Source organism: Heteronotia binoei, unplaced genomic scaffold, assembly GCF_032191835.1.
Source record: "Heteronotia binoei isolate CCM8104 ecotype False Entrance Well unplaced genomic scaffold, APGP_CSIRO_Hbin_v1 ptg000668l, whole genome shotgun sequence".
Taxonomy (NCBI): Eukaryota; Metazoa; Chordata; class Lepidosauria; order Squamata; family Gekkonidae; genus Heteronotia; species Heteronotia binoei.
In genome coordinates, this window is record NW_026800064.1 from 126,083 (window position 1) to 261,048 (window position 134,966).

At 45.5% G+C, this 134,966-nt stretch overlaps 6 protein-coding genes across 6 annotated transcripts; 5 read left to right on the forward strand and 1 right to left on the reverse strand.

Annotated features, from left to right (window-relative positions):
• Positions 1 to 18,852: 18,852 nt before the first annotated feature.
• LOC132590761 (zinc finger protein 436-like) lies at positions 18,853 to 32,126 on the reverse strand. Its single transcript, XM_060263684.1, has 6 exons — positions 32,058 to 32,126; positions 31,302 to 31,505; positions 27,841 to 27,970; positions 26,712 to 26,902; positions 20,997 to 21,126; positions 18,853 to 20,012 (listed from the first exon to the last, which is right to left on the reverse strand). The coding sequence occupies exons 2-6, from the start codon at positions 31,380 to 31,382 to the stop codon at positions 18,853 to 18,855; spliced, it is 1,692 nt and encodes a 563-aa protein (XP_060119667.1). The 5' UTR covers positions 31,383 to 31,505; positions 32,058 to 32,126.
• A 142-nt stretch (positions 32,127 to 32,268) lies between these two features.
• On the forward strand, positions 32,269 to 54,856 carry LOC132590758 (general transcription factor II-I repeat domain-containing protein 2-like). The gene is made up of 7 exons (XM_060263681.1): positions 32,269 to 32,357; positions 33,893 to 34,022; positions 35,120 to 35,310; positions 41,667 to 41,796; positions 45,583 to 46,392; positions 48,441 to 48,516; positions 52,943 to 54,856. Exons 2-7 carry the CDS (start codon positions 33,989 to 33,991, stop codon positions 54,783 to 54,785), a joined length of 3,084 nt encoding a protein of 1,027 aa, XP_060119664.1. The 5' UTR covers positions 32,269 to 32,357; positions 33,893 to 33,988; the 3' UTR covers positions 54,786 to 54,856.
• A 3,908-nt stretch (positions 54,857 to 58,764) lies between these two features.
• Positions 58,765 to 74,850, forward strand: LOC132590762 (zinc finger protein 420-like). The gene is made up of 6 exons (XM_060263685.1): positions 58,765 to 58,868; positions 61,666 to 61,795; positions 62,385 to 62,575; positions 66,021 to 66,150; positions 68,470 to 70,375; positions 74,844 to 74,850. The coding sequence occupies exons 1-6, from the start codon at positions 58,788 to 58,790 to the stop codon at positions 74,848 to 74,850; spliced, it is 2,445 nt and encodes an 814-aa protein (XP_060119668.1). The 5' UTR covers positions 58,765 to 58,787.
• A 4,406-nt stretch (positions 74,851 to 79,256) lies between these two features.
• LOC132590763 (zinc finger protein 501-like) lies at positions 79,257 to 85,894 on the forward strand. Its single transcript, XM_060263686.1, has 3 exons — positions 79,257 to 79,933; positions 85,440 to 85,502; positions 85,678 to 85,894. Exons 1-3 carry the CDS (start codon positions 79,257 to 79,259, stop codon positions 85,892 to 85,894), a joined length of 957 nt encoding a protein of 318 aa, XP_060119669.1.
• LOC132590759 (uncharacterized) lies at positions 85,379 to 100,140 on the forward strand. The gene is made up of 4 exons (XM_060263682.1): positions 85,379 to 85,502; positions 91,777 to 92,650; positions 93,875 to 94,619; positions 99,292 to 100,140. Exons 2-4 carry the CDS (start codon positions 91,973 to 91,975, stop codon positions 100,026 to 100,028), a joined length of 2,160 nt encoding a protein of 719 aa, XP_060119665.1. The 5' UTR covers positions 85,379 to 85,502; positions 91,777 to 91,972; the 3' UTR covers positions 100,029 to 100,140.
• Positions 100,141 to 115,410: 15,270 nt separating this feature from the next.
• LOC132590765 (zinc finger protein 436-like) lies at positions 115,411 to 121,056 on the forward strand. Its single transcript, XM_060263687.1, has 3 exons — positions 115,411 to 116,106; positions 118,591 to 118,720; positions 119,569 to 121,056. Exons 1-3 carry the CDS (start codon positions 115,411 to 115,413, stop codon positions 120,990 to 120,992), a joined length of 2,250 nt encoding a protein of 749 aa, XP_060119670.1. The 3' UTR covers positions 120,993 to 121,056.
• The last annotated feature ends 13,910 nt before the right edge of the window (positions 121,057 to 134,966 follow it).

Sequence of the window (134,966 nt, forward strand, 5' to 3'; positions counted from 1 at the left end):
TGTTTTAAACATGTTTTATTTTAAGTTTTCGTTTTAAAAAATCCTTGTGTTTGTCTTTGTTCTTTATCAAGTTTATATCTCTTCTACCTAATCTTAAATAGGTACACATATGACCCGGGCCAACATGGCTCGGCCCAACAAGGTCTCATTTATGTCAGATCCAGCCCTCCTAACAAATGAGTTTGACCCCCCTGTTCAAGAGCTTACACAGCTGTTAGTACAGGGCCTACTGTAAACTCCAGGAGGATTGGCTACATCAGGAGTGTGTGAACTAATATGCAAAGAAGTAAAAAAAAAAGCCCTGGATTTGACTACACCAGAGGAGAGTCCCTTGCTCAGTGGTGGAGTTAATGACCTGTGTCTTGAATGTCCATGGTTCAGTTGACGGCACTTGACCAAGGGTGTTTCAAGAGGAGCATCTTCAGATTTATGGTGGGAAAGGCCCTCCCAAGTCACCACCGAGCTGGGTTTCATGGAGAATTCCAGGCAAAATCTTGGTGGAGGAGAACATGAGAGTCAACTATGAGGAAGATGGTAGGCTGGGGAAGAGAAGCCAGCCAAGAGACATATCAACACTGTATAACAGGGGTGTCAAACATGCGCCCCAGGGGCCAGTTAGGCCCCCGAAAGGCTCCTATCAGGCCCCCGAGCAACTAGCTGTTGTCTGCTTCTTTCTCCCTCTCGCTTCCTTCTACATCACAGCTTGCTTTCCCAGGCTTGTTCAATCACACAGGAGCTGCAGAGCAAAGCCTCTATCTTCATTGGCTGAGGCTCCTCCCTTGGGGAGGAAGGTGGGAAGGGAGAGCTTGCTTTGTCAGGCTTTCTCTATCACACAGCAGAGCTACTGAGCCAAGCCTCTCTTCCTTCTGTTGGCTGAGGCTCCTCCCCCTTCTGGTCCCCTGGGGAAGGAAGGAAAGAGCTCCCTTTGCCCAGTTCCCTGGATCCCATGGGAGAGATACACAGACCAACACAGACTTTTAAGACCAACAAGTGCTAACGTTTTAAGCATGTTTTACATTAAAAAAAATCTTTGTGTTGTCTGTGTCCTTTATAAAGTTTATATCCCTGCTACCTAATCTTAAATAGGTACACACATGGCCTGGCCTGGCCCGGCCCAACTTGGCCCAGCCCGACAAGGTCTCATTTATGTCAGATTCGGCCCTCATAACAAATAAGTTTGACTCCCCTGCATAACATATTAACCTCAATGCGATCTCAAGAGCTACAGTAGCAATCCCCTCCCTGTTCTTTAATCACTGTTTCTCTTCTTCCAAGACAACCTGGTGTGTGGTTACTATTGCTGAAGGTTTTTTCAGGCCCCAGGTCCTCATTATAAAGTTAAAATCCACTGCTAAGTTTCACTGGTATTTGTACCTTTTAATTCTGATTTGATTCCTGTCTTTTGCAGTTGGAGAAGTGAAGGAAATGGTGAGGAGGAAGGAATCAGGAAGAAGACTTGAGGAAAAAGATTACAATCTGCAGATGGAATCAAGATTACAATCTGCAGTCTGGTGATCAAGTGGTATCAACCAGACAGTTCAGAAGGGAAAGGGAGGCAAAAAAGAAGCAAAGGAAAGAATTGGTTGCTGGTCAGGGCAAAAATAAACCTAAGAACTCAGCCCAAGTTGAACCAAGAAGGCCTAATGGTGCTGTAAATCAGAAAGGGTTCAACTGCAAATTCAGCGTTAAAACATATGAGAATGATTCAGAACACTGAAAAAGATATAAGTGCTTGGAATGTGGGAAGAGCTTTCATTGGAGTAGCAGACTAAATATGCATCAAAAAATTCATACGGGGGAGAAGCCACATAAATGCTTGGAGTGTGGGAAGTGCTTCACTTGGTATGGTGATCTCATCAAACATAAAAAGGTTCACACAGGGGAGAAGCCATATAAATGCTTGGAATGTGGAAAGTGCTTCTCTCGGAATTGGAGCCTTACTGTGCATCAAAGGATTCGCAGGGGAGAAGCCACATAAATGCTTGGAGTGTGGGAAGTGTTTTTTTCAAAATAACCGCCTAACTGCACATCAAAAGATTCATACAGGGGAGAAGCCATACAAATGCTTGGAGTGTGGAAAGTGCTTCTCTCAGAAGGGTAGCCTAACTGAACATCAAAAGATTCATTCAGGGGAAAAACTGTACAAATGCTCGGAGTGTAGAAAGTGCTTATCTAGAAATTGCTACCTAACTGCACATCAAAGAATCCGTACAGGGGTGTTGCCATATTCATGCTTGGAGTGTGGAAAGTGCTTCTCTCTGAATGACAGCCTAAAAGCGCATCAAAAGATTCATACAGGGGAGAAGCCGTATAAATTTTTGGAGTGTGGAAAGTGCTTCTCTCGGAGTGGAAACCTAAGTGCACATCAAAAGATTCACACAGGAGAGAAGCCGTATAAATGCTTGGAGTGTGGAAAGTGCTTCTCTCAGAATGGTCATCTAAGTGCACATCAAAAGATTCACAGGGGAAAGAAGCCACATAAATGCTTGGAGTATGGAAAGTGTTTTTTTCAAAACTGCCGCCTAATTGCACATCAAAAAGTCCACTCAGGGGAGAAGCCATATACAGGCTTGGAGTGCGGAAAGGGCTTCGTTTACAATAGCAGCCTAACTTCACATCAGAAGGTTCATACAGGGGGAAGGCTGTATACATGCTTGGATTGTGGGAAGTGTTTTGTTCAGAATAAGCACCTAATTGCACATCAAAACATTCACACAGGTGAGAAGCCATATAAGTGCTTGGTTTGTGGAAAGTGCTTTGCTTGGAGTAGTGCTCTGGCTAGACATAAAAAAGAAGAAGCCATAGACATGCTTGTAGTTTGGGAATTTCTTCTCTATGAACAAGAGCTTAACTAATCATCAGATGATTCATGCAGGCCCCCCCCCACTCCATGCTGACTGAACTAAGGAGCAGAATTAATACACTCCTTCAAGTCTCTCAACAATAAGGGTAGGAAACTGCTACAAAGGGCTAATTTATAGCCCAAGTCCACTTCACTCTGTTAAAGAGCGCTGCATCCAAAGATTAATTAGTTCTTCACCTCCTTTTAATGTGGACAAACATCAAGGCAGCTGTGGAGAATGGCCAGTAAAGTGCTACATAACTCTGTCTAACAGGGCTTTTTCTGTAGTAGGAACTCCTTTGCATATTAGGCTACACACCCCTGCTGTAGCCAATCCTCCTGGAGCTGACAGTAGGCCCTGTAAGAAAAGCCCTGTAAGCTCTCAGAGGATTGGCTACATCAAGAGGTGTGTGGCCTAATATGCAAAGAAGTTCCTGCTACAGAAAAAGCTCTGCTGTTTGATATCATCAGCTATATTGTTTTATATTTATCAACACAACTCTGCTTACACAGTCAGCTTGAAACTTTAAAAACCTTACATGCAGACAACTATGTCTTTCTCTTTCCAATAGCAGCATAGAACTAATGGAGAAAAACCTATGAATGTTGGCATGCTCTCGCTTCTTTGGTCTCTCTTTTTCTTTTTAAAGAACACATTCTTGTGATATATACATTTTTCGCTATCTGATAACTAACAAGGTCATAATACAATGATCTGAGCCTTCAAGTACTTGTAATAATGTATTTGCCACCATTAAGAACTACATGCTGGTTTGTAACTTATTCAGACAAAAAATAGACTCAGATAAGCAGCTATTTGTTTTTTTGCCACTTACTGGCTAATTGCTAATTAGTAACTCCGAAGAAAAAGAATGTAGAAACTGAGTGAAAATAGCATGGCAGACTACCAAACTACTCATCTGGTTTACAAATACCGTATATTTTTGTCGGTTACAAAATAAAGAATGCACAAGACTGAGTTGGAATACGAACTTGCGCTTATCTATGTAGAACCTCAAACTGACCAAAAAACAATTGATTAAATAAGATTTGAAGATCACCTTGCAATTGTGTTTCTTTTACCATTATAGCGACTAAGTAAGAATAAATCTGACAGAAGTTTTGTCGGCATTGTACATTTCCAGATCTGTAGGGAAGTTGAATGCTTTGCTGCCATGTTCTGTTTTTTTTAGTTAATGTATTCTGGAAATCTTTTCTGTTGACCATAAATCTACAACATTTGCTTTTACCTGTAAGTAGAAGTTTAAGGAATCCCTTCTCTGTCATTCTGTTCAGGAGGAAAGGAAAGGTCCCCTGTGCAAGCACCAGTCGTTTCCGACTCTGCTTTCACAACGTTTTCACAGCAGACTTTTTATGGGGTGGTTTGCCATTCGCTTCCCCAGTCATCTACACTTTCCCCCCAGCAAGCTGGGTACTCATTTTACCGACCTCAGAAGAATGGAAAGCTGAGTCAACCTGGAGCCAGCTACCTGAAAACCCAGCTTCCGCCGGGGATCGAACTCAGCTCGTGAGCAGAGCTTAGGACTGCAATACTGCAGCTTTAACACTCTGTGCCATGGGGCTCTTTTCATTCTGTTCAACAACGGGCTTAATTGGCAAGTACAATAGTGAACTTACTACATAGCCTGCTGGCTGAGTAATTTACTGCCCTGTGTAAAATGGGAGTCTGCAAATGCTGGCGTGTTAAAGAAGAGGATATTTACATCCCTTGCAAGCAGGGGTGGAATTATAGCAGGCACTTTTTTGCATATTAAGCCACACACCCCGATCAGATTCTAACATATTATTTAATCACGAGAGCCTGCATGGTACAGTGATAAAGTGTCAGTCTTTGTTGTTCAGTCACACAGTCGAGTCCTGTCTTCCACCCTTCTCTGAACCCCACTCAAATTCATGTCAGTTACATCAGTAACGCTGTCCAGCCATCTCATCTTTTGCCGTCCCCTTCTTCTTTTGCCTTCTGTCTTTCCCAGCATCAGGGTCTTCTCCAGTGAGTGTTCCCTTCTCATTGGGTGGCCAAAGTATTTGAGCTTCAGTCTAGAATCTAGGAATTCCAGGTTCAAATCCCCACTTGTGCCATAGAAGTTTGCTGGGTGACTTTGGGACAGCTGCATGACACTCAGCCTAGCCCTGACCTGGATAATCCCAGAATAGCCTGATTTTGTCATCTCAGAAGCTAAGGAGAACCGTCATGGAGACTGGCAATGGCAAACCAACTCTGAACATCTCTTGCCTTGAAAACCCCACAGGGTCACCATGTCAGTTGTGACTTGACAACAACAACAAAAAAACCCATCACATCACTCAGGTTCTGATCAGACCCTTGGGAGCAGGGCTTCTGTTCTCCATTTTGAAGCCCAAGAGCTGACCGTCCCATCTACAAGGCATTTGAGAGTTAGAAGTCTGCCTTTGTACTAGCTAACTAACTAACACTAGCCAAAGCATCACAAAATAGTGATGATCACTAGCTTTACCAGTCTTATTTATTTATTTATATTTATATTTCAATTTATATCCCACCCTTCCCACCTAAGCGGCTCAGGGCAGCTTACAACATATAAAATCTAACATAGGTTTAGCTTTAAAACTTCAATTTGCAACGATTTAAAACAGTAAGATAATAAAACATATACAACAGCGGTCTGTCGGAATGTTACACTACAGCCTTCCAAAGTTTCCAGTGTCAGTTAGTTATAAGCCAGCCGGAAGAGGACTGTCTTGCAGGCCCTGCGGAACTGCCCAAGGTCCCGCAGGGCCCTCACCTCTTCTGGCAGCTGGTTCCACCAGCAAGGCGCCGTTACGGAGAAGGCCCGGTCCCTGGTAGATTTCAGACAGGCCTCCTTTGGCCCGGGGATTACAAGCAGGTTTTGAGAACCCGATCTCAGTACTCTCTGGGGTACATGTGGGGAGAGACGGTCTGGATGTTAAGAAACACACTAACCTCCAAAGAAGAAGACTGCAGATTTATACCCCGCCCTTCTCTCTGAATCAGAGTCTCAGAGCGGCTTACAATTACCTATATCTTCTTCCCCCACAACAGATACTCTGTGAGGTAGGTGGGGCTGAAAGAGCTCTGACAACACCTGCCCTTTAAAGGACAGCCTCTGTGAGAGCTATGACTGCCCCAAGGCTGTTCCAGCAGCTGCAAGTGGAGGAGTGGGGAATCAAATCCGGTTCTCCCAGATAAGAGTCCGCTGGCAAACTGGCTCGCCATTGTTTCCAAAGGACTAAACCAGAGAACATCTGCAGTAGAAACTGAAGAAGGGGGCATTTTTGCAAGCCCAGCAGAAGCACCCAGAAGTAGCTGTGCAATCAAAGAGTGCCCGGCAGAACCCAATGCCCTTGTGGCAATGCCAGCTGAAGTCAAGCACAGAATCACAGTCCAAGCAGGGATTGGGGGTTGGAAGCCCAGTAGAACCAGCGCAACGTGCAGTGCCCAGCAAATCCAGCACCTTCTGTTCATAATATTAACAAAGGTTTGCTACTGCACTACTCTTAAATACGTTCTGTCACCAAGCCTGATGGGGATGAGAAGGTCTTGAGCCCAAGAAGTGAAAATAAAGGGGGGGGAGGGGGAGACAGAGGTGAAGGGAGACAAATGAACGTGAAACATGAAAAAGAGGGAGAGAAATTAAGATAGGGAAAGTTCTACTGCTTCAACATCTGGCTGAGCTGGGTGCAAGGAAAGGAAGAGAGAAAGGCTAGACTATTGGAGAAAATGATCTGCAGGCTGGCAATTACTGCAGCAGCTATCAGCATGCTGGCTTGGTTGTACCACGGCTTTTTTTTTTGGTAGGAGGAACTCCTTTGCATATTAGACCGCACACCGCCCTGTACTAAGAGCCCTGTAAGCTCTCGGAGAATTGGCTACATCAGGGGTGAGTGTCCTAATATGCAAAGGAGTTCCTACTACAAAAAAAGCCCTGGGTTGTATTATCTGTTAAGCAACTTTGCTTCCATCTTGGAGAAAAGGAAGCCTAGCGGATCCCAGAATGCTATACTCAGAATCAGAGAGCTCATGGGTATGAGTTAGGTATATAGCTAAGAAAACTGTAATCACCCTAACAGATCAGCAGCAGCCCAGTTGCAGCCACACCAGCCTGGGAACTGCAGCCACACCAGTTTGGGAACTGTAATCGCATTTCTATTGGACTTCAGGAAGTCCTACAAATGAAGAAAAACATTGCATTTGGGAAATGGACTGTAAAATAATTTCAAATTAATGTGAAAAATATTGTGGTTAAAATCTGGATAAAATCAGGCTAGGTGCCCACAAAAGGAGGAGCTTCTACTTTTCCAAGCCAGAAGCCAGGAGTCTTCTCCAAGAGTTCTAGGAGAAGGTAACAACACCACCAGGTGAATGAGGACGGGACTTTGGAAGACGTCACTCTGGTGTTGTGGGCCTGACAGCAGAAAAGCGTCAGTGAGTATTAGTCTAGGGCAGTGTTTCCCATTTGCAGGGTCGTGACCCGGTACCGGGCCACAGAAGCCTCACTACCAGGTTACAAGAAAAGCCAAAGCTAGCCCCTCCCCCAGCAAAGCTAGCCCTGCCCCCAGCAAAGCATGACCTCTGCTCTGCTTCCTTCCCTCCTCCGTCTCTCTGTTGTGCAGAGAAAAGCTAGCCTTGAAGACTGACACAGGTTGCAAAACCTGCGCTCCATTTGACTTCCTTCCTTCCCCCGGCTCTCTGTTGTGCAGAGAAAAGCTAGCCTTGAAGACTGACACAGGCTGCAAAGCCTGCGCTCCATTTGACTTCCTTCCTTCCCCCGGCTCTCTGTTGTGTAGAAAAAAGCTAGCCTTGAAGACTGACACAGGCTGCAAAGTCTGAGCTCTGTTTGGCTTCCTTCCTTCCCCCATCTCTGTGTTGTGCAGAGAGAAGCTGGGCTGCCTCTCCTTCCTTCTCCCCCCTTCCCAGTGTTTAATAGAAAAGCTGGAGTCCACTGGCACTTTAGATCCATGAAGTGTTCTTCAAGGTATGAGCTTTCATGTGCCTTGCAGTATGCTCTTTTGGGGAGATTTGCCTGGGTGGCAAAAAAGGGTGTGTGTGCTTTTTCAGCCGGGAGGGGTGGAGAGTGGGCATTCCAGTAGCTATTTTTTTTACCAAACAACCCCTGGGCAGAATTGTTGGTGGCTGGGGTCATCTGATGGTGAGAAAGGCTCCCCCCCTCTCTCGCTCTCCCTCCCCCTCCCCCCCTCTCTCTCTCCCCCTCTCCCTGCAAGTGATGCTCTGTCTGTATTCTTGGTGCTGGGAGTGGGGGAAGCAACAGTGGGAGGGCTTTTAGTGCCCTGGCCCCACTGGTGGACATTCTGGTGCTTTTGGGGCATTGTATGAGAGAATTTTGGACTGGGTAGTCCACTGGCCTGATCCATCATAGTTCCTCTTATGTTCTTTCTTTCCATGTCTTCTTTTCCTCTCCTTTCATTTCATTCTTTCCCTTTCTTTTTTTTTTTCTTCCATTTTTACTGGATGAAACGTTTCTGTTCATCATACTGTGATGGGATAGTACTGCATCTGGCAAGAGTAAATGTTCTACGCAATTGTGGAACATGGAGAGTTGATAAGTAAGAAGGCAGATGATCAATAATTGGGGAAATTCCACAAATCAGTCTGCTTCAGAGAAACAGTAGAGGGATTGTTGGCACCAATTAATAAAAGGGTGGAGGAGGTGGCAAGCGATCTTGAAATAACCGCTTAAATGGCAGAATGTACCGCAGAAATTTCACTGGCACAACAAGCAGAACTAAAACAGTTAAAAGCTAAAGAATCCCTACTTAATACCAGAGTGATTGCTTTGGAAAATCGTTGGAGGGCACTAAACTTAAAATTTTGAGGGATTAAAGAAGGAGCGGAGGAAAATATGGACACAGCTATATTCCTATCTAAATGGCTGGCTAGAGAGTTTGCACATGAAAGCAGTTCAGCCTCTGCCATTGCTAAGGCAATGCGCTTGGGACCGTTAGCGATGGCGCAAAATGGAAGACCAAGAGACATATTGACCCAATTCATTTACCCTAAGACAAGAGAGAAGATACTTCAGGAGGCTAGAAGAAAAGGTTCTCTAAGCCTTGATGGGCAAAAAGTGATAGTGCTTCTGGATCTGCCGGCTGAGGCACTTGAGAAAAGGAAAAAAATAAAATTTTTTGCCACTAAGCTATACAATGAAAACATAAAGTTTAGATGGAGCCCTGTTTCTGACATTCATGTATATAAAGGAGGCTCATTGTTTAAAGCATCAGACATCGAGACGGGGAAGCTGCTTCTGGACAATCTTAATATAAAATTGACAAGAAGGGGAGAGGAAGACTTGCATGCCTTTTTGCCATCAACAGAGGATCTTCTCGCTAATGTAGCTACCTGAGCTAATGACTGTCAGCACATTCAAGATACCAAGTGCATGGTGTTCAAGCAAAGTATTTAAAGAGAAACTGTAAAACACAAGTTACACTAAAATTTTCAACTGACTTTTTATTGGGTTAAATAAGTTTAATAAGTATATATACATAGGTTTTTAATAGCTTAAAGCAAGTCAAATTATACATAGTTATTTTAATACTTTTAACAATAAGGTTATGAAATAGACCTGGTAAAACTTAGATGATTAAGTTGTGAGAATAATGAATTTTTGATACTGTTTTCTTCTAGGTTATAATAGTTAGTGGTTGATTTATGAAATTTATAGGGGATGAAAAAAAACTTATTTTTGATTAGTGCTAATGAATGAAAGGTAAATCATAATACTTGAAGGTTTTATAATATTAATTAATACTTGAATTAAATTAGTTTTGTATATAAAAAATTTAAATCATTACTATTTTGTCAGAAGGTTATGAAATTCAAGAATTAGGCAGTTTGTTATTGCATCTTTGAAAATTTGATTAAATTTGCTTAGTAATTGGAGGGGGGGAAGGGATATTAATTATATTTAAAAATTATTAATTCATTACTATCTCATCAGAAGGTTATGGAATTTAAGAATTATGCATTTGGTTATTGCATCTTTGAAATGCTGATTATGTATCAGAAGATTATGAAATTCAAGAATTATGCAGTTTGTTATTACATCTTTGAAAAATTGATTAAATTTGCTTGGTAATTGGGGGGGGACGGGAGGGAGGGGCAGGGATATTAATCATATAATTTTTTTTAATTCATTACTATTTCATCAGAAGATTATGAAATTTAAGAATTATGCATCTGATTATTGCATCTTTGAAATGCTGATTATGTATTGAGGGGAAGTTAGTTTAGTATTTTGGGGATATCTTGTTAATGAATTTGATCAATACTGGTGTTAATGGATTCTTGTCGTGGTTAATGGAATCTAAGTCTGAATGTTAAGAAAAATGATGTCTTAATAGTTATTCAGGTTATCAATTATTAGTTATGGTCTAATAATACGTATGTGACAGGGCCAAATAGGTTGAAATAATTTTTGAAACAAACAGTCTAAAAGCTATTCCATACAAAATGGTGCATAAGGGAGTTTGCTTTAAAACTTTAAAGAGCGAAGGGAAGAGCGTTTTCTTCTGTGCTTTATCTTTAGTGAAGTGTGATTGGCCTCCCTTGTTTAATAGGAAGGTTTCAGGTTAGGGAGACAGTTTTGGTGACTCCCTATAAGTGGTAAGGTGGTAAGAGGTTGAAACCTTAGCTCCTGTTGGGGCTTTAGGGTTAAGTGCCCTTAATTTTTAGTATTGTTTCTTTTTTCTTTTATTTAACAATATAACCACAACTCTTAGCTCACAGATACTTTAATTTGGCGGTGATTTTCATAGTTTAATACAGTTTGCGTTAATTTACTCTAGGCTTAAGAGCTGGTTTGAAGAAACAAATAAAGATGTCTCAGCAATACAAAATTGTTATATGGAACTGCAAAGGCCTCAACAACCAAATCAAACGTAGACGAATCAATAATTTGCTGTATAAGGAACATGCTAATATTGTATTTTTACAGGAAACTCACCAAAAAACTAAACTTAAACAATTTTTGAAATCTTCATGGTTCTCTCAAACCTTCCAAGCCAAAGGAACGTCTAAGTAAAAAGGTGTTGCGATACTAATTTCGAAGAACACTCCATTTCAATGCCAGCAAACTAAAGCAGATCCCTTTGGAAGATATCTGTTCGTGCAAGGTGAGCTAAATGGTTCCGTCACTCTAGCATCAATTTATGCACCTAATTCGGCCCAGATTGATTTTATTAAGGATATGTTAGAAGAGCTAAATAATTTTAAAAAGGGGGAAGTAATCATTGGAGGAGACTTTAATTTAATTTCAGACCCACTTTACGATAAAACATACAAGCAAGGAAATCCTATCCAATCGCTAGTGAAACCAACTTCTTTGTAAAAAACTTTGGATAGTTACAACTTGGTAGATGTGTGGCGTATGCTAAACCCTGGTTCCAGAGAGTACACTTTTTTCTCTCCAGTACACGGAACTTATTCAAGGATTGATTTTATATTTGTTTCAAAGTCTTATAGGAATAATTTTTCAAATGCCTTCATTGGGCTGCGAAACATCTCTGACCATGCCTGGGTCCCTTGTGATTTATCTTCACAAGACTCAGACGATAAAGGGCCTAGATGGACTCTAAACAAATTACTACTATCCAATTCGGCAATATTTGAAGAAATTGAACAACAAATTAAAGATTACTTTTCATTTAATTCAAATTGTGGAGTTTCTCAGGAATACGTCTGGGATGCTTTTAAGGCAGTTTTAAGGGGTAAATTGATATCTATTGCCTCCAAATGTAAAAAAAGAAAGACAGCAAAATATTCTGGATTTACAGTCAAAATATCTTTATTAGAGAAAAGACACATAAAATACGGAGGCAAGAAGATGCTCAGAAAATTAGATCTGGAAAGGAAAAAATTAGAATTAATTGAAACCTCTGCAATTCAAAAAGAATTGTTATACTTAAGACAAAAATACATTACTAGATCTTCCAGGTCTCTTAAACTTCTGAAAAATAGAATCTCACGACAGAAAACCAGTTCTTTGATTCATGCTATTAAAACATCTTCTGGTCAGATTGTATCCAACTCAAAGGACATAGCTGAATCGTTTCTTCAGTTTTACAAAAACTTGTATGCCACATCTAACCCCAATCCTAATGATATTGTTGAGTATCTAAAATCTATTAAGTTCAATAAGGTTTTTATCACAGGACCGTTCCTCATTTTTAGACAGACCAATTAACTTAACAGAATTGAAAGCGGCATTAGCTAAAATTAAAAATAATAAAGCTGTGGGGAGAGACGGCTTCCCAATAGAATTTTACAAGCATTTAAAAGACCAAATTGCGGAACATCTTCTTAACACTTGTAACAATATAACGACTTTGGGTAAATTACCTAACTCCTGGAAAGAGGCGAGGGTTATTGTGTTACCTAAAGAAAGGAAAGATAAGCTGAGTCCCTCTTCTTATCACCCGATATCAATATTAAACCATGATTTTAAAAAATTTTCTACTATTCTGGCGGAGAGACTGAATAAAATTATAGCACATTACATCAACAATGATCAATCTGGTTTCATACCGGGGCGATCTATAATTGATCATATTCGTAGGACTCTCAATGTAATACACTACTGTAGAATATCCAAAATTCCCTCATTGATTCTCTCCCTAGATGCCGAAAAGGCGTTTGATAAATTGGAAATTCCTTTTCTAAAATCCATCTTAAGCTCTATGCAATTTGGTCTTAACTTTGTTCAATCTATAGACGCTATTTATGACTCACCAAATGCACAAATTGATATTGACCATTTTCATTCTGATACTTTAACTTTAAACAGAGGCACTCGTCAGGGTTGCCCACAGTCACTGATATTATTTGCGTTGTCTCTTGAACCTTTAGCTCACACTGTTAGGGAAAACCCAGAAATAGAGGGCATTTCGCTGAATGGTAAAACACACAAGGTTAGCTTGTTTGCTGATGATACATTATTCTATCTTAGTAGCCCTTTGATTTCAAATTCTAAAAAAAGTCATTGATTTATTTAGTGTACATTCTGGCTTCACAGTCAATTTTTTAAAATCAGAAATTTACCCTATGGTGGTAACTTCTCCTTTGAAACAAGACATTTTGAGAAATTTCACCTATAAATGGGTAGAAAAATCCTGGAGATATTTAGGGATTAACTTCACAGTAAACCTTAAGGATTTATTTCAGGCTAATTATTCCCCCATTATTCTTTCAATTAAAAAATCATTAGCAGAATGGTCAAAATGTAATTTTTCAATTTTTGAAAAGGTTGATCTTTTGAAATCTTTTTTGCTTCCAAAACTACTCTATTTATTTCAAAATCTGCCTATTTCAGTAAGCAAACTGGATTTAAAAAGATGGCAAAAAGCATTTTTAGATTTTTTATGGAACTCTAGGCATCATAGAATCTCAGCATCTCTAATTTCTAAACCACCAGAGTTTGGAGGCTTGGGAGTTCCGCTTCTTGAGAAGTATTATCTAGCATCCCAGTTGAAACATATTCTCATATATGTGCTACCAGAATGTGACACCTCTTGGCTTAGTATAAAGAAGGCGGCTTTAAAAGATACTCTACTACATGAGAACATCTGGCTTGGAAGGTCTGACAGACCAAAATTAATTCTGGAGAACCCATTTCTAGAACACACACTTAAAATTTGGGACCAATATAGGAAAATTCTAACCCCGGCAACCTGTCTTTTCTTGGGCAACCATGGTTTCCTCCAGGTAAAGCATTAGGTGATTTCAAAATTTGGAGAGACAAAAACATTTTCAGACTGATTGACATTACAACAAATGCCAAAGTAAGCACAAAAACACAATTGGAAGCAAAATACAAAATGACAATACCTTGGATGTAGTACCACCAGCTGTTTGATGCTTTACACAAGGTAATTCCGATTACTTGTGTAAACAGAACACCAAATTCCTTTGAATCTCGACTGAAGGCTGGATCCTCTTCAGTTAATAATAATAATAATAATAATAATAATAATAATAATACTTTTTATTTATATCCCGCCCTCCCCGCCAGGGCAGGCTCAGGGCGGCTCACAACATAATAATGCAATATACAATAAAACCATACATAATAAATACAATCACAATTATAAAATCAGCATTAAACATCAACAACTTACATTAAAATTAACATTGTGGTGCTATAACTTAGGTCTTTAGTAAAATTCAGTGACTAAAATATATCCAGCTAAACTTTCTTGACTCGGCATTAGGTGAAGGCCATTTTGAAGAGGTAGGTCTTACAGGCCCCGCGGAATTGGTCTAAACATCACAGGGCCCGTACCTCCTCCGGGAGTTGGTTCCACAGCAGTGGGGCTCCAATGGAGAAGGCCCGATCCCGGGTGGTCTTCAATCTGGCCTCTCTTGGCCCAGGGATATTCAGCTGGTTCTTTCCAGCTGACCTCAGCGCTCTCTGGGGTTCGTATGGGGAGAGATGGTCCCTCAAGTAGGCAGGTCCTCGGCCATATAGGGCTTTAAAGGTGATAACCAGCACTTTGTAACGGACTCGGTACACCACTGGCAGCCAGTGCAGTCCGCGTAGACCCGGCTGAATGTGCTCCCATCTTGGGAGCCCTAACAGCAGTCTAGCCGCCGCAGTCTGCACCAGCTGCAGCCGCCGAGTTCGGCACAAGGGCAGCCCCATGTAGAGAGCGTTACAGTAATCCAGTCTTGAGGTGACCATAGCGTGGATCACCGTTGCTAGGTCCCGGCGCTCCAGGAAGGGGGCCAACTGCTTCGCCCGTCGAAGATGAAAAAACGCAGACTTGGCAGTGGCCGCTATCTGTGCCTCCATTGATAGTGAAGGCTCCAGAAAAAAACCCAAGCTCCTGACCCTGTGGGCCGCTTTCAGCAGCACACTGTCAAGAACCGGAAGGGGGATTTCCCTTCCCGGGGCACTACGGGCCAAGCAAAGGACCTCTGTCTTCGTTGGATTCAACTTCAGCCCACTCAACTTCAGCCCAATTTCCTGTATTTATCGAGTGCTTAATGGGAGAGATTGGGGCCAAAGTACCTCACAACAGAATCAATGGCATAAAGACTGCGGGAAAATATTTTCAGAAGAGCAATGCAAAACCTTATGGAAAAGCTCTTTATTTAAATCTAGGTCTACATATATTAGAATACAAAATTTTAAAATATGGTCCCGGTGGTACTTTACGCCATATAAACTGTTTTGCAGCAACTTGATCCCAACTCCAGGGTGTTGGGAAAAAATGTGGGGGAACTGGCACTTTGAAACATTGCTGGTGGAAGTGTCCAAAAATTAAGGTCTTTTGGAAATCAGTGAGTAAAACTGCAGGGGAAATAATAGATTTTGAAATCCCTTTTTTTTGCCAGAGTCTGTCCTGCTAAATATTTGGTATAACAAACCATGTTCTAAAGCAAAAATAGAACTTCTTTCAATTTTGTTATTAGCAGCCAAAATGAATATAGCACAATGCTGGAAATCAGATAGATGTCCAACTATTCGTCAATGGTATGATAAAACCTGGGATCTGATGATTCAAGATAAACTGTCTACAAGTATTTTAAGACATGAAAATCCAAGGCCAACTGACAATTTTGTTGAAAAATGGTTTTCTTTTCTTTCTTATATCAATAAGAAACCTTCATCGAGTCCACCTGTTCCAAAAAATATCTGGACTTCATTCTATATTAAGTATCTATTTTTATGCTTTACTGGTGAGCTTTCTATGTGGTATGTAAACTGTTCTTATATCTAATGTTTGTGTGGGTGGGTGTGAGTGGTTGTAAAGAATATATTTTATTTATAGTATGTATTATATAATTTATACCTTGATGTAAAATGATAACTATTATTCTATTTGTATGTCAAAGGTTTTGGTTATGCTGTATTGAGTTATTAAAAAAAATAAAAATTGTTATAAAAAAAGAAGTGAGTTCTCTCTTTAAAAGAATAGATAACATTTTTCTTGATTGCAATATTCTATTAATGATAAAAAGGGATTACATCTTTTTATAGTTAGACAAATTCTTGTATTAAATTTAAACCTAAATATTCTTAATCATTTAATAATTTCAAGTGTAAGAGCAGATATACATCATTATTACAGTATTTGAGGTGAATTCTCTTTTTAAAAGAGTAATCAAGAACTTTCTTAGCTGCGGAATCCTATGAACAAGATTACATCTCTTATGATTAGATACATTTTAATGCTAAGTTTAAACAATCCTAGGTATTGCTTAACCAGGGGTGTCAAATGTCCGTCCTGCTGGCTTCATTCAGCCCCCAGAGGGCTCCAATCAGAGTAGCCAGCAACTGGCCATTGTCTGTTTCCTTCTCCCTCTCCTGCTTCCTTAGATCATCAGTTTGTGTTTCTCCTGTGATGATACAGCCAGCAAAGCAGCCTCTTGTTCTTTCCCTCTTCCCAAAGGGAGGAGGAGCTCCAGCCAATGAAGGAGCTTGGCTCTGTAGCTCTGCTATGTGACTGAGTTGCCAGGCTCTCTCAATCACACTGCAGAGCTACTGAGCCAAGCCTATATTCCTTCACACGTTCCCCAGAGAGTACAACATCTATCACTGATCCCTGGGCCGAGCAATCTATCACTGATCCCCGGGCCGAGGGAGGCAAGATTAAAGTCAACTTGAGTGACAGCCTTCTTGATTGCTGTCCCCTTCTGGTGGAATCAGTTGCTGGAAGAAGTTAGGGCCTTGAGGGACCTAACCCAATTCCACAAGGCCTGTAAAACGACACTATTCCAGCTGGCCTTTAATCCAGAATGACTGATATGGGACTAGGGAATGATATCTTATATCCTGAACGCCATCTGAAACGTAATAGCGTCAAGTGATATTAGCACCAGAATGTTTTAACTGTTTTAATGGTTTTAATAATGTAATGTGAATTGTTCTGTTTTTACGTGTTGTGAGCCACCCTGAGCCTGCTCCGGTGGGGAGGGCAGGATAAAAATCCAATAAACTTAAACTTCTGTTGGCTGAGGCTCTTCCCCATCTTATCTCCTGGAGAAGGAGGGAAAGAGCCAGAGCTTCCTTTGGCCAGTTCCTTCAATCCCACAGTAGAGATACCAAGAAAGCACTTTAAGACCAATGAAGTTTTATTCCAGGTATGAGCTTTTTGCCTTGCTACAGAGAGCGAGACAGTGTCCGTTCTGTTGGGCTTGTCATGGGTACAACTGGGTTCCCCTCCGCTTTTTCACTGTATTCATGCTCTCCAATCTTTTTCAATAGGAAAGCATGTGAACTATTTAGAAGAAGAATAACAACAAACCAGAATCAGGCTGAGTGCCCAGACCAAGTTTACCCAGCACATTTCCTTTGATTTCCTTTCACATTTTCCTTTGATTGATTGGGGATTTTGAACTTAGACTTCCCAGATAGCAGGCTGATACTGATCACTATACATGGCTGTTTCTCTATTCTTGCATTACCACATAGGAATTGTAGCTATTTGGAGAAGACTACAGCCCTCAGTCTGTGTTATGGTGCTTGACCAGCACATGAAGCAAGTTACATTGCCCAGTCATTTCATGTTTCCCTCTGGGCCTTAGGCTCAAAGTATTGACCATGAGATTTCTGTAATGAATGTCAATAAATCAAAAGTTAATCAAAAGTATGTTTGCAAGTATGCTAATGTTTTAAGCGTGTTTTGTTAAAAAAATCTTTGTGTTTGTCTACACTCTTTATAAAGTTTAGTTCTTTGCAGGGCCGGATTAACAATTAGGCCAAGTAGGCACTGACCTATGGGCCCCCATGCCTTTAGGGGCCCCAGACTGGCTTTTCTCCCTGTTTCCCCCCCCCTGCTTGCAGCCTTCCCAGCCTGCATACACAGCCAGCAACTGAACCGCTCTTTGCCCAACTTGTCTGGTGCGGCTGCTGCTGGCATCGTTGCCAAGTCTGCCTCTCTCTGCCTCTCCCCTGTAGCTTTGTCCAAGGGGCTTTTGAGAAGGTGCCTGCAGGCTGCAGTGGGGGCTGGCACTCCAACTCTGAAATAATTTGCAAGAGGCCCCTGAGATTCTGACTGCCTAAAGGCCTCCACAGGGTTTAATCTGGCACTGGTTCTTGCTATCTGGCATTACATTTGATGACACACATGTCCTGCTCCAACAAGGTCTCATTGATATCAAATCCTGCCCTCATAACAAATGAGTTCAACACCCCTGGTCTAAACATTTAACAATTTCTACGTCTTATTCTTACAGAATATTTAAATGCTGGCAGAATACTATTAAAAAGTGATTAACTGTGATTGATATCTTCCATTATCTCTGATACAATATACAAATAGTTTCAGGAATCAAGATACTTAATATGAGTAATATGCTTGCAATTTCTGCTGAAATCCTTTCAGAGGTCTTCTGTTTATATACTTAGTTTTGCCATTACTTCATATTCGGCTAGTTCTCCTTTCCAGATCTCTATTGTGGGACAGTCTTCTGTCTTCCATTTCATTGCAAGTGTTACTCTGGCAGCTGTCAACATATATCTAAGTAAGTCATGTAAAGTTCAATCTATATTGTCTGGCAGGATTGCCAATAACACAGTCTCTCATTTCATTGGGAAATTTGTTTTTTTAAAAACATTTTGTATCTCTTCATGTATGTATTTCCAGTATCTTTTCGTCCTGTTGCAAGTTCACCACAAACGGTAGATGGTGCCTTCTTCTTCTTTGCATTCCCAGCAAGATCCTTTATAATTCTTTTCATCGTTAGGTTACCACTCTCAATACTTCAGGAATTTATATGGCCTCTCCCCTAGAATGAATCTTTTCATATAGATGCCCATGTTGTGAAAAACACTTTCCACACCACACTCCATATATATATATATTTGTGTTTGTCTGTGTTCTTTATAAAATTTGTATCTCTTACCTAATCTTAAATAGGTACACACATGGCCCAGCCTGACATGGCTTGGTCCAACCTGACATGGCCCGGTCCAACAAAGTTTCATTTATGTTAGTTCCAGCCCTCATAACAAATGAGTTCGACACCCGATTTATACGGCTTTTCCCCCTGTATGAATCTTTTGATGTCTAGTTAGTTTACTCTTCTCAGGGAAAGATTTTCCACACTCTAAGCAATTATACTGGTTTTCCCCTTTATGAGTCTTTTGATGGGCAGTCAAGCTCCTATGATGAGAGAAGCACTTTTCACACTCCAAGCATTTATATAGTTTCTTTCCTCTGTGAATCTTTTTATGTGAAGTTAGGTGGCTATTCCGATAAAAGCGCTTTCCGCACTCCAAGCATTCATGTGGCTTCTCCTCTGTATGAATCTTTTTATGTGCAATTAGATGGGAATTCAGAAAGAAGCATTTTCCACAGTCCACGCATTCATATTGCTTCTCTCCTGTGTGAATTTTTTTATGTCTAGTTAGTTCAGAATTCCAAGGGAAGCACTTTCCACACTCTAAGCATTTATATGGCAAATCCCCCGTGTGGATTCTCTGATGGGCAGTTAGGTTGCCATTCAGAGAGAAGCGCTTCCCACATTCCAAGCATTTATATGGCTTCTCCCCTGTGTGAATCGTTTGATGTACAATTAGGCTACTACTCCGAGAGAAGCACTTTCCACACTCATTGCATTTATATGGCTTCTCTCCTGTATGCACCTCTTGATGTCTAATTAGGTGGCAATTCTTTATGAAGCATTTCCCACACTCCACACATTTATACAGCTTCTCCCCTGTGTGAATCTTCTGATGTGCAGTTAGGCTGCTATTCTCAGAGAAGCACTTTCCACACTCCAAGCATGTATATGGTATCTCCTGTGTGTGAATCCTTTGATGTATAGTTAGTGCACTTCTCCTACGGAAGCTCTTCCCACATTCCAAGCATTTATACATTTTCCAGCATTCTTTATCATTCTTATATGTTTTAACACTGGATTTGCAGCTGAACCCTTTCTGATTCAATGCACTCTTAGGCCTTCTCTTTCTTCTCCCTGTTTCAGCTTGGGCTGAGACCTCAGGCTTCTTTCTGCCCGGACAAGCAACCGATTCTTTCTTTCGCTTCTCTTTCGCTTCCTTTTTCCTTCTGCATCGTCCTGTTGATGCCCCTTGATCTCCAGATTTTGCTTCCACCTGCGGATGGTTGCCTTTTTCCACAAGTCTGCTTCCTGACTCCTTCTCACTCACCATTTCCCTCACAGCTCCAACTGCAAAAGACAGGAATCAAATAAGGATTGAAATGTACATATACCAGTTAACAAACTGAGCAGCAAATAGTACTTTTTATGAAGAAGAAGACTTTCTAGGCTGTAGGGGATTACAGACCGGCACTTTGGGCCAATTCAGAGACGGCTCTGAAATCGACCCCAAAAAATCCTTCTACACACAAACATCTGCCACCCGTCCCCATCCTGTACTCACCCTGTCCTCCGGCCTCCGTAGGCTGGCTCAAAAATCTACCACCTCCGAAGTGATAGCAAATTTTTGAGCTGATAGCCAGTCGCCCCGTCGGCATCTGGAAGCGGCAGGGTGGATGCAAGGCGACTTGTCTGTGTGAAAGCACCAAGCCACCCCAAGCCGCTTCTGCCTTTTCCCCCCTTGAAAACGGTTGCGAGTGCTTGAGTGCTTGAGTGCATGAACGCTTGAGCACTTAACTTGTTGGGTGGAAGAAAGAGCGGTCTGGCTTCTGAGATGCCTCCACGTGTGGAGGCTTCGGGATGGCTCTTTTTGAGTTGGCCCAATTTCAGATGCCTCCCAACCGCCCCAAACTGCCTGTCTGTTATCACACACAGTTCATCAACTCTGCCGCTGAGCAAGGGACTCGTCTCTGGTCTAGTAAATCAACAATACTTTTCCTCCTCTCCTACCATCAGCCTCACCCACGCAAACAAAGGACACCGCGTCAAATTAGAAAGGCCAAAAAAGAAAAGATGAGCCACAGGGATTTCCTAGCAGGAACCTCATGGGATATTGCCCCTCTCTTCCAATCACAGCCCTCTTCATCAACAGGGTTCTCTTTACAACATGAAAGCACTTTATGCTTTCTTTCTCAGGGGCGTTAAGGTCCCCAAGTGTGCGAGCTCCCTTCTTTCCTGTGAGGCAAATGAAAATGTGCCCTGAAATCAAAGAGGGTCAAAAGAAGATGCCATCTTCTCTTTCATGGTCATTATAAGTAGGGAAAAGAACCTTACCCAGAGAAGCCACGGTCTCGTAGTTTTCCTCTGTGACATCCCAGTAGAGTTTCTTTTGGCCTGCATCTAGGAAAGTCCATTCCTCTGCTGAAAAGGAAATGGCTACCTCCTCAAAGGACATGGGGGATCGCTGAAAGAGAAGAAGACTGCAGATTTATACCCTGCCCTTCTCTCTGAATCAGAGACTCAGCAGAATCTAACACAGCGTGTTGAGTTCATGTTAAACTGACCCGGTTCTATTCCAAATATCTTTGTTCCGGATATTATTGATCAGACTGCCGTACTGCAATTCGAATCACTCCGTGGTGAAACCATCTTCTGCCGTCCACATGACAGCATTATGCAGTTCTTTTTTTTGTTTCCTCCACCATTAGGGCATAAGAGCATAATGCGCATGCTCACATTATGTGCATGCACATATTATGTGCATATGCACACATGCACATAGGTTAAAACATTATGTGCTTATGCGCATATTGCTAAGTAGTAAAAAAAAATGGCGACTGTAAACCGGATGTCTGAGGCTCCTTTTGCTATGGGACAGCCTTCAGACATCCGGAAGTTGGTTAGTATCACAGCAGAACTATCCAGATGGAGAAAACTACAAGGTGAAACCGGACAACTCAAAAAAGGAGCAGGTAACAAAATAATCCAGTCTGGAGAAGAATTGGAGGGGGGTGACAACGATTGACTACCGGGAGGCAGATGTTGCTGTCTGATCAGCCACTTTTAATCCGGTAGGAAACAGCAGCAACAGCTGGTTAAACTGTGCGTCTGAACAGGCCCTCAGAGTGGCTTACAATCTCCTATATCTTCTCCCCCCACAACAGACACCCTGTGAGATACGTGGGGCTGAGGGGACTCTCACAGCAGCTGCCCTTTCAAGAACAACTCCTACGAGAGCTATGGCTAACCCAAGGCCATTCCAGCAGCTGTAAGTGGAGGAGTGGGAAATCAAATCCGGTTCTCCCAGATAAGAGTCTGCACACTTAAGCACTACACCAAACTAGCTCTCTGGTGTCTGGTCTATGAGGAAACTACAGCCCAGCTGATCATCTATTCTTGTCCCCAACTGCTCAAGAAAGAAAGTACAATCCCATTGGCCAGTCAACTAAAGAAAGATGTCAAACTGATGATAAGGAATACTGCAAGTTTCTTTTTCAGCCTCTGACAGGTATAGTGAAGAGATATAAACAGACAATTGCAAAGAACAGGGCTTCTTTTACTTACTTTTATTTAGTTTATAGCATCATTTGATATTACATAGAATTATAGCATCAATTGATATTACATAGAAAGAAGAATTAGAACAGATCCAATAAAAATCAGAGACCATCAAAATAATAAAATCATAAAAATCTGTGTCATCATAATATAAAAACCAAAGGAACATAAAAGTTTTAGAGAAGATTACATTTCTTAATATAATAAATACTCAATGTAAGAGTTAATAAAAGGTCCAGATGGTACAGGGGTGTTGAATTCATTTGTAATGAGGCCAGAACTGACATTAATGAGACCTTGTTGGGCCGGGCCATGTTGGGCCGGGCCACGTGTGTACCTATTTAAGATTAGGTAGTAGAGATATAAACTTTATAAAGGACACAAACAAACACAGTTATTTTTTAAAATGTAAAATAAAGCTGTGCCACTGAGAGAGCCTGGCAAAGCAAGCTCTGCCTCCCCAAGGGAGGAGCGTCAGCCAAAAGAGAAAACAGAGGCTTTCTTCTGTAGCTGCTGTGCTATTGAGCAAACCTGACAAGGCAAGCTGTGATGGAGAAGGAAGCAAGAGAGGGGGAGAAGGAAGCAACTGCTCAGGGGCCTGATAGGAGCCCTCTGGGAGCCTGATTTGGCCCCTGGGCCGCATGTTTAACACTGCTGGTATAGACACTGAGTAATAAGATAGGGTAAACCTTCTGTTAAGATCTTCAGAATCATGAAGTGATTGTAGTCTAAAATCCTAGTGAGCTATAGAATAAAACCATCATTTCTACACAGCTAGCTTTGAAAAATTTCTCTGGCGTTTCAGTGAGAGTACTATTGCCTGATATTTTGCAACAGAACAAGTTATTCCAGGATCAAAATCTGCCAATAGTTGAGACGTCACCCAGAGTTCCATAGGAAGATGGTTTTTAAGCAAAATCAAACTAATCTAGAAAGAATTGGGGACTGACCACTGGGAACAGAACAATAAGAGGGTGATCCATTGACTCTATGGGTGATAACAGATGGGCATTTGGGGGAAGATGAGAGGCATCCCAAATCGGGAAAGCTCAAAAATAGCTGTCCTGAAGCCTCCACATGCTCCCCCGCAAGTCATCCCCATCCCATCCATTGGGCGACATGGGCATGTTCAGACGGCCATTGCGCACCATTCCCATCACTCAGCTTGGGTTCCTGCCCCATTAATTTCAGTAGTCATGCGCATGCATGTGCATATGGGCACATGCGCTTACACACACATGCACTCTGAACAGTTTTTGTTTTTTAAAAAAACCTGATGTAACTTGGGGCGGCTTGGTGGTTTCATGACACCAAGGCACCTCACTTGCGGCCTTCCACTTCCAGACGCCAAGGAGGCAACTGGCGTGTGGCTCAGATATTTGCTACCACCTTGGAAGTAGCAGCTTTTTGAACTGCACTGTGGAGGCCGGAAGATGGAGTGAGAACAGGACGAGGATGGGCAGCAGATTTGTGTGTGGAAAGATTTTTGGGGTTGATTTACCATCGCTGAATTGGCCCAAAGTGCCGGTCTGTAATCACCCTAACAGACCAGATGCATAGTCACATAACCAGGGCCTTTTTAATAGGAAAAAGCTCAGCAGGAACTCATTTGCATATTAGGCCACACCCTAATGTCACCATTGTTTCGCATAGGGCTTTTTGTGTAGAAAAAAACCAGCAGGAGCTTATTTGGATATTAGGCCACACACACCCCTGATGCCAAGCCAGCTGGAACTGCATTCCTGTGTATTCCTGCTCAAGAAAAAGCCCTGCACATAAGCAATCTAAAGATGAGATTTTCACAAAACGTCCCATTAGCTTTGCAGTTGGAAAGGTGTTTAATCTAGCAAGTGTGAAAGCATGTCTGTGGCTAGGGAGGGTGAGAAATGTCACATACAAAGGTAGAATGGGGGTGGGGTGGGGGGGAAATCCCTAATGCGAGAGTGGAACATACATACTTTGCATGGGATGGTGTACTAGCCTGGTTACAGTTACTTGCCCTCAGCCTCAACACTTTGTGGCAGCTTGGCGCAGAGTGTTAAAGCTGCAGTACTGCATTCCTAAGCTCTGCTCATGACCTGAGTTCAATCCCTGGCGGAAGCTGAGTTTTCAAGTTGCCCGCTCCAGGTTGACTCAGCCTTCCGAGGTGGGTAAAATGAGTACCCAGCTTGCTGGGGGGAAAGTGCAGATGACTGGGGAAGGCAATGGCAAACCACCCTGTTAAAAGTCTGCCGTGAAAACGTTGTGAACGCAACGTCACCCCAGAGTCGGAAACGACTGGTGCTTGCACAGGGGACCTTTTTTCCTCCAACGCAGCACAGGGGGGCAGTCCAAGAAGCTTGAGCTTATTGTCTCTATATTTTTACCACCTACTTCAATTAATATCCTCTGTAATATAGTGGGTTCGATGCATGAAGAAACGCGGTTATAGTGATCCAAGCTCTTTATTGTGCTACAGCATGGCAATGGTTAAACTAAAGACTACTGAAGTGGGCCAACAGGGTCGACTATATACAGCCCCAAGCAGGCCTCGGATCCAGGGGGAGCTCACAGGCGCACAGCTCCTGAACCTTTCGGAGAGTTCCACCTCTTCCTTCTGAGAGTTCCACCTCCTTGTCCATCGAATAGTAGGTGCAGCTGCAAACAATCCCTGGATGAGCTCCACCACCTGTTTTTCTACAAAACGACCCCTGGTCCCAAGTTCCCATGCTAGGACGCCATTGGGTCATTTAAACTGTCAGGGGGCCAGTGATTGGACCAGGGCAGCAGGGATTTGGATCCTGCTATCCATTGTTCCTAAATCCCCAAGCTCAGTCTTAAAAGGCTCCAATAAGCCTGGCAGGAACTTCTAACTATGAAATGTTAGGAGTACTGTGTGCAGTTCTGGTCGCCGCACCTCAAAAAGGATATTATAGCATTGGAGAAAGTTCAGAAAAGGGCAACTAAAATGATTAAAGGGCTGGAACACCTTCCCTATGAAGAAAGGTTGAAACGCTTAGGGCTCTTTAGCTTGGAGAAACGTCGACTGAGGGGTGACATGATAGAAGTTTACAAGATAATGCATGGGATGGAGAAAGTAGAGAAAGAAGTACTTTTCTCCCTTTCTCACAATACAAGAACTCGTGGGCATTCGATGAAATTGCTGAGCAGACAGGTTAAAACGGATAAAAGGAAGTACTTCTTCACCCAAAGGGTGATTAACATGTGGAATTCACTGCCACAGGAGGTGGTGGCGTCCACAAGCATAGCCACCTTCAAGAAGGGGTTAGATAAAAATATGGAGCAGAGGTCCATCAGTGGCTATTAGCCACAGTGTGTGTGTGTGTGTGTGTGTGTATATATATATATATATATATATATATATATATATATATATATATATATATATATATATTTGGCCGCTGTGTGACACAGAATGTTGGACTGGATGGGCCATTGGCCTGATCTAACATGGCTTCTCTTATGTTCTTATGTTCTAATGTAACACATACAACATCCTCCTTCGGCAATGGGAAAAGACCCCCATGGGGGCGGGAAGCTGAAAAGAAGGCCTTCAGTCTTAGTTTGAAGGGGTGCCAGAAAGCAATAGCTTCTGATTAGAGCACAGCGTCTTATCAGTTACAATTCCTTAGACAATACTGATGATAACAATTGAGGGTTTTTCTCATTTACTGATTTTCATGCTCTCGTTGACCAAAATATGACTGTTCATCTACAAATGAAACACTGTGGTTTTTCTACCTTATCTTACCTTTCTCAATGTTTGCATTGTCTACAGGGGTGGAATTCTAGCAGGAGCTCCTTTGCATATTAGGCCACACACCCCTAATGTAGCCAATCCTTCAAGAACTTACAAAAAGGAGCCTTGTAAGCTCTTGGAGGATTGGCTACATCAGGGGTGTGTGGCCTAATATGCAAAGGAGCTCCTGCTAGAATTCCACCCCTGGTTGTTTATATAAAATTAAAAAATACTACCCCAATCTTAGTTTGAAGGCAGCAATCCAAGCCCTTAGCTCAAAAGAGAATGCTGCTAGTTCTGGTCTAAGCACAGATGTCCTACAAGCAGGCCTCATTCCAGGCAGGAGCTCACAGGAGCAGAGCTCCAGAACCTCTAAATTTTATTGTGCTTTCTTTCTTACCCCCCCCCCCCCCAAAAAAAAATACTGGTTTCTGGGCTCCATTGTTCAAACCTCCTGTGGGAATTCTGCTGAACTCTATGATTTGACAATCTTTCTAATATTTTCTCCCACAAAAAAAGGGAAAATAACCAAAACATGTAAAGCAGACAGATGGAAATCTTCATCATGCCGCTGTGGCCAAATAGGAGAAAGTCATTTAAAAAGTATAATGGGAGTAAGGTTTTATTATGGCAATTCTAATTCGAGAAGCATTTTAAGGTAGATGCTGAGCTGATACAATTTAGTGCACCTTCTGGAGATGTCACACATATTTTCCCTCCCTCCTCTGCTGCTGATGAAATCCTCAACTCACCTTTCCTGCAGATGTGCAAAAGCCAAATTCTCCTTCCAGCTGCGGGAAACAAGAAAGAAGAGAGGCCCTGAGGGACTGTATAGCCCATATAGTTCCTTCTCCACTTTGAGGAAAAAACACTCTCTTGACATCTTGAAAAGGCAGGGTTGACCTCTCTGGGGCTCGCAAATCCTTCTGTGAAATGTAGTCCCCTGTAACAGCAACACCCAAAGGAAATTAAAAACTATTTGGGAACATGGAATAGAAGGTGGTTTTGCTCATTTGTCACTTTGTCGGGCAGCCTCCTACGTTTACGACTAAATCTTCCTCCTTGTTTCCTGAAACCCCCTGCTTCAGGGACCTCTGTCCTCTTCAATACAAAACTTACCTCACAGCAGCGACCCAAAGCCTTTCCACTCGCTACCCTAAGAACATCTTGTAACTGAGGGGAAGCCTTCTACCATGGCTGGCTTGGGCCTATCCAGACTAAGATCCCAACACCCAGCAATAAGATCTGCACAAATCCTGCCATCACAAAGTTTTGATCTAGGGAATGAATGGCTGCAAACATGGTTGCGATCAGCTCCACCCATTATCCATAACCTGATAAACATCTACGAGTGGCCCACAGGATTTGACTTGCCATGTAAACTATGGAAGACGGCTAACAGAAGACAAAAAGGCTTTGACAGTTGTGTGGCCCTGTTGCTTCACTGGGGCAAAACACCAGGACTTCAATGCGAATGTGGTGCAGCCCACCAGCATCATGTTTTCCAGCGAGATGTGATGGAGCTCTTTGAACTTTGCTCTGTAACTCCTGTGCATTTGAGCAAGCCTTGCAAAGCAAGCTGTGATGCAGAAGGAAGCAAGATATAGGGATAAGGAAGCAGATGACAGCCAGTTTCTCAGGGGCCTGCTAGGAGCCTTCTGGGAGCCTGATTCGGCCCCCTGCACTATACCAACTTGGTTATGTATTTTATATTACTGTTTGCTTCCAACTTTGACATACAATACATAATAATAAGCCACAGACCATGAGAATGAAAAGGAAACAGTTTGGGCGTGCATTCCTAAATTCAAGAGGGTCAAAGGAAGATGCCAGCCCCTCCCTTCTCTTCTGTGTCCACACTTTAAGCGAAAAGAGCCTTACACAGAAAGGCCATGGTCTCATAATTTTCCTCCATCACTTCCCAGAAGACTTTTCTTTGGCCTGGATCCAGCAGAGCCCATTCCTCCTCCGTGAAGAATACGGCTGCCTCCTCAAAGGACACTGGGGATCTCTGAAAAAGCAAAATATGGCCCACTTTATCATCTATTCCTCGACCTGAGATTTCAAGAAGGAAAGAAGGACACCATTGTGTGCTCCCCCAATGCAAAGGGGGGGAATGCAATACATCAAGCTGATGGCAAGGACAATTGCAGTAACTTTTTTGAGCCTCTGATAGTTGTGATACATTGAAAGTCTCTAAGAAATATAAGTTCAGGAAACTGCACAAACCTGGGCTTCCCTGGGTCAAGTATTTGTGCCTTGTTGGATGACTGCAGTTTGCACACCATGCCCTTGAACTGCAAGGAAGCTACTGCATCGTCTCCACAGATCTTGCATTTCATAGAACAGAGACTGTTAAGGCAAAGATAAACATCTTGCAGAAAAAAATCTAAACTGGAGGGGGGGAGTATTTGTCTACACTTAAATGAAAGCTAGGATCTGGGAGTTGCAATGCCAAAAATGAAGGGAATGGACACAGTAAAAATCTAGATGGACAACAGACACCTCCCCCCCCCCCCCCAGTATTCTGCAGTGGAAGTGATAGGGGGTTTTTTTTTAGCAGGAACGCACAGGAACACAGTTCTGGCCGGCTTGGTGCCAGTGGGGTGTGACCTAATATGCAAATGAGTTCCTGCTGGGCTTTTTCTATAAAAAGCCCTGTGTGAAACAATGGTGATGTCAAGGGGTGTGGCCTAATATGAAAATGAGTTCATGCTGGGCTTTTTCTACAAAGAAGGCTCTGGGAAGTGATAGTTTACTCCAGAGAAGGAGGGCAGAGTTGATCCCTCTTTCACAAAAGGGACCTTCAGACTGGTTTCCCGTTCAGAGATCTTCTCGAGGATGATGCTGACTGGGATCACACACCAGAGAAAGCATCAATCTGTACTGAAAATGCCGTCATTAGAGCAGGAAGTAGCCAAACGTCTCTTCAGGGGTTGGCCCATGGAGCGTGCAAAAAACAACGCTGCCAGTACAGCCAACTAAAGGACTCCCAGTAAGAACAGACAATGTGTGCTTTCACACACATTAAATAATCCATTTTAATGCAATTCATAGAATAATAAGAGTTGGAAGGGACCTCCAAGGTCATCTAGTCCAACCTCTGCACAATGCACGAAATTCACGAATACCTTCCCCCCACACATTCATCCCCAGCGACCCCTGCTCCATGCCCAGAAGATGGCAAAAAACTCCAAGATCCCTGGCCAAATGGGCCTGGAGAAAAATTGCTGCATTTCCCTGGATGTGTAAGAACTAAGCACTGATGCAACCCTTTCTGCCCTCCTCATGATCTGCCTAATTCACAGAACTGAATGCAATAAGATCCATAACAAGGCACTTTCTGAACCTATACACAGAGGCTGTAAAGTCTTCCAAAAAGAGTTCTCGGGTGTGCAAAAGTATGTTTAAAAATCCATCAAATCCATCTGCCATTCTCATATTCTTTGCTAGCAACAAAACGTTTCCTTGGGATTGAAGAAGAAATAGGCATAGCTGTTCCATGATCAATTTTATTAAGAGGGATACTCCTGGCCCTTGAGAAAGACTTCATTTCATTTGTGGAAACAGCTGTTGGACAGTGGTGGAGACCTTGGAGAATTCATTCAAACACTTTTGAGCAATGGAGACCTTGGGGAATAGCATACAAGCACTCTTCAGTTGATTGGGCTCTGGTGAAATTGACGGATTTTTAAACATACTTTTTGCACGTCTGAGAAGCCTTTTTGGAAGACTTTATAGCAGTGCTGGATTAAACCCTGTGGAGGCCCCTGGGCAGTCAAAATCTCAGGGGCCCTCTTGTGAATTATCTCAGAGTCAAAGCGCAAACCCCACCACCCACAGCCCCAACCGAAGCCTACAGGCACCTTCTCAAAAGCCCCTTTGACAAAGCTGCGGGGGAGAGGCAGAGAGAGGCAAACTTGGCAACGACGCCAGCAGCAGCCGCATCAGGCAAGTCGGGCAAAGAGCGGCTCAGTTGCTGGCTGTACATGCAGGCTGGGAGGGCTGCAAGAAGGGGGAAACAAGAGGGGAAAGTCGGTTCAGGGCCCCTAAAGGTGTGGGGGTCCATAGCCCAGTGCCTACTTGGCCTAATAGTTAATCCAGCCCTGCTTTACAGCCTCTATGTATAGGTTCAGAAAGAGTGCCTTGTTATAGATCTTATTGCATATTTTTCCTATGGTCTATGCAGTTTTCTTAATGAATATCATGTACCTTTAAGCACACTATTATATTTGTACTCTATTTGTTCCCAGTGAAACGCTTTTTTTTTTGTTTTCTGCACTTCAGAGACTCATGGGGCCCTTTTCCATCTCTGGTTCTGTTAGTAATTTGAGGGCAATATGAGCCCTTTAAAAATTTGTACTTACCCACAAGGGGGTTTTTGGTAGGAAAAAACCTAGCAACAACTCATTTGCATATTAGGCCACACACCCTGACACTGAACCTGCTGGAACTGTGTTCCTATGCATTCCTGCTCAAAAAAAGCCCTGCTTACTCATATGTAGAAAAAGACAGAATTATAGCCTCTTTCTCCAGTACAAGAGGACATACCAGAGGACAGGTATGCCGATTGGTCCATATTAATGGAGAGGAGGTGGCTGAGAGGTGATATGATCACCATCTTCAAGTACTTGAAGGGCTGTCATATAGAGGATGGTGTGGAATCGTTTTCTGTGATCCCGGAAGGTAGGAGCAGAACCAATGGGTTGAAATTAAATCAAAAGAGTTTCCAGCTCAACATTAGGAAGGCTTCCTTGGGAGGTGGTGGGCTCTCCTTCCTTGGAGGTTTTTAAACAGAGACTAGATGGCCATCTGACAGCAATGAAGATCCTGTGAATTTAGGGGGAAGTGTTTGTGAGTTTCCTGCATTGTGCAGGGGTTGGACTAGATGACCCTAAAGCAGGGGTGGCAAACGGTAGCTCTCCAGATGTTTTTTGCCTACAACTCCCATCAGCCCCAGCTATTGGCCATGCTGGCTGGGGCTGATGGGAGTTGTAGGCAAAAAAAAAACATCTGGAGAGCTACTGTTGGCCACCCCTGCCCTAGAGGTCCCTTCCAACTCTATGATTCTAATGCAGTTAATTCACAGAACCAGCATTTGCTATTAGATTTTACTGTGTGAAATGAAAATGCTGGATCATACAGGGGGTGGCATTTAATCTTTTATAATAAAATGGCTGGTTGCAGGGAACACGATAAAGTGGAGTTAGAGCGCGGGTGCACACACTTATACACCCCGCAGAAATCTTGCCCCAGGAAGCCTCTCTCCTGGCCGCTCCGTCTTCTTCCTCTTTCAATCCCATTCAAATGTATTTTCCTGTTTGGGGAAACCATCAACTCACCTTTCCTGCAGACGTGCGAAAGCCGAATTCTCCCTCCAGCTGGGGGGAAGGAGAAAGCGGAGAGGCGCTGCTAAACTCCATGGTTCCCCGCTTTCCTTCAGCAGCTTGATGAAAAAACACCCCCTTTGACGTTGCTTGTAAAAGGCAGGGTTGACCTCTCTCCTGCTCGCAAGGCTTCCTGAGACTTATAGCTCCCCGGAACGACTAAACCAAGTGAAAAAACAGGACAGAAGTATTTGCAAAGAGAATCGTTCTTCGCTCTTCATTGGCTGTCTGGAGCAGCTTTCCATGACGGTCTAGGCCTGGGTGGCCAATCCCCAGGTGGGGCAGGGGATCCCCGCTTTGGAGGCCCTCCCCCCACTTCAGGGTCATCAGAAAGTGGGGAAGGGGGGAGGGAAATGTCTGCTGGGCACTCCATTATTCCCTATGGAGACCCTATGGAGGAGAGGCACTGGACGCTATGCTGCAAATGTGAACATATGAAGCTGCCTTATACTGAATCAGACCTTTGGTCCATCAAAGCCAGTATTGTCTTCTCAGACTGGCAGCGGCTCTCCAGGGTCTCAAGCTGAGGTTTTTCACACCTATTTGCCTGGACCCTTTTTTGGAGATGCCGGGGATTGAACCTGGGACCTTCTACTTCCCAAGCAGATGCTCTACCACTGAGCCACCGTCCCTCCCCTATGTGGTGCCTCTACCTCAAAAAAGAAGCCCTGCCAGAGCCCCAGATTTCCGTGTATCAATTTTCCATTATACCTTATGGGGGAAGCACTGCGGAAGTCCTACTTCCACCTGGATGAAAAACCGCCTGATGCCAAGCCAGCCGGAACTGCCTTCCTGTGCATTCCTGCTGGAAAAGAAGCCCTGATTTGTCACCTGGGTCTGGTTGTTTCAGGGAACTACATTTCCCAGAAGGCTTGTGAGCTCCAGAGAGGTCAACCCTGCCTTTTGCAGGCGGTTTTTCTTCCAGGTGGAAGTAGGACTTCCGTAGTGCTTCCCCCTCTTCCTTGTCTCAAGCTGAAGGGAGAATTTGTCTTTTGCACGGCTGCAGGACAGGTGGGTTGAGGATTTCAGCTGTAGCTCTTTGTCAGGTACAGAGGAGGGGAGAGAAAATACGTGTGAACGGGTGTGGCTGAATGAAGCGTCGAGAGAGAGGCTTCCCCGGGAAAGATCTGTGCGGGGAGGGGATCCCCCCCCCCCTTTTAACCCACTTGAATGTGTTTATTGCAATAAACAGGGTTGCCAGTCTCCTGGTGGGGACAGGGGATCCCCTGGTTTGGAGCCCCCACCCCTGCTTCAGGGTCATCAGAAAGTGGGGGAGAGAATGTCTGCTGGGCACTTCAGTATTCCCTATGAAGTTTGATTCCCATAAGGTATAAAGGAGAATTAATCTGCGGGTATGTGGGGGCGGGGGCTGTTTTGGGGCACTAAATTTTCAGCATAGCATCCGGTGCCTCTCCCGAAAACACCCTCCAAGTTTCAAAAAGATTGGACCAGGGGGTCCAATTCTGTGAGCCCCAAAAGAAGGTGCCCCTATCCTTCATCATTTCCAATGGAGGGAAGGCATTTAAAAGGTGTGCAGTCCCTTTAAATGTGATCGCCAGAACTCCCTTTGGAGTTCAGTCATGCTTGTCACACCCTTGCTTCTGGCTCCAACCCCAAAGTCTCCTGGCTCCACTGCCAAAGTCCCCAGATATTTCTTGAATTGGACTTGGCAACCCTAGCAATAATTCTGTGTTTATTTCATTCTTTAAACTTAGGTAGCCCCCTGGTCTGATCCAGCAGGGTTCATTGTCAGTTCTTACTGGGGCTGCACTGGCTTCTTTTTTTGCATCTTCACAGGGTAGACAAATAATAATTCCCTCTACACACAAGTTAGAAATTTTTATGTCAGATGTTTATCTTTGCTTTAAATCATTGTTATTCTATGAATTTCAAAATCTGCTGTGATGATACTCTAGCTTCCTTGCAGTTCAAGGGCATTTTATATGGACTGCAGTCATTCCACAAGGCATAAATACCCAGAAAGGTCTCTGAGGTGGCCGTTTTGTGCTGCATAATCCGTGGCTTCCATCTCTCACCTGCAAACACCTGAAGTTCAAACAGCCTGGAATGACTAGGTTTACAGGGAAATCCTGTATGGAACAAGATACACAATGAGCTTAATTAGGCCACTTTATTCTTACATAGCTGCATGTAAAGTTTAGAGTAACGCAGAGTGCCTCTGCAGGAAAAAAGTGCTTAAAGCAGAAGCTGTTGCAGGAATCATGGTGTAAATATATTTGTGGGGTTAAACGTGCAGGATACTGTAGAAGACACCACTATACAGTCAATTGGGTTTTTGATTTTTTTTTCATTTATTTGGACTTGGCCAAGAGAAGCCCAGTTTTGTGTAATTTTCTGGATTTGCATTTCTTGCAGACTTTAAATGTATTATAAATTGAGGCTCAAAAAAATTAATGCAAATCTTGCCGTCAGTTGGATGTGTTGCATTCTTTTGATCAATGGAGTATGTGATGGGATGCTCCTTTCCTTCTTGAAGCTCGGGGACAGGAATAGATGATCAAGTGGACCATATTTTCCTCTTTCAGGGATCTCCAGTGTCTTTTGAGGAGGTAGCTGTTTTCTTCACAGATGAGGAATAGGCTCTGCTGGATCCAGGCCAAACAAAACTCTTCTGGGAAGTGATGGAGGAAAATCATGAGACTGTGACCTCCCTGTGTAAGGCTTTCCCCCCTTTTATTATGAACACTGAAACGAGAAGGGAGGGGGTTGCATTTTCCTTTAAGTCTCTTGAATTTTGGAACACACTTCCACAGTGTTTCTTTTTTGTTCTCGTGGTATAATCCTTCCCCTCAGTGACAAGATTTTTAAGGGTAGGAAGTTCTGTGGGTAAATTTAGATCACTGCTGTGAGGTATGTTTTGTATTGAGCTTGAAGAGGACAGGTCACTGATGCAGGCGGTTTCATCAAACAAACAAAAAAATAGATCCAGGTGGGCAGCCGTGTTGGTCTGAAGCAGTAGAACAAAGCAGGAGTCAAATTGTACCTTTAAGACCAACGAACTTGGTCTTAAGTAAGCTTTCGTGTGCAGAATGTAAGCTTTCGTGTGCATTCGCGAAAGAGCTACATATACTTGTGGGGCTTAGAATGCAAAGTGGTACAAAGTTAACATCCAGTAGCAGAATAGTAGAATTAACAAATTCAGAAAACCTTTGATTTGGGTTGCATTAGTATAGGAAACCAATAAAGTAGTAACATGTCAGAGTGTGAGAATGTCTGTTAATTATTCTATTGCTAATGAGCCTGAGTCAAAATGAGGGCATTTCTTTCCCAGAAGTTTTTCCTGCCCAACTAATTTATCTTTTAACATGTCTCATAAATATATACATCATTCTAGTTTGCCATTAGAAAAAAAATTCATTAAAATATAGTGGAAAATGGGTTTAGTATATGTAATGAAATAAACAGCCAAAATCCCTCGTTTGAGTATGTCAGTACAAAAAAACATTATTCTGATACACTATCCTAAAAGAGAAATACATTGGAATACTGTGGATATATAGCTATATTTGGTGAGAATGAATTTAGCATATGTAATGAGATTTTAAAAAACCCACCAATATCCCTGTTCAGTCCTGGGGAGGTGTTTGTTCCAAGTTGCATAATAATTTGTAATTCAGCAATTTCCCTCTCCATTCTCTTTGCATATACACAGAAAGCTTCCACATAAAGTGACAATGAATAAAAATCCCTTTTATTCCATGTTCTAAAATGCTTAATTTTAAAAAAATTCTGTTTGGGTGTTGAAATTGCAGGGGACTTCGTTTTCCAGGAGGACTTCCAAGTACCACAGGGGTCATCCCTGCCTTTTCCAGATGTCCAGGGGGTGGTGTTTCCTCCAGAAGGAGATGGAAATGTATGGGACATGCAGTTCCACAGGGACTCTCTTCTTGCTTGTTTCCCCCCTCCGGATGGAGAACTTGGCTTTTGCACGCCTGCAGAAAATGTGAGTTTAGGATTTCATCAGCAGTCATAGGCAAGAATTGAGGAAGGGGGACAAAGTATATGTGAATGCGAATGGAGGAGGAAGAGCTGGCCGGAGGGAGCATCAAGAGACAGACTTCTGGGTCAGAGGCAGTGGGGTACTTGTGTTATCACCCACTTGAATATGTTCCATGCAACCAGTCTGGGCTTCTTTTTATTCTTGTCAGCTAAACGGAACCCTGGTCTGATCCAGCAGGGTTCACTGACTGTCCTTACTGGCCATTGTAGCTTGCTGCCCTTGCAGCTGTGTTTTTTGCATGCTCTATGGGCTTACCCCAAAAGACGCGTTTGGCCATATTTGGGTCCTAGGATGGAAGTATTTTAAACACCTACTGTCACTTCCTCTAGAGCAGGGGTTCCCAGATTGGGATAGATTTTAGGGCATCCCTGAACTTGAATGGGAAACAGATTGAATTCTAACCGAAAGTTAGCATTTCCTTCCATTATGAATGTAGGCAACAAACCACCATTGTTGTCGCAGTACCTGTGACTTTGTCATCAATAGAAATCATATATTTTCATATCACATTAAGTTGCTGCTGATGTCTTGAAATACCATTTATGCTCATTTAAAAACCTGAGTCTGAGAAGAGGTGCAGGAACTTCACCAGACTGCCCAAGAGCTCCTTGGCACAAGAAGGGTTAAGATCCCCTGCTCTAGAGAGTGATCCTAATGAGTGTCACCTCAAAAGGACCTCTGAATTGGAAACTGGTCTGTAGCTTTGTTTTGTGAAAGAGGGGATGTCAAGAGCTGTGCTGTGCTGTGAGACAGAGGCCTAGGGAGCCTGTGAGGCTTTTGTCACAGTAGGGAAAGACATCCTACAATCCCCAGCATGCTTGGTATTGGTTTTAGCCAATTGGCGTCCAAGTAGGCTCTGAGGAGAATTGTTTAAAAGCTCTCTCAGGAGACAGATGCTGTTCTTTCTTCCTAAGAGGTCAAGCAGGCAGGACGGCTGCTGTTAGGAGGAAGACAGTGAGGGAAAGAGTGAGCAGGCTGAGACCTGGTGGCCTAACACACTAAAACAGTTACGTTTAGTCAAGTTAGGGACTTTATGGTTATTTTCCTTCAGCCACGTCACTATATAGCTTCAAAGCACCTTATCTGTTCACTTGCCCTTAATTGATTTTCCTGACTAAAACCTTTTTGTTGTTCTTTGTTACTCTGCCTTGTCTACATGCCTGTTTTCTTGGCCAAAGCAAGGGAAATCAGAAGGGCTTGGGACGGTACTCTGGGCCTTCCCAAGGGACCCTAATTCCAGAGTGGTGGCAGCATCAGGTGAAACCCCCATCTGGGTCTTGGCAGGGGATGTTCTCCACCCTCCCTGCTTGTGCTGCCTTCACCTTTCTGGGAGTAAACTGTTACAGAACAGCAGAAGAATGTCTAATCTAGGCCGCATTTGTTTATTCTTTAGTGCTGAAACTGGTGGCCAATTTCGAGGCTCCTAGCTCTCATGTTCGCAGGGCTTTTTTCTGTAGCAAGAACTCCTTTGCCTATCAGGCCATACCCTCCTGATGTAGCCAATCCTCCAAGAGCTTGCAGGGCTCTTCTTACAAGGCCTACTAACTGACCTTGAACAGTTCCACAGGGCCTGCAAGACCTTCCTCTTCCGACTGGCTTTCGCTGACGAAGAAAGTAATTGCTAATGATTACCGCCATCATAAAAGAACAAATAGCATTAGCACTTTTATCACTTAATTAATTAATTTTAAACTCATCAGAATTTTAATGTTAAATGTAACTTTGTTTTTTGTATAACTGAATGATGTGGTTAGCCGCCCTGAGCCTGCTCCAGCGGGGAGGGCGGGATATAAATAAAATTATCTATCTATCTATCTATCTATCTATCTATCTATCTATCTATCTATCTATCTATCTATCTATCTATCATCTATCTATCATCTATCATCTATCTATCATCTATCTATCATCTATCATCTATCTATCATCTATCTATCATCTATCATCTATCTATCATCTATCATCTATCATCTATCATCTATCTATCTATCTATCTATCTATCTATCATCTATCTATCTATCTATCATCTATCTATCTATCATCTATCTATCTATCTATCATCTATCTATCATCTATCTATCATCTATCTATCATCTATCTATCTATCTATCTATCTATCATCTATCTATCTATCTATCTATCATCTATCTATCTATCATCTATCTATCTATCATCTATCTATCTATCTATCATCTATCTATCATCTATCTATCTATCTATCTATCTATCTATCTATCTATCTATCTATCTATCTATCTATCTATCTATCTGCTCTAGGAGGATTGTCTACATTGGGAAGGTGAAGCCTAATATGCAAAGACATTCCTGCTGCAAAAAAAGCCCTGCATGTTGTTATTCTAGAGAAAGATCATTTTCCTCCCCCAAGTCAGTAATTTTTCTGCAGTATCTTTATTCAGATGTGCAACCTGTACTCCAGGCAAGAGGCTATTGTTAGGACAGAATATGGAGAATGAGAAGGATTTTGCATGGGCTGAGGTGTCAGAGAAGGATGCGTTTTAGCTCCCTGTCTCTTTAGCCTGCTTGGAACATACCCTAAGGAGAGATGGATTTGTTTAGATGAAGAAGGAGTGAAAATCGGTGGAAGGAACATTTAACTATTGGAGATAGGCAGATGGCACTGAAACAACTGTTGATGAAAGTTAAAGCAGAAACTGCTAAACCCTAGACTAGGGGTGCCAAACACCTGGCCCGCGGGCCAGAACCGGCCCACCCAAGGCTTTGTTCAGGCCCGTGGGGCTCTTTTCTCCTGTCGTTACCCTTTGAAGCTCCCAGGCTCTTACAGTTCTCAGTCTCTTTGAAGCTCCAAGGCTGAGTCTCTTTCAGTTTCAGCCTGGGAGCTTCAAAGGCTCTTTGAAGCACCCTTTGAAGCTTGCAGGCTGAGTCCCTCTTCCTGCCTTTCTTTGCTGGCTGCTGCAAGGAAAACGTGGGGTGGATTTTAAGATCCATTCCACATTTTCCTTGCATCTTTGTCTGTATTCTGCAGTGGTTTCAAATGGAGTGGTTACATTTTCAGCTTTCCTATAGCTAGCTGAAAGGCATGCTTCCTGGAGCTGTGTCCTTGCAAACAAGGCTTGATGCTTTCAGGCAGCTTATCTCTCCTGACTGGACTTAATCTAGTGAGTAATGTGGGAACCCACAGCCAAAGGGGGATATACTGGAAAGGCTTTGCCAGTCTGAGTAGACTGAGGGAGAGAAGCTTACAATGCCAATTCATTGTTTCCACAGTCAGAGCCTTGTGCTTTTTCTTGATTTTTTTTTTAAATTGCATTGCCAAATTTCACTAGCCCCCCCCCCCTTCCCAACTTAAACTATTGGAAGAGTTTTGAGCATGTTTGTATTTTAAGTCCCATGCTCTTTAACTTGTTCATAAATGATTTGGAGTTGGGAGTGAGCAGTGAAGTGGCCAAGTTTGCAGATGACACTACATTGTTCAGGGTGGTGAGAACCAGAGAGGATTGTGAGGCACTCCAAAGGGATCTGTTGAGGCTGGGTGAGTGGGTGTCAACGTGGCAGATGAGGTTCAGTGTGGCCAAGTGCAAAGTAATGCACATTGGGGCCAAGAATCCCAGCTACAAATACAAGTTGATGGGGTGTGAACTGGCAGAGACTGACCAAGAGAGAAATCTTGGGGTCGTGGTACATAACTCACTGAAAATGTCAAGACAGTGTGCGATTGCAATAAAAAAGACCAACACCATGCTGGGAATTATTAGGAAGGGAATTGATAACAAATCAGCCAGTATCATAATGCCCCTGTATAAATCGATGGTGCAGTCTCATTTGGAGTACTGTGTGCAGTTCTGGTCGCCGCATCTCAAAAAGGATATTATAGCATTGGAGAAAGTCCAGAAAAGGGCAACTAGAATGATTAAAGGGTTGGAACACTTTCCCTATGAAGAAAGGTTAAAACGCTTGGGGCTCTTTAGCTTGGAGAAACGTCGCCTGTGGGGTGACATGATAGAGGTTTACAAGATAATGCATGGGATGGAGAAAGTAGAGAAAGAAGTACTTTTCTCCCTTTCTCACAATATAAGAACTCGTGGGCATTCGATGAAATTGCTGAGCAGTCAGGTTAAAACAGATAAAAGGAAGTACTTGTTCACCCAAAGGGTGATTAACATGTGGAATTCACTGCCACAGGAGGTGGCGGCGGCTACAAGCATAGCCAGCTTCATGAGGGGATTGGATAAAAATATGGAGCAGAGGTCCATCAGTGGCTATTAGCCACAGTGTGTATATATTTATAATTTTTTTTGGCCACTGTGTGACACAGAGTGTTGGACGGGATGGGCCATTTGCGTGATCCAGCATGGCTTCTCTTATGTTCTAAGTCTAAAAAAAATATCTTTGTGTTTGTGTCCATTATAAAATTTGTATCTCCACTACCTAGCATTATATTTTATGACACTCATGGCCCGGCCCCACAAAGTCCCATTTGTGTCAGATCCAGACCTCCTAACAAATGAGTTTGACACCCCTGCCCTAGACTATTTGGCACTCTAAACAGGCTACCTTCCAAAAAAACTGATGTTACCATTCACATGGTGGGATCCTCAGTTTGGCACTTCCCGAAGGCTGGCCTCATGGCAGGGTCGGCCCTGGTGCTAAACCAAGATTAGAACTGAACATCAAGAAGACAAAAGTAATGACTACCAGCAAATTACACAGTTTTTAGTTTGATGATGAAGGAAGTGAAATTGTTCAAGGTTTTGAACCAAGTTGGAATCCAGTGGCAACTTCAAGATCAACCAAGTTTTATTCGAAGTATCAGCTTTTGTGTTCACACTTCATACCTTGAATAAAATTTGTTGGTCTTAAAGGTGCCACTGGACTCTAACTTTGTTCTGCTGCTTCGGAACAACACGGCTGCCCACCTCCATCTATGTTTAAGATTTTGTATTCCCTTGGCTACATCATCAACCAAAAAGGAGAGTGCGCTGAAGAAATTAGAAGGATTTTGTGAGGACAGAGGAATGGGAAGAGCAGCCATCAAGGATCTAGGAAGGATTTTTAAGCGTAAGCAAGGCTCTTTTTTATTGTAGCAGGAACTCCTTTGTGTATTAGACCACACCTCCCTGATGTAGCCAATCTTCCTGGAGCGTACAGTAGGCCCTGTGCTAAGAGCCCTGTAAGCGCTTGGAGGATTGTCTACATCAGGGGTGTGTGGCCTAATATGCAAAGGAGTTCCTGCTACAAAAAGAAAAAGCCCTGGGCGTAAGGATCTTGGATGGCAACCAAGCTACCATACTTTGGTCATATTATGAGAAGACAAGTCATTGGAAAAGACAATAATGCTACAGCAGGAGAAAAGGAAGACCCAACACGAGATGGATTGGCTTAGTCAAGGTAGCTACAGCCCTCAATTTGCAAGGCTGTTCATGGAAGAACGTTTTGGAAGATGTTAATTCATAGGGTCGCCTTAATACGGAAGCTACTTGATGGTACAGACACTCATTTTTTAATGTTTGCTTTAAGGCATTTCTATTATAAAAGTCCAAGATCTGTTGGGATGATGCAGTAGCTCACTTGCAGTTGAAGGACATGTACAAAGTGCCATCATCCCACAAGGCACAAATACTTGGAAAGGTCTTTGAGGCAGCAGGTTTGTGTTCGGTGCTTTGTGTTGAATGCTGAACGTTTGGCATTTCTCCAGTCCCCAAGGATTATGTGAGCTGGGGTGAATAGGGTTGTTAGGGAAAATATAGAACAAAAGACACATTGACTTTAATTAGGGCAGTTTTTTGTAGCAGGAGCTCCTTTGCATATTAGGCCACACACCCCTGATGTGGCCAATTCTCCTGGAGCTTACAGTAGGCCCTGAACTAAGAGCCCTGTAAGCTCTTGAAGGATTGGCTACATCAGGAATGCGTGGCCTAATATGCAAAGGAGTTCCTGCTACAAAAAAAGCCCTGCTTAAGTCTAACCCAGAACTCCTCTGCAGAAAAAAAATATTTAACACAGACACTTTTCAAATCATAATTTCTGGAGTTCAACTTGCAGCTATCTAGTCTGTTATTTCCCCCCCACATTTAATTGGTCTTGACCAAGAAAAGCGCATTTCTTAGCGGTTTATATTTCTCTTGAGTTTGTTTCTTTGAGAACTTCAATATATTATACCTGTCAGAGGCTGAAAAAGAAATGAATGCAGTTTTCCTTGGTAATGATTTGATGCGTTGCATTCTTTAATCAGTTGACTGGCCAGTGGGGTTCTTCTTTCTTTCTTAAATGGTCAGGAACAGGAATAGATGATTAACTGGGCCATATTTTCCTCTTTCAGACATCCGCAGTGTCCTTTGAAGAGGTTGCTGTGGTCTTCACAGAGGAGGAATGGGATCTGCTGGATGCAGACCAAAAAAAACTATACTGGGACGTGATGGAAGAAAATTACGAGACCGTGAACTCTCTGGGTAAGGATCTTCTCCCTTCTGCTGTGATCAGGGAAGGAATGGGAGACGGTGGCATTTTCTTTTGGCCCTCTTTGTTTCAGGCTACACTGCATTTACCACAGAGGAAAGAACAGAACTCCCACTGTTGGGACTCTTGAAGCCCCTGAGAAAGAAGGAATAATGCTGTAAAGATTATTGCTGCCTGTCAGAGGCAGGGAGCCATCGCTTCCGTTGCAAAAAGCAATGGTATTTGGTACTTTTCTGCCCTGTATTCTTCCCCAACAGTGACTCAAAACAGCTTAAGAACATAAGAGAAGCCATGTTGGATCAGACCATCCAGTCCAACAGTCTGTGTCACACAGTGGCTAAAAACCAAACCAAACCCAGGTGCCCTCAGGAGGTCCACCAGTGGGGCCAGGACACTAGAAGCTTTCCCACTGTTCCCCCCCCCACCCCAGTACCAAGAACACAGAGCATCAGTTGCTTCAGACAGAGAGTTCCATCTATACCCTGTGGCTAATAGCCACTGATGGACCTCTGCTCCATGTTTATCCAATCCCCTCTTGAAAGCTGTCTATGCTTGTAGTCACCACCACCTCCTGCGACAGTGAATTCCATGTGTTCATCACCCTTTGGGTGAAGAAGAACTTCCTTTTACCCATTCTAACCCGACTGCTCAGCAAAATTCATTGAGTGGCTTGGAGAAGTAATTTAAAGAGAGAAATGCCTTCTCCAAGCTGGCTGATGGGGCGGTGGGGGCTTCGAGAGCCGTACAATATGTGTGAAAGAGCCACACATGGCTCCTGAGCTTCAGTTTGGCCACGCCTGCTCTGGAGTATGAGGCCAGTGCCAGTCATGCTGAAGAAGACCTCTTTGCTGACAAGAGTCATCTGGTCCAGGTGACCTCACGGAACCCCCACCCCCTCCATGTCTCCCAGTTATTATCTACAGCAGCCCACCCCTTCTGACCCTGCTTGCCAGCCTCATAGGTTGCTGCGATTGCAAGACTGTATTCCTACACATATGCCTGCTTGTGGTACTTAATGGCAGTTGCAATACTTCTAGTGCCATGGCTCCACTGGTGGACCTCCTGATGGCACCTGGGTTTTTTGGCCACTGTGTGACACAGAGTGTTGGACTGGATGGGCCACTGGCCTGATCCAACATGGCTTCTCTTACGTTCTTACTGAATGAGTGATGCTGCCTTGGGTTGCCAAATCCTCCAGGTAGTATTGTAACTGTATAGAAGTAACAGTTAAGACAAGTCGTGCCTTGCTGTTCTATATTTTGAAACAAACAATTTGATCTCGGTATTATTAACAAAAAACACTTGATGCCAGAATTGAACAACAGCTGGCAGAATTGCAATAGAAGATTAATATTACAGCAACAGCAGCAATGGATTGTCTAGGTAACGATCCATTTCAGAGCCAGGTTGGTGCAGTGGTTAAGTGTGTGGACTATTATCTGAGAGAACCGGGTTTGATTCCCCACTCCTCCACTTGCAGCTGCTGGAATGGCCTTGGGTCAGCCATGGCTCTGGCAGAGGTTGTCCTTGAAAGGCAGCTGCTGTGAGAGCCCTCCCAGCCCCACCCACCTCACAGGGTGTCTGTTGTTGGGGAGGGAGATAAAGGAGATTGTGAGCCGCTCTGAGACTGAGATTCAGGGTAGAGGGCAGAATATAAATCCAATGTCTTCTTTGTCTTCGCCTTCTTCATTCATCTTCTTCAGGCTGCAGTACACTAGGTAAAGCCTTGAATTCAATGATTGAATACCCAGTATTTCCTTCAAATTTGTACTTAAGACACTCTCCAGCTTTTACAGTTGCTGTTGCAGTTGGAGCCTCAGAGATCAACAGTCTTCTATTAGTTTCAGATTGAATCTGACAAAGGGTAACCCCTAATGGAAGACACAATTCTCTTCTTCTCCATTTTATCCTAACCACTCTGTGAGAGAGGTAATGCTGTGTTTGTGTGTGTGAGAGGGGGAGAGAGGGAGAGAGAGAGAGATTTTCCTAAAGTAACCCAGTTTACTTCCACAGCAGACTATGGATTCATATTTGAGTCTCCTAGACTGTAGTCTGAAACTCTGATCACTAGACCACACTGGTTTTTGCAGTGTTGTACAGTACTGTGTAGCCAGTCCTGGATGAGTCATGCAAGTTGTGTGACATGAAGTTGCCTGACTCCAATGGTCACTGGCCCTCAAAGGTCAAGGCAACCCTCTAAAGGGCACTATTGCCTGCCCCTGCCTCTAAGTGACGGAAACCAAGGCTTGAAGGCTGACAGTACTGTGGGGTGGCCTTGCAATTGGTATTGAAGGCATTTGTTTCTTATGTTACAGGCACTGCTTCCATTATTTTGGGGTGTTTTCCAGGTCTTTCTGCAAGCCTAGGTAATTTTGCAGGTTTGAGAAAGAAGAAGAGGAGGAGATTGGATTCATTCCCTGCCCTTCACGTGGAGTCTCAGAGCAGATTACAATCTCATTTTCCTTCCTCTTCCTGCAACAGGTAGATAGGGCTGAGAGAACTCTCCAAGAACTGCTCTTAAGAGAACAGCTCTGAGAGAGTTATGACTGACTCAAGGTCACTCCAGCAGCTGCACATGGAGGAGTGGGGGATCAAACCCAGTTCTCCCAGAAAAGAGCCCATTTGTTATAGAGCATTTGGTAATGAATCAATGGCAATCATGCTCTGCTCATCTGTCTAATCTTCTTTTGATAGAAAAGCTCTGTGCGACTACCAGAGCTGTCATCACTAAATTTTGGCAGTGTGATAAAAGGCTCACAGTGTCAGACTGGATTATGACATTGAAGGAGTTTTGTATTAAGGATAAACTTGCAGGATCGCAAGATTAATTAAACCCAGACTCATCATCCTTTGTGACTGTTTGGTGACTTGTTTTGGCATTTCTGTAATCTAAAGAAGGATTTAAGTCCACAGTAGATGCCACCAGCATGCTTTATTAGGTTCTTGTGGTTTCTGGAATTCCTATTAGCCGCTCTGAGCGGGCTAATAGGGGCGCAATATAAATTCGAGCGAGCAGGGGAGGGATGCGATATAAATTTGGTTAAATAAATAAATAAAATATGTACGTTCTGTAATTCCTTTGTTACATTGCCAGTTTTTCTGTAAATTGCTTTTAAGGTGTATTCTTACTATGTTGTTACTATAGGTATGTTTTCTTTTGAGTTTATTCTCTAATGTAATCTTTTTTTTAAAAAAAGAGTCCGGGCACTTAACCACTACGCCAAACTGGCTCTCTCTTGTCTGTCCATGTCTGCAGTCTCTGGATTTCCATATTTTACACCTTTCATATAATAATAAAAAAAATTCAATAAAATCCAATCTCCTCCTCTTCTTTCTACAAACCTGCAAAATGACCTAGGCTTGCAGAAAGACCTGGAAAACACCCCAAAATAATGGAAGCAGTGCCTGTAACATAACATTTTTAAGCATTCCTTTTCCTGTTCTGTTTCCTAAACTAGCACCAGAAGACATTAACCTTAATGTGATCTCAAAAGCAGGTTTCTGCAACAGAAGCAAGAAATGCCATTCTTGTTTCTTTGGTCACTGTACCTCTTTTTCCAAAACATCTTGAGATGTGGTTAAAGATGTGGGGGGCCTGGCGTGACTTTGTCCATGGGGTTGCAAAGAGTCAGACTCGACTGTGCGACTGAGCAACAACAACAATTGCAGGTTTTTTTCCAGGCCACGCATTGTCCTTGTACAAAATACTACTCGCTTTGCCTATTAACTGGCGTTTGTACCTTTTCGTTCTTATTGGGTTTCTGTCTCTTTTTTTGCAGTTGAAGATATGAGGGAGATGGCGAGTAAGAAGAAATCAGCCCAAAATAAAACAGGGAAGAGAAAGAGAAGGGATAATGCTGCCATGAAGTGGAAAGTGTTCAGCTGTGAATTCAGTGGCAAAACTTACATCACAACATGCTGGAAAAGGTATAAATGCTTGGAATGCGGGAAGAGCTTTGACTGGAGTAGTGGACTAACGAGGCATAAAAGGATTCACACCGGGGAAAAGCCATATAAATGCTTGGTGTGCGGAAAGTGCTTCTCTCAGAATGCCCACCTAAGGACACATCAAAAGATTCACACAGGTGGGAAGCCATATAAATGCTTCGCGTGTGGGAAGTGCTTCACTCGGAATGACGCGCGAATAGCCCATCAAAAGACTCATGCTGGGGAGAATCCATACAAAGGCTTGGAGTATGGAAATGTTTTCTTTCAGAATGACGACCTATCTGCAGATCAAATGGTTCAAACAGTGGAGAATCCGTATTTGTGCTTGGACTCTGGAAAGTGTTTCTCTCCAAATGGCAGCCTAACTTCACATCGAAAGACTGGTACAGGGGAGAAGCCATATAAGTGTTTGGAGTGTGGGAAGTGCTTTTCACAGACCGGCCACCTAACTTCACATCAAAAGATTCACTCAGGGGAGAAGCCGTATAAATGCTTGGAATGCGGGAAATGCTTCTCACAGAGTGGTCGCCTGGCTTCCCATAAAAGGATTCATTCAGGGGAGATGCCGTATAAATGTTTGGAGTGCGGGAAGTGCTTTTCACACAATGGCCGCCTGATTTCACATCAGAAGACTCATGCAGGTGATAAGCCATATAAATGCTTGGAGCGTGATAAGCGACTCTTTAGGAAAGCCCACTAAGTCAGAGATCGCGAACCTGTGGCCTGCTAGGCTGGAACCTGCCCATCCAAAGCTCTGATACGACCTGTGGGGAAGTGTGTCAAGATCTGCAAGTTCTTCACCAGTCAACTCTCCTTATCTCTTAAAGAAGTTTATTTGAATTAGCAAAAACACTTCAAACAGACAGATGTAGCAGATGGACCCAAGGTATATCTAGGTGAAACCAGGCAAAGACCTGGTTTCACCTGGATATACCTTGGGTCCATCTGTTACACCAGCGGCTCCCAACCTTTCTGGCACTAGGGACCAGTTTTGTGGAAGACAATTCTTCCACGGACCGGTGGGGGGGGGCAGTGCTGGGGTTTTTGCGGCCCCAGTCTGCCCCCCCCGCCCATCCCTGCCTCGCATGGGTGTCTTTAAATGGGGAGAGGGAGACTGGGGCTGTTTCTGCCACCACCTTGCTAGGTGACCAGGCAGCAGAAGGCCAATCTGCCTTCTGCTCCCATTTAAAGACCCCCATCGATCAGCTGATTGGGTCCTGGGCGGGCAGAAGGCACAGTGGGGCTGCTCTGCCTTGCTCCGAGGCTGCCTCCCTGCCTCAGAGCAAGGCCGCATTGCCTCTTTCGTCTGCCTGGGTTGTGGGCAGGTGGAGGCAGTGCAGCACCTCTCACTTCCTCTGTGGCCCGGTTGCTAGCAGGCCACAGACCAGTACCAGTTTGGTGTAGTGGTTAAGTGTGCAGACTCTTATTGGGAAACTGGGTTTGATTCCCCCCCCTCCACTTGCACCTGCTGGAATGGCCTTGGGTCAACCATAGCTCTGGCAGAGGTTGTCCTTGAAAGGGCAGCTGCTGTGAGAGTCCTCTCCAGCCCCACCCACCTCACAGGGTGTCTGTTGTGGGGGAGGAAGGTAAAGGAGATTGTGAGCCGCTCTGAGACTCTTCGGAGTGGAGGGCGGGATATAAATCCAATATCTTCTTCTATTGGTCCACGGCCTGGTGGTTGGGGACCCCTGCATTACACAGTTCAAAAGCTTCAGTGCCATAATCTACCAATCATTAGCTTTTCCTCTTTAGTTAGCTATATCCACCCACCCCCTTCAACTGGCACAAAAGCATATTACTTGAGAGTCTGTGAGCCGGTATCTCCCATGACCATGGAGAAGTAGGAGAGCGGCTCTCAGGGTGGGAAGATACATACAAGTTGCAGACATAACAGGACAGTGGGTGAAAGCAAAGAAGTATGTGCAAAACTGGGCCCAAGGGTTATTACAGGTTATGTAGCTTACAGGTTATACAGCAAGCTTACTTTCATCCCCCATTCCGGTACTGTGCTCTGGTAAGACCTCACCTGGAGTATCGTGTTCAGTTTTGGGCACCACATTTTAAGAAGGATATAGACAAGCTGGAACCGGTCCAGAGGAGGGCGACAGATGGTGAGGGGGTCTGGAGACAAAGAAAGGTTGAAGGAGCTGGGGATGTTTAGCCTGGAGAGGAGGCGGCTGAGAGGTGATAGGATCACCATCTTCAAGGACTTGAAGGGCCGTCATATAGGGGATGGTGTGGAATTGTTTTTTGTGGCCCTGGAAGGTAGGACCAGAACCAACGGGTTATAATTAAATCAGAAGAGTTTCTGGCTCAACATTAGGAAGAACTTCCTGACTGTTAGAGCGGTTCCTCAATGGAATAGGCTTCCTCAGGAGGTGGTAGGCTCTCCTTCCTTGGAGGTTTTAAAACAGAGGCTAGATGGCCATCTGACAGCAATGAAAATCCTGTGAATTTAGGGTTTCCTGCATTTTGCAGAGGGTTGGACTAGATGACCCTGGAGGACCCTTCCAATTCTATGATTCATATGGCAAGAGGCACTCTTGACAAAGTGGTGAGAGGGAGGGAATTTGAAAGAACCATCCTTTCAGCTGATGGGGGGGTGTCCTTTGGGGCCCTCTTCTCCTTCCCCCAGCTTCTTGAATAAAGCGGATGAGGTCAAAACTCATGCCCCTCTGTTCCCACACAGATCCTGACCCTTCGTTGCTTGGAGCGGAACAAACTATAAGCAGCACAAGCGAGAGCACGGGAGATGATCCTGAAAGGTGAGCAGGCAATGGGCAGGAAAGAGATTCTGGAACAGCAAAGGGGGGGTGAGAGAAAGGAGGGAAAGACAGAATGCCAGAGCCATGAGGAGAGCAGGAGGGGTGGGAAACTGAGCGTGGCAGGAAGTGGCTTGACAGGACAAGCACAATCCTGAAAAATCCAAATGGGCAGCCGTGTTGGTCTGAAGCAATAGAACAGGGGTGGCCAAACTTGAATATCATAAGAGCCACATAAAATAAACACCAGATGTATGAGAGCCGCAAGGCATGAACATTGGGAGGGAGGGAGAAATGGAAAGAAAGCAACTTTTAACTTCAAATGCATTTTCCAAGCTGCTGACTGGCTTAGCTTGGAGATGTGATTTAAAGAGGGGAATGCCTTCTCCAAGCTGGCCAATGCGGCGGGCGGGGGGGAGGCAGGGAGGGGAGGGGGCTTAAAGAGCCACACAGTATGCGTGAAAGAGCCACATGTGGTTCCCGAGCTGCAGTTTGGCCGCTCCTGCAATAGAACAAAATAGGAATTTAGTAGCTCCTTTAAGATCAACAAAGCTTTATTCAGAACGTAAGCTTTGGTATGTATGCACACTTCATCAGGCAGTGGAATGGGATACAATGAGCAGAGCAACATACAGCTGCTGGGCAGGGCTTAAGAATGCAAAGTGGTACAAAGTTGGAATCCAATGGCAAAATAGTGAAATGAACAAATGGAAAAGAACATTTGGTCTGGGTAGCATTCATGTGGGAAAACAACAAAGGCAGAATTGGAGAATGATGGTGAGAGTGTCTTAAGGCAATAAAAGCAGTCTGTTTAATTGCTTTATTGCTCCTCCAGTCTGGTTTAAAGTGAGAACATGTTTTTCTCAGAAGTGTTCCTGTCCAGCTACTCTACTTATTAACATGTAGCATACATTATAAACATCATTGCAGTTTGCCAATACAAAAAAAAAAAGAATACATTAGAATATAGCGGAAGGTGGGTTTAGTATACGTAATGCTCACTGTACCCCATTTCACAATCCTGAAAAGTGAGCATAAACTGGCAGGCAAGAGAGAGAGAGAGAGATTGCAAAGTGCAGAAACACCTTTCATAGAATCAGAGAGTTGGAAGGGACTCCAGAGACATCTAGTCCAACCCCCTTCACAATGCAGGAAACTCACAAATACTCCCTCTAAATTCTTGCCTTTGCAAGATCAGTGGCAGCGAGGGGAAGAGGAAGGAAGGGAAGGTCAAGAGTTCCAGAACAATTAAGAGGGCAGAAGGGGTGTGCCCTGTTGCCTTGCTGCACTCGGGGGGGGGGGCTTTTCTCCTTTTTCCCCCCATGTTTCATCATGCTTTCCTGGGTGTAGCTGGGGTGTCTGCTGTCTTTGCCACCAGTTTGCCACCGCCTCCTGATGCCTGCCACTGCCCAAGTCAAAAGGAAAAGCACAAGGCTCATGGTAAACACAAGCTGTGCAGTAAATGATGCTAAATCAAGAAGAATTTTCCAAAATCTGTAAGGGAACAATCCCGTCTTTATACAAAATCCCAGTGCAATGCAATCGTAATGCAACACGACTGGGTGCCTGGAGCAATAAAGAACTTGGCAACATCAGAAGCATTTCTACGGAAATACAGCATAAGGAACGGCAGTTCTATTTTAAGTGATTGAATATCTGCATGGACGTTATATGCCTTCTAGTCGAGTCTGCATTGTATGGGATTTTGCATAAAGACGGGATTGTTCCTTTACAAATTTTGGAAAATCCTTTTTGAATTGCTTTAGCATCATTTACTGCACAGCTTGTGTTTACCGTGAGCCTTGTGCTTTTCCTTTTGATTTCGTTATATATGGTTTCCCTTCTTTTTTGTATTTGCCACTGCCCAAGGGCACAGTCTTGGACTCTACTTGCCTGAGGATCCCCTGGCACTGCTGGGGATGGACACATTGGGACACAGCGTCCTGAACTCCCCCCAGTGCCTGGGTGGGCAGGTTCTATGCCTCCTGGTGTGGCCACTGCGTGCAGTTCTTCTGCACCTGGAAAGAGCTGGCGGCGGTGTCAGGGGTAAGCAGTGGGCCAGCTGCTCTTCCTATCAGAAGTGTGCAATGGGGGAGCCCTTTATAGGCTCTCAGAGGTAGTCTGGTCTTAGGGCAGGGGTGGCCAAACTTGCTTAATGTAAGAGCCACACAATAAACTTCAGATGTTTGAGAGCCACAAGACATGAACGGCAGATGTTTGAGAGCCGCAAGATGGATGGAAGGAAGGAAGGAGCTTGGAGAAATGTTGACTGAGGGGTGACGTGATAAGAGGTTTACAAGATTATGCATGGGATGGAGAAAGTAGAGAAAGAGGTCCTTTTCTCCCTTTCTCACAATACAAGAACTCGTGGGCATTCTATGAAATTGCTGATTCTATGAAGTCGGGTTAGAATGGATAAAAGGAAGTCCTTCTTCACCCAAAGGGTGATAAACATGTGGAATTCACTACCTCAGGAGGTGGCGGCGGCTACAAGCATAGCCAGCTTCAAGAGAGGATTGGATAAAAATATGGAGCAAAGGTGGCTATTAGCCACAGCATATTGTTGGAACTGTCTGGGGCAGTGATGCTCTGTATTCTTTGTGCTTTGTGGGGGGCAAAGTGGAAGGGCTTCTAGCTCCACTTGTGAACCTCCTGATGGCACTTGGGGGTGTTTTTTGGCCACTGTGTGACACAGAGTGTTGGACTGGATGGGCCATTGGCCTGATCCAACATGGCTTCTCTTATGTTCTTATGAAAATAGATGGTGGAGGGAGGGAGAGGTGGAAAGAAAACACATTAAATTTAAATGTACTCTTCAAGCCGCCAGCTGGCTTGGCCTGGAGAAGTGTTTTAAAGAGAGAAATGCCTTCTCCAGGCTAACTGACAGGGTGAGGGGGGGGAGCTTCAAGAGCCACATGTGGCTCCTGAGCCACAGTTTGGCCACCCCTGTCTTAGGGCATCCAGACCAGAGGCATGCAACAAGAAGATCTTTAACAAGGAGGGGGTCTAGAAGAAACTCACAACAGTTCTACTGAAGCTGGTGTCACCTGCCTGTCCCACATTGGTCTTGTCAGCCACCAGCGAGCCTGCAGCAAACGTGGACTATTGCACCCTTCTTAAATCTTCGTTCGCGAAGCCAAGCCGAGAGAGAGAGAGAGAGAGAGAGGTGTCTCCATTGGAGGAGGCATGAGGAGTCTCTCTACCCAATGAAAAATGGAAGTTTGAATGTTACAAGCACTTTTGTGCAAACACCTTTTGTCTTTCAAGTACAGCGTTTGGGCTTTAAGAGAATGTATTGGGACACTGAGTATTTAATATTTGCGGCACTTTATATTGTTAGGAATTATGTGGTTTTTGATTAGTAATATGAATTGTGAGATGTGAGAAGATTCAAGCTTTATAAATAGTATATGAAATTCGTAAGAGTGGCAGTTTTGTTTAATCACGGTATTGCATAGCACGTTTTTCTCCTGTCCATGATTCTCCTGTATTGCTTAGTTCCCAGTCTGGCCAGCTGATCCAGAGTGACCTTGGGCCAGCTGGGAGAGAGTGGTGCGAGCTATTGGATCTGGAAGAAGAAGGCTTCCTTCTTGTCCACTGCCTACAGCTGGGGATTCCCTCTGTCTCTTTCCCAGCAGCAAACTCCTCCTTCCCTTCCAAGCCATTAGAACAGGGGCATCAAACATGCAGCCCAAGGGCCATATCAGGCCCCTGGAGGGCTCCTATCACGCCCCCAAGCAACTGGCTGTCATCTGCTTCCTTCTCCCTCTCTTGCTTCCTTCCGCATAACAGCTTGCTTTGCAAGGCTTGCTTAATTGCACAGGAGATACAGAGCAAGACCTCTGTTTTCTGGATTGGCTGAGGCTCCTCCGTTGAGGAGAAAGGGGGGGAGGGCTTGCTTTGCAAGGCTCACTCAATTGCAGTGCAGAACTACTTAGCCAAGCCCCTCTTCCTTCTGTTGGCTGAGGCTCCTCCCCCTCCTGATCCCCCGGGGAAGGAAGAACAGAGCCAGAGCTTCCTTTGTCCAGTTCCCTCGATCTCATGGGAGAGATACAAAGAAAGCACCTTTAAGACCAATTAATGTTAATGTTTTAAGCATGTTTTAAGTTTTGTTTTTTTAGGGAAAAAAATCTTAATTGTGTTTGACTGTGTCCTTTATAGTGTTTGTATCTCTGCTACCTATTCTTAAATAGGTTCACACATGGCCCTGCCCCATATGGCCCAACAAGGTCTCATTTATGTCTGATCCGGCCCTCATAACAAATTAGTTTGACACCCCTGCATTAGAAGGGACAAACTTCCCCAAATGATAACACACCATGTACTAATTGAAACTAAGGACAATGCACTACTATAGCTAAATTCAAAGAGCCTGGCTGCTATGAATTTGTGTGAACCTTTTTTTAAAATATCGCCTTTTCCCTTGCAGCATTGCGTTCACACAGCTGTGGATTGGAAAGCAATTGGCGATCACGGCATTAGCCAAGAAGAGAAAAGTAGATGCGGAGGGTCGCGTCGTTCAAGACGAATGGAGAAGCCTTTATTTTTGCGTGGAACTGAATGGGAAACCAACTTGCCTGATCTGCTCGCAGCAAATATCGGTTGCCAAGAAGTACAACGTTCAGCGACACTACGAAACTCACCACGCCGGGGAGTACAACGAATACAGCGGAGAAGTACGAGAGGAGAAAGTTTGTGAATTTGAACAGTCGTTGAAAGAACATGAATTAATTTTCCAGAGGTTGTATCAAATGAATGAAGGTGCGGTTAAGGCAAGCTATCTGATCGCCCACGAGCTAGCAGTATCATCAAAACCCTTTTCAGAAGGGGAGTTGATCAAAAAGTGTATGGTCATGGCTGCAGAAGCCGTCTGTCCAGACCTGCAGCAGGGTTTTGCAAATATAGATCTATCAAGAAGCATGGTCGAAGAGAGAATTTATGAGTTATCCGAGAACCTTCATACCCAACTGGCAGAAAAGGCCAAGTCCTTTATTGCATTTTCAGTTGCAATAGCTGAAAGCACAGATGTTACCGATGTAGCCCGCCTCGCAATCTTTATCCGTGGGGTTGATCAAGAGATGCGCGTTACGGAAGAATTTGTAGAGATCGTTCCCGTGACAGACATGACCACGGGTGATGACATCCTCACGAATTTGGTAGGCGCTCTGGGTAAAATCGGCGCCGACTGGACAAAAGCAGTGAGCCTGGCCACAGATGGGGCACCGCTGATGTTGGCGGGGGAAGCTGGAGTTGCTGCAAAGCTCAAAGAAAAACTGGTAACTGCAAACCCCCAACATCAGTTTTTCAGTTTCCATTGCATTTTGCACCAGGAAACTCTGTGCAGCAAAACACTGAAGATGGATAATGTTACGAGTGTGGTCATAGAAACTGTTCATTTTATTCAAGCCAGAGATCTTGACCAGAGGCAATTTAGCCATCTTCTGGAGGAAAGCATGATTAGAGAAGGGGTACCGTATCACACCGAAGTCCGATGGTTAACTCGCGGAGCTGTACTGAAATGCTTTTATGAACTACGAAGTGAAATACAAATATTTATGGATAAGGAAGGAAAGGCTGTCCCTGAATTGCAAGATAATGAATGGCTTCAAGATCTTGCTTTTATGGTGGATATTACCGAACATCTGAACAGTCTCCACACAAAGATGCAAGATCGAAACAAAGTTGTGACAGAACTTTACGACAGCATTTGGGGCTTTGAAATGAAGCTTCAGCTTTGGGAAAAGCAGCTTCAAAAAAACAATTTGGCACACTTTCCCACCATGAAATCTCTGTCCGGTGATCATGTATCCACAGAGAAGTATGGGAGAAAAATTTCTGAACTCAGAAACGAATTCCAAGAAAGGTTTTCCGACTTTCGAAACCTGCAGAGAGATTTTCGGATTTTCCGTAATCCATTTTCTGTGGATGTCCATGAGGTTCCAGAAGAGCTCAAAAAGGAAATAATTGATCTGCAGAGTGATGCTGAACTGAAGAATAAGTTTTCTGAAGTTGGCTTTAGCAAATTTTACGTGTATTTGGGTACTAATTACCCCCAACTTCAGTCTTTTGCTTCTAAAATTCTGTCAATGTTCGGAACAATGTACATCTGTGAACAGCTCTTTTCTGTAATGCATGTCAATAAATTGAAACTGGGTTCACAGCTTACAGATACACACCTGAACAGCATACTCAGGATTGCTACAGCACAGACATTGTCTCCAGATTTTGATGCAATAGTTGAGACCAAGGGGTTTCAGTTATTAGACTGTTAAATAAAATGTTGCAAGAGTGCTAAGGTTTTAACAATGTTTGTATTTTAATTAAAAATTAATGTAGTGAATTGTATTTATGCCCTTTATAAAGTTTGTATCTCTGGTGCCTGGCACTACATTTTATAGCACATGTGGTCCAGCCTGACACAGTGCCATTTTTGTCTGGTCTGGGCCTTGTGACAAAGATACTTCTGCTTTAAAATGGGGGCGGGGGTGGGAAGAAATAGAGAGGGAAAAAGATAATTTGGAATAATTATTGCGTGAGTCATTTCTAATATTTTAAAAATGTAATTAATATATATTACACTCACAAGAAGTACGGCCGATTTCATTCATTAAATAAAATCTCTCTTGATATCATAGACCAGGGGTGGCCAAACTTGCATACCGTAAGAGACACAGAGAATAAATATCAGATGTTTGAGAGCTACAAGACATGGAAATCAGATGTTGGAGGGCAGGCAGGCAGGAAATAGTTGGGGGAGGTGAGGGTGAAAAGAAAGTAACTTTAACTTTAAATGCATTCTCCAAGCTGTCAGCTGGCTTGGAGAAGTGATTTAAAGAGAGAAATGCCTTTTCCGGGCTGACCAACAGGCTGGTGGAGGGATCAAGAGCCGTACAATAGTATGAAAAAGCCACATGTGGCTCCCAAGCCACAATTTGGCCACCCCTGTCATAGAATCAACATTGGAAGTAGCCATACAGGCCATCTAGTCCAAACTCTGCCCAATGCAGGATCAGCCTAGAGCATCCCTGACAAGTGTTTGTCCAGCTGCTGTTTGCAGACAGCCAGTGGGGGCAACTCAGTCACCACCACTCTTGGTAGCTGATTCCACTGTTGTGCGGAAGTGCCAGCAAGGTGGAGTCATTTGGGCAAAGTCATAGAATCATAGGCTCGGAAGGGATCCCCGGGGTCATATAGTCCAACCCGCTTCGCAGTGCAGGAAATTCACAAATACCTCTCCTGAGTTTGATCCTGGAAGAAGCTGGGTTCAGGTAGCTGGCTCAAAGTTGACTCAGCCTTTCATCCTGCTGAGGTCGGTAAAATGAGGACCCAGCTTGCTGGGGGGAAAGGCTAGATGACTGGGAAGGCAATGGCAAACCACCTTGTTAAAAGCCTGCCAAGAAAATGTTGTGATGTGATGTCACCGCATGGTTTGCTAATGACTCGGTGCTTGCACAGGGGACTACCTTTACCTTTTAACATTCACAGGATTGGCATTGTCAGGTCGTGGAGTTGTAAGGGACCTCCAGGGTCATCTAGTCCAACCCCCTGCACAGTGCAGAAACTTCACAAAAACCTCCCCCATATACGTACATGCATCCCCAGTAGTGTTCCCTCTAAGCTGAGTTAGTGTGAACTAGCTCACAATTTTTTTAGCTTTTGGCTCACACATTTTTGTCATAGCTCAGGAAGGATGGCCCCCAGAACAAACTAATGTATGCAGCAGTCAAATCGCTCACAACTTTAATGCCAGTAGCTCATGAAATAGAATGTTTGCTCACAAGACTCCACAGCTTTGAGGGGCATGGATCCCCAATGACGTTTGCGCCATGCCCAGAAGATGGCAAAAGCCTCCAGAATTCCTTGCCAAACTGGCCTGGAGAAAAATTGCTGACTGATCCCAAAGTGGCAATCGGTGTTCCCCTTGGTGTGGAAGAAGAAGAAGATATTGGATTTATATCCCGCCCTCCATTCCGAAGAGTCTCAGAGCGGCTCACAATCTCCTTTACCTTCCTCCCCCACAACAGACACCCTGTGAGGTGGGTGGGGCTGGAGGGGGCTCTCACAGCAGCTGCCCTTTCAAGGACAACCACTGCCAGAGCTATGGCTGACCCAAGGCCATTCCAGCAGCTGCAAGTGGAGGAGTGGGGAATCAAACCTGGTTCTCCCAGATAAGAGTCTGCACACTTAACCACTACACCAAACTGGCTCTCCACGAGAACTAGGCACTGGTGGAACCTTTCCTGCCCTCCTCATGATTTGCCTAATTCACAGAATAAGCATTGCTGTCAGAGGGCTATCTAGCCTCTGTTTAAAAACCTCCAAGGAAGGAGAGCCTGCCACCTCCCGAGGAAGCCTGTTCCACTGAGGAACCACTCTTGTCAGATAGTAAAGACTCCAGTAGCACCTTTAGGTCAACCAAATTTTATTGTAGTATAAGCTTTTGAGAAACACAGCTTTCTGTCAGATGCATAGAGGGTATGTAGAAACTGGTCAGAGATATATAGTTGGTAAGGGGAGGGGGTGCAGGAAGTGCAATCCAAGTTGAGGGTGACTGCTTCCTTATGATGATGATGATGATGATGATGATGATGAATGGAATACCTGAAAGGAAAAGGCACCAGCCAAAGCCCTATTCAATCCAAGTCTGAGTCAGATTTACATATGAATTACAATTCAGCAACTTTTGGTGGAAAGATGTTGGAAGGAAGTAAAATAGATGGTAAGGAGGAAGAAAGAGCTGCAAAGAAAGCAACTTTAACTTTAGATGCATTCTCCAAGCCATCATCTGGCCAGGTTTGGAAAAGTGATTTAAAAGAGAGATGCCTTCTGCAAGCCGGCCTATGGGGTAGTGGGGGCTTCAAGAGCCACACAATATGTGTGAAAGAGCCACATGTGGCTCCTGAGCCACAGTTTGGCCACCCCTGTCCTAGTAGATTGAAGTGTTCTCCCACTGGTTTCTGGATATTGCATTTTTAATGTCAGATTTGTGTCCATTTATTCTTTTGCATAAATGTTGGCTGGTTTGTCCTATGTACAGAGCAGAGGGGCATCATTGACACATGAGTGTGTATATCACATTTGAGGATGAGCAGATGTAAGAGCCAGCGATTGTGTGGTGGATGCCATTGGGTCCTGTGACCGTCATTTCTGGATGGATATGTGGGCAGAGTTGGCATCGGGGTCTGTTGCAGGGTCTGGTTCCTGTGTTGGTGACTCTGCTAGATGGGCCATGGTTGTTAGTGAGAAGTCAATTAAGGTTGGGGGGCTGTCTGTAGGCAAGGAGAGGTCTTCTACCCCGGGCTTGTGAGAGAGGGGCATCATTTTCTAGGTTGGGCTGTAGAACACTGATAGTAAGTTGGACTGATCTGAACTGGATCTGTCTGTCACAAAGTTCTTCCTAATGTTCAGCCAAAAACTCTTCTGGTTGAATTTCAACCCATTGGTTCTGAGTCAACTTTCTAGGGCAGGGGTGTCAAACATGCAGCCCGAGGGACAAATTAGGCCCCCGGAGGGGTCTGACGAAGCCCGTGAGCAACTCACTGTTGTCTGCTTCCTTCTCCCTGTCTTGCTTTCTTCTGCATCACAACTTGCTTTGCCAGGCTTACTCAATCGCACAGGAGCTACAGAGCAAAGCTCCTCCCTTGGAGAGGAAGTGGGGGAAGGAGAGCTAGCTTTTCAGGCTCTCTCAATTGCACAACAGAGCTACTGAGCCAAGCCTCTCTTCCTGCTGTTGGCTGAAGCTCAGCAAGCCAGTGAGGTGGAGTAGGCTGTGTGTGTGTTTGTCTGTGTCCTTTATAAAGCTTATATCTCCCTGACCTGGCATTACATTTTATGACACACATGGCATGGCCTGACAAAGTCAAGATCCAGTCCTCGCATCTCCTACTACCCGATTGGCTGGCTTGGAGAAGGCATTTGTCTCTTTAAATCACTTTTCCAAGCCAAGCTTTCCAACACTTGGAGAATGCAATTAAAGTTAAAGCCGCTTTCTTTCCACTTCTCTCTCCTTCCATCTATTTTCTTTCCTTCTTCCTTCCAGTCCCACGGCTTTCAAACATCTGACATTTATTCTATGCGGCTCTTATGTTAAGCAAGTTTGGCCAGCCCTACTTCACACGAACACAGCTGCCTGCCTGCATCTGTTCTGGGTCTGGTAGATGCAAGGAACTACATTTCCCAGAAGACCATGGGAGCAACAAAAAGGCCAAACATGCCTTTCTCAAGCACTGAAGGGGCCGGTTTTTCATCAAGCTGGAGAATGGAATTTGGGGAAGATGGAGTTTTGCAGTGCCTCACTCTTTTCTCATTTCCCCTGGCTGGAGGGAGAATTTGGGTTTTGCACATCTGCAGGAAAGGTGAGTTGAGGATTTCCTAAAACAGAATTTGGGAGGAGAGAGAAGAATCTGAGCAGGGAAGGAAGAGGAAGAAGTGGCCGGAGTGGGCCTCGAGAAAGAGACTTACCAGATAAGATCTGTGCACTGCGGGTGGGTAATCTATTCCACCTTTGCTGTCTGTGCTGCCCTCCACCTTCCTAGCTGCTTGGGGATAAACCATTGCTTCCATTGCAAAATACTAGACTCTGTGGCCAAACTGGAGCTTGGGAGCCAGATGTGGCTCTTTTGCACACATTGTGCAGCTCTCAAAGCCCCCACTGCCCCATTGGCTGGCTTGGGGAATGCATTTAAAGTTAAAGTTGCTTTCTTTCCACTTCTCTCTTCCCCATCTATTTGCCTGCCTCCCTTCCTCGTGGCTCTCAAACATCTGACATTCATGTCTTTTGGCTCTCAAACATCTGGCGTTTATTTTATGTAGCTCTTACATGAAGCAAGTTTGGCCACCCCTGCACTAGAGGGATTCTCTGTTGTTAATCTGAGCTAGAATGTTTCCATTCTCCATGTTTTTGGTATCATAACTCCCATGATCATCCTGAAGAAAGAGAGGGGCCATTTTTGAGGCTCCTCGTGTTCATTTCAGTATTATAGGTTCGGAAAAAAAAATTCTCCCCCAACTTTTTCTGTAAAAGGTCTGTTGAGAGCAGGACTGTATTTTGTAGTAAAATCCCAGCAGGAACTTATTTGCATATTAGGCCACACCACCAACCTCGCCATGGTTTCACAGGGGTTTTTTTGCAGGAAAAGCCCAACAGGCACTCATTTGCACACCCCCTGACACCAAACCAGCTGGAACTGCATTCCTGTGTGTTCCTGCTCAAAAAAAGCCCTGGTTGAGATGATACAGTAGCTTCCTTGCAGTTCAAGGGTGTGGTGCGCAAACGGCAGTCATTCCAACTGGAAAGGTCTCTGAAGTGGTCTGTTTATGCTGAATGTTCCGTGCCTTACATCTCTTGTGTATCAAACCTTGAGGATCACACAACCTGAAATGAGTAAGTTTGGGGTTTGTTTAAAAAAAAAGAGAGAGAAAGCAAAATATATGATGAGTATAATAAGGCCAGTTTAGTTTTACACACCCACAAATATTTAATGCAGAAACCTTCTCTGGAAACAGAATTTTCCAGTATTTCTGGGGTTAAATGTGCAAGATACACAGGGAGGGACGGTGGCTCAGTGGTAGAGCATCTGCTTGGTAAGCAGAAGGTCCCAGGTTCAATCCCTGGCATCTCCAAAAAAGGGTCCAGGCAAATAGGTGTGAAAAACCTCAGCTTGAGACCCTGGAGAGCCGCTGCCAGTCTGAGAAGACAATACTGAGTTTGATGGACCCAGGGTCTGATTCAGTATAAGGCAGCTTCACAGTGTTATAGTCAGGCCACGGGTTCAGCAGGAGCTCACAGGAGCACAGCTCCTGAACCTTTCTGAGGGTTCCTCCTCCTCCCCACCTTGCCCATTGAATAGTAGGTGCAGCTGCATAACAATCCCTGGATGAGCTCCACCACCTATTTTTCTACAAAATGACCCCTGGTTATAGTCAACAGTGTTATACGGTCAACTAGGGTTCTTTTGGTTTTTCATTGAACTAGACCAACCCAAGGGACTCCAAGCTTTATGCAGTTTTCTAAATTTGTATTTCTTACAGATATTCAGTATATAATCACCATCAGAAGCTGTGGGGAAACACATTAATATAATTTCCTTTGCCGTCAGTTCAGTTTGCATTCTTTTAATCAACTGAGGGGCAACTGGATCTGTCTTCCTTTCTGGAGTGCTCAGGGAGCGGCAGGCCTTGAATTCAGCAGGAGCTCACAGGAGCACAGCTCCTGAACCTTTTTGACGCCCCCCTCCTTCCCACCTACCTTTTCCATTGAATAGTAGGTGCAGCTGCATAACAATCCCTGGTTTAGGAGAGCATATATGAACATATGAAGCTGCCTTCTACTGAATCAGACCCTGGGTCCATCAAAGTCAGTATTGTCTACTCAGACTGGCAGCAGCTCTCCAGGGTCTCAAGCTGAGGTTTTTCATGCCTACTTTCCTGGACCTTTTTTAGTTGGAGATGCCGGGGATTGAACCTGGGACCTTCTGCTTACCAAGCAGATGCTCTACCACTGAGCCACCGTCCCTCCGTGCAGACAGACAGCCACCAGGGGCTTTGTCACACCCCCAGCAGCCCTCACTAACCCCTGGAGAAGCCCACACCACCCTTTCTCCACTTCTTATGTGATTTTGGGGGGTGGGTGGCTTGCTGGCCTTTTGACTGTTGGGGGAGGCAGCCAAGGAGAGCTCCAGGGTCTCTAGTCAGCCCAAGCAGGTGTCGCTCACCTGGGCTTCTCCTTTCTTGTGTCGAGTTGCTTTTGGCTGGTGGGGGGGGCAGCATATGCTAAAGAAGAAGACAACTGCAGATTTATACCTCGCCCTTCTCTCTGAATCAGAGACTCAGAGCGGCTTACAATCTCCTATATCTTCTCCCCCCACAACAGACACCCTGTGAGGTGGGTGGGGGTTGAGAGGGCTCTCACAGCAGCTGCCCTTTCAAGGACAACTCCTGCGATAGCTATGGCTAATCCAAGGCCATTCCAGCAGCTGTAAGTGGAGGAGTGGGGAATCAAACCCGGTTCTCCCAGATAAGAGTCTGCACATTTAACCACTACACCAAACTGGCGTAATGAGTTATGCTAATGAGCTCCACCACCTATTTTTCTACAAAACGATCCCTGGGGAGAGGAATCCATGATGAACTGGGACTTTTTTCCTCTTTCAGAGCTCCCCATTGTCCTTTGAGGAGGTAACCGTATTCTTCACAGAGGAGGAATGGGCTCTGCTGGATCAAAGCCAAAGAAAATTCTTCTGGGAAGTGATGGAGGAAAATTACAAGACTGTGGCCTCTCTGTGTAAGGCTCTTTCCCCTTTGATTATGAACATTGGAGAGAAGGGAGGAGGGTGGCATCTCCCCTTGGCCCTCCCAAATTTTAAGAACACAGTTCCACATCAGTTCCTTTTTGTTCTCATGGCATAAGGCTTTCCCTCAGTGACGAGATGTCAATAAAACAAAGTTTGAGTCCAGTGGCGCCTGTAAGACCAACGACATTTAATTCTAGGCGTAAGCTTTTGTGTGCATGTCTCTGAAGAAGTGTGCACACACATGAATCTTCTACCCAGAATTAAACTTTGTAGGCCTTAAAGGTGTCACTGGACTCAATCTTTGTTCCGTTGCTTCAAATCAACACAACTACCCACCTAAAGATGTTCATAGGGTAGCAAGTGGAAGGCGGCTTGGATCGCTGCTCTGAGGTAAGTTTTGTATTGAACCTGAAGAGGACAAAAATCACTGAAGCAGGAGGTTTCATAAACCAAGAAAGAAGATGTATTCATACATAAAAAAGGCTGCCCCACGCAGAGACAAATAAACAAGGAAACATTCTGTTCTAATTTCCCCAACACTTAAATTTTTTTTATTCCATTTGGGTGTTATTATTGCAGGGGACTACATTTCCCAGAAGGACTTGCAAGCATCATGGAGGTCAACCCTGCCTTTTCTAGGTGTCCACGGGGCAGTATTTCTTCGAGATGGAGACAGAAATGTATGGAATATAGAATTCCACAGGGCCTCTCTTCTTTCGTGTTTCTGCCAGCTGGTGGAAGAATTTGGCTTTTGCATGCCTGCAGGAAAGGTGAGTTTAGGATTTCCTCAGTAGTAGCTGGGCAAGAATAGGGGACAGAAGAGAAAATATGGGGGAACAGGAGCAGAGGAGGAAACGGTGGCTGGAGACTGCTTCTGCGTCAGTCATTACGTTGAAGAAAAATCCAGAGTAGCCATCAATTAAGAAACGACTAATCCCAAATCTCAGAATCATAGAGTTGGAAGGGGTTCCCCTGGGGTCATCTAGTCCAACCCCCTGCACAATGCAGGAAACTCACAAACACCTCCCCCTAAATACACAGGATCTTCATTGCTGTCAGATGCTCATCTAGCCTCTGTTTAAAAACCTCCAAGGAAGGAGAGCTCACCATCTCCCGAGGAAGCCTGTTCCACTGAAGAATTGCTCTAATGGTCAGGAAGATCTTCCTAATGTTGAGCCAGAAACTCTTGATTTAATTTCACCCCATTGGTTCTGGTCCTACCTTCTGGGGCCACAGAAAACAATTCTACACCATTTTCTATATCAGGGGTGGCCAACGGTAGCGCTCCAGATTTTTTTTGCCTACAACTCCCATCAGCCCCAGCCAATGGCCATGCTGGCTGGGGCTGATGGGAATTGTGGGCAAAAAACATCTGGAGAACTACCATTGGCCACCCCTGCTCTATTTGACAGTCCTTTAAGTACTTGAAGATGGTGATCATATCACCTCTCAGTCGCCACCTCTCCAGGCTAAACATCCCCAGCTCCTTCAACCTTTCCTCATAGGACCTGATCTCCAGACCCCTCACCATTTTCATCGCCTCCTCTGGACCCGTTCCAGCTTGTTTATATCCTTCTTAAAATGTGGTGCCCAAAACTGAACACAATACTCCAGGTGAGGTCTCACCAGAGCAGAGTAAATGTTTCCCCTCACTGACTAGATGAACTCTGCTCGAAGTCAATGCATAATCTGTTGGGTTAGAAAATAACAACAACAACAACAATAATAATAATACATTGAACACCCTCCCCACATCAAGGCAGACTTCTGGATATCTCAATTGTTTGGGCTTTGAAATTGAAACTCAGAAATGTAAACCGTTCTTTTAGAACAGAGTCTGGTCAGTGCTTGCTTGAGAGCAGCTGTACCACAAGGCTTTAGGGGAAAAGAACCAGACAGAGAGGTGTTTGCTAAGTTAAACTACTATACAGAGATGGCTACCAGACAGGAATGGCCCAGTCTCATCTAGAATTTTGCCACAGATGGTGTGGTAGCTTTAAACGGGGGTGGAATTCTAGCAGGAGCTCCTTTGCATATTAGGCCACACACCCCTGATGTAGCCAACCCTCCAAGAGCTTACAATTCTCTTTTTTGTAAGCTCTTGCAGGATTGGCTACAGCATGGGTGTATGGCCTAGTATGCAAAGGAGCTCCTGCTAGAATTCCTCCCCTACTTGCAGTTGAAGGACATATACAAACTGCTGTCATTCCTAGGCTTCCCAACCCGCCCTGGTGGTGGGGGACCTCCGAATTTGTGGCCTTCTCCCCCGCTCTCCAAAAATCCGGAAGCGGGGTGGGGGGAGTGGGGAGGAGAGAGCATGCTTGTAGGCATCATGTAGTTGTAGAGCTCCTGATCCGTTTGTAAAATGTATGCCTTTAAGGCTGCGTAGGAAACAGGAAACAGGAAGGGCTTCATTGGAAAGGGTCAATAATAGTTTCCATGGAGAACGGCCCCTCCCTTTCTTTTGCTTTCGTTTTCACAGCAAGGAAAATTCTGCAGGAAGAAGATCTGGTAAGTATTTGTGTGTGTGAGAGAGGGAGGGGGCAGGGGATTCCCTGGTTTGGAGGCCCTCCCCCCCCCCTTTAGAAAGCGTGTGGGGGGGAAATGTCTACTGGGCACTCTATTATTCCCTATGGAGAACGATTCCCATAGGGAATAATAGGGAATTGATCCGTGGGTATTGGGGGCTCTGGGGGGGGCTATTTTTTGAGGTAGAGGCACCACATTTTTAGTATAGCATCTAGTGCCTCTCCCCAAAATACCCCCCAAGTTTCAAAATGATTGGACCAGAGGGTCCAATTCTATGAGCCCCAAAAGATGGTGCCCCTATCCTTAATTATTTCCTATGGAAGAAAGGCATTTAATAATAATAATAATAATAATAATAATAATAATAATAATAATAATAATAATAATAATAATAATAATAATTTATTTTTATATCCCGCCCTCCCCCGCCAAGGCAGGCTCAGGGCAGCTGTCCCTTTAAATGTGATGGCCAGAACTCCCTTGGAGTTCAATTATGCTTGTCACACCCTTGTTCCTGGCTCCACCCCCAATGTCTCCTGGCTCCACCCCCAAAGTCCCCTGGCTCCGCCCCCAAAGTCCCCAGATTTTTCTTTAATTGGATTTGGCAACCCTAGTCATTCCACAGTGCACAAATACCTGGAAAGGTCTCTGAGGCAACAGGTTTGTGCTGGTGTTTTGTGCCGTGCATCTCTCACATATCAAGCCCCAATGATCACATGGTCTGGGGTGAATAGGCCTTTGGTTTGTCAGGTTAAAAACAGAACAAAAGACACATTGGCTTTAATTAGGGCTGTCTATATAGAAGTGGATGCAAGCTTTAGAGCAGGGGTCCCCAACCCCCGGGCTGGGGACCAGCACTGGGCCGCAGCCTGTTTGCAGTGGGCCATGCAGCCTCACCCCCCTCCCTCGTGGTGCCTCCTCCTCCCCCCATTTCCACCATTTTAAGGCCGAGGAAGGGAAGGAGGCAAGGGCAACATTGCTCACCGCTGTGGCGGCGGTTTTCCCATCGATCGGCTGGGGGAGGTCGGCCTGGGAGGCACTTCACGGTTCCTTCCCTGGCCTTAAAATGGTGAAAACGGTGGGAGGAGGTGGTGAAGTTGTGTGGGGAGGCAATGAAGGAGGGAGGAGGAAATGGGGGAGAAAAATGAGGGGAGGAGGAGGCGACAAGGCTGCACGGGAGCGGCGAAGGAGGGAGGAGGAAACGGGAGAAAAATGGGGGGAGGAGGAGGTGCCATGGGGGGCGGGGGGAGGCCGAATAGAGTGCCCCCACCCTGCCGGCCCTAGGGCCAGTCCTTGGGGCCAAAAAGGCTGGGGATCACCGCTTTAGAGTAAGACAGAAAGCCTTGCAGACCAAAATGTTTAAAGCAGAAACCTCCCCTCAAAGTGATATTTCTGGGGTTTAACATGCAAGGTAGTATCATGTCAGCTATACAGTCTATTTTTCCACCCACATTTGATGGATCTTGACCAAGAGAAGCCAGTTCTTTACAGTGGTCTGAGTTTATGTTTCTTTCAGAGTATTTTACCTGCCAGAAGTGGAAACAAACACTAATGCAATTCTCCTCACCATTGGTTTGATGTATTGCATGCTTTAATCAGTTGACTGGTTGATGGGATTTATTTTTCTTTCTTGAATGGTCAGGGCCAGAAACAGATGATCAAGTGGGCTGTATTTTCATCTTTCAGAGATCCCCAGTGTCCTTTAAGGAGGTAGTCGTGTCCTTCACGGAGGAGGAATGGGCCCTGCTGGATCCAAGCCAAAGAAGACTCTTCTGGGAAGTGATGGAGGAAAATTACAAGACTGTGGCCTCTCTAGGTAAAGTTCTTTTCCCTTCCGTTATGATCACGGAAGAGAAGGGATGGGGGTAGCATCTGTATTTGACCTTGTTTGATTTCAGGGTACACTTTCATTTGCCACAGAAGAAAGAACAGAGCTCCTACACCTGGGGAATCTTACAGCACCCCAAAAAGAAAGCATTAAATACTTTCGTGTCATGCTGTAAAGTGAAACCTGTGGATGAAGAGATGGGCAATATCTTGCTAGGTTGCTGCTTGGAAATTCCCGCAGCTCCTCTTTTCTTTTTCACATTTTCTGTTTTGATGTGGAGTGGCTCTCCTGAAGTCCTTTGTTTGAATGGATAAGGCTGATGGGGGGGGGAGGAGGAGAAGGAGAAGACCACAGATTTATACTCTGCCCTTCACTCTGAATCAGTGTCAGAGCAACTTACAATCTCCTTTATCTTCTTCCCCCACAACAGATATCTTGTAAGGTAGGTGGGGCTGAGAGACCTCTCCCAGAAGCTGCCCTTTCAAGGACAGCTCTGCGAGAGCTATGGCTAACCCAAGGCCATTCCAGCAACTACAAGTGGAGGAGTGGAGAATCAAACCCGGTCCTCCCTGATAGGAGTCTCCACACTTAACCACTACACCAAAGGCCTCATTGATTTCACTAGGGCAGAGAAGGGTCCCTTGCTCAGTGGCAGAGCTTCTGATCTGCATCCTGAAACTCCGTGGTTCAGTCCACGGCATTTATAAAGGGGGTTTTAGAGAGGAGGCTCTTTAGTTGCAGTGCTGAGTAAGGATCCCTGCCTGTGGCGCTTCTGAGGCACCATGCCTTGGAGTGGAATTGGATGAGCTTAATGGAAAGGGAGGGAGGGATGGGATGGGGAGGGATGGTGGCTCAGTGGTAGAGCATCTGCTTGGGAAGCAGAAGGTCCCAGGTTCAATCCCCGGCATCTCCAACTAAAAAAGGGTCCAGGCAAGTAGGTGTGAAAAAACCTCAGCTGAGACCCTGGAGAGCCACTGCCAGTCTGAGTAGACAATACTGACTTTGATGGACCAAGAGTCTGATTCAGTATAAGGCAGCTTCATATGTTCATATGAAAGTTCTAGGCAAAACTGGGTGGGGGAGAACATGGGAGCCAACTGTGAGGAAGGTGGTCAGCAAGAGAAGAGAAGCCAGGCAAGAGATGCTGCAGCCCCGTTCCAGGTGATGAGTTGGGATTTGGAAGGCAGCAGCACTTTTCCTCCTAACATTCTGCTCTTCCTTGGCCAGTTCAGAGCAAGTCCCAGTAGAAGCCAAGCCAGGCAAGGACCATGCTTGCATCCTCTTTTTTCCTCAAATCATCTGAGGAAATCAATGATGACCAGATGAATTGGAGGAGGGAATCCCTTTCTCTTTCCTGTTCTTCCATTCAGGGAATATCTCGGAAGTTTGGAAGAATGAGGAAGTGAACTTTGTCCTTTGTCCTCCCACCCCTCCCCCAGGACAGAAACTCTTCCACCTTCCTTCCCCTGGAAAAACAAAATGGGGGTTCTGTTTATTTAGCTGCAATGTAGAAAAATAAATTCCACACTCTGCCATCTGGGGTGTTGTAACTCCTCAGTGTAAGAGCCCCATGCTGCAGAGTGGTAAAGCTGCAATACTGCAGTCCAAAGCTCTGCTCAGGACCTGAGTTTGATCCCAGCAGAAGCTGGATTCAGGTAGCGGGCTCGAGGTTGACTCAGCCTTTCATCCTTCCGAGGTCAGTAAAATGAGTACCCAGCTTGCTGAGGGGAAAGTGTAGGGGAAGGCAATGGCAAGCCACCCCGTAAAAAGTCTGCTGTTAAAATGTTGGGAAAGCAACATCACCCCAGAGTTGGAAATGACTGGTGCTTGCACAGGAGACTACCTTTACCTTTTTAAACTCCTCAATGTACTTTTTTTCCAAAAAAATTTTTGTAAGCCCCATTTTGTTGAAAGATCGATCTTGTCTGTTTGTGTGTCTAATCTCTGAATTTAAATTTTTCCACATTTTATTTTTTATTTTAAATGATTTTAGTAACATTCAAGATTTTAAAAAGCATTATCTTCATGCTCTGTTTAACGTGTTCCCTGAATAAACACCAGAGAACATATTAACCTTAATGTGATCTCAAGAACAAGTTTCTACAACAGAAGCAATAAATCCCTTTCCTCTTACTTTTTCCACCCATTTCTTCTCTTTCAAGAAATCTGAGTGTGTGGTTAAACATTGCTGAAGTTTTTCCACACCCCAGGATCTAATTGTAGAAAATACCATTCACTACACACTTTACCTGTTAATCGTTGTTGATAACTTTCCATTCTTAATTGATTTGTATCTCTCTTTTACAGTGGGAGATGCGAGGGAGATGGTGAGTGAGAAGGAATCGAGAAGGAGAGTTGTGGAAAAAGGCATCACTCAGCAGATGGATGCAAGATCTAGGGGTGGAGTGGTAAAACAGAAGCAAAGAAAGGAACTGGTTTCCTGTCAGAGTAGAAATAAGTGTGACGTCTCAGCCCAAGATGAAACAGGAAAGAGAAATGCAAGGCATAATGATGCTGTGAATCAAAAAGGGTTCAGCCACAAATTCCATGATGATGTTAAAATATATCAGAAAGTTACAACATGCTGGAAAAAGTGTAAATGTATGGAATGTGGAAAGGGCTTTTCTCAGAATAGCACTCTAACTGCACATCAAAAAGTTCATAGAGGTGAGAAACCATATAAATGCTTGGATTGTGAAAAGTGCTTTTCTCGGAATGACCACCTAACTGTACATCAAAAAATTCATACAGGGAAGAAGCCATATAAATGCTTGGAGTGTGGAAAGTGCTTTTCTCTGAATGGCAGCCTAACTGCACATCAAAAGATTCATACAGGGGAGAAACCATATAAATGCTTGGAGTGTGGAAAGTGCTTTTCTCTGAATGGCTACCTAACTGCACATGAAAAGATTCACAGAGGGGAGAAGCCCTACAGATGCTTTGAGTGTGGAAAGTGTTTCTCTCAGAATTGCAACCTAACTACACATCAAAAGATTCATTCAAGAGAGAGGCCATATAAATGCTTGGAGTGCAGAAAGTGTTTCTCCCGGAATGGTGAACTAACTAGACATCAAAAGATTCACAGAGGGGAAAAACCATATAAATGCTTGGATTGTGGAAAGTGCTTTTCTCGGAATGACCACCTAACTGTACATCAAAAGATTCATATGGGGGAGAAACCATATAAATGCTTGGAGTGTGGAAAGTGCTTTTCTCTGAATGGCAGCCTAACTGCACATCAAAAGATTCATACAGGGGAGAAACCATATAAATGCTTGGAGTGTGGAATGTGCTTTTCACGAAATGGCTACCTAAGTGCACATGAAAAGATTCACAGAGCGGAGAAGCCCTACAAATGCTTTGAGTGTGGAAAGTGCTTCTCTCAGAATTGCAGCCTAATTACACATCAAAAGATTCATTCAAGCGTGAAACCATATAAATGCTTGGAGTGCAGAAAGTGTTTCTCCTGGAATGGTGAACTAACTAGACATCAAAAGATTCACACCAGGGAGAAACCATACAAATGCTTGGTGTGCGGAAATTGCTTCTCTCAGAATGGTCAGCTAACTGCCCATCAAAAAATTCACACAGGGGAGAAACTGTATAGATGCTTGGAGTGTGGAAAGTGTTTCTCTCAGAATGGCAACCTAACTACACATAAAAAGATCCACACAGGGGGAAAGCCTTATAAATGCTTGGAGTGTGGAAAGTGCTTCTTTCAGAATGGCAACCTTATTTCCCATCAAAAGATTCACACAGGGGAAAAACCATATAAATGCTTGGAATGCGGAAAGTGCTTCTCTCAGAATTGCAATCTAACTACACATCAAAAGATTCATACACAGGAGAAACCATATAAATGCTTGGAGTGTGGAAAGTGCTTCTCTCGGAATGGTGAACTAAGTAGACATCAAAAGATTCATACAGGGGAGAAACCGTATAAATGCTTGGAGTGTGGGAAGTGTTTCTCTCAGAATGGCAACCTAACTACACATAAAAAGATTCATACAGGGGAGAAGCCTTATAAATGCTTGGAGTGCGGAAAGTGCTTCTTTAAGAATGGCAACCTCATTTCCCATCAAAAGATTCACACAGGGGAAAAACCATACAAATGCTTGGAATGTGGAAAGTGCTTCTCTCGGAATACTCACCTAACTTCACATCAAAAGAGTCATAGAAGGAAGAAACTAGATAAACACTTGGAGTGTGGAAAGTGCCCCACTGGTGGACTTCCTAATGGCACCTGCTTTTTGGCCACTGTGTGACACCAAGTGTTGGACTGGATGCCATTAGTCTGATCCAACATGGCTTCTCTTATGTTCTTATGCCATTCTCACAATGGCAACGTAACTGTACTGTGGAGGTTCACACAGGGGAGATGCCATATAAATAACTGGAGTGTGGAGAGTGCTCTTCTTTCCATGACATCCTTAACTGGTCATGAAAAGTTTCACAAGGGAGATACCATATGAATAGTATAAATACAGCATGTTGCAATAATCCAGGGGTGGGGAGCCTCCATTCCGAGGGCCATATATGACCCTCGAGGTCACTTGGTGTGGCCCTCAGGGATTGCTGGACCGAACTGAGCCATGTGGCAGCCTCCCTGGGGCCTGGCTGGCCAGCCAGTATTGCTGCAGGGCCTGGAAAAGTTACTGTCACAGTTCAGTTTGCACTTGATTATCCCAGATGGTGTGGCCTAATATGCTAATGAGTGTGTGACCTAACATGCTAATATTAGGGGATGTGGTCTAATATGCTACTGAGTTCCTGCTGGGCTTTTTCTACAAAAAAGCCCTGGACCTATGCATTTGCCTAGGGTGGTGGGCAGGGTGTGTGTGTGTGTGTGTGCCAGATTAGGCTTTCCCTACATGACTTCAAATAGAAAAAACAATTATTTGCATTAATTTTGCTGGCCTGAATCATTCTCCCTTGGCGGAGTACTGTTGATAATGATGCGAATGATGTTATAAATATCCATATGGCCTTTGGCAGAAAAAAGGTTCCCCACCCCTGCAATAATCCAATCATGAGGATAATACTGTTATAAAGGTAAAGGTAGTCCCCTATGCAAGCATCAGTCGTCTCTGACTCTGGGGTGACATCGCATCATGACGTTTTCACGACAGACTTTTTTAAGGGGTGGTTTGCCATTGCCTTCCTCAGCCCTTCCTTCCTACACTTTCCCCCCAGCAAGCTGGGGACTCATTTTACCAACCTCGGAAGGATGGAAGGCTGAGTCAACCTTGAGCCGGCTACCTGAACCTAGCTTCCGCCAGGATAGAACTCAGGTCGTGAGCAGGGAGTTCGGACTGCAGATTAGTATACTGAATACTCTTCAATTCCTGCATATCTCTAAGCAACTGATCTGCCCATAAAAAGCAGAGTGGGTGTGGCAAAGACTGAAAGGCTGGTTTACAAAGAATGGGGGGAAAGAACAAACCTCTATGAACGGAATAAAACTGAGAGCTGAAATGGAGAAGGGCTGTGGCTCCATGGAAGAGCCTCTGCCTGGCATGCAGAAGATCCAAGGTAATAGATCAGGGGTGTCAGACTCATTTGTTATGAGGGCCGAATCTGACATAAATGAGATTTTGTCAGGCCGGGCCATGTATGTCATAAAATGTAATGCCAGCTAACAAGGATATAAACTTTATAGGGACACAGACAAACACAAAGGTTGGACTTCAGAAAGACAAACTTTGATAAACTTAGAACTATGCTGGGTAAAATCCCATGGACAGAAATACTTAGGAGGAAGAGGGTTCAGGAGGGGTGGGAGTTTCTTAAAAGCGAAATACTGAAAGCACAATCACAGACAATTCCAATGAGAAGAAAAAATGGAAAAAGCCTAAAGAAGCCAAAGTGGCTCCATAAACAGTTCTCTAAAGACTTGAGAAATAAAAAAGACTCCTTTAGGAATTGGAAGGAGAGCCTTATAACTAAGGATGAATATAAACAAATCAGTGCTTGTAGAGAAAAAGTTAGGAAAGCTAAAGCTCAGTATGAGCTTAGGCTGGCCAAAGATGCTAAAAACAACAAAAAAGGGTTCTTTTCTTATGTTCAGAGTAAGAAAAAGAGCAAGGACATGATAGGCCCATTGCGACGGCAAGAAAGTGAAATTGTAACAGGTAATGAAGAGAGGGCGGAATAGCTCAATACCTACTTTTCCTCAGTCTTCTCTTCTGACGGAAACGGTGCTCAGTATGGCAAAAACAGAACATATAAGGAGGGTATGACGTTCCAACCTAGGATCAGCATAAGGGTAGTACATAAACACCTAGTTTCTTCAAATGAAACTAAGTCCTCAGGGCCAGATGAATTGCATCCAAGGGTTCTAAAAGAGCTTGCGGATGTAATTTCTGAGCCTCTGACTATTATTTTTGAGAATTCTTGGAGAACAGGAGAGGTGCCGGAAGATTGGAGGCAGGCGAATGTTGTCCCCATCTTCAAGAAGGGGAAAAAAGAGGATCCGGGTAACTACCGACCTGTCAGCTTGACGTCTATACCTGGAAAAGTTTTAGAACAAATTATCAAACAGTCGGTCCTGGAACATTTAGAAAGAATGGATGTGATTACTAAGATCCAGCAAGGTTTTCTCAAGAACAAGTCATGTCAGACTAACCTGATCTCTTCTTTTGAGAAAGTGACCACCTTGCTGGATCAAGGGAATGCTGTAGACATTGTTTATCTTGATTTCAGTAAGGCTTTTTATAAGGTTCCACATACTATCCTTGTTGACAAGGTGGTAAAATGTGGTTTGGATCCTGTTACCGTTAGGTGGATCTGTAACCAGTTGACAGATCGCACCCAAAGAGTGCTTGTGAATGGTTCCTCATCCTCATCCAAGTGGAGTGCTTCAAAGATCTGTCCTGGGACCTGTTTTGTTCAACATCTTTATCAATGATTTGGATGAAGGAATAGAGGGAATGCTTATTAAATTTGCAGATGATCCTAAATTGGGAGGGGTTGCAAACACAGAAGACATAAACAGGATACAGGATGACCTTGACAGGCTGGAAAACTGGGCTAAAATCAATAAAATGAATTTTAGCAGGGATAAATGTAAAGTTTTGCATTTATGTAGGAAAAATCCAGTGCATGGTTATAGAATGGGGGAGACTTGTCTTAGTAGTAGTATGTGCAAAAAGGATCTAGGGGTTTTAGTGGATCATACACTGAACATGAGTCAACAGTGTGATGAGGTGGCTAAAAAGGCAAATGCAATTTTGGACTGTATCAACAGAAGTATCGTGTCCAGATCACATGATGTGATGGTATCGCTTTACTCTGCTCTAGTAAGACTTCACCTGGAGTATTGTGTTCAGTTTTGGGCACCACATTTTAAGAAGGATATAGACAAGCTGGAACGGATCCAGAGGAGGGCGACGAAGATAGTGAGGGGTGTGGAGACCAAGTCCTATGAGGAAAGGTTGAAGGAGCTGGGGATGTTTAGCCTGGAGAGGAGGCGGCTGAGAGGTGATAGGATCACCACCTTCAAGTACTTGCAGGGCTGTCATATAGAGGATGGTGTGGAATTGTTTTCTGTGGCCCCAGAAGGTAGGACCAGAACCAATGGGTTGAAATTAAATCAAGAGTTTCCAGCTCAACATTAGGAAGAACTTCCTGACCATTACAGCGATTCCTCAGTGGAACAGGCTTCCTCGGGAGGTGGTGGGCTCTTCTTCCTTGGAGGTTTTTAAACAGAGGCTAGATGGCCATCTGACAGCGATGAAGATCCTGTGAATTTAAGGGGAGGTGTTTGTGAGTTTCCTGAATTGTGCAGGGTGTTGGACTAGATGACCCTCGAGGTCCCTTCCAACTCTATGATTCTGTGATTTTTTAAAAGTTTAAAATAAAACATGCTTGAAACATTAGCACTTGTTGGTCTTAAAGGTGCTTTCTTTGTATCTCTTGCGTGCGAGCCAGGGAACTGGGCAAAGGAAGCTCTGGCTCTTTCCTTCCTTCCTCAGAGGACCAGGAGGGGGAGGAGCCTCAGCCTATAGAAGGAAGAAAAGCTCTGCTGTGTGATTGAGAGCCTGGCAAAGCAAGTTATTACTTCCCAAGGCAGGAGCCTCAGCCAATCGAGAAAATAGAGGCTTTGCTCTATAGCTTCTGTGTGATTGAACAGGCCTGGCAAAGCAAGCTGTGATGCAGAAGGAAGCAAGAGAGAGGGAGAAGGAAGCAGATGACAGCCAGTTGCTCAGGGGCCTAATAGGAGCCCTCCAAGGGCCTGATTCGGCCCCCAGGCCGCATGTTTGACACCCCTGTAGTAGATGATGAAAAAAACCCCTCTTTTGCTTGGAGAGCAACTTCCCGTCCAAGTAGACAATACTGACATGGATGGATCAACAATCTGATTCAGCATAAAGAAGTTTCAGAAAAGAAAGATCTGCCTTGAGCCCATTTACGGGAAAAGGCAGAATATAAGCCTACTAAATAAATAAAATAAAAATTGGTGTCTTGTGGAAAACAACATTAGAATACTCCATTACCCATTTAATTTACAAAACAATTATTCAGGAGGGCATTCTCATACCAGGAGCAGAACTCTGGGGTATAACAGATCATCTCAAAAAGGGATTTCTATGAGGAATAAGGTTTTCCCAGCCCCACTGCATTACTTGGGTTTTTAAAGAATCTTTGCTGTTAGATTCAGGTTTTGTTTTTTTTAATTGTAGTTTATAATTTGCTTGCGGATTTGCTGAATAGTTCATATCATGTGTGCAATCTGCATTGAGTCCCAGTGAGAAAGTTGGCCTGCAAATGAAGCTAGTGGTAACACAGAAATGCTGTCTGTCTCGTATACATAAGGAATATATCAAATATACAAGGAACAAACTGTATTACATATTCAAATCGGTAGTGGACCTACAAGTTTGCAATCACAAACAGAATTTGACAACTGCTCTTCACAACAAAGGTCCTTGTGAGGGCATCTCCAAGGCATCCATAAAAGCAGGTTTGTAGACATTGTGTGTGTATTTGTTAAGTGCTGTGAAGTCGTGTCCGCAGGGCTTTTTTTCGTAGCAGGAGCTCCTTTGCATATTAGGCCACACACCCCTGATGTAGCCAGTCCTCCTGGAGCTTACAGGGCTCTTCGTACGGGGCCTATGGTAAGCTCCAGGAGGACTGGCTGCATCAGGGGTGTGTAGTCTAATATGCAAAGGAGCTCCTGCTACAAAAACAGCCTTGCATGTCTGACTTATGACGACTCTATATAGGGCTTTTCTTGTAGAAAAAGCCTAGCAAGAACTCATTTGCATATTAGGCCACACCTCCTTATGCCACTATTGTTTTGCACAGGGCTTTGTGTAGAAAAAGCCCAGCAGAAACTCATTTGCATATTAGGCAACACTTCCTGACACTAAGCCAGCCGGAACTGCGTTCCTGTGTGTTCCTGCTAAAAAAAACACCTGACCCTATGAGTGACTACAGAAATAATAAGATGGGGCAGTTTGTAGAAAAATATAATATTGAAAAGGGCCCGGACCCGGACCCGGAAATTGCAGCTGGTGCAGAATGCCGCGGCCCGGCTGTTATTGGGCCTCCCAAGGTGGGGGCACATTCGGCCGGGTCTTCGGGCTCTGCACTGGCTTCCAATAATATACCGGGTCCGGTACAAGGTGCTGGTCATTACCTTTAAAGCCCTATATGGCCTGGGACCTGCCTACCTGAAGGACCGTCTCTCCCCACACGTTCCCCAGAGAGTACTGAGGTCTGGGACGCAAAACCTTCTCACCATCCCCGGGCCCAAAGAAGTCCGTCTCAAGACAACCAGAGACAGGGCCTTTTCTACAATGGCCCCCACATGGTGGAACCAGCTGCCGGAAGAGGTGAGGGCCCTGCGGGATCTTACTCAGTTCCGCAGGGCCTGTAAGACAAGCCTCTTCCGGCTAGCCTACGCCTGACTAGACTAATGTAGCTTATCAGACTTTAGTGAAATATACGGTATAGTTTTAATGTTAAAATTTTAAGGTTTTTAAATGCTTTGACTTTTTAATTGTAATAATTTTGCACTTTGTTTATTGTTTTATCGTTTGTTGTGAGCCGCCCTGAGCCATTTTATGGGAAGGGCGGGATATAAGTCATAGAATAAATAAATAAATAAATAAATAAATAGTTAACTCCTGATGAAGAAGCCATTGATTTCCCTGTTTTAGGAGACTTATAACAGCAATGGGGTTTAAATAACGCCAGCATACAGAAGTGGGAGCATATGGAGGACAGTGACGTAGGGTTGCCAAGTCCAATTCAAGAAATCTCTGGGGACTTTGGGGGTGGAGCCAGGAGACACTGGGGTGGAGCTAGGAGCAAGGGTGTGACAAGCATCACTGAACCCCAACGGGAGTTTTGGCCATCGCATTTCAAGGGACGGCACACCTTTTTAAATGTCTTCCTTCCCTCCACCCTCCCCTTCTCTGATTTCACCTCAGAGGCGGAGCGGAGCGGGCGATGCCGCTGCGCTGCTGCTGCCTCTTCTCCGCTTCACCGTAACTGCTCCGAGATGGGCTCAGGTTGAGCCCATCTCGGAGGAGCAGCTACGGTGAAGTGGAGAAGAGGTGGCAGCGCAGCGGCGTCGCCCGCTCCGCCTCTGAGGTGAAATCAGAAAAGGGGAGGGTGGAGGCAGGCCAGGAGCGTGGCGAGCCGCGAGTCCAGGTCCTAGAAGGACCCAGATTCGCAGCTCGCCACGCTCCTGGCCTGCCTCCATCCTCCCCTTCTCTGATTTTACCTCAGAGGCGGAGCAGGCAATGCCGTTGCACTGCTGCCGCCTCTTCTCTGGTTCACCTTAGCTGCTCCTCCGAGATGGGGCGGCTCGCCACGCTCCTTGGCACCGTTTTCCCCCTCCCCTGCTTCTGTTTTTTGGGAGAGCGGGGACGGAGGCTGTAAATCCTGGGATCCCCCGCCAGGGCGGGAGGTTTGGGAAGCCTACAGTGACGATTAGCACCCTCCGTTCTGCCCACCTCCCTCCAGAAGTTTCCTCTCCTCCCACTCCAGATATGCTCCAACAGTCTGAGAGAATTAACACAATTTGCAGGACACCATCAGGGACCTATTGGGGACAAATCTGTGCTGACTTCACCAGATCACCAAGTTGTCCTTTAGATACTTGCATTTTGTTCCCCTTAAAATCTTCTCCAGTATCTTCCCTGGGACAGAGGTCAGACTGACTGGCCTGTAGTTTCCTGGGTCATCCTTTCTCCCTTTTTTGAAAATTGGAGATGACATTCACCCTCCTTCAGTCTTGTGGCATGTCCCCTGTCCTCCAAGAGGTCTGGAAGATGATGGACAAAGGCTCTGCAAACTCTCTAAAAAGTTCTTTGAACATTGTCAGATGCTTACCATCTGCTCCAGGGGATCAGCACAGCCAGGTGTTTCTCAGCTACCTCTATCCATGTCCACCAGCAGCCTGGACTCTTTCCCTTGCCTTGTGTATCTATCTTGTTTTTAATTGGTTATTGTTAGTGTGTAATAAATACTTTGTTATATGTTAAAGTTTGTTATACTCAGCCTACGGGTACCAAGAGGAGCCCAGTTTTGTGCAATTTTATAGATTTCTATTTCTTGGAAATTTTCAGTATATTATACCTGTCAGTGGCTGAAAAAGCAACAAACTCAATTTTCATTGCCATTGGTTTGATGTATTTCCTTTTTTAATCAATTGAGCAGGTGATAAGATACATCTTCCTTTCTTGAATGCTCAGGGATTGGAATCCATTATCAACTGGGCCATATTTTCCTCTTTCAGAGATCCCCAGTGTCCTTTGAGGAGATAACCGTGTCCTTCACAGAGGAGGAATGGGCTCTGCTGGATCGAAGCCAAAGAAAACTCTTCTGGGAAGTGATGGAGGAAAATTATGAGACCCTGGCCTCTGTGTGTAAGGCTCTTTCCCCTTTTATTCTACCCCATCTTTCTTTGACCCTCTTGAATTTCAGAGCACATTTCCACAGTGTTTCCTTTTTGTTCTCATGATATAAGGCTTCCCCTAAGTGAGAAGATGTTCCAAGAACAGTAAATGAAAAGATCCAGGTGGGCAGCCGTGTTGGTCTGAAGTAGTAGAACAAAATAGGAGTCAAGTTGCATCTTTAAGACCAACTTAGTTTTATTCAGAAAGTAAGCTTTTGAAAGCTTACGTTCTGCATAAAACTAAGTTGGTCTTAAAGGTGCAACTTGACTCCTATTTTGTTCTAGTAAATGGAAAGGTTTTGGGTTGCTGCTGTGAGGTAAATTTTTGTATTGAGCTTGAAGATGACAGAGATCACTAACGCAGATGGTTTCATAAAACAAAAAAGGTTTATTTATACACACAGAAGGGTACCTCACAAAGCAACAAATGAACAAAGAAACCTTCTGTTCCATGTTCCCAAGTATTAATGCTATTTTATTCCATTTGGGTGTTGCTGTTGCAGGGGACTACGTTTCCCAGAAGGAGTTGCAAGCACCAGAGATGTCAAACGTATCTCTAGGAGTCCAAGTGGCAATATTTCTTAGGACAGAATATGAAGAAACAGAAGGGTCTCCCATTGGCCAAGGCATCAGACAGGGGTTTATTTTCTCTCTCTCCTTAACTCTTCAATCTGTATGCAGAACATATCCAAAGAAAAGCTGGATTAGATTTAGATGAAGGTGGAGTGGAAACTGGGGGAAGGCATATTAACAATTTGAAATAGGCAGATGACATCAGATTGTGGGCAGAAAGAAGTGAAGACTTGAAAGGATTCCTGATGAAGGTTAAAGCAGGAAGTGCTAAAGCAAGATAAGAGCTGATTATCAAGATCAAAGTAATAAATACTAGTGAATTACAGCTACACAGTCTATTTTTTCACATTTAATTGGTCTTGACCAGGCGTGGCCAAACTGCGGCTCAGGAGCCACATGTGGCTCTTTTACTTATATTGTGTGGCTCTTGAAGTCCCCATCGCCCTCCTGGTGACTTAAAGTTGCCCCATGGCCCTCCTGGTGATTTAAAGTTGCTTTCTTTCCATGTCTCTCCTTCCTTCCTTCCTTCCTTCCTTCCTTCCTTCCTTCCTTCCTTCCTTCCTTCCTTCCTTCCTTCCTGTCTTGCAGCTCTGAAACATCTGACAGTTATTCTATGTGGCTCATTTTTCGGAATGCCATCCTAACTAGACATCAAAAGATTCATACAGGGGAAAAGCCATATAAATGTGTGGAGTGTGGAAAGTGCTTTTCTCAGAATGGCAGCTTAACTGCACATCAAAAGATTCATACTGGGGAGAAGCCATACAAATGCTTGGAGTGTGGAAAGTGCTTCTCTCAGAATGGCAACCTAACTGCACATCAAAAGATTCATACTGGGGAGAAGCCATACAAATGCTTGGAGTGTGGAAAGTGCTTCTCTCGGAATACCACTCTGATAGCACATCAAAAGAATCATATCAGGGAGAAACCATACAAATGCATGGAGTGTGGAAAATGCTTTTCTCAGAATAGTACCCTAACTGCACATCAGAAGGTTCACACAGGGGAAAAGCCCTACGAGTGCATTGAGTGTGGAAAGTGCTTTTTTCGGAATGCCATCCTAACTAGACATCAAAAGATTCATACAGGGGAAAAGCCATATAAATGTGTGGAGTGTGGAAAGTGCTTCTCTCAGAACACCACTCTGATAGCACATCAAAAGAATCATACCAGGGAGAAACCATACAAATCCTTGGAGTGTGTGAAATGCTTTTCTCAGAATAGTACCCTAACTGCACATCAGAAGGTTCACACAGGGGAAAAGCCCTACGAGTGCACTGAGTGTGGAAGGTGCTTTTTTCAGAATGCCATCCTAACTAGACATCAAAAGATTCATACAGGGTGGAAAGTGCTTTTCTCAGAATTTCAACCAACTAGACATCAGAAGGTTCACACATGGGAGAAGCCATATAAATGCCTGGGATGTGGAAAGTGCTTTTCTTGGAATGGTGACCTGTCTGCACATCAAAAGGTTCATGTAGAGAAGCCATATAAATGCTCGGAGTGTGGAAAGGGCTTCACTCGGAATACCAACTGAACTAAACATCAGAAAGTTCATACAGGGGAGAAACCATATAAATGTTGGACTGTGGAAAATGCTCCTGCTGTGTGACAACACCATATAAATGTTTGTGGTGTGAAAACTTTTGGATTTGCAACGTAACTGCACATTAGGATTCACACATGGGAGAAGCTATATGAATGCCTGGAGTATGGAAAGAGGTTCAGTCAGAGTCGGCCTTTACACCACAAGATTCAGACACAGGAAGAGCTTTCTGCTCACAGTTAGCATATTAGAAAGAAACCAGTTAAAGGGAGCATTCACACTACACTAAATAATGCATTTTGCAACTGGATTTTTGCTATTCTTACACTGTAAAAATCCAGTTGCAAAACACGTTACCTAGTGTAGTGTGAATGCACTCAGAGCAGCTGACCTTGCTGGTTTGTAACTGTCAAGACATTTCAAAGGAACTTGCTCTTACCTGGAAAGTTTCATGAATAGATTGTTTGAGGAGGTCCAGAAGTCATGGCCTGCAGTTTTCTGTAAGGTTTGAGAGAAAAAGTGTTATCCTTTTCCTCCCCCCTGCCCCGCTCCGTTCTGCTGAGAAGAGACTGGTATTATTCTGGCTCTTTCAGTAACCAACAGAGCTGTGTTAGGACTCCAGTAAAAGGTAGCTAGTTAGCTTCCTAATTTTTGTGTGTTTTACTGCTACTGATTAACACATCTTGTTTTTATACCTTTTCCAGTATTTCTTCAATAAAGCCTTTTTGCTGTTTTATTGTGTGTGTTACTGGGGAGTTCTGAGTCAACACCCAGGTACAGCTTGGTTATGTATCTGTGCCAAGGCAAGATTAGCCTCGACAATAGACCAGACCTGGGTTATGATAACTGCCCTGGGTGAGACCAGTCTATGTGCCCGTTTCTAGGGATGGGCACGAACCGCATTTTTGTGGTGTGGTTCGTGGCTGAACCACAAACTGAACAGAATCAAAGCAAACCATTTGTGTAGGTTTGTGGGCCATGCGAAGTTTAGAACCTGCTTCCTGCGAAACTGGGGATGCATGTCAACTCTCCGGTTCTGTCCCCCACTGCTTCTCAGAGATGGTGGTATGGGGGGGAACAGGAGGTTAAATATGGGTGTGAAGTGCCTCCTGGGGGCATTTCACCCCCTCCATTCTGCTCTTTGTGGCTTTCCCCAGCCAGCAGAAAGAAGGGGGTGAAATGCTCCTTGGAAGGCTCTTAGTTTCTTCCTATCTGGTGGCCATAGCAACCCACAGCAAGTAAAATGGTGGGGATGAAGTGTCCCCTGGGAAGGCACGTAACCCCTTCCTTTCTGCTGGCCCAACTGTCCTGGGCCAAAGGGGCAGTGCCAGACAGCCTGAGGCAGTGGGAAGGAACATCTCCATAGCAACCTAGCTGTCTCAGGCTTGCCCATGCAGCCTATTTAAAGACGCTGTGTCAGGCAGCCTGAGGCAGCTGAGCCGGCGGGGAAAGACTTCTCTGCAGTAGCCCAGCCATCTTGGGATTGCTCACACAGCCCGTTTAAAGGGGCTCTGCCAGACACCCCAAGATGGAGTGAAGTGTCCCCTCAAAGGCTCCCTGAGAGTTTTCATGGGAAATAGGGCCATTGAAATAGCCCTGCTTTCTGCTCCCTGTGAATAGCTGTGGTGTTTTTAAGTTTAAAGGGCTCTCAGAATATAATTTGGGGACCTTCTGGCTTTGAATTCTTATTCCTGGATGATGCTGTATGGCGTATTGGGTGTATCAGAAGAGATGTTTAGTGTTACCAGCCTCCAGGTGGGGCCTGGAGATCTCCCCCTTTTACAAATGATCTCCCGGTGTCAGAGAGCTGCTCCCCTGGAGACAATGGCTACTTTGAAGGGTGGACTCTGTGGCATTGTGCCATGCTGAGGCTCCTCCCCTCCCCAAATCCCACCCTCTCTCAGATCCTCCCCCCCCCCCCCAAGTCTCCAGGGATTTTCCAACACAGACCTGGCAACCCTGGAGATATTGCATATTGGAGTGACTCCAAATAGCTTGTCCTCATCCAGAATTTTCAGAAGAAGAAGACGACTGCAGATTTATACCTTGCCCTTCTCTCTGAATCAGAGTCTCAGAGCGGCTTACAATCTCTTTTAACTCCTTCCCCCACAACATACTCCCTGTGAGGTGGGTGGAGCTGACAGAACATAAGAAAAGCCATGTTGGATCAGGCTAATGGCCTATCCAATACAACACTCTGTGTCACACAGTGGCCAAAAAACCAGGTGCCATCAGGAGGTCCATCAGTGGGGCCAGAACACTAGAAGCCCTCCCACTGTTGTCCCCCCCACAAGCACCAAGAATACAGAGCATCACTGCCCCAGACAGAGAATTCCAACAATACGCTGTGGCTAATAGCCACTGATGGACTTCTGCTCCATATGCTTATCCAATCACCTCTTGAAGCTGAGTGCCATCAACTGGCAACTGCATCTGCTGTAGAGGTCTCCTGGGGAAAATGATCTTCTTAGGAGTCTGTAACCGGAGGCAGGAATTGGGAACTGCCAGGAAGAAGGGAGTGGATAAAAGGCCCAAGCAGGAGGAATTGGGTGTGCCTGGCACAGACTGGAAGCTGAGGAGGAAACCAACCAGCCAGGATCGGCTGGAAATCCTTGTATCCTGAAGCAAGAATAAATCCAGTATAAATCCAGAAGCATAAATCCAGACAAGATCCCTGTCCAGGTATACAGTCAGTACCCCCAGGGCCCCCTGGCTGGAGCAAGCCCGTTCATGGCATATGTGGCCTCAGGGTCATTTCATAGGGGGAAAAGGTGTCGGAACTCATTAGCACAACTCAGCTGCATATGCCACCCACATCCTGATATCACCAGGTGTACTAAATTATATCAGCTCAGCATCTACCTTGAAATGTTTATTGAATTATGTCATAATAAAACCTTACTCCCATCATACTTTTTAAATGACCTTCTCCTATGTGGCCACAGTGGCATGATGAAGATTTTTATATATATTATATTTTCCCATTTTTTGTGGGGGGAAATATTAGAAAGTTTGTCAAATCTTAAGAGTTCAGCAAAATTCTCACAGGGAGCTTGAACAATGGAGACAAGAAGCTAGTATTTGGGGTGGGGGGTGTAAGAAAGAAGAAAGAGCACAATAAAATTTCTGGGTTCCAGAGGTCTGCTCCTGTGAGCTGCCAAAAATGAGGCCTGCCTGTGATACAGGTTCAGAAAGCAGTTAAATTGACAACAAAGGTCCATCATTCCATCAACGTATTGTTGGAACTCTGTCTGGGGCAGTGATGCTCTGTATTTTTGGTGCTTGGGATACCACAGTAGGAGGGCTTCTAGTGTCCTTGCCCCACTGATGGACCTCCTGATGGCACCTGGGGTTTTTTGGCCACTGTGTGACACAGAGTGTTGGACTAGATGGGCCACTGGCCTGATCCAACATGGCTTCTCTTATGTTCTTAACCCTGCAAGTCTCTGGCTTGTGGGTTTTCTGTGCTGGAGACCTGAGAGATGGGGAGATACCCAATGAGGGATTGACCCTTGGGTGGGTACACTACCATCAATAATTATTTTGCTCTTCTATTTCCAAATTGAATTGGTATTTGTTAATTCCAAAAGGGACTGCAACCAGGAAATCAGAAGAATATGGAGACTGAGCAGAGCGGTCACAAAAGAACTAGGGAAGATGCTTAAGCGTTGGGATGTGCTGCTTGTGATCAAGATCAAATTAGTTCATGCCATGGTCTTCCCTATTACTAAGCAGAGGTGTTAAAGGTAGGAGAGTTTTATGGATACCATGGACCTCCAAAAAGACAAAGCAGTGAGTTCTAGAAATATAGAGGATGTCTGTATACAGGATGTCATATAGAGGATGGTGTGGAATTGTTTTCGGTTGCTCCAGAACCAGTGGGTTGAAATTGAATAAAAAGTTTTTGGTTAAACATTAGGAACTTCCTGACACTTAGAGCAGTTCCTCGGTGGAACGGGCTTCCTCAGGAGGTGGTGGGCTCTCCTTCCTTGGAGGTTTTTAAGCAGAGGCTAGATGACCATCTGATAGTAGTGCTGATGGTGAAAGGCAGATCATGAGAAGGAAGGCAGGAAGGGTTTCATCAGTGCTGAATTTCATGGCCCCCTCTTATGTGCAGGGCCGGAGCCAGGCTTTCTGGTGCCGTAGGTGAATCACCCACTAGTGCCCCCCCCCCCCTATTATTAAAAAATATAGGGAAATTGAAGGGTGCCAAACTTGAAACTTTTCACATTTTTAATTTACTGATTTTTAATTTTTTTTAAAGTGATGTTATAAAAAAAATTGTGAGAGTAAGTGCTTGCTGGCCATGTTAGGAAGGAGGGTGGCAGGATAGGATGAGGTGGGAGGCCAAGTCACACATCGGGGAGAAGGGGGTGGCTTGGCTTTGTTGAGGGCGGCTTGGTGATGGGAGAGGACAAGGTGACAGTGGTCAGGAGCCAGAGTCCTGTGTCAGGGAGGGGGCTCCCAGTGGTGCCCCCTAGGCCAGGTGGAGCCCTAGGCGACTGCCTACTTTGCCTAGTATTCCCAGGCTCCGGCCCTGCTTATGTGCCCAAAAAAATGCTGTTTGCCACTCTGAAGTCAAGAAGCAATTATTATCCAGGCCATTCTGGCCAGGGATCCTGTAGAAGTTTTGTAGGGATTTTGCTTTTTGCCATCTGGGTTTGGAGCAGGGGGTCACTGCTCTCTGGGTGTGTGTGTTGGGGGAGGTATTTGTGTGAATTTCCTGCATTGTGCAGGGGGGTGGGTGGGGTTGGACTAGATTACCTTGGAGGTCCCTTCCAACTCAATGATTCTATCCAAAGTTGCTCTCCATATACGGCCAAGGAAAACTTTACCTGTTGCATTTTCTCCTCTATCACTCACTCCTTAAAAGCTACAGGAGCTAGGAGTGGTGGGTGTAGCCTTTTAAACTGGTCAAAATCTAAGGTGGCCATTTAAAAAGAAAACCCGGAAGAACGCCGCCTGTGCGTTCAACAGCAACATAGCAGGCAGAAATCCGCCAGGTGCAGCCCGCTCGTTAAACAGGCGTCCAAGGGACCCATACTTATTGCTAAGAAGGAATAAATGCTAAGGTTGCGTTGCCTGTCCAGATCTCTTTACGTTTAGACGAGCTGTGTGGAAAGCCGGGGGCTCACTCCGATTCCTAGAGAGGCCGGTGGGTGAAATGCGAGCTCCGTGATGTCAGGGGCTAATCCGGCCCCTTCCTGCGCTGCTCCCTCCCTCCTCCTTCCCCTCGTGCGTGGGAAACAGGAGTCCGGATTTCCCAGGAGCCAGAGTCGAGAAGTTTAGCTTCTGGGAAGAGGCGGAGGATGGGTAAGTGCTCAGGGCGCTGGGATCGGATCCACTGCTCCTCCATCCCTTCCCTCCTCTTTTGCCTCTCCTTTCTCGCTTGTTTTCCATTGCTGTCCTTATTTTTTTTTTTAAATATATATATATATATATAAAAGAGACTTTTTCCTTGGCTTCTCCCAGTTGCGCTTTTGCGCAGCGCCAGGCGCACGATCGCCAACGCCCCAGATCCGCTGGAAGGCGTTGCCACTCCTCGGGCGGTGCAAGCAGCCGGGCGCGCCCCGTTGGGTGCAAAGGAAAAGGGTGTGGGGGGCGCCCGCTTGTCCCGTGACTCTTTCCTGCCGGCTGGTAGAAAGTCAGCCTCCCCCAGGCTCGTGAGCATGCGCGGAGTCCGCCGGGCGCTTGCGCGACGCTGAAAGGCGAAGCCGCCTGGTTCCCTTACCGGCGCCCTCAGTTCTTGGAAAGGTTTTCTGACTGCAAAAAATGCAGGCGGAGCAGAGGGCGTCTTGCCGGCAAAAGAGAAGCTGTTTTGTAAGCCGCCTCGGGCTGGTTCCTTGAGAGAAGCAACATATTTCCCTAAAGAAATAAAATCTTTTTGGAGACGGTCATAAGGATGTGCCTTGAGGTTATATGGATTTTCTTTTTGAGCCGATTATTTAAGAAAGTTATATTCTTCTTTGCACATCCACCCCGAGCCAAATTTTTTGTCTGTAAAAAAGAATGTGTTGGAAGGGTTGGAAAAGGGGAGGATTACTGGGCTTTTAAAAATGATGTATAGGGAGAGAGAGGTGGAAAGAAATCACCTTTAAGTTTAAATGCCTTCTCCAAGCTGCTGACTGACTTGACTTGGAGAAGTGATTTAAAGAGAGAAATGCCTTCTCCAAGCTGGCTGACGGGGTGGTGGGGGCTTTGAGAGCCACACAATACATGTGAAAGAGCCACATGTGGTTCCTAAGCTGCAGATTGGCCGCCCCTGTTCTAGATGTAGAGGATGTCCATATACAGGACATCATAGGATGGTGTAGAGTTGTTTTCTGTTGCCCCAGACAGACAGACCAGGACCAAAACATTGCAACAGATTCTAATGTATTGCTCTTCACAATTACCTGAGACCTAATGACATAGACATCAGTCTCCAGTTCTGATGTTTATTGCCTTTGCTGTGTTTTTCTGCCTGATCAGCCCAAACTGACAATTTCCAAACCCCAACTTGTCATTCTTTCAATCTGTTAAAATATTTTCACCATCTTGCATCCTAATTCACTGTCTACTCTCTCTCTATGTAGGACTGCTAATTCCTCCCACGCTAATCTTTCCTGGCCCCACTGATGGATGTCGTGATGGCACCTGGTTTTTTTTTTTTTTTTTGGCCACTGTGTGACATGGAGTTTTGGACTGGATGGGCCATTGGCCTGATCCAACATGCCTTCTCTTATGTTCTTACTATTGTCTGAAGTGTGCTTTTAAGCACACAAAATCTTACATTTTCTATAAAACTTGGTCTTAAAGGTGTTACTGGACTCCAACATTTTCTTACAGTTCTCTTTGTTCTTTCCAAGCGAGACTAGATTCTTGGCATTTTAGGTTTGTTAAAACGCCTCTTATAACAAAGGACACCTTTTTTAAAAAAAAAAATCAGGCTTTTGAAAACTCCATGTGATCTGCCCAAACTTTGCATATATGCAACTGTGAATGTAAAAGAGGCCTTGCAATTACATTTCATCAGGTGTCTGCCTATCTAAGGGACCACCTTTCTCTGCATGTTCCCGAGAGAGCACTGCATTCAGGGACACAAAACCTACTGTCCATCCCTGGACCAAAGGAGGCCAGGCTATGCTCCACACGGGCTAGGGCCTTCTCGGTGGCAGCACCAGAAATGCGGACTGCCCTTTCTATATTTTAGGACTTCAATTGCTTTTACCATCTAACTTTAAAAACTGATTATAAGCAAATGAAACCCAACAATTGTCTAAGTCAGGGGTGGCCAACGGTAGCTCTCCAGGTGTTGGGGCTGATGGAAGTTGTAGGCAAAAAACACCTGGAGAGCTACCGTTGGCCACCCCTATATCTAAGAGATATAGTATACAAAAATAACCTTGATTTCTGTGAAAATGCATTTCTTTTCAAGTCCTGAATAGCTCCAAATTGTGTATGCTCTAAGCCAGAGGTGGGGAACCTCCGCCCTTGGTGTGACCCTCGGGGATTGCTGGGCCAAACCAAGCCATGTGGCAGCCTCCCTGGGGCCTGGCTGGCCAGCGAGTATTGTGGGGCCCAGATGTACTGTGTGGCAGCCTCCCTGGGGCCTGACTGGCCGGCCAGAATTGCTGCAGGGCCTGGAAAAGTTACTGTCATAGTTCAGTTTGCACTTGACTATCCCAGATGGTGTGGCCTAATATGCTAATGAGTGTGTGACCTAATATGCTAATATTAGGGGATGTGGTCTAATATGGTACTGAGTTCCTGCTGGGCTTTTTCTACAAAAAAGCCCTGGACCCATGCATTTGCCTAAGGTGGCCGGTAGGGGTGTGCATTCGGTTCGGCCGAACCAAATCAACTGCCGAATCACCCCTGATTCGGCTGTATACGGAATCGCATATAGCCGACTCCAATTGGGGCCCATTATGCGGGATCTGAGTATGGCTCCCTGTATACTTCTGTATAGATATTCGGAAGTATACGGAATTCAATGCAAAAGGTGGGAAAGGGGCTTCTGCAGCCTCAGGGGAGCTGCTTGCCTCATTTCCCGCCTTTGGTAGCCTTTTCCTACCTCTCCCATAGCCTCCCTGGGATCAGGGAGGGGGGGAGGGGGAAGAGGAGCCCCAGCAGCCAATCCAAAGCTTGCATTTGCAAAATGCATTGCAAATGCACGCTTTGCAGGGCGGTTGTGTAGCTGATCCCCCAGCCATCAGCAACATTGTTGTTCTTTTGATCTTTGTTGTCTGGCCAATCACAGAGCAGTGCTATTTTTTGAAACTGCTCTCTGTAGGGCCAGAGAACCTTTTTAAGGAGTCTGCCTGGCTGGACTCCTCCATTGCTGCTGTGTTGGTGTGAGAGAGAGATTGTGCTGTGCTGGCCCTTGGCCTCAGCTGCTGCTGCTCTCTCTCAGCCTTACCAGACTTGCCTGGAGTAGAGAAGACGTCTAAGGTAAGACAGTCTTGGGGTTCTTGTTTTTATTTTAGTTGGTAAAAGGACTTTTTAAGACTCAGAGTCCCTTTACTTATCCAGATTTGGGTGGTGGGTAGCTTATTTGGGGTTAGGGTTATGGGGTTCTGTGTTGATATATGTGGCAGTATCCAGATTACAGATTACAGTTGACAGCTGAAGTGACAGTAGATCATCTGGCTGGAGGGGGCAACGTGGCAGAGTGCCAGGTTGCATCAGCCAAGGTAGAGTCAGCATGACTCAGCACTGGCCTGATTGGTCAGACATCCGAGTAACTTGTATAAATATACAGAAGTACCTAGATATGTGTTGGGAGTTTGGATGCTGAAGGTGTGCGGAGCATTTTGTCAGTCTGAGATATATTCTGTAAATAAATGCACATAGCTAGTTTGACAGCTACTGTGTGCTAGACTTAATCTCTATGTCTTCAGTCACTGCACTCACTCAGCTGCGCAAGCATCAACATTCTGCTGGGGAGGGGGCCTGGGGTGGGTTTTTTTTGCCAATTTGCCCATATCTTACTTTAGTGAGAGGACTTTTAAAAGTGCAGTGTGCTTTTACTTTTCCTGATTTGGGTGGCTTGGATTTCTTGGGGTTAGGGTGAAGGGGTTTTTTTGGGGGGGGGGGTTGGTAAAGTTCCTATATTGTTAAAAGTTAAGTTTTTTACTGTTTTAAAAGGATTCTGTGTTTGATTTGTTGCTACTGTGTTGTGCTGCTGTTGTTCCTTTTCTCTTCTGGTTCTGGTTCTTGGGGGGTGGGTGCTGTTTGGCCTAATTTTCATTGTTTAAAAGGCCACTTTTTTAACAGTTGAGTTTGTGTTGGCCTTCTGTTTGGATCTATTCTCTATTGCTGCAGGTTTCGAATCCCCCTGTCCTGTTGTCCCCCTTTTCCTGGTTCTGGTTCTGTTTTTTTTGGGGGGGGGTGTTGTTGACTGATTTGGCCTGAGGTTTCTTATTGGTGAAAAGGCCACTTTTTAACAGTTGAGTTTCTTGGCCTTCTCCTGTTGTCCCTTTTCCTGGTTCTGGTTTTTTTTGGGGGGGAAGCTGGCACCTGGGTGAGAGACCCAGAACCAGCAGGCTTGTTGTGCTTGGCCAGCTCTCCCCGTGTTGTTTGGGGCAGGGCTGGAGAGCTGGCATCTGTAGATTGTGTGTTCTGTGGCAGGGAAGCTGGCACCTGGGTGAGAGACCCAGAGCCAGCATGCTTGTTGTGCTTGGCCAGCTGTCCCTGTGTTCTTTGGGGCAGGGCTGGAGAGCTGGCATTTGGGTTTGCTGCAGCCAGGTCTGCTCTTGAGCAGATTGTGTTTTGTGTGGCAGGGTTCATAGAGTAGATAGATGTATATAGTGCATTTGGGTCCTATATAGATTCTATGGTGTGAAGTTAGGTTTGGCTTTGGGTGCCCCAGGAACTGGACCCCCTGGCCCAATCTTTTTGGGACTTGGGGGGTTTGTAGGGGAGAGTCCCCTGCAAATTTGGGGGCTCTCCCTCAAACCCCCTCCCCTTCAGGCGGCTTCAAATATACCCTATTTGCCATTGATTTCAATGGCCCATAGGGTATAATGGGGCTGTATATTCGGAAATAGCCGCACATCTACTGTATGCACATCTACTGTATATGCGGCTATTCCGACTACGGAATTCAGAAATATATGGGATTCTGTATTCCCCCCCCCCCGTATACTTCCGAATCCGTGTACTACTGAATTTTTTTTGTACATCCCTAGTGGCGGGCAGGCTGTGTGTGTGTGAGATTAGGCTTTCCCCACAAGACTTCAAATAGAAAAAAACAATTATTTGCATTAATTTTGCTGGCCTGAATCATTCTCCCTTGGTGGAGTACTGTTGATAATTTTTTATGGCCTCTGACTGACGTTATGAATATCCATATGGCCCTTGGCAGAAAAAAGGTTCCCCACCCCTGCTCTAAGCACTGATGTTCTGGGTTTATTTTGTTTGAAGTATTTATTCAACGTTTCCCATTACCTTGTTATCTCATATTAGGCACTCACTTATTGTATTACTGTTACTTCAGTCCTCGATTTCTCCCTCACTCTCATGGCCAATAACAGGCATGTGCATTTTATTGGTTTTAAACTGTAATTTAAATGTCTGAACTGACTGTTAGCCGCCCTGAGTCCACTTGTGGAGAGGGCAGGATAGAAATTTAAAGTAATAAATAATAATAAATAAATGTCCTATTCTTCACTGAAGAATCTTCAGTAAGGAAAAATGTGACATGATAGAATGGCTGTTGGAATAATTAATGCTAAGGGCCATGGTGACGTGACAACTAAAGTGTGGTTGAGGACTGGGGAGGTCTTTCCTTAGATATGATCCTGGTCTTGAAAAGAAAAGGTGCAGAGCTAATACCCTTCTAGGTCTGCTGCCTGTCAACAAGCAGAGCAGAACTTATTCCCTCTGGGCACCACCGAAGTTCTCAAGGATGGGACCAACAGCTTCCACCAATCCCGCATTTGTGCACACTGTGTTTTTTTAAAAATGTATTTCTGCACAAAGCAATTTAGAACTGCGATCTGAAGTTATACAAAGCATTAATAGAACATTTGTTGGGTATAACTGTTTGCCCCCTGAGAATTGGGGACTTTGGGGGTGGAGCCAGGAGACATTGGAGGTGGAGACAGGAGCAAGGCTGTGACAAGCATAATTGAACTCCAAAGGGAGTTCTGGTCATCACATTTAAAGGGACAGCACACCTTTTAAATGCCTTCCCTCCATTGGAAATAATGAAGGATAGAGGCACCTTCTTTTGAGGCTCATAGAATTGGACCCCCTAGTCCAATCTTTTTGAAACTTGGAGGGTGTTTTGAGGAGAGACACCAGATGCTATGCAGCAAATTTGGTGCCTCTACCTCAAAAACCAGCCCTACCTCAAAAACCAGCCCTTCCCAGAGCCCCAGATACTCGTGGATCAATTCTCCATTATGCCCTGTGGGAATTGGTCTCCACAGGGAATAATGGAGTGTCCAGCAGACATTTCCCTCTCCCACCCATGCTTTCTGATGACCCTGAAGCTGAGGGAGGGCTTCCAAACTGGGGGATCCCCTGCCCTCAACTGGGGATTAACAACTCTAGTTGAATTGTAGCAGCTTTAATAATTTTTGTGCCTTTTTTTCCTCAGGTGGAAGCCCAGCCTGGTAGGCCTCAAAGATCCCCAGCTGCTGAATAGCTTCCTGTTTTCAGGATTGCAGTTGTCTCTGTCTTCACCTGTAATTATTATTTGTGTGTGGGGGGGAGACATGAGGGCCTAAGAAGAGGGGAGACCAGCTGACAAACATGGTCTGGGTTGGTCTCCATTGAAGAACCAAAAGCCAGGAATGAAAATGGAAGATCGAGACTCGGAAGGCCTCAAGTTGCTGACGGAATCGGAGGGCAAGGGGAAAGGCTCACATGCCATCCAGTTTGGGACCACACAAGGGCTGCTGGGATGGGCCCCTCCTCAACAGGTCAAACAGGAGCCTGAGGAAGGATTGTCCCGGTGCTGGGAGTTCCAGTCAGAAGACTTGCCAAAGGCTGGGCGGTCTCCTCAGTTGAGTCAAGGGAACCCGGAGACTTCAGACGACATGAAGAAGGTCCTAGCATCTTTCAAAGGAGCTGCAGAAGCTGGACAGAGGTCTCGAGAAGAGGCCCCCCGGAAATTTTTGGGCACCGAAAGAGGACGCTTCAAAGTGGCAAAAGAGGAGATCCCTGATGGCGATGCCCTCAGCAGGGAGACGCACCGGCAGCGCTTCAGGGAGTTCCGCTACCAGGAGGCCGAGGGGCCCCGGGAGGCCTGTGGTCGCCTCTGGTACCTCTGCCACCGGTGGCTGAAGCCTGAGAGGTATTCCAAAGAGCAGATTTTAGAGCTGCTGATCCTGGAGCAGTTCCTGACCATCCTGCCACCAGAGCTCCAGAGCTGGGTGAGAGAAAACGGCCCTGAGACCTGCGCCCAAGCAGTGGGCTTGGCTGAGGATTTCCTGCAGATACAACAGGAAGCCAAGAGGCGGGATCAAAAGGTAAGAGCCGGTTTGTCTGTCTCTTTATAGAGTATGGCCTTTCTCATATCTCTTTGTGGTTATGTCAAATGTCAGTATTCTGGCTGAGCTGACACCCTTGAATCTTTTCTTTCAGAGAGAGTCCAGCTAACAAGCTGGATAGGAAGATTAGGCTTCTCACCCTGACTCAGCTGTGAAACTCACTGGGCGCCCTCAGACCAGTTGCATTCTCTCAATGAAATGTATCTTGAAGAGGTGTTCCTTCACATATCTTTCTTGAATTATTACTAGCATGACTCAGAATAGCAAAAAAAGCCCTACTACAAAAAAAGCCCTGGTATCTATGCTTAGGACTACATTGGTGGTGTGGAAGCATGACAGCATATGAGTCTGCTTATGAGCACTACACCCCTTTGCGGAGCTGTGTTTGTAGAAAAAGCCCAGCAAGAGCTCAGTTGCTTATTAGGCCACACCCCCTGACATCACCATTGTTTTGCACAGGGCTTTTTGTTGAAAAAGTGCAGCAGACACTCATTTGCATATTAGGCCACACACCCCTGACACTAAGCCAGCTGGAACTGCGTTCCGATGCGTTCCTACTCAAAAAATAGTCCTGCCCCTTTGGGGTGTCCCTGCAGTCCACTTACGTGCATTTGTCCCAGTCTGGCCACTGCAGCTAAACATTATTTATTTTATGAATTCATGTATACCCTGCCTTTCTCCCCAGTGGGGATCTTACATCATTCTTCTCTCCTCGATGTTATAATCATAACTCTGTGAGGTGGGTTAAGATGAGTGTACGTGTGTGTGTGATTGGCCCAAAGTAATTAAAGAAGCTGCTGTGGCAGATTAGATATTTAAAACTAAGTCTCTGAGCTCCTCGGCGTATACTTTAACCACTACATTATGCTGTCCTTCATGTATACCAGTTTGGTGTTGTGGTTAAGTGTGCAGACTCTTATCTGGGAGAACCAGGTTTGATTCCCCACTCCTCCACTAGCAGCTGCTGGAACAACTCTGGCAGAGGTTGTCCTTGAAAGGGCAGCTTCGCAGGGTGTTTATCATGGGGGAGGAAGGTAAAGGAGATTGTGAGCTGCTCTGAGACTCTGAGTGGAGGGCGGGATGTAAATCCAATATCATCTTCTTCGCCGCCTCCTACAAATGATGCCCAAAGGATCAGTTCATGGTGTTAGGGTCCTCAAACTATCACCTGATCTGTCTTTTCTCCCATGGTTGTTTCCTCAGCATACACGGACAGAGGCTGACATGGAGGGTTCTCAGCTGGCTGCGGAACACTTCCCAATGGAGGAGTCCATTCCAAGCCCTTCGGATGTTAACCTTCCCTCTCCAGAGCCCCGGCGCCGGAGGGATGCTTGGTCCCGCAAGGAAACCATCGCCTTCATTGACATCTGGAAAGCAGAAGACGTGCAGATCGCTCTGGGGCAGCAGTACCGCAACATGAAGCTGTTTGCGTGGATCGCCGACCGGCTGCGGGAGCGAGGCTTCGAGCGCGATGCGGAACAGTGCCGTAGCCGGGCCAAGGACCTCAAGAGGGGCTACAAGGAGATCAAGTGCGGGAATCTCCATTCTGGGCGGGCCCCCAAAACCGCACCCTACTTCAAGCTCCTGGAGCAGTTCCTGTGCCTCCGGAAAGGCATTGTCTGCGGCAAGGTGTGTGGTGCCGGTGTGGTGGAACGCCTGGACAAGCGGCGGAAACGGCTGCCTCTAAACCCCATGGTGGCTACCAGAATGGCACGAGAAGCCACCAATCCCATGCCAGAGGCTCAGGAGGCGGAGGCCCCAGAACGATACAATGCACTGACAGCATCTTCCAAAGAGTTACGGATGATCACGGGTGACTCCACACCACAGCCTCCCAAAGTGTCCAAGGGCGCCAATGCACAGATGATGGAAAAAGCAGAAACCCCTCTGAGGGATAACCCTCCATTGCCACTCCCCAAAGAAACTCCCGCTGAAGTCCAGGTGGTTGGTGAGTGACTTTGACCACCCCTGCCATCCCTTATTAGGAGGGTAGGGTCACCAAAGCATCTTGACCTTTTTGCAGAGTACAAGAAGACAGGTGTTCTGCCCAAGGGTAGTCTGGTATCTGAAATTTGAAGCAAGGGAGGGGGCAGAGAGAGCAGAATGTGACCCTAAATGTGGACAAATATGCAGGGCTTTTTTGTAGTGTGAACTCCTTTGCATATTAGGCCACACACTCCTGATGTAGCCAGTCATCCAAGAGCTCACAGGGCTCTTAGTACAGCCTGCAAATATGCATTAATTTCAGTTATCCCTACATATGTAAGTGCCTGCAAGTCAAGACCAACTTAGGGTGGCCGCAGCAAGGAGCTGTCCAGAGGTTTTCATGCAAGCCAAATGATGCCCTTTTGTTCCATTTGCAATGCACTTTAGTAGTTCTTTGCAAGTGAATTTTCTCATTTCACAATGTAAAGTCCGGTTTCTAAGTATATTGGAAGTGGATTGAGAGGGCATAATTCAGTGTGTGCAGGGCATTTTTTGAGCAGTAATGCCCAGGAAAGCAGTTCCAGCTGGCTTGGTGTCAGGGTGTGTGGCCTAATATGCAAATGAGTTCCTGCTGGGCTTTTTCTCCCAAGAGCTCTGTGTGAAACAATGGCAATGTCATTGGGTGTGGCCAATATGCAAATGAGTTCCTGCTGGGCCTTTTCTCCCAAGAAGCTCTGTGTGAAACAATGGTGATGTCATTGGGTGTGGCCAAATATACAAATGAGTTCCTGCTGGGCTTTTTCTACACAAAATGTCCTGAATGTGTGTAAAGGCACTCAAGTAAGAAGCAGGGGTGGGTTGCTCTTGCTTTCCTCTGCAGACTCTTCTTTGATGTTATCAAAGATTTCAGGTTTTCACGGCTGGTAACATCATTAGGGTTTGTAGAATCTTTCGCGCTCAAGTGCCGTGTTCTACTGGAGAAAGTTTTCCTTCCAGACGTTTCTTTCTCAGCTGCGGAGAACATCCTCAGTGGCGTTGCAGCCGGAGCAGGCGCTCTGGCCTTCTTGGCTGCTGTGCATCTTCTTTGATGCTTTCCCATCTAATTATTGACCTTGGTTAGCTTCCAAAATCTGACAAGACGGGCTGTACCATGCCGCCTTCCAAGGGGTTTTTTTTTGTTTTTTGTTTAAGCAGGAACACAATTGTGGCTGGCTTGGTGTCAGGGTGTGTGGCCTGATATGCAAATGAGCTCCTGCTGGGCTTTTTCTACACAAAAAGCCCTACCACTTTCCCTTCCCTCAGTTATCCCTGACCTTGGTTTTAATTTTATCAAGGGAGCGGGACTAATGTGTCATGGCAGAAGCTTCACCGAAAAGGTGATTTTTGAGGAGGGAGTCGGAAGGAAAGGACAGGTGTAGCATCTTGCAGGTACCCCAGGCACAAGGGGCAATAAGAGGAAAAGAACGAGGAGGTCATGGGTATTGGGTTAAATGTTTTTTCTAAGTTTGCCTTGGAAGCACGGAAGCTTTATGCAGTATCCCCAGTCCTCCCCATTTCCCTGTTATGGGGAAAATGCTGTTCAAACAAATTACAAAGACAATATGCAGGGGTGGACTTCTAGCGGGAGCTCCTTTGCATGTTAGGCCACACACCTCTGATGTAGCCAATCCTCCAAGAGCTTACAAAAAAGAGCCTTGTAAGCTTTGGGAGGATTGGCTACATCAGGGGTGTATGGCCTAATATGCAAAGGCGCTCCGGCTAGAAGTCTACCCCTGACAATATGACTCCAATCATGACAAGAGAAAGTAATTTTACTTACAAAAAATAGTACATCTTACATTACATATTCCTATAGGGACATTTAACTTATTGTGAATGGAAAAACTTCAAAAATAGATTAACTTGATACAGCTCCAAGCCCAGGTGAAGAGAGAAGAGGGGTCCTATATAAGATGAAACAGAAGCAAGCAAAGGGGCTCTGCATCTAACCAATGAGAGGATAGGGCCAACTGCCAATTGTACCAGAGTCAGAGAGTTCTCTGAACTCTTTCCCTCCCAGATCCTCAGAGAAGCATAGAGTTGGAAGGGACCTCCAGGGTCATTAGTCCAGCCCCCTGCAGAATGCAGGAGATTCACAAAATGCCTCCCCCTAAATTCACAGGATCAGCATTGCTGTCAGATGGCCATCTAGCCTCTGTTCAAAAACCTCCAAAGAAGGAGAACCCACCACTTCCCGAGGAAGCCTGTTTTACTTAGGAACCGCACTGTCAGGAAGTTCTTCCTAATGTTAAGTCGAAAACTCTTCTGATTTAATTTCAATCTGTTGGTTCTGGTCCAACCTTCTGAGGCAACAGAAGAACAATTCTGCACCATCCTCTAGATCAGGCGTCCTCAACCCCTGGGCCGGGGACTGGTATCGTTCCGCGGCCTGTTTGCAAGGGGCCGCGCAGCCTTGCCGCCCCCCCGACAGCGCCTCCCCCTCTTTTCACCATTTTAAGGCCAGGGAAGGAGGCAAGGGCAGCATTGCTGTGGGGGGGGGTCAGCCAGGAAGGCACTTCATGGCCCCTTCCTTGGCCTTAAAATGGTGAAAACAGGGGGAGGAGGAGGTGGTGATGCTGCACAGGGGGGCAGCGAAGGATGGAGGAGGAAATGGGAGTGGAAAACGGGAGAAGGAGGCTGTGAGGCTGTGTGGGGGGGTGGAGGAGGAAAACGGGAAGGAGGAAAATGGGGAGGAGGGGGCGGCGAACGAGGGAGGAGGAAACGGGGGGAGGCAGTGCCACGGTGGGGATGGGGGACTGAATTGGGTGCCCCCACCCTGCCAGCCCTGGGGCCGTGGTTGGCAGGCCAGCCCTGGAGCCAAAAAGGTTGGGGACCACTGCTCTAGATGACGGCCCTTCAAGTACTTGAAGATGGTGATCATATCATGTCTCAGTTATCTCCTCTCCAGGCTAAACATGCCCCTTCAGCCTTTCCTTGTAGTACTTAGACTCCAGACCCCTCACCATCTCCATTGCCCTCGTTCCAGCTTGTTAAACTGAACACAGCACTGAAGGTGAGGTCTAACCAGAGCAGAGCAAAGTGATACCATCACTTCCCGTGATTTGGACGCTATACTTCACAGCTCGAAATTGCATTGGCCTTTTTAACTATTACGTCACATTGCTGACTCCTGTTCAGTGTATGGTCCACTAAGACCCCTAGATCCTTTTCACACGTACTACTGCCTGGACAAGTCTCCCCCATCCTATAATAATCATTGGCTTTTTCCTATCTAAATGCAGAACTTTGCATTTATCCCCATTAAAATTCTTTTTATTTGCTTTAGCCCAGTTTTCCAGCCTGTCAAGATCACCCTGTATCATGACTATCTTCTACACTGGCTTGATCCAACGTGGCTTCTCTTATGTTCTAAATCAAACACTGGCTTAGGTTGGTCATGGCAGCAGTTGCGAACGAACTATTGATCTGGGTACCATCGTCATGGTACCAAACACTAGAACCACAGATAATCTCTTCAAGGGGCTTGACCCTACTAACTGACAAGCACATGCAGGGGTGGAATTCTAGCAGGAGCTCCTTTGCATATTAGGCCACACACCCCTGATGTAGCCAATTCTCCAAGAGCTTACAAAAAAGAGCCCTGTAATATGCAAAGGAGCTCCTGCTAGAATTCCACCCCTGAACACATGCAATAAAAACCAAGCAAATCCCACACTGTTGACATCTGAGAGATGGCCCTTTACTTTCAATCAGGCCTCCTTTGCTGTAGAACACACAGAAAGAGGTCTGCCCTTGCTTTGCTCCCTATTTGCTGGTTTTCATTTGGCAAAGAACTTCTTTATCATTGTGGAACATTGTAAAAAAATGCTTTCCCAAATTCCAGTCTGTCCTACGTCCTCATCTGGCTGTGGCAGGGAGACCAAGCCTTTGCTCAGAACATCCCTAATGCCCTACATGAGATTGTGGAGCAGGCAAAGGCTCCATTAGAAGAAGAAGGTATTGGATTTATACCCTGCCCTCCACACCGAATCTTGGAGTCTCAGAGCGGCTCACAATCTCCTTTACCTTCCTTGCCCACAACAGACACCCTGTGAGGTGGGAGGGGCTGAGAGAGCTCTCCCAGAAGCTGCCCTTTCAAGGACAGCTCTGCGAGACCTACAGCTGACCCAAGGCCCTTCCAGCAGCTGCAAGTGGAGGAATGGGGAATCCAACCGGGTTCTCCCAATGAGAGTCTGCGCACTTAACCACTACACCAAACTGGCTGTTCCAAGGGATCTGATCATCGGTGATGAGAAAGATCTCTGCCTCAGATGCACAACCAGCCAGAGTTGACAGGATTGACTTTTACAGAAGATCTGACTCAGTAGAAGGCAAGATAGTTGTTTATGATGATGATGATGAGACTGGATTTATACCCCGCCCTCCACTTTGAATCTCAGAGTATCAGAGCGGCCTACAATCTCCTTTACCTTCCTCCCCCACAACAGACATTCTGTGAGGTGGGTGGGGCTGAGAGAGCTCTCCCAGAAGTTGCCCTTTCAAGGACAGCTCTGCGAGAGCTATGGCTGACCCAAGGCCATTCCAGCAGCTGCAAATGGAGGAGTGGGAAATCAAACCCAGTTCTCCCAGAGACGAGTCCGCACATTTAACCACTATACATCAAGAGCTGACAACTCTTTCCTTGCCTCCCACAGATGCTGCAGAGGAGCACCGAAGGTTGCCCATCAGCAATGCTGAGCGCGTGCGCTACCGGCGAGAGCGCAACTGGAGGCAGCGCCTGGAGTCCACGCGGCGCCTGGCCGAGTCCTCTGCTTCCAAAGCCAATTCCGACCTGATGGATACTCTCCGGCAGCTGCACCAGCAGGACCTGAGGACGTTTGAAAACAAGCGGCAGGAGGAGAGGGCGGAAGACAAGCAGGAGAGGCGGCTGGAGAAGCAGGAACGCGAGGAGGACCGGGCGACCACCCACCGCATGATCGCTGCCATTGAGAAGTCCCATCAGACTCTGGCAGATCTCATGGGAAGGCAGACCTCCGCTATGGAGACCATCGCCACGGCGTTTTCAGCCCAACGCTACCCCTCTCCCCGCCCCTTTCCAAGCTACAATACGTACCTGGGGTTCAGCCCCCCCTGGTCCGCTCAGCATTCTGTTCCCAACGCCTGTGAGAAGCAGGTCCACACGTCTAGCAGCAACATGACGCCCTCGCATTCTCCAGGCTGTGATGAACCTGGGTTGCGTATCCCCGTGGAGGCACAAAACGATACCGGGCCCGACGAGGTTCTGTCTTTTGTCGGCCCGTCCTCTGGCTTCCACTCGGATCCTGATCCTTTCCCTCCTCTGCTGATTCCCAGTCCTGGAGATGTCCCCGAATCCTCGCCTGCAGCCTTCAGGGCCAGTCCGAAGCGGATTATGAAGAGAAAAAAACTGTGACTGAGAGAGAATTGGCTCTTGCGCTTTGAATTCTGACCAAGTTTTTTTGCCCTCCCTTTACGAGCCATTAGTTTCCCCCCCTCTCAAATTAAAATATGTAAGTTTGTTGTTTCACGTTTCTGTTGATCTTAATTACTTCCCTCCCCAAAGAATGTAAGAACATAAGAGAAGCCATGTTGGATCAGGCCAATGGCCCATTCGGTCCAACACTCTGTCACACAGTGGCTAAAGAAACCAGGTGCCATCAGGAGGTCCACCAGTGGGGCCAGGACACTAGAAACCCTCCCACTGTTGCCCCCCCACCCAAGCACCAGGAATACAGAGCATCACTGCTCCAGACAGAGTTCCATCTATGCCCTGTGGCTAACAGCCACTGATGGATCTCTGCTTCATATGTTTATCCAATCCCCTCTTGAAGCCATCTAAACATGTAGCTGCCACCACCTCCTGTGGCAGTGAATTCCATGTGTTAATCACCCTTTGGGTAAAGAAGGACTTCCTTGTATTTGTTTTAACCTGAGTGCTCAGCAATTTCATGGAGTGCCCACAAGTTCTTGTCTTGTGAGAAAGGGGGGAAAGGGCTTCTTTCTCTACCTTCTCTGTGTACATTTTTTAAAACTGGGGGAATAGACAGAGGATAGTTCTCTCGATAGCTGATTGCTACAATAGGAGTGGAACTTCTAGGCTGTAAGGCAGCTTATCTGTTGGCAAAGGAAGGAGAGAACGGGGAAGGAATACTGACCTCCGTGCCTTGCTTGTTGGGAGCTCCCGAGGCCATGTAGGAAACAGGATACTGCCTAAGGTTGCGAAGTCAAGGTTGGGAAATTCCTGGTGATTTGGGAGCGTAGCCTGGGAAGGGCACAGTTTGGGGAGGGACTATAGCAGGGATGTGATGCTCTTTGAAGCTGCCATTTTCTCTGAGGGAACTAAAAACATAAGAGAAGCCATGTTGGATGAGGCCAATGGCCCATCCAGTCCAACACTGTGTGTTACACAGTGGCCAAAAAAACCAGGAACTATCAGGAGGTCCCATCAGTGGGGCCAGGACACTAGAAGCCCTGCCATCTCTCTTGTCTGGAGATCAGTGATAATTTTGGGAGAACTCCAGGCCGCACGTAGAGGTTGAAGCCAAAATAGTACCACCCTGAATAAATAAAACAATGTAACAAGTTCATTCACAAATTCATCTGATAAATATTCAGAATCCAAAACCAATTTATAATTTCAGTCCACAAAATAGATTTAAAAAACCTCTTAAAGTGCAAGTGTCTTCTCTATCACTCCGTAGAGCCAGAAGAAAGTGCGTGTGCCAGTCCCTTTCGACTTGAATAAAGTGCCTGCAGAATTCCAGTTCACATTGCCTTGTATAAATTTTCACTTTCCACATTCATAACAATGGCATGGACGATATAGTCCCTGATGGGTACTGTTGACATGTACAGCTGTTTCTGGTACATGGAGAGCCAGTTTGGTGTAGTGGTTAAGTGTGTGAACTCTTATCTGGGAGAACCGGGTTGATTCCTCCACTTGCACCTGCTGGAATGGCCTTGGGTCAGCCATAGCTCTGGCAAAGGTTGTCCTTGAAAGGGCAGCTGCTGTGAGAGCCTTCTCCAGCCCCATGCACCTCACAGGGGGGCTGTTGTGGGAGAGGAAGGTAAAGGAGATTGTGAGCCGCTCTGAGACTCTTCGGAGTGGAGGGCGGGAAATAAATCCAATATCTTCATCTACCTCATAGGGTGTCTGTTGGGGGGGCAGGGATGGTAAAGGAGATTGTGAGCCGCTCTGAGACTCTTCGGAGTGGAGGGCAGGATATAAATCCAATATCATCATCATCATCTTCTTAACTCTTCCTCAGAGAGGCATTTTTTGTAGTTAATAATAATAATAATAATAATAATAATAATAAATTTTATTTATATCCCGCCCTCCCCGCCTAGGCAGGCTCAGGGCGGCTAACAACATTTCAATAAGTTATACAATATAGGGTTTAAAACAATTAGGTTATACAGTAATATAAAATAACAATCTAAAACAATATAAGATTATACAATAATTTAAAACAGCGATCTAAAACCAGTTCCAGTTGCCTGGATCATTCCATGATTTGGACGGCAGTGATCTTCCTGATGTCGTTCTGTTCACTTATGTTATGGCAGGGGTCACTAGATAAATCGTTGATGGATTAAACAGCCATCCTATCAACGGTCTACAAAAGCCTGCTTAAAAAGGATGGTCTTACAGGCCCTGCGGAATTGATCCAAATTCCGCAGGGCCCGTACCTCCTCCGGGAGTTGATTCCAAAGGCACGGGGCTGTAACAGAGAAGGCCCGTGCCCGGGTACTCTGTAATTTTGCTTCCTTTGGCCCAGGGATAGTCAGCATGTTCTTCCCTGCTGACCTCAGTGCTCTTTGGGGCTCATATGGGGAGAGACGGTCCCTCAGGTAGGCAGGTCCTCGGCCATATAGGGCTTTAAAGGTGATAACCAGCACTTTGTATTGGACCCGGTATGTAACTGGCAGCCAGTGCAGTTCACGCAGCCCCGGCTGTATATGCTCCCATTTCGGGAGTCCTAATAACAGCCTGGCCGCCGCGTTCTGCACCAGCTGCAGCTTCCGGGTTCGACACAAAGGCAGCCCCATGTAGAGGGCATTGCAGTAATCTAATCTTGAGGTGACCGTCGCATGGATCACTGTTGCGAGGTCCCGGCGCTCCAGGAAGGGAGCCAACTGCCTTGCCCGCTTCAGATGGAAAAATGCCGACTTGGCAGTGGCCGCTACCTGGGCCTCCATTGATAGTGAAGGCTCCAGTAGTACTCCCAGGCTCTTGACCCGGCCCGCCGCTTTCAGCGGCGCACCGTCAAAAACCGGGAGAGGTATTTCCCCTCCCAGAGCGCCGCGCCCCACGCAAAGGACCTCTGTCTTCGTCGGGTTCAGCTTCAACCCACTCAGCCTAAGCCAGGTTGCCACGGCCTGCAGTGCCCGGTCTAAATTCACTGGGACGCAGTCAGGCCGGCCATCCATTAGCAGATAGAGCTGGGTGTCGTCCGCATATTGATGACAACCCAGTCCAAAACTCCGGGCAATCTGGGCAAGGGGGCGCATGTAGATGTTAAATAACATCGGGGAGAGAACTGCTCCCTGAGGCACCCCACAATCTAGTGTGCGCCTCCGGGAAAGCTCACCCCCGATTGCCACCCTTTGTCCCCGACCTTTGAGGAAGGAGGAAAGCCATTGCAAGGCCAGCCCCCTGACCCCTATGTCGGCGAGGCGGCGGGTCAGTAGCCGATGGTCGACCGTGTCGAACGCTGCCGACAGGTCTAACAGCATCAGCACCGCCACGCCACCTCGATCCAGTTCATATCTATAAAAATATACAGACATGGATTACATATAATGTTTCTTTGAGGAAGAGCTATATTGTCCATGCCACTGTTGTGAATGTGGAAAGTGAAAATGTATAGAAGGCAACTTGAAATGAAAATTCTACAAGCACTTTATTCAACTGGAGCAGGCCTGGCACAAGCCCTTTCTTCTGGCTCTATGGAGACACTTGCCCTTTAAGACACTTTTTGAATATTTTGTGGACTGAAGTTATAATTTTTTTTTTGAGTCTGAATATTTATTATATGAATTTGTGAATGAAGTTGTTACATTGTCTTATTTATTCATGGTGGTGATATTTTGGCTTCAAATTATTCTGTGGATCTCTCCACTGTATACCCACTTAGCAGCTGGCAAGCCTCATACAGCCTCTTAAGAGCCAGTTTGGTGTAGTGGTTAAGAGCCATGGGTTCTAATCTCAAGAACCGGGTTTGATTCCTTACTCTACATCCAGCAGCTGGGTGACCTTGGGTAAGTCACAGTTCTCTTAGATCTGTTCTCTCAGTAGCAGTTCTCGGGGCTCTCTCAGCCCCACCTACCTCACAGGGTGTCTGTTATGTAGAGAGGAAGGGAAGGAGATTATAAACCACTGAGACTGAGTGAAAGGTGGAGTATAAATCAAATCTTACTATCTGGTTTAAAAGAGTTAAAAGTACCCACCCAATCTACTAATAATAATGATTAGGTGCCATGGTGAATCCAGAATGATAGGGTTTTCAAGGCATGAGATGAGCAGAGGTGGTTTGCCATTGCCTGCTTCTGCCTAGCAACCATGGTCCTTTGGTGGTCTTAAGAACATAAGAGAAGCCATGTTGGATCAGGCCAATGGCCCATCCAGTCCAACACTCTTGTGTCACACAGTGGCAAAAAAAAGAGGTTCTCAAGTGGGGCTAGAAGCCCTTCCACTTTGCCCCCCCCCTCGCCCCCAGCACCAAGAATACAGATCATCACTGCCCCAGATAGTTCCAATAATATGCTGTGGCTAATAGCCACTGATGGACCTCTGCTCCATATTTTTATCCAAACCCCTCTTGAAGGTGGCTATGCTTGTACCCGCCACCACCTCCTGTGGCAGTGAATTCTACATGTTAATCATCCTTTGGGTGAAGAAGTACTTCCTTTTATCTGTTCTAACCCTACTGCTCAGCAATTTCATTGAATGCCCACGAGTTCTTGTATTGTGGGAAAGGGAGAAAAGTACTTCTTTCTCTACTTTCTCCATCCAATGCATAATCTTGTAAACCTCTATCATGTCACCCCACAGGCGACATTTATCCAAGCTAAAGAGCCCCAAGCTTTTTAACCTTTCTTCATAGGGAAAGTGTTCCAAACCTTTAATCATTCTAGTTGCCCTTTTCTGCACTTTTTCCAATGCTATAATATCCTTTTTGAGGTGCGCTGACCAGAATTGTAAACAGTATTCCAAATAATACCGCACCATCAATTTATACAGGGGCATTATGATACTGGCTGATTTGTTTTCAATTCCCTTCCTAATAATTCCCAGCATGGCGTTGGCCTTTTTTATTGCAATCACACACTGTCTTGACATTTTTAGTGAGTTATCTACAGCGACCCCATGATCTCTCACTTGGTCAGTCTCTGCCAGTTCACACCCCATCAACTTGTATTTGTAGCTGGGATTTTTATTCAAGTACTATGCAGGGCTGATTTGGCTTCTGTGCTGTAATAAGATTGGACTAATCTGGGATCTTAGACTGCTTTACCACTTAATAAAAGACCCAACACTAAGTCAAACAGCAAAAATAACTTTTCAGTGAAAGGTATCCTGGAAGCCATTTTAAAAGCTGACGTTCTTATAGCAACAGAGAGCTCCCAGGATTTCTTAGCAGCTAGGATTTCTTAGCAGTGGGCCTGTTTGCTAGGACAGACGGTGTATTGTCACAAACAGAACGTGCCAACTCAAACATCCTAGGGCTGGATTCTGACCAGGCCTTGCATTTACAAGCAAGGAGGAATAAAAGAAAAGGTCAGATGAATGCAGAAGTTGTTGCTGATGTGATTTGAAAAAACTAAGATTTCATTTCCTAAAAAGATAAAGGTGGTACCCGGTGCAAGGACTGAGTCATTACTGACCTATTGGAGTGATGTCACATCATGACGTTTTCTTGGCAGACTTTTTCTATGGGGTGGTTTGCCATTGCCTTCCCCAGTCATCTAAACTTTTCCCCCATCAAGTTGGGTACTCATTTTACCAACCTTGGAAGGCTGAGTCAACCTTGAGCCAGCTACCTGAACCCAGCTTCTGCCAGGATCGAACTCAGGTCGTGAGCAGATCGAACTCAGGTCATGAGCTTTCGTGTGCGTGCACACTTTGTCAAACAGGATGGAATCAAAGTATCAGACTTGCCTATCCATCTGTCCGTCCATCCGACTGTCTATCTATCTATTTGGGTGTGACCTTTCGTGAGTCACTAACATGGCTACCCATCTTGATTTTCTTCAGCGGAACTCATCTCTGTCATCTGGGGCTTAACTGTAATTCTGGGAGATCTTCAGGCCTTGCCTGGAGGTTGGCAACATCAGCACAGACAGTATACTTGATTATTCCTAAAATGCATTATCAGACACTGGTAGTGTCCTGCCCTGTTTTGGACCTGCAGGGTTTACCTTTGTTTTTCTGCCTTTCCAGGTCTAGCTTTGAAAGCTATATTAATGCAGATTCAGAAGCTGTCATGGTTCACTTAGGAGGAAAAAACGCTAGCCTGGAGGCTGTTGAGTCTCATATGCAGATGCAACATGAATAATCTCGACTGAGACATGGGCTGGGCATGCTCATTACCCACAAGTTATTGTCCTTCCAGATAACAAAGCATCTTGCGACACTTAACAGGCCTGCAGATTTATTGCAGGGGTGTTGCCTAGGCGGCAGCTCCACTTCAACAATTCACAGCAGACGTACTCCGTTCTAAACCCACTACAAGTAGGGTTGCCAGCCTCCAGGTGCGGCCTGGAGATATCCCGCTTTTACAACTGATCTCCAGCTGGCAGAGATCAGGACCCCTGGAGAAAATGGTTGCTCTGAAAGGTGGGCTCTATGGCATTGTACCATGCTGAGACCCCTCCCCTCCCCAAATCCCACCCTTTCCCAGTTCCACCCCCCAAAGTCTCCAGGTATTTCCCAACACAGACCTGGCAACCCTAACTACAAGCAATGGGGGTAGACTGGAGTAATCTGCATAGGATTTGCATTGTGACACGGCAGCCCTAAAGCAGAATTACACCAGTTTGAAGATCAACAGGTTTAGGCGGGTGTGACAGTTTTGTGAGTCAGTAGGGGTTTTCTAAATGGAAATCCTTACTGCTTGGCATAGAACTGTCACAATCGAGGCTTTTCCACCATTAAAAATCAAGTGTTTGCATTATTTGCATGCTTTTCCTTGTCTCCCCCTATAAAAATCGTCCTGGTTCATATGAGCATTTGACATGCTGGGCTTTGGCTGACAAAAACTTAGGTAATAAGTGTTCCCTCTAAGCTGAGTTAGTGTGAGCTTGCTCACAGTTTTTCAGCTTCTGGCTCACACATTTTTGTCTTAGCTCAGAAAAAATAGCCCCAGAGCATACTAACGTGTAGTAACTCACAACTGTAAAGCCAGTTGCTCACACAGTAGAGTTTTTGCTCACAAGACCCCACAATTTAGAGGGGATTAACATTCCCTCTAAACTGCAGAGTCTTGTGAGCTACAGGCATTACAGTTGTGAGCTGCTGCATAAATTATTCTGCTTCCTGAGCTAAGGCAAAAATGTGTGAGCTGGCGGCTAAAAATCTGTGAGCTCACCTGAACTCAGCTTAGAGGGAACGCTGGTAATAACAGATGTGTTCGCTTTCAACTCTTCCCCTTTTTAGAGATTTGTTACTCTCCACCTCCTGCCCTTTGTCTGGAGCGCTTTTAAGGTGGGGCGCAGGAAGGGTTAAAGCAATCGAGGTTGTGTTTGCTAGAGAGGTCGGGGGTGGGTGGGGAGGAACTGGATGGGGGGGGGTCGATTGTTGGTGAGTTCCTTCCTGTTTTGGAGGGGGGGAAGAGGAGGAGAAAGAGGCGGTGGTGGGTGGAAGAAGGGCTGCTTATTGAACTGGCATCCAAGTAAAAAAAAAGGGGTTGCATTGCAGAAGTCCTGGAGGACTTGCAAAGGTGAGATATTGATTTATGTGTGGTGGGGGGTGAGGAGATGCAGGTTCAACAATAACCATATCTTTTGGTTAATAAATAGCAGAGAGGGGAAAAACTTGAGACACTCGTGCCTGCGTGCAGATAATAATACTTTGATGGGGTTTTATCTGCAACGTTTTCTTTCCAGAGTTCTGCACTCTTAATAGATGATCTTGCTGTAACGGAGCAGCTAAGCCGATGAGATCGGTTGTTTCTTCGATTCCCCCCTCCCCCGCGCCACCGTTAGGGTGGGGGGGGGGGGTTAGAATATAAATATTGAAATGAATAAATTTAAAAAAAAATCAGAATTGGTAGGCCACTGAAGGCAGAGCCTGGGTGCTCTCAGCCTGGACTTTGGAGCTCCCCCCCCTTTTAAACTAAATTAAGCTTCCCTGGTCTGGTGCAATCCACCTGAACGCCCTATTTTAAGAGGAGAATGACAGGCAAAGGGCGTTTAGTGGGTCTTTAGTAGTCTGCTCTTCTTGCAAAGAAAATAGCTATTAGGATTGGGGTGGAGTGAGGTTCATTCTAGGCCAAGGGTGGCCAAACTGTGGCTCAGGAGCCACATGTGGCTCTTTCACACACTGTGTGGCTGGCTGTCAAAGCCCCCCACTGCCCTGTCGGTCTTTAAATCACTTCTCCAAGACAAGCCAGGTAGCAGCTTAAACATAACATAAGAACATAAGAGAAGCCATGTTGGATCAGGCCAATGGCCCATCCAGTCCAACACTCTGTGTCACACAGTGGCCAAAAAAATATATATATCTAACCCCCTCTTGAAGCTGGCTATGCTTGTAGCCACCACCACCTCCTGTGACAGTGAATTCCACATGTTAATCACCCTTTGGGTGAAGAAGTACTTCCTTTTATCTGTTTTAACTCGACTGCTCAGCAATTTCATCGAATGCCCACGAGTTCTTGTATAGTGAGAAAGGGAGAAAAGTACTACTTTCACTAATTTCTCCATCCCATGCATTATCTTGTAAACCTCTATCATGTCACCCCGCAGTAGACGTTTCTCCAAGCTAAAGAGCCCCAAGCGTTTTAACCTTTCTTCATAGGGAAAGTGTTCCAACCCTTTAATCATTCTAGTTGCCATTTTCTGCACTTTTTCCAATGATATATCCTTTTTGAGGTGCGATGACCAGAATTGCACACAGTATTCCAAATGAGACTGCACCCTCGATTTATACAGGGGCGTTATAATACTGGCTGATTTGTTTTCAGTTCCCTTCCTAATAATTCCCAGCATGGCGTTGGCCTTTTTTATTGCAATCGCACACTGTCTTGACATTTTCAGTGAGTTATCTACCATGACCCCAAGATCTCTCTCTTGGTCAGTCTCTGCCAGTTCACACCCCATCAACTTGTATTTGTAGCTGGGATTCTTGGCCCCAATGTGCATTACTTTGCACTTGGCCACATTAAACCTCATCTGCCACGTTGACACCCACTCACCCAGCCTCAACAGATCCCTTTGGAGTGCCTCACAATCCTCTCTGGTTCCACCCTGAACGATTTAGTGTCATCTGCAAAATTGGCCACTTCACTGCTCACTCCCAACTCCAAATCAAATCTTGGAGAATGCATTAAAATTACAATTGCTTTCTGTCAACTTCTTCCTCCTATTTATATGTCTTCCCTTCCCTCCTCTCAAACATCTGACATTTATTCTGTGTGGCTCTTATGTTTAGCAAGTTTGGCCACCCCTGTTCTAGGCTAAGATAGCACTGGCTGGAGCTGTTTTCTTTCAAGCATCCTCTGTGTGAGCCAGCTTGGTGTAGTAGTCAGAGCACCCAACTAGCTCCCTGTATGGCCTTGAGCCAGTCACACATTCTAGGCCAGGGGTGGGGAATCTTTTTTTGCCAAGGGCCATATCGATACTTATAACATCATTCACGGGCCATAAAAAATTTTCAACTTAAAAAACAGTGCTCCGCCGAGGGAGAATGATTCAGGCCAGCAAAATTAATGCAAATAATTGTTTTTCTATTTGAAGTCATGTGGGGAGAGCCTAATCTGGCACACACACACCCACACCTGGCCCGCCACCCTAGGCAAATGCATAGGTCCAGGGCTTTTTTGAAGAAAAAGCCCAGCAGGAACTCAGTAGCATATTAGACCACATCCCCTAATATTAGCATATTAGGCCATACACTCATTAGCATATTAGGCCATACCATCTGGGATAATCAAGTGCAAATTGAACTGTGACAGTAACTTTTCCAGGCCCTGCAGCAATTTTGGCCAGCCAGCCAGGCCCCGGGGAGGCTGCTGCACAGTACATCTGAGCCCTGTGATCCCTGCCTGGCCCTGGGGAGGCTGCTGCACAGCGCGGCTGGGCCCCACAATCCTCGCTGGCCAGCCAGGCCCCAGGGAGGCTGCCACATGGCTCAGTTTGGCCCAGCAATCCCCGAGGGCCACACCAAGTGACCTCGAGGACCATATACGGCCCTCGGGATGGAGGTTCCCCACCCCTGTTCTAGGCCCATCCTACCTCAAAGGGTGCGAGGAGAAAATTGAGGAGAGAATGATGTAAGCCGCTTCGGGTCCACACTGGGTAGAAAGGTGAATAAATAAAACTATTCTGACCTTTTGATGATTAGCGCAGTAAAAGAATTGTAAGGTTTTGCAGAACATCATTTAGGAAGCATTCGTTAATTTTTTCTTCTAACGTTTGTTCTTTTAAAAAATCATTCTGTTTTACTGTGTTGGGATTTTTTAAAAAAACCCTTTGGTTTCCAAGGGATAGCAATCATTACGTTTTATTAATTCTGAAGAATGGAGAGATGCTGGTCCCCTTTCTTAAAAATAAAAATCACTGTATGGGTTTGTGCTCTCTGATTTTAAGAGGAAACTTTGAATGTGTAAGTTTTGCAAATATGTTGGGAGGCAGGGAAGTATATTTAAATATGCCAACATCCCAAAATCTAGCTGAATTCTATGTCACCTTTATCTTTTAAAATCTCCTAATTGTTCCCATAGCGGACTTCCCCGACCTTGAACCCCCACCGCTTTTCACAATTTGGTGAAAACAGGTTGAAGGGATGAGAGTGTTTTTGACAAAAAGCCCAGGCGTGTTATTTACTACCCTCACAACAGAAAAGAATTCTGAAGGTTGGATATTTCTCCTCCTGTCTGGGTAGAGGAGAGATAAATGGGGAGATGAGATTTTTATCCTGTCTTGCCTGGGAGAAAGGCTGGTATATAGAGATATTTAAAATAAAATATACACTTGGAGCCGTAGAGATGTCCCTGATAAGAGACTAGAGAGAAGGACTGGCTCTCCCCCTGCCCCCATCCAGTGGTGACCCCTTTGCTTTTCTCATATGTAGCTTAAGATCTATAACTGTCTTCCACATATCCCATGGTTGGATGGGAAGGCAGCCTTTACTTGTGGAGAAACTGTTTCACTAAGGACAAAATCTGATTTCTGAACAATGCAGGGGAAGACAGATGTAATGTTGCATTGGTGAAGACAGACTTAATGTACTGTATTGTGGAAAAAGCAGTGTGAATACGCACATTTTGCATTCTGTGGTGTTCATTTCCAGCCTTCTGGCCAACTGTGTTCACTGGGAGTGGCTGAGCATACCCAAAAATAAAAAGCCCGTGGTGCCTTAATGACTAACCACATTTATTTCGATCTGAGCTTTTGTGAGTTAGGCAGCTCTCTTTTTCAGTTGGACAAAGGAAAGATTGTACTAGGAATGCTTAAGAGGAAGATTACTGGGGCGGGGAGAGCCAAAGCTTAGTGTGAATGACACCACAAGTCTTTCAGGTGTGACCTGAGGGCTGGCCTAGATGTTATGGCATTCATTGGTCTACCATAGGGACTTGCTGCCATATTGGAACTGGGAGTTCCCCTTTTAACAGTGCCTTGGGGACTCGATTCAATTTGGGACTGTGGGGCCCAAGAAGAAAGGCTCTTGGCTCCCCTCCCCCTGCCTTTTCCTCAAGCCAAAATAGTGCACATTGTTGTTTGCCCCATTTGAGGGGCTTCTTAATGCCCTGGGCCATTTTGGCCGTGGAAAGTGGCATGGGAGGTGATATAGGAGCCATTCCTCCCCCAGTGCCATGGGCCCAAGTGAAATTGGGGCCCTGTGGCAGTGTTAACAGAAGTGTCCTTCTGGCTCAAATATTATGGTGGGTTCCTACAGTGGACATCATAAATGCAGAGGTTCCCAACTGCCAAGTTTTTCTGGTGCCTGCCAAGTGTTTTTAGGAAGTATGTGGGGCCTGATACAGCTTTTGCCCAGCATAGCTGCTGATCGACTATTGGTGATTTGATTGGCTGGGCAGATGATTTCTTTTAATGTTGCTTTGGCAGCAGCTGCCTCCACAGCACAAATTGTATTACTGAAGTTAAGCTGTGGCAATCATTTTATGGCTGGCTCCACCTCACAGAATCCCAGAGTTGGAAGGGGCCATACAAGGCCATCTGGTCCAACCCTGTGTTCAACACAGGATCAGCCTAAAACATCCCTGACAAGTGTTTATCCAGTCTCTACCTCCCTGGGTAGCTGATTCCACTGCTGAACAACTCTGACTGTAAAAAAGTTTTTCCTAATATCCAGCCAGTACCTTCCAGCCCTTAATTTAAACCAAGGGTGGCCAAACTTGCTTAACATAAGAGCCACATAGAATAAACATTAGATGTTTGAGAGCTACAAGACATCAATGTCACATGTTGGAAGGGAAGGAGGGAAAGAGGAGGGAGAGGTGGAAATAAAGCAACTTTAACTTTAAGTGCATTCTCCAAGTCACCAGCTGGTGGGTTGGAGAAGTGATTTAAAGAGAGAAATGCCTTCTCCAAGCCAGCTGACGGCAGTGGGGGCTTCGAGAGCCACACAATATGTGTGAAAGAGCCATGTGGCTCCCGAGCCACAGTTTGGCCACCCCTGATTTAAACTCATTATTGTGAGTCCTCTCCTCCGCTGCCAACAGGAACAGCTCCCTGACCTTCTCTAAGTGGAGGGACAGTGGCTCAGTGGTAAAGCATCTGCTTGGGAAGCAGAAGGTCCCAGATTGAATCCCTGGCATCTCCAAAAAAAGGTCCAGGCAAATAGGTGTGAAAAACCTCAGCTTGAGACCCTGGAGAGCCGCTGCCAGTCTGAGAAGACAATACTGACTTTGATGGACCAAAGGTCTGATTCAGTATAAGGCAGCTTCATATGTTCATATGTTCAAGTGACATCCCTTCAAATACTTCAAGAGAGCAATCATGTCTCCCCTCTTGTCTAGACTGAACATTCCCAAGTCCCTCAGCCTTTCCTCATAGGGCTTGGCCTCCTGTGGTGGCCATTTTGTTGCTCCACCCACTGTGTCCTGTGGAATTCCAAATGTAGCCATAGGTTCAAAAAGTTGGGAAGTCCTACCATAATGTCTAGTTCAGCCCTAGCAGAGATCCTGAAGTAGGGTGCAAATTGTTCCCACCTTCTGCCTAGAGAGTGGAAAGGTGGGAATAATTTGTAATTTATGATGGCCAGTGTGTTAATTTATGTATAAATATGAGAACTCACCCTCAAGGAATTGTAGTGGGTGAGAAGGTTTGCTATAAAAAGCATTTGTTGATTCTTTTAAAAAATACTATTTATAAAGAGATGATGGCAGCAGAATTAGGAGACGGAGAATTCAATCGTAAGGAAAGTTACACTCATCTAACCCCAGGGAGAATTCACCCCCAAGCAGAAATATACCTGTTGAAATTGACTGAAGTCAGAGAGTTTAAAGGGCATAACTGTTTAGGATGGTGTTAGAAGGGAGCTAGAATAGAATATCTCCCCTCCTCAAGCCTGGAATTAAGGTTTTCCTGTAAAACCTCCCCAAAGAAAGGGGGAAATAAAATTCCCCATGTCTGTTTCTCCAGACTGCATTCACCCTACATAAATCCATGCGTACTCTCCCCTCACACCATGCTAAAGGATAGGTGTCAGGGTTGCATTCTTGCACTGTTTGAATTTTGTTGGTCTGTCTGGCCATCCTGCTAGATGGAGCACTGAATACTTAGCTCTGTTATCTTGGCAAAACATAACATTTCCGGATAATCGCTATTGGCCACAGAACAAAACACAGCAGGTAGACCTGTTGTGGGGGACTCTTGGCAACAGTCCCCAAGGTAGCGATTCTCTCAAGCATTTTGTGGATGTCTCCTCAGGGACCCGTGTGCCGTATCCCTCTAAGCTGCGTTAGTGTGAGCTAGCTCACAGTTTTTTAGCCTCCAGACCACACATTTTTGTCTTAGCTCAGGAAGGGTGTCACCAGAGGAAACTAATTTATACAGTACCCAAATTGCTCACTTACAATTTTAATGCCAGTAACTCATGAAATAGAATTTTTGCTCACAGGACTCCACAGCTCAGAGGGAACATTGCCTGTGTGGTGTAGTGGTTGTAGCATTGTCTTACAGCAGGGGTGGCCAAGCTTGGAGAAGGCATTTGTCTCTTTAAATCACTTTTCCAAGCCAAGTCAGTTAGCGCTCGGAGAATGCATTTAAAGCTTAAATTACTTCCTATCCACCTCTCCCTCCTTCCTCTCTCCCCATCTCTATTTACCTTCCTCCCTTCCCCCCTTCCCTCCCTCAAACACCTGATGTTCATGTCTTATGGCTCTTAAACTTCTGATGTTTATGCTATGTGGCTCTTACATTACGCAAGTTTAGCTACCCCTGTCCTACAGCTAGGGAGCTGCAGGTTCAGATCTCCACTCTGCTATGATTCTTAATGAGTGATCACTCTCTGAAGTAGGATGGACATAGGATGAAGGTAGAGCCCAGTGGCACCTTTAAGACCAACAAAGTTTCATTCAAGGCACCACTGGACTCTAATCGTTCTGTTGCTTCAGACTAACATAGCTAACCACCTTGATCTGTCTCTGTAGTAGGGACATATTAGACTGAACAGGTACCAAATCTGTCTCCGGGAGAAAAAGCCTTAGCCACTTCACAGTCATCAGGTAGTGACCCTCTGTAGATAGATCCAGGCAGCTTGCAAAAAACTCTGCGTTTATTTATTTGAAATGTTTTTAATCTGTGCCTTCCATTTATTTCATGGCCTCAGCAGCTCAAACTTACACACATTCTTTAAAATGATTCCAGTAAAGTCTACATGGCTGGATCTATTTGGAGGAAAGGCAGAATCAAAATGTATTAGCTAAACAAACATCTGTTTGTTTGTTTTTTTACAAATCTTTTAAGTTTGGTTTTTTGGTTAGCTTATTTGCATCAAAAAGAAAACATAGATATTTAAAATAGTTAACAAGGGTTTTTTACATTATTGTATGCTGCTTCTTTTTAATGTGATATTAAAAATATCACGTGTATCAATGTGATAGAAGTTTGAGTTGAAATGAGTTTTTATAAATTCTTTTAAAACTAGACTCTTGTATGGTACCAGTTTGGTGCCGTGGTTAAGTGCGCGGACTCTTATCTGGGAGAACCTGGTTTGATTCCTCACTCCTCCACTTACAGCTGCTGGAATGGCCTTGGGTTAGCCATAGCTCTCGCAGAGGTTGTCCTTGAAAGGGCAGTTTCTGGGAGAGCTCTCTCAGCCCCACCCACCTCACCGGGTGTCTGTTGTGGGGGAGGAAGAAAAAGGAGATTGTAAGCCGCTCTGAGACTCTGATTTGGAGAGAAGGGTAGAATATAAATCCAATATCAACATCTTCTTCTTTCTTCTACAGATCACATGTGAGGCTGACGTCAAAACCTGGGGGTAGGCTTCTTTTTGTCCCCCACCCCTACCCCTGCACTACATTTGGCAGTAAGGGACAGAAAGTGAAGTGGGCAGAGAATACGTAGCAGGCCTGAAGCCTTCCTTGATTTGAGGAGACGGGATGGCTTCTGAGGAGAAGGTGACCACCCCCCTTAGTCTCCAGGAATGTTTTCCCACCAAGCAGGAGGTTGAGAAGATGGCCGCACAGCCCCCGTGGGTCACCAAAATGAGCAATCACATTGCCCAGGTTAAAACAGAAGAGCCCCCTGCCTGCGAGGATGCCCAGTGGAAAGACATAACCGGAGCAGCCAACATCTCCCACTCGGTACTCAAGAATGCTCCTTTACCAGACCCCCTTTGCTGGGATGATATCTTTCCGCCTTCTGTTGAGAAGGCGATGAATGCCCATACTGAAAAGTGGGCAGCCCAGTTCATGCCGGGCCTCAAGGAAGAAGCTCGATTGGAGGACAGGGACGTGGGAGACTATGGCAAGGTGAAGGCAGCCATCTTGCGGGTGGACGCCATCAGTACGGAAGTCCAGCGACAGCACTTCCGGCGCTTCCAGTACAAGGAGGCTGATGGCCCCCGGGAGGCTTGTAGCCGGCTCTGGTTCCTTTGCCACCGGTGGCTGAAGCCGGAGAGGCACACCAAGGAGCAGATACTCGAGCTGCTAATCTTGGAGCAGTTCCTGGCCATCTTGTCTCCAGAACTCCAGAGCTGGGTCAAAGATGGCTGCCCAGAGACTTGTGCCCAGGCAGTGATTTTGGCAGAAGAATTCCTCCTGAGGCAGCGACAGGCTGAGACACCAGAGCAGCCGGTAAGACCTTTGTGAATCAAACGTTTTGTGGGATTGGGTGGTGGTGGTGATGACAGGAAATGGTGCTCTCTTCGGGATTGTTTGTGTCTGGTGATTTCCTGCCTTTACTGGGTCATTCAATAAATACAGGTGAAATTTTCAGGGACCCAAGTTCTGATAGCAGCTTGACAGAGTACATCAGCCATGTAAAGTGGACTGTGGTTGTCCTTGTGTTGCTATAGATTTGGTGGAGGGGGGAGAGATATTTTAAAGATGAGGGAAGTTGTTCAGAGCAGTCCAAATAAAATCCAAAAATGAAAAACGCAAACCCATGTAATATCTCTTATGAGGACCAAACCAATGAAATGTAACAGTTTGCAAGGTTTTCGAGCCCACCAGAAGTCTTCTTCAGGCTGCTGTTACCAAAAATATATGCATAAAAAAGATTCCCAGAACACCTCATGACAATAGTGTTAAGGCTTGTTGAACCCCTGCACTGCAGTGGAGACTTACACTGAGATAACTTCAAGTTTCTGTAGGCCAGAGGCAACAAACAGGTTTCACTCCATAGGGAAAATATAGTCCAGCAGATGTCTCTAAACCAGTGAGACTCAATATCCTCTTTTCAGAAGAGAGGCTGAAAGTTATTGTGTTAACTTAGGAGATAAATGAAAATGTAGTCTGGAGCCAAATGGGGTTGTTTTACCTCATGCTGTTTTCCTGAGGCATTTCTCCCCTTCCCAGACTTTTCTTCTGCATTCTGGTGAACTTGAAACTCCATATCTCAAGTACCATCTGCTTAATTTCTGCCTTAAGGGTATGTGAATGGAACCAGAGGAAAATGCAAGTGGTACTTGAGAGACCATGCTGGTGTGATCCAGAGATGTTCTCAGTTGTGATCGATGACAGGATTTGGACTGAGAGAGATTTCAATGAAATTTGAGAAAGAATGTTCTGGCAGTGGTCAGTTCCACTGGAACAGTCTCCCTCGTGACATTGCTGGAGGTTTTTAAAATAAGTTGGATACTTGTATGCAGTGTTCCCTCTAAAGTGAGTTAGTGTGAGCTAGCTCACAGTTTTTTAGCCCCCAGCTCACACATTTTTGGCTTAGTTCAGGAAAAATGGCCCCAGAGCAAACGCAATTCATGCAATAGCTCACAACTTTAAGGCCAGTAGCTCATGAAGTAGAATATTTGCTCACATGACTTCACAGCTTAGAGGAAACATTGCTTGTATGCCAGGGAAATTGTAGCTATGGTTCTAGTTTGGCATGGAGTTGGACTAGGTGACCCTGGTGGTCCCTTCCAGCTCTGAGATTAAATATGTGTGAGGCTTGAGTGACTGCCCTTGGTTCAAATCTGGACAAAGTGGCCACAGGCAAGTTGCATGTGCTCTCTCTTTCTCTCTGGCCTCTTGGATCTATGGGGTCAACAACAATTGGCCTACCACACAAGGCTGCTGTAGGGATTGCAGCTAGATAGTGGGTATGAAGCTCTTTCACCATGAATGCTACAGTGTACAGTAGGTTTTGGAAGAAAATGGAGCCTTTGTTACTGCCCCACTCCAGTTGTGAGAGGTCATCATCATAGACCTTTATTGGCATATCAACAATCACAGAATATGTGAGAGGGGATTCTGAGTTTCCTTCCTTGAAGGTTGCCCAGGATGAGTTGAGAGTGATGTTCCCTTTAGGCCAGGGGTGTCAAACACACAGTTTGGGGGCCGAATCAGGCCCCTGAGCAACTGGCTGTCATCTGCTTCATTCTCCCTCTCTCTTGCTTCCTTCTGCATCACAGCTTGCTTTGCAAGGCATGCTTGATTGCACAGGAGCTATAGAGCAAAACCTCTATTTTTTCCATTGGCTGAGGCTCCTTCCTTGGGGAGGAAGGGGGGAGGAATAGTTGCTTTGCCAGGCTCTCTCAATTGCACAGCAAAGCTACTGAGCCAAGCCTCTTCCTTCTATTGGCTGAAGCTCCTCCCCCCTATCCCCTGAGGAAGGAATGAAAGAGCCAGAGCTTCCTTTGCCCAGTTCCCTGAATCCCATGGGAGAAATACAAAGAAAGCATCTTTAAGACCAATGAGTGCTAATGTTTTAAGCATATTTTAAGTTTAATATATATATGTATTTGTGTTTGTGTTCTTTATAAAATTTATATCTCTGCTACCTAATCTTATACAGATACACACATGGCCCGGCTCGACATGGCTTGGCCCAACCCAACATGGCCTGGTCCAACAAGGTCTCATTTATGTTAGATCCAACCCTCATAACAAATGAGTTTGACACCCATGCTTTAGGCTGAGTTAGTGTGAGCTAGCTCACAATCTTTTAGCCTCCAGCTCTCACATTTTTGTCTCCGCTCAGGAAATATGGCCCCAGAGCAAACTAATTTTTGCTCACAAGACTCTGCAGCTTAGAAGGAACATTGGCTGAGAGGTGGGATCTTTCCAGAAACTTCCTTGCTTATGGTGCCTTTGTTCATGCCCTGATTCCTGCTCTTTCAGGCAGCCGAGGTGTTTGAGGTGGCGAGCGTGGGCTCCCCAAAGGCGGATGGGCTTCCATTGGACCCCAACCAAAAACAGCTGTGCTTGGATGTCAAAGAGGAGAGCCTTCTAGATGACGGTAACTCTTTGGGTAAGGTCTCCATTTTTCTGGAGGGCTCGGCTGCCCTTGTGCTTGGAGGAATAAATGAGTTAAGATGTGTCATAAGTATGTTTTTTGCTGATTTAGCATATATTTTTCTCTGCTAGACATTTAGCTCATTTTGCTGCCTCATTACAATTTCACTTATTTGGGGGGGGGGCAGGGTCAGGAAGATGTGTATAAAATGGACAGGGCCTTTTCAGTAATGGCCCCAACCATGGAATAGCTTTCGCTTTCTCCTTTTGTACCACGTTTGGGTCTTTCAGGGCATATGGTTTTTGTTTTCCTACTTTAGTTTCCAGGGGTTTTATTCCAAGAAAATTATTAATATTACAAGCTACAGTATTAATTAATTTGTTTTTACTTACTATTGTGTGTGTAGCATCTTTTTTCCCCCTCAAATTGCTTTTAGTTTTCCTTGTTGGGCTTGCTGGTGTTTGTGTTTTCAATGGTTTGAGGGGGTTTTTGGTGGGGGAGGGCTTGGCTTTCTCCCGAGCTAGGTGGTTGTGAAGAGCCTCGGTCTTGTGGTAGGGAGAGGGATATAAACAGGGCTTTTTTTGTAGCAGAAACTCCTTTGCATATTAGGCCACACACCCCTGATGTTGCTAATCCTCCTCTTCGTACAGAGCCTACTGTATGTTTTTGGATGATTAGCTGTATATCAGGAGTGTGTGGCCTAATATCCAGAGGAGTTTCCTCTACAAAAAAAGTTCTGGTTATATAAATATTTATGAATAAGTCATTTATCTGTAGGTAGTAGCGGGATGGTGCATTGAGTGTGGATCTCCAGTCTACTCCCACAATGATTATCTGTAGCTCAGCTCTTTGTGTTCCTTCAGGCAATTCGCACGTGAGTGACAACGACGTGGAGATTCCCCATCCAGAGAAGGCTGAAACAGAGGAGCCAGATGAGGCCTCCGTGGTCAGCATTGAGACATTTCCCTTGATTTGCAAAGAGGGAGATGCATCCAATGGTCAGATGCCCCAGAAACCACGGGGAAAGCCCCCACGGAAGAGGGTGCGCAAATCCATTCCATTAGCGGGGGGCTACAAAGACCTCCACGAAGCCTCGGCTGAGGAGGAAGCCCAGGAAGGAGAGATGCCCGTGAAGATCATCGTACTCAAAGGTAACCTGGGCCAAGGTTCAGATCACACCGGAGAGAGAGTTCACAAGTGTTCGGTCTGCGGCAAGGCCTTCAGCCTTCGATCGCGCCTCATTGTCCACGAGAGAACCCACACAGGGGAGAAACCATACACGTGCTCTGAGTGTGGGAGGAGCTTCAGCGTGAGCTCGAGTCTCATCGCCCACCGGAGAACCCACACCGGAGAGAAACCCTACAAATGTTCCCACTGCGCCAAGAGCTTCAGCGTGAAGTCAGGGCTGATTGCCCACGAACGAACCCACACGGGAGAGAAGCCGTACAAATGCTTATACTGTAGCAAGAGTTTCCGACGCAACTCGGGCCTGGTGAGTCACCAGAGGATCCACACTGGTGACAAGCCATACCAATGCTCGGTATGCGAGAAGAGCTTCAGCGACATCTCCAACCTCATTACCCATCACCGGATCCACACAGGAGAAAAACCATACAAGTGCCTGGAGTGTGGGAAGAGCTTCAGTCAGAGTTCATACCTCAATAGCCACCAGAGAATCCACACAGGGGAGAAACCGTATGAATGCTCGGAATGTGGGAAAACCTTCAGCGTCAGCTCTCGCCTTCGAAAACATCAGAGAAGCCACACTGGGGAGAGGCCGTTTGTATGCTTGGACTGTGGGAAGACGTTCAGTGAGAGCTCAGATCTCCTTGCGCACGAGAGAGCTCACACCGGTGAAAAGCCCTACAAGTGTTCGTACTGCGGGAAGAGTTTCTTGCGCAGCTCGGAGGTGGTGAGCCACGAGAGGATCCACACCGGCGAGAAACCATACCACTGCTCCGAGTGTGGGAAAAGCTTCAGTGTCAGCTCCCGCCTCAGTGCACACCGGAGAATCCACACTGGAGAGAAGCCTTTTCAGTGTCCAGTGTGCGAGAGAAGCTTCAGCTACAAGTCCCACCTTATCACCCACCAGAGAATCCACACAGGAGAGAAACCGTTCCAGTGCTCAGTTTGTGGGAAGAGTTTCCGGGGAAGCTCCAGTCTCGTTGCCCACGAGAGAACGCACACGGGGGAGAAGCCGTACCGCTGCTTGGACTGTGGGAAAAGTTTCACTCAGAGCTCAAATCTTATTAGTCATCAGAGAATCCACACAGATGGGAATTCGTGAAGATATCCGCGGGATGAACTTCGGTAGGTCACGTAGGACCCCACCGTCACCTCTCCACCTTTAGTTTCTTAATAAAACGTGGCCCTTTTACAGTGGGGGCCCCTGATTTCTTTGGAGAGGGGCACTTCCAGCACTCATGGAAAAACAGGAACATCTTTTCCCAGAGCAGAGCGTCCCCTTAAAAAGGAACCGGGATGTTGCCAGCCAATGCAGACGGAGAGGCTTGTGTGTGTTAACGCACTGTCAAGTTGCTCCTGACTTATAGCAACGCTGTGAACGAATCGCCTCCAAAACGCCCCTCGTTGGCAGCCTCGCTCAGGTCTTGCAAGCGGAAGGCCACGGCTTTGGTCAGTCCATCTCACTTTGGGTCTGCCTCTTTTTTTCCTACTGCCTTATCCTTCACAAAGGAGTAGGGATTTTGCTAGTCAATCCAGACTGAGATGCTTAGTCACTGTTCATTATATAGGCTGTGGGCAGAAGAATAATTGAGGGCAGTGGGGGGATCAGTGGGGGCTCCAGACTGCGTTCACCCTACATAAATCCATGCGTACTTTCCCCTCGCGCCATGCTAAAGGATATGTGTCAGGGCTGCGTTCTTGCACTGCGTCAGCTTCATGACTCTTCAGAGAGGTTTCTTCCTTCCCAGAACAAACTCTCCAAGACTTGCACTGGGCCTGGCAAAGCACAAGAGAAGCCGCCTCTTGAAGCGTACAAAGAGAAATTTGGGGGGTTTGCTTTAGTTTTAGTTGGGGGGGGGAAGAGGTTGGAACCCAGCCATTTCTGTGCTTCCCGTAAGACATCAGTTCCACCAGCTCGTTCCTTCTCTGAGAAAAGACTGGGCCTGACACTTCCCTTCCCCCACAAGGAAGGCTCCAGTTGACTTGGGATCCTGGCGGGGGGGGGTTAGTGGATCCCCCCCACATCTTGGCAACAAAAAAAAATGAGAAGGGGGAACAGGTCGAAATATCGGTGTCACGGTCCTACGTGCAAAACCCGGCTTCTGCTCTTGAAGCTCTTGATAGGTGCCGGAGTCCCAGTCTTCTGACCATAGGAAAGATTTGAGGCTGTTTTAGTGTCATGGGGGACCCCAGAAAGATGAGTCAGCTGGAGCCAGAAAGAAGTTTTATGGGCATTTTAATTCGCTTGTTTTCTTTACTAACCAAGTGCCAGGACAGAATCACATGGTAAAACTTTCTTTGGACTGTACCACTTTAGTCTGATAGTGGGAGGAGGAGGTTGCATTTGGAATGCTCCTCTTCCCGAGGGGCAGGAACTCCCTCCCTCCCTCCCTCCCTTACTTCTTCCATGTTGCATAAGACAAACAGGTGGTTTGCCATTGCCTGCTTCTGCATCGCAGCCCTGCATTTCTTTGATGGCCTCCCAGCTGAGGGCTGACCAGGGCTAACCCTGCTTAGCTTCCAAGATCTGATGGCATTGCCTTTGCTTGGGGCAGGTCAGTCTATTTGGATCTTAAGAACACAAGAAGAGCCCTACTGGATCAGTAGTCCATCTGGCCCAGCATCGTCTCACATAGCAGCCAGCCAGTTCCTCTAGACAGCCAACAACAGGGCATAGAGACCCCGATGTTGCCTCCTGGCTCTGGGACTCAAAGATTTAGTGCTTCTAAATATGGAGGCTCCCCTAAGTGACCATGTCTGCCAGCCATCAATAGACTTATCCTCCATGAATCTACCTAGTTCCCTGTTCTTTGTTCCAGTGGCTGTTGCTGCATCCTCTGGCAGCGAATTCCACATTTTAATCACTGTCGAAAGCAGTACTTCTTGTGTCCATTTTGAACCTACTGCTCATCGGCTTCTTTACTCACAGAAAAATAGGCTGCAAAGGAGGAGGCTAAGCTGAACATTTCTCACTGATCTGGTAGTTTTCCAGCTGCAGCTTAATTGATTCCCCTCTAAGGGATCGTTCAAGGGTGGGATTTCTCCCTCCTGGTGAAAATGGTACAGGCCTGGAAAATTTTACCATGCTATTATGCAGATTTATAAACTGGTCCCTAGTTGAGGGGAGGCACTCTCTCTTTTTATAGTTGCCCATAGAGAGAATTAGTTTTAAGTAATTTTGGTCGGACAAACCAAAAGGCAGGAAGATCACAAGCAAGGCCGTCGAGTGGGGGCTGAGGGATCCGCCATGAATAAATTTCCCATGTTATTTCAGAATAGGAGCTTTACTGATTGACGGTTTTTACCTTACCGATAATCTGCCTTGAGTCCAGTGAGAAAGGCGGACCGCAAAGGAAAATAATAACAACTTTCAACCTGTTATGGAGGAGAGTCGGGGCTTTTTTTGTAGCAGGAACTCCTTTGCATGTTAGGCCACACACCTCCTGATGTAGCCAATCCTCCATGAGCTTACAGGGCTCTTATTACAGGGCTTACCGTAAGCTCCAGGAGGATTGACTACATCAGAGGTGTGTGGCCTAATATGCAAAGGAGTTCCTGCTACAAAAAAAAAAAAAGCCCTGAGGAGAGTTCTGTCAGTGGCTACTAGTCATGGTGACTAAAGGTAACCTCCTTAGGTAAAGGCTGTCAGCCTCGGAATACCAGTGCCGAGAGGCAGCATCAGGCCACTGTGTGAGACAGACTGCTGGACTAGGTGGACCACTGGTCTGATCTAGCAGGGCTGTTCTTTATTATCAAAAAAGGGGTGGGAGGGGTTGTCTGCACTTCAAAGGCGGGGATATGTTGTTAAGAAGAACATGGTTTTTAAAAATTTTCGAGAGAAGCAAACAACATCTGTCCCCTTAAAAATCCTATGGATCTTGGGACTGAAATCAACATCCCTTTTTATCTGCTCACAGGACAGTGAAGCACTTGATGTCCAGACCTTGAAAACACCGTCAAAGTTCTGTGAAGCTTGAGCATATAGCGGGCCTAAAAGAGGCCCTACTTTGGCTGTTCTGTGTCCATTTTCAAATATGCTGGTGAGGCCGAGCAAGCAATTGAACCAAGGCTTGTGGCCATCTACACAAGTGGGTTTTCCATCCTGGGAAAGCCCACATTTAAATCAAAGGAATTTGCACCCTCTTGGTGGCATCAGTTCACCCAGAAACTGCGCTTGTCGCCTTGCCCCTGTTCCATCTTTTTTTGTTCTTAATACATGCTGCAAAATGTGCAGCTCCTTCAATTCAATAAGCTGTTAACAGACGGTGTTCTAGCAAACAGGGAAGACTTTTCTTTTCTGTTGTTACAGGTGCCCTCTAATGGAAGGAAATCTGGGGTTTTTTTCCATGCTGAAATAAAAAAATTGCATTTCACTGGTGTGTGAGTGTGTGTATTTAAGTATATCAGTACGGTTCAGGTGTTCTGACCAGTGTTCCTTCTAAGTTGAGTTAGTGTGAGCTAGTTCACAGTATTTTAGCCTCCAGCTCACACCTTTTTTTTGTCTTAGCTCAGGAAAAATGGCCTCAGAGCAAGCTAATTTATGCAGTAGCTCACAGCTTAAATGCAAGTAGCTCACAAAGTAGAGTTTTTGCTCACAAGACTCCACAGTTTAGAGGGATTATTGGTTCTGACATATATGCCTGTTGGACCATCTCAGTCAATTTGTCTTCTCTGCCTGAGAAAAGTAACCTCCACCAGCCTGTGTTATCTGAGGCCCTTAAAGATGAGACATTGGGGATTGAACCTGGGAGGCAGCATGAGCATAAGAGAAGTCATGTTGGATCAGGCCAGTGGCCCATCCAGTCCAACACTCTGTCACACAGTGGCAAAAAAACTCAAAGATGCCATCAGGAGGTCCACTAGTGGAGCCAGGATACTAGAAGCCCTCCCACTGTTGCCTCCCCAAGCACCAAGAATACAGAGCATCACTGCCTCAGAAAGAGAGTTCCATCTATACCCTGTGGCTAATAGCTACTGATGGACCTCTGCTCCATTTGTTTATCCAATCCCCTCTTGAAGCCATCTATGCATGTAGCTGCCACCACCTCCTGTGGCAGTGAATACCATGTGTTAATCACCCTTTGGGTGATTAAAAGCAGATCAGCTGCTTTTACAGGTGCAGGAGCAGTTGCCACTAAAAAAGCAGAAACCATACACAGTAGAGAAAGAACTCTGGATCTGTAGAAAGGTGGAGTCATGAACACATGAAGCTGCCTTATACCACCAGTCCATCAATGAAAGCCAGGTTCATTAAGGGGGGGGGGAGGACCCATGGCTTAGTGGTAGGCCTAAGGGGAAGGGCCGTGGCTCAGTGGAAGAACTTCTGCTTTCCATGCAGAAGGTTCCAGGTTCAATCCTCAACATCCCCAAAGGCTCAGGTAGGAGATGATGTGAAGGACCTCAGCCTGAGAACCTGGAGAGCTGCTGCCAGTCCATGTAAACAATACTGTCCTTAATGGACCAAGGGTCTGATTCAGCATAAGGCAGCTTCATCTGTGTGTTCACCTGTGCTCAGTGTGTCAAATGTCCCACATTCAATCCCTGGCATCTCCACTTCAAAGGATCTCCAGGAATGATCAATGGCAAGAGCTGCCACAAGTCAATAAAATAAGATGGCCTCTTATTTGAGGTGGAGATTTTCCACTTTCTTCTTAGGTACCTCAGATCAAAATCTTCCAGTATGGTTATCAGGCTCCAGTTTTGTTATTTCGGACCCTGGAAGAGGGTCACACTTCACAGGATAATGCAGCAAACAATCCATATGTTGACAGAACGTGGAAACAATCTGCATTTTGACAGAAAGCAGAGTCAGGGAAGGGAGAAGGACAGGAGAGACAGGGATTGCAGGCAATACTCTAAGCTGTGGAATCGTGAGCAAAAATTCTACTTTGTGAGCAACTGGCGTTAAAACTGCTGCATTAGTTAGTTTGTTCTGGGGCCATTTTTCCTGAGGTAAGACAAAAATGTGTGTGCCAGGGGCTAAAAAAAGTTGAGCTAGCTCACACTAACAGCTTAGAGGGAACACTTGATTGTAGATGATATACTCCTGTTATTTGGCACACTAGTTGCAAAGGGAGATTTTGAACCTGTGGCAGCCTTCTTTTAAGACCACAATGGTTTTCAAATTCCAGAAGAGGTGTGCTGCATCAGTCTGATGCTGCCAAAATAAGTGGGAGTCCCAGAGTGACTTTGATTAAATCTGCATCCTCATCCCATTGGCTGTTGCACTGTCCGTAGGCGAGAGCAATCATCTGCATCCAAGGCCATTTTGTCTACCCAGGGAAATGGCAGCAATGCATCTTAGTTATTTTATTCTTTTGCCCCAGTGACAGCTTTTGTGGCGGACTACTGTCCCACTTGTATCTGAGGAAGGGTACTCAAACCCAAGAAATCATAATGGCTTTTTAGGAAAGAAAGACAAGCTGCCTTTCCTCAGATGTCCAGGCCTGGGGCATTTCCCAGACCACAGCAAGAAACATTTGACAACTTCACACTTAAAATAATCCTTAGAAGTCAGTCAAGGTTTGTTTATAAAACCAACCTGAATCCCTAACATTAATGGTAATTCAGGGAATTTGGTGTAGTGGTTAAGTGTGCAGACTCTTATCTGGGGGAACTGGGTTTGATTCCCCACTCGTTCACCTGCAGCTGCTGGAATGGCCTTGGGTCAGCCATAGCTCTGGCAGAGGTTGTCCTTGAAAGGGAAGCTGCTGTGAGAGCCCTCTCAGCCCCAGCCACCTCACAGGGTGTCTGTCGTGGGGGGAGAAGATGTAGGAGATTGTAAGCTGCTCTGAGTCTCTGATTCAGAGTGATGGGCGGGTATAAATCTGCAATTCTTTTTTTTTTTTGTCAGCAAAAAGGCCTTTCAGCCAGGACTGCTTCACCTGTCTTTCTAAAGAACAACCAACATGGCAACCTCAGGGAAGTTGTTTCTGTTCAGCTTGGTTGGGGAAACAACCAACGAGGCCTGAGCTCACTCTGAAGGAGTGTGACAGGCAGTAAAAACCGAGGAAGATATGTGTGTGGGGTGTGTGTGTCTCAGGTTATTTTTAGATATCCTTAGATATTGGGGGGTAGAAGAAGAAGAAGAAGAATTGCAGATTTATACCCCGCCCTTCTCTCTGAATCAGAGACTCAGAGCGGCTTACAATCTCTCATATCTTCTCCCCCCACAACAGACACCCTGTGAGGTGGGTGGGGCTGAGAGGGCTCTCACAGCAGCTGCCCTTTCAAGGACAATCTCTGCCAGAGCTATGGCTGACCCAAGGCCATTCCAGCAGGTGCAAGTGGAGGAGTGGGGAATCAAACCCGGTTCTCCCAGATAAGAGTCCACGCACTTAACCACTACACCAAACTGGTAGGGTTTGGTCTTGGGTTATTTCAGGTCTATCTTTACCCAAATGGCCTCCTGGGTTTCTAAACTCAAGGCTTTTAACACTTGTGTATGTGTGTCAGTCAGTCAGTTTATTACAATCCAAGATCAGAAAGTTGTGTGAGTGAGACCTCTTCAAGATGCTCAAACTTTAAGAAACTGATGTGTAAAGACACCAGATCTCAGACAAAGTTTCCCACACTTCTTTCTCATTTATTCGCTAGAACTGCCCAACTTTCACCATTTTAAACCCAAGAAGGCTTATTTTATCCCTAGGTTACAGGGCCATATTAGATGTTTGGACCTACCTGTGGCCACCAACAATGCTTTAGAAGAGAATTTAACCATTTTAAGAATCATAACATAAGAAAAGCCATGTTGGATCAGGCCAGTGGCCCATCCAATTCAACACTCTGTGTCACACAGTGGCCAAAAACCCCCAAGTGCTATCAGGAGGTCCACCAGTGGGGCCAGGACACTAGAAGCCCTCTAACTGTGCACCCCCCCACACACACACAAACACCAAGAATACAGAGCATCACTATCCCAGACAGAAGACGACGACAGTGGATTTATATTCCGCCCTCCACTCAAAGTCTCAGAGCGGCTCACAATCTCCTTTATCTCCCTCCCCCACAACAGACACCCTGTGAGGTGGGTGGGGCTGAGAGGACTCTCACAGCAGCTGCCCTTTCAAGGACAACCTCTGCCAGAGCTATGGCTGACCCAAGGCCATGCCAGCAGGTACAAGTGGAGGAGTGGGGAATCAAACCCGGTTCTCCCAGATAAGAGTCCACACACTTAACCACTACACCAAACAGAGTTCCAACAATAAGCTGTGGCTAATAGCCACTGATGGACCTCTGCTCCATATGCTTATCCAATCCGCTCTTGAAGCTGGCTATGCTTGTAGCCGCCACCACCTCCTGTGGCAGTGAATTCCACGTGTTAATCACCCTTTGAGTGAAGAAGTACTTCCTTTTATCAGTTCTAACCTGACTGCTCAGCAATTTCATGGAATGTCCACAAATTCTCATATTGTGAGAAAGGGAGAAAAGTACTTCCTTCTCTACCTTCTCTGTCCCATGCATAATCTTGTAAACCTCTATCATGTCACCCTACAGTCCACGTTTCTCCAAGCTAAAGAGCCCCAAGCGGTTTAACCTTTTAATCAGCGTTTTGATCAGGCCCATGGCGTGGCGGCACGAGGCAATTTTGTCCTCCAATCATTTAAGAGTAAAGAACAACTCTTAACACCCTATGGCCAGGAAAGGTGTTTGTGGGTACCACAATGGGGACCCTGGCTGACAGAATGCTAGAAGCGGAGACATTTGTGGTAGAGGGATTTCTAAACTGTTCCCATTTTCTAATTACCCATACATTGTGCTTTACAGCAGCTCTGCAGAACTGTGACTCACCAAGTGACACATTACTTTAGTTGTTAGTTTGCATCAAGATGATACAGGAGGAGCGAGGCTGTATAGACAAGCAGGTATAAAGCTTTGTTGTTTGATTGAATCTCTTCTGAGTTTTGCCCTGGGTAATTCAGGTAATTCTGTAAATAATTTTTTTTGAAAGCATAGGTTGTGTCTGCTTGGTCTTGCAGCTCTATAAAGAGAGCTGGAGTCATCTCCCACACTTAAAAAAAATATTCCAGAAATCCTTTTCCCAGCTGTGTTTTCTCCACTGGGCTTCTGGTCTCAGAATCACAATAACAGAAAAGAAGCCATGTTGGATCAGGCCAATGGCCCGTCCAGTTCAACGTTCTGTGTCACACAGTGGCCAAAACCCAGGTGCCATCAGGAGGTCCACCAGCAGTGCCAGGCTACAAAAGCCCTCCCACTGTTGCCCCCGCCCAGCACCAAGAAGACAGAGCATCACTGCCCCAGACAGAGTGTTCTATCCATACCTTGTGAGCCTCTGCTCCATATGTTTCTCCAATCCCCACTTGAAAGTGCCTGCACTTCTAGCAGCCACCACTTCTTATGGCAGAGAATTCCACGTGTTAATTTCATTAAGTGCCCATGAGCAAACAAATAAAAAAGCAACTTGGAATTTATTATTATTATAGAGTTGATTTGCACAGAATCATCCCTTTTTCACAGCGCTGTCCAAAGGGTCATAAACTAAAAGGCCAGATCCCCCTCCCAAAGAACTTACCATTCACTTTTCAAGTCTAACATTTTTAACTGGACTAAATTTACACAGTGTCAGAGACAACTGTACAACATTTCACAATACTCCTAACCATGGCTTCCCTCCCTTTTTTTTTTGTAGCAGGAACTCCTTTGCATATTAGGCCACACGTCCCTAATGTAGCCAATCCTTCTGGAGCTTACAGTAGGCCCTGTACTAAGAGCCCTGTAAGCTCTTGGAGGATTGGCTACATCAGGGGGTGTGGCCTAATATGCAAAGGAGGTCCTGCTACAAAAAAAGCTCTGCTCCTAACCTCAAAATAAGAGTCTGAAGAGAGGAAGGTATGAAAGCAGCAAGCAACACCAGGATATGCAGGGACATAAAACCAGGCTGGCGCTGAAACCAGAACAAATGAAATTTTGCCTCTGAAGGATAGAATTGAGAGATGAAGGCATAAAACAGGTAAGTGGCGCAAAGATATGCAGGATGAGCAAACAATCCATAGGACAAAGGGGAATAAGAACAAAGATTCTGTAGAGATCTTACCCTGCGAGGAAAAAACTATGCATTTGGGGGGGGTTTTAGAGTCAGGTTGAGGTTCTCCAGATTTCCTGGACCCAACTCAGCTTCTCCACATCCAAACACTAGATTTGGGTGATGGCTTTTTTTAAAAAAAAAATAGCCCAGATGGCTTGAAACACTGCTAAGGGGGATGGAGGGGTTCTGGATTCCCCCCCCCCCCGGTGTTCTCCCAGGCTGAAAGAGTGCTGGGAGGGGGGAGTAATTTTCTCATTTTTGCTTCTCCAAACAGAATATTCTATGCAGGTGAGGCAACAAAAATGGGGGAAAGCAGGGCTTTTTTTTTTGGCAGCAGGAACTCCTTTGCATATTAGGCCACTCCCTCAATGTAGCTAATCCTCCAAGAGTTTACAGTAGGCCCTGTAAGCTCTTGGAGGATTGGCTACTTCAGGGGTGTGTGGCCTAATATGCAAGGGAGTTCCTGCTACAAAATAAGCCATGGGGAAATGACTCCCAATTTTTTTTTTTGGGGGGGGGAGTAGCTGGGGAAGAGGCAGGAGTCCTTCCTCCTCCTCTTTATTCTTTAAAAGCCATTCCTTGCATCTGTTGTGTGGCTGAGGAGAACCCAGGTGGGTTAAGGGGGATCTGGACCCAGCTCTTTAAAAAACGAAACATGTAGTTTGGTCCTGAAGAGGAAGGTACCATAGTTCTCACAAAAAAATTGCAACCAGTTAAGAGGAGAACAAGGCAATCGACACCATCTCCACACATTACTGAGATTCGAGTTGAAAGTCCAGCGTCTCTAGGGGCTGCGACAGGAGCTTCTCTTCAGCATGCGTGCTTTTATGGAGGATAAGAAGCGAGATCTGACAGAAGCTTTTGCCGCATTCGCTACAGGCGTACGATTTCCTATCAAGATGGACCCTCTGATGCCTCGTGAGATGCGATTTGCACACAAATCTTTTCCCACAGTCTGGGCACTGGAACGGCCTCTCCCCTCCATGGGTTTTCCTGTGGTTAATAAGGCTGGAATGGGAACTGAACTGTCGGCCGCACAACGGACAGGCGTAGGGCTTCTCCCCCGTGTGGATTCTCTGATGGCGGGTGAGGTCCGATATCCAAGCAAACCTTTTCTCGCAGGCCGAACAGTCATAGAGGGTGTTCCCGATGTGGGTTTTCTGGTGTACATTCAGGTGTTTCTTGCGCCCAAAGCATTTGCCGCACTCAGCACACTGGTAGGGTGTCTCTCCCTCTGAGTTCTGCTTTAAAGCTGTTCCCATCACAGGGAAAGTCTTGGGTTTAGGTAGTAGTGACGTGTCATCAAGGATTTCCTTGCGCATCCCACAAAAAGTGGATTTACCTGCGATGTTTCTTAACTGGTTTTCTTGAGGCATCTTTGGCCCGTGAAGAATCTTAGAGGATTCAACCAGTTGTTGGCCCTGGGAAAGGTTTTCTTTTGCTCCTCTTGGTGACGGCCAGTGGGATTCTGCTTGGTCCGAGATTTCCTGGAGGCTGATCCTCCTGTCATTCCCACTAGCGTTCCAAACATCTGTCAGAATAGTAATAAAAGAAACCAAGATTTCAAACTCGGGTTTGTAACCTGTTAGTTAATCACAAGTTTAAAAGGAGATAAGACAGTTTCATGAAGGATATCTCTTACAGTGGCTAGTAGTCATTAGGGCTTTTTTTGTAGCAGGAACTTCTTTGCATATTAGGCCACACACCCCTGATGTAGCCAATCCTGTAAGAGCTCACACGGCTTTTAGTACAGTGCCTACTGTAAGCTCCAAGAGGATCGGCTACATCAGGGGTGTGTGGCCTAATATGCAAAGGAGTTCCTGCTACAAAAAAAGCCCTGGTAGTCATGTGAATAAAGGAACCTCTGCATTCATAGGCAGCAAACCCTTGAATCCCAGTGTCAGGAGGCAACATAAGGGAAAGGCCTCAGCCTCTGTAACCAATTTGGCGTCCCCAGAAGGTCAGTACCCTAGGCAATTGCCTAGTTTGCCTACTGACAGGGGACGGCCCTGTCTGTAACCTATTGTTGGTCCTCCAGAGTAACTGGCTGGCTGCTTTGTGAGACAGGATGCTGGACTAGGTTCCTGACTGGATCCAGCAGGACTTTTCTGACATTCTTAAGTTTGTTTGCTGTGAGATGCTTGGACTTTGCTGGTTGCAAGCAGAAAGCCGGTTTTTTTGACGGGCTGTTCAGCTGTTTGTGAGGTCAAACCTGTTTCCTGGGTTTCTTTCCATGTATTGAAATGGTGCAGTACAGTGAAACCGGCAGTGTTTGACCTATTTTTCCCCTTTCCTTGCTGCTTCGTAACCAGTCATAGAAATAAACAGTGATCAAATTAAGCAGCCAGGGATTATAAATTAAGAGTATATGTCTAATAGTTATACTGTTTGGTATTGCTTTAACCTGCACAGCCTTAAGAACAAAAGAGGAGCCCTACTGGATCAGACCAGTGGTCCATCTAATCCAGCATCCTGTCTCAGATAGCGGCCTGCCAGCCAAGAACAGGGCATAGAGGCCGAGGTCTTCATAAGAACATCGGAAGAGCGTTGCTGAACCAGATCAGTCCAGTACTCTGTCTCACCCAGTAGCCATCCAGTTTCACTGGAAGGCAAACAACAGGGGAGAGAGGCGAGGCTCTCCCCTATTGTTGCCTCTTGGCCCTGGGATTCAGAGGTTTAGTATGCCTAATTCGTGGCCTAATATGCGCATTAGTGGCCTAATACACAAATGAGTTCCTGCGGGTTTCCCCCCCCCCCATAAAAAAACCCCTATGTGAAACAATAGTGACATCAAAGGATGTGGTCCAGGACTTTTTCTATACAAAAAGCCCAGCAGGAACTCATTGGATATCAGGCCATGCCCCGCTATTGTTTTGCACAGGACTTTTTCTACAAAAAAAAGCCCTGCACAAAACAATGGTGATGTCAGGGGGTGTGGGCTAATATGCAAATGAGTTCCTGAGCAAAAATGACCTAAAATGCAAATGAGTGGGGATTCATTTGCATATTATCAAAATATATATTAGGCCACACCCCTGACACCAGGTCAGCCAGAACTGCGTTCCTGTGCGTTCCTGCTCCAAAAAAAAAAGCCCTGGTGTCGCCTAATATGCAAATATGTCCCTGCTGGGGTTTTTTCTGTGTGCACGTTATCCATTCCATCCGTTCGTCAGTTGCTTGTGCAGATGAAGCCAGAACTGGACCAGTGTTATGTTGAGATCAATGTCATCGATTCAGACCAGCATCTCTCTCCAAGATCTTGCTTCTCAGGGTATCTTTAACCAGAGATGCCAGTGGCTGAATATGGGACTATCTGCAAGCGGAAGGAACAGGGAGATGGATGTACGTGGCATCAGTTTGCACTTGGGGCGGAATCTACTTCAACCCACACCCCTCCTCTCCGGCAGCTCTTGACTTTGACCTGACCAGGCGAATCTTATCCACAAAGCATTTCAGGGCAGTTACCTCCCCCCCCCCCCCCCCCCACTCAGTTCCATGAGTCTCTCTGCAACCATCCAGGTTGAAGCCCCAAGGCACAAATGGGAATCCCAAAGAAACTGCAGGAGAAAGATCAAATGTTCCTCACATCTCAAAATCTCTCTCTGCTCTCCGAGGCTTCCACAGCCACCATTTTTACCTGGGCATTGATTGTTGACTCTCAGCTGCTTTCCACGTTTTGGGAGCCCTGGATTGTGCTCACTCCTCATTAGGGTTGCCAAATCCAATTCAAGAAATATCTGTGGGCTTTGGGGGTGGAGCCAGGAGCAAGAGTGCCCCTATCGTTCATTATTTCCAATGGAGGGAAGGCATTTAAAAGGTGTGCAGTCCCTTTAAATGTGAAAGGGAGTTCCGGTCATCACATTTAAAGGGACCACACACCTTTTAAATGCCTTCGCTCCATTGGAAATAATGAAGGATAGGGACACCTTCTTTGGGGGCCCATTAAATTGGACCCCCTGGTCCAATCATTTTAAAACTTGAAGGGTATTTTAAGGAGGGGCACCAGATGCTATGCTGAAAATTTGGTGCCTCTACCTCAAAACACTGCCCTCTCAGAGCCCCAGATACCTGCAGATCAATTCACCATTATATCCTATGGGAATTGGTCTCCATAGGGAATAATGGAGCATCCAGCAGACATCTCCCCCACCGCTTCTGATGATCCTGAAGCAGGGTATGGGCCTCCAAACCAGGGGATCCCCTGCCTTCACCTGGGGATTGGCAACCCTACTCCTCATTAGGCCAGCTTTCAAAAACCCGCTTAATTTATGGGCACTGTGTTTTACTGAAGAGTTGGGGCCCTCTTGAGGATGTAAAGACTCCCGTCTCACTGTTGCACCATTTTTATCATCCACACGGGGGCTAGCCAATATATAGCGACAAGTTAGGAGCCCGTGAGAAACCGCAGAAGGGCTAGAAGAACCCGGCAACGTTACCCCTCCCTGCAAGGTCTCCCCCTCCAGGATTCTCTCAGCCCTCAGGGATGAGAACAGGTTGGTTGTCCTTAGGGTTGCCAATCCCCAGGTGGGACAATAGGAGAGCTGAGCAAACCACAACCAGAGAGAAGGTGCAAACCACAACCAGCAGGTTATAAAATAACTAAGAAGCTTATACAACTTTCCTGGAGATTTGATGGAATTATTGCAAGTGCTTTGTACATAAGTTACAAAAATGGTGGTGAGATTTGTATTAGTTATTGATGTCACTATAACCTGTTGGTTGTGGTTAGCTCAATCCTCAAGTGGGGGCAGAGGATCCCCCATTTTGGAGGCCTTCCCCCTGCTTCAGGGTCATCAGAAAGAGGGAGGAGGAGCGAAATGTCTGCTGGGCGCTCCATTGTTCCCTATGGAGACCAATTTCCATAGGGTATAATGGAGAATTGATCCATGGGTATCTATGGCTCTGGGGAGGGCGCTGTTTTTTGAGATAGAGGCACCGAATTTTCAGCATAGCATCCATTGCCTCTCCCCAAAACACTCTCTGAGTTTCGAAAAGATTAGACCAGGGGTTCAGTTCTGTGAGCCCCAAAAG

Bases quoted from the DNA above. Each gene is read 5' to 3' on its own strand.
- LOC132590758 (XM_060263681.1), top strand. From the start codon at position 33,989: ATGGAGGAAAATCATGAGACTGTGACCTCCCTGT. The intron at 34,023-35,119 runs GTAAGGCTTTCC...TTGAAATTGCAG, and splicing joins TGAGACTGTGACCTCCCTGT to GGGACTTCGTTTTCCAGGAG. The intron at 46,393-48,440 runs GTGATAAGCCAT...GTTCCCACACAG, and splicing joins ACATCAGAAGACTCATGCAG to ATCCTGACCCTTCGTTGCTT.
- LOC132590761 (XM_060263684.1), bottom strand. From the start codon at position 31,382: ATGGAGTTTAGCAGCGCCTCTCCGCTTTCTCCTTCCCCCCAGCTGGAG. The intron at 27,971-31,301 runs GTGAGTTGATGG...TTGCTTTTTCAG, and splicing joins TTCGCACGTCTGCAGGAAAG to AGATCCCCAGTGTCCTTTGA. The intron at 26,903-27,840 runs GTAAGGCTCTTT...TTGCTGTTACAG, and splicing joins TGAGACCATGGCCTTTCTGT to GGGACTACATTTCACAGAAG.
- LOC132590763 (XM_060263686.1), top strand. From the start codon at position 79,257: ATGTGGCTCATTTTTCGGAATGCCATCCTAACTAGACATCAAAAGATT. The intron at 79,934-85,439 runs GTGCTTTTTTCA...CGTGGGAAACAG, and splicing joins GAGTGCACTGAGTGTGGAAG to GAGTCCGGATTTCCCAGGAG. The intron at 85,503-85,677 runs GTAAGTGCTCAG...GCTTTTGCGCAG, and splicing joins TGGGAAGAGGCGGAGGATGG to CGCCAGGCGCACGATCGCCA.
- LOC132590759 (XM_060263682.1), top strand. From the start codon at position 91,973: ATGAAAATGGAAGATCGAGACTCGGAAGGCCTCAAGTTGCTGACGGAA. The intron at 92,651-93,874 runs GTAAGAGCCGGT...TTGTTTCCTCAG, and splicing joins CCAAGAGGCGGGATCAAAAG to CATACACGGACAGAGGCTGA. The intron at 94,620-99,291 runs GTGAGTGACTTT...TGCCTCCCACAG, and splicing joins CGCTGAAGTCCAGGTGGTTG to ATGCTGCAGAGGAGCACCGA.
- LOC132590765 (XM_060263687.1), top strand. From the start codon at position 115,411: ATGGCTTCTGAGGAGAAGGTGACCACCCCCCTTAGTCTCCAGGAATGT. The intron at 116,107-118,590 runs GTAAGACCTTTG...CTGCTCTTTCAG, and splicing joins CTGAGACACCAGAGCAGCCG to GCAGCCGAGGTGTTTGAGGT. The intron at 118,721-119,568 runs GTAAGGTCTCCA...GTGTTCCTTCAG, and splicing joins AGATGACGGTAACTCTTTGG to GCAATTCGCACGTGAGTGAC.
- LOC132590762 (XM_060263685.1), top strand. From the start codon at position 58,788: ATGGAGTTTTGCAGTGCCTCACTCTTTTCTCATTTCCCCTGGCTGGAG. The intron at 58,869-61,665 runs GTGAGTTGAGGA...TTCCTCTTTCAG, and splicing joins TTTGCACATCTGCAGGAAAG to AGCTCCCCATTGTCCTTTGA. The intron at 62,576-66,020 runs GTGAGTTTAGGA...TTCATCTTTCAG, and splicing joins TTTGCATGCCTGCAGGAAAG to AGATCCCCAGTGTCCTTTAA.